We start from the raw sequence: 127,427 nt of genomic DNA, 5'->3' as shown, positions 1-127,427 counted from the left end.
TTCAGCTCAACATTCACACATGTTCTTCCTCTGCCTGGAACGGTCTCTTCCCCCAAGCACATCTCACCTCTCAGACCTGCCCTCAGATGCCGCTTGCTAAGACTACTCTTCTCAACAGTCTAGATGAAGCTAGACAGCTGCCTCCCGTAAGAGCTTGTCCCAACTGAAAATTTAAAACAGATGGATTTGCTCAATGTCTAGCTCCCCTGTTATAATCTCAGAGAGAGGGGAAATAGCTCTTCACTCTATCCCCAAAGCCTAGCATTTTGTTCTATCAGAGAGTCAATAAATGTTTATTGATCTATAAATAACTGGCTTGGTGAATGAGTACTAAGTAAATGAACTTGAATATAATACTGGTCAAGTCACGAAAAAAACTGCACTTTCATTATAATATTACACAGTGTCAGTCATATAATATTATACAGTGTCAGTCATACTTGGTATCAAAAGTTCTGTAAATCTTTAATGAGTTTGTATGCAAGCAAAGGGAGGGAATTAGTGGGGATGACCTCATTACAGATCCAGGTCAGGGTCCCTCAGAATGACCCAAGTACTTGACAACAAAGCAGAGTGTGTATCAGTATATCACCCACTTTCCAAAGAAGCAACACGCATCCAAACGGAAGTGCTTCTGATATCAGCCTTGAGTGTGTGCTCTTCCTACAGAAAACCCAGATGGTCTGGAAGCGGATTCAAGACTGCAAGCAGTTAGTTAAAACTGGCTGCACTACACAATGCAAGCAGTCTCTAAACTCATACAGTGAGTCTAGCTCATGTAGTCAGGAGAACCAAAGCTTAAACATGTCGGAGACTCTCTCTTCACAACTTGTTGAATTAATGAGAAAAAAAACTACAAACTCATGAAGCAAATTTTTATTTTAAAATTGTTAGGTTTTTAGTGCATATGAAAATATTTTATGACATGACACATAAGGATGTTAGCACATGAAAGTATAATAGAAAATATTTTAGGCAACTTTTAAAATCACTAATATGCTTATTTTCCGGTGAACAAGCCCTTTGCTTAAATGAGTTTGATCATGGGACATTAAGGATATTTAGGATTTTCATATTATTGCTTAACAGCTTCCTAATGAGGCGTTGCGTCTCTACCTGATCTGCACAAAATAGTTTTTTCAACACACTAGTCACGGCGGTGACCTTTTTTCTCAGCTCTGATGGTACATGCTTAATATTCAAATACTCCGGCAACCTGGACCTGGAATGATACAGCATGTTGATAACTGTTTCCATGTCATCGACTGAATCGCCGGTCCGCTCCTCTGGGAAGACGTGAGATCTGTACATCTCTTCCAACCTGTGCTCGGCGGCTGCAGCCAGGGCCAGGCTCCGTTTCAGGTGCTCCCTGGAGGCCTTGATGTACTCCTTGTACTCGGGGTTGTTGGCGTCACCGAGAGGCCCCTGCTGAATCTCTACATTGATATTGGAAATTTTCCTCAAAATATCCTCGTGTATTGCACTCTCGGAGTGGTGTCCTGAGAGGTCTTCCAAGTTTTCCGTTTCCGGCTGGCCTGAGAGCTGGGGCACGTCCTCAGAGTCCGTGGAGACATCCATGCTGCTGGTGGTACTCGTTCTTATGGTGATCTGTGTGGTTGGCACCCATGGGCGAATGATCATACTATGATGATGACGTGTGCCCTCTGGCTTATGCTCCTGGTCCGGCTCATGTTCGTGGTCCGGCTCATGCTCGTGGTCCGGCTCATGTTCGTGGTCCGGCTCATGTTCGTGGTCCGGCTCATGCTCGTGGTCCGGCTCATGCTCTTGGTCCGGCTCATGCTCGTGGTCCGGCTCATGCTCTTGGTCCGGCTCATGCTCGTGGTCCGGCTCATGCTCGTGGTCCGGCTCATGCTCGTGGTCCGGCTCATGCTCCTCCTCTGACTCATGCTCGGGAGGCCACAATGGCCTGGGATGGGGCTCCTCGAATACCGGCTCCGGCTCCGGCTCTTTTTCAATATAAGGTTCCTCCTCATGTAAAACAACAGAAACGTTATTTGGCCGGATGGACCAGAACGCTGTAGTTTCGGTTTTTCTTTTCCTCTGCATCCCCAGCGTGAAGCCGCTAGTAGAGAAAGTTGTCTTTTCCTCATTGAAGGGTCTGATCAGAACGTCATTCTCAGGGGTAACTTCCTCAGGGGTGTGTATCAGCTCATACCGAGAAAACTTCAGCTCTGGAACTTCCGTAAAACTTGAGGACGTTTCCCCAGAGCCCTGCTCCCTGGTGGGAACACTCATTATCAGGTTCTGTAAAACTTGTACATAATGATTCAAATTCTGCTCTTCATCAGGCAACACAGTTATGGCTTGAGGAGAAAAATCAAACGCACAGTAAGTGACGTTTATTACATACGACTCACGACAGAATCTGCTGCCCTCAGTTCACTGCCTATGCTACACTGAAGTACAGGAACAAGCAGGGAAGTCAGCCTCCCTAACATCAAGGCAGCGCTCACTGAAAATGCACAAGGGGGAAGAGCAGGACACCAGCTGCATGTGGGTACCTTTTCCTACATCATTTTGTTTTCTCATATAATTTATGACTCAATAGGCAACTTATTAAACCCTGCAAGGGACTATGATGGGTTCATATTGGACCACCAGAGGAATTATTAAATTTTTAGGAGCCAGATGTTAGGTAGACACAATTAAAAATTAAATTTTCTGAATTAAGACAAAGATAATAAATATTGAAAACTCACTTCCTACTTACCCTCTTTTGCTATTAGTTGTCTTTTGATTATTTACAACTAATGTATCTGTGAGATGGATATGTGATACAATGACTTTGGTGAACATCAACTATTAAATACAGTAAACCATTACTGTATTAAATACAGTAAACCATTGAAGTGTGTGTGTGTGTGTGTATGTGTGTGTGTGTGTGTGTGTGTGTGTGTGTGTGTGTGTGACAGAGGTTGACACTGGGTGTTTTCCTCAATTCTCTCTACCTTACAGGGTCTCTCAATGACTCTGGGGCCCACTGAATGGAGCCTGAGGGATGCTCTTGTCTCCGTCCCCGGCTCAGGGACTCTGGTAAGCAGCCCTGCAGTGGCCTGGGAGTCAAACTCAGGTCCCCGGGACTTCACGGCAACCACTTCACCAACTGAGGCACCCCCCAGCCCTGTCTTTTAAAGTTTTAAGTAATTTCTTCTCTTTTATTGATTTTTTTCACTAACAAAATGAAAATAATGTGTGTATAGCCACTCTTGCTCTGAGTCTAGGGTTTTCATGTAGGGAAAGACTAAGTGAAATAAATGCAGACCAGTTTGGCGAAGCTGACACTCCCATGCTGGTCACGGTTCTTCCACTTGCCAGCGGCATGATTTTGGGTATTTTCCTCAATATTACTTTTTTAAAATAAAAAATACTGTGTCTGTTCTTTTATGTGGAATAAAACAAATGCAATAAGATACTGGGAGTAGGAGGCTAGAGAGCTGTCTCAGCAGCTTCTTCGCCAGGGACCAGAGGGTGATCCTCAGAATACCACCCCTCTCCACAGACACACAAAAGCTAATAATTCAAATATCTGATTGCTGCTCAATTTTTTCTGATTCTTTCCATTTTTTTCTGTTCAAGTGATGCATTTGGTATTCAAATAGTGCTTCCTCTCTGTCACCCTTAATCTATTGAAAAAAAGCAAACCAGGAGTTTTCTTAGCTTTTTTTTTTTATTACTATTATTATTATGTGTGAGTGTGCCATCCTTCTGGCCCCTGAGCAGCCTTTTAGAGATGACTGTGCTGCTGACATATTCCTTTACATCCTGATACTTTGGTGATCCATACTAACCTGTTTACTGGTAGAATTATGCAATGTCTACAATTTGCTTCTAAATAAACTAAGGACAAGAATTTAGGAGGAGGGGCAGGGAGGTCAGGAGAGAAGGAATATGAGGAGATATATCAATGATGCAAGATTAATCAAAGGGTCTGTTATAGATGGAGCTTTTATAACACTATTTCTCTTTGTGGGTATGTTTCATTTTTCTATAAAACGTTGTTTCTAAATTTTTTGAGAAATTTTCTGTTCTAGGCAACAGCTAACCATGCCCAAGCTCAAATGTGCAGTCAGCAGAGGCGTGATGGCTTTGCAGAGGGCGCTGCCTCGGAGTCAGTCTAGGATGCACTTGATCTTCAGTAAATTAGCTTGTCTCTCCAGACTAGCAAGTGGGATACCCAGGTAGCTATTAAGTAAGTTAGGATGCCAAAGGACAGGAGAAGGAGGTGCTCACTGGATGTGATTTCTAAAAACATCTCAAGTACTCTCTATCCTCCTCTGCGGTTACTCTGGAAACACCAAAAAGCTTGTTTGTGGGTTGCCTAGCAACAAAGGCACCCTACCTCCTACCTTGCTTTTCTTCCTTATAAATGCGCCCTTGGGTCTCTGGATCATTCTATTCTTGAATCCATCCCCTCCCGCATTTCCTACCTCTTGTTTTTGCCCTTCTAACACATCTATGCATTTCGGACTAACCTTCCAGGTGCCACTAATCAGGGCCATTCTTGCAAAGCAATTTGAGCCCTGTAAAAATGTTTGCAGGCAAGATAGCAAAAGGATCGCTTCCCACGTCCTTTCAGACAACCCTGGCCACTATGAAATCCTGTTTTTCTCCATTCTATAGGAAGTTCTAAAAATGGAATAAATTTCTAATTCTTACAAAGAACAGGCTCATCTGATAGAAGCTGAGTCGCTTATTACACCTTGACTATTTCCTGTGGTCTACCCCCAATACAACATAGCTGCTATTTTTGCCACTTGGATATCTTATCTAAGCCAACAGCATGCCCCAGACCATGGCTAAGCTTGAGAAGCCTTCCAACGCTGTGGGAATAGATGAGCAGGTAAAGAAAGTGCTTGCAGTGGTTTTCTTGGCACTGGGGAGGTGGAGACAGGAGGATCCCTGCAGCTTATCACCAGCTAAGCTTGCAAACCAGTGAGCTCTGGGTTGAGGGAGAGACCCTGTCTCAGAGAAAAGCAGGTGAAGAAAAGTGAAAGAAGACACCTAATGTCCTCTGGTCTCCATATGCATGCCCACTGGTACACTACAAACCCATTCACAGGCACACATGTGAACATGCGTGTTGTGGGATATGTGTACACTGTGCGAAGGTTGTATTTGCTGTGATTTGTATAATAAAAAGCTGAACAGCCAATAGCTAGGCAGGAAGTATAGGTGGGATTTCCAGGAAAAGAGAGGAAGAGGAGGAGAATCTAAGGACACTGGAGACGCCAAGGAGACCTGGAGGGAGTCGGACACACGGAATGAAAGAAAGCTCATGGTAAAACGTAGATGAATAAAAACAGGTACATGTAGCCGGGCAGTGGTGGCGCACGCCTTTAATCCCAGCACTCAGAAGCAGAGGCAGATGGATCTCTGTGAGTTTGAGGCCAGCCTGGTCTCCAAAGAGAGTTCCAGGAAAGGTGCAAAGCTACACAGAGAAACCCAGTCTCAAAAAACCAAGCCTAAGCTAAGGCTGAGCATTCATAATTAATCATAAGTCTCCATGCCATTTTTTGTGGGCTGGCGGCCCATATAAAAATCCAACTACATGCACACACACACACACACACACACACACACACACACACACACACACACACGCACACGCGCGCGCGCGAATCCCCTGCAGTGTTAGATGTCAGGATACTGCTCCAGGGTCTCTGCTAAGCAGCCTGGGAGCCTGGAGTTCTGTGGAATCTCAGCTCTGAAGATGTCAGCTGAGTTTGAGTTTTGTGCAATTTTTAAAATAGAACAAGAGAATTGATCATATGACAGAGACAATAGCCAAGTGATCCTAACAACTGTAGGAATGGAAATAGCTGAAATTCTGCAGGGTTCCCTGGAAGACAGTCATTAAAAAAAATGGTAATCACTTCCATTCACTGAGCTGTTAGTGTGCACAGGCACCTGTGTGCAGCATTATGGTAAAGAGGAAAAAGAAGCCGGGCAATGGTGGTGCACGCCTTTAATCCCAGCACTTGGGAGGCAGAGGCAGGCAGATCTTTGAGTTCAAGGCCAGCCTGGTCTACAAATCGAGTTCCAGGACAGTCAGGACTACATAGAGAAACTCTACCTAAAAAACATTTAAAAAATGAAAGAAAAGCCAGCCGGTGGTGGCGCACACCTTTAATCCCAGCACTCGGGAGGCAGAGGCAGGCAGATCTCTGTGAGTTCGAGGCCAGCCTGGTCTCCAAAGCGAGTTCCAGGAAAGGCGCAAAGCAACACAGAGAAACCTTGTCTCGAAAAAACCAAAAGAGAGAGAGAGAGAGAGAGAGAGAGAGAGAGAGAGAGAGAGAGAGAAGCCACTCAGAAAGAATGAGTACTCGTGAGCAGCAAGGATGGGATGTGAACACAGCCTGCCCTGCTTCAAGGCTGGCACAATGCTGTCAGAAAGACATGCCACAAAGCTGTTGGCAAAGTGGTGAGGGCATGGGATGGAAACACAGCCGGATTTCAAAACACATGATCATAGTAAGTAAAATACCATGAAATGTACAAACTCTTATTTAGCTGTATCAAAATATTTAAAGATACATGTGCAATAAATAAATAAATACTACAAAATTTTGCTCTACTGTCAAAATGGTTCTCTTTTGTATATAAGAGCTATCTATAGACACTGAAGAGAATCTACATATAATGTTTTGTTTCCACAAAGTCTGACTGGAAACTGACAGTCAGTCACTTGTGGAAGATGTTCATACCACACAAAGGTAAAAGCAAGTTCATTACCTTAGAGTTTATGCTGAGCAAAATTGGAGCATAGGTCTTTCTAGACAAACCCAATCTCATAAGTAATACACACTTAGAAATTCTAGTCACTCAGCCTTCTGTACTAGATTTAAAATATTCACATACATTAAAGTTTCATGCTTATGAAATGGTCTGGGCTGTGCATATGCTGTGCTAGGAATTGAACCTGGAGCCTCATGTATCCTAGGTGAGTGCTCTGCCACTGTACTGCATCCCAGCCTCATATTCTGTTTACTGATTTGAATGCAAGTCACTCTAGGATGTGAGTTATAGATTCGTGGAGCAGTCAGAACACTTGTGACTGTGTCTCTTATATATTTAAAATGTCATGCTTTAACTGGATGTCAACATGTAGAAGACTGCACTGTGCACAAAACTTAAGTCCAAGTGGATCAAAGACCTCAACATAAATCCAGTTACTCTGAACCTGATAGAAGAGAAAGTAGGAAGTAGTCTTGAATGCTTTGGCACCGGAGAGCACTTCCTAAATGTAACACCAGTAGCACAGACACTGAAAGAAACAATTAATAAATGGGACCTCCTGAAACTGAGAAGCTTCTGTAAGGCAAAGGACACGGTCAACAAGACAAAAATGACAGCCTACAGAATGGAAAAAGATCTTCAACTCCACATCTGACAGAGGACTGATATCCAGAATATATATAAAGAACTCAAGAAATTAGACATCAAAATAACCAACAGTCCAATTAAAAAATGAGCTATAGAGGTAAACAGAAAATTCTCAACAGAAGAAGCTCAAATGGCTGAAAGACATTTAAGGAATTTCTCAACATCTTTAATCATCAGGGAAATGCAAATCAAAACGACTCTGAGATACCATCTTACACCCATCAGAATGGCTAAGATCAAAAATACTGAAAACAGCATATTCTGGAGAGGATATAGAGCAAGGGGAACACTCCTACATTGTTGGTGGGAATGCAAACTTGTACAACCACTTTGGAAATCAATATGGCGCTTTCTTAGAAAATTGGGAATCAATCTCCCTCAAGACCCAGCTATTCCACTCTTGGGCATATACCCAAGGAATGCTCAAACATACCACAAGGACACATGCTCAACTATGTTCATAGCAGCATTATTTGTAATAGCCAGAACCTGGAAATAACCCAGATGCCCTTCAACTGAAGAATTGATAAATAAAATGTGGTACATATACAGAATGGAGTACTACTCAGCAGAGAAAAACAATGACATCATGAGGTTTGCAGGCAAATGGATGGAACTAGAAAAAATAATCTTGAGTAAGATAACCCAGACTCAGAAAGACAAACATGGTATGTACTCACTCATAAGTGGATACTAGATGTAAAGCAAAGGATAACCAGACTGCAACTCACAACTCCAGGGAGGCTACCTAGTAAAGAGGACCCTGAGAAAGACACAGGGATCACCCAACAACAGAGAAATGGATGAAATCAACATGAGCAAACTGGGAGTGGGGGGGTGTAATGGAGGGCAAGGGTGGGGAGAAAGATAGCTTAGGGGAGCGGGAGGTACCGGCTGGATCAGGAGCAGAGTGGGAGAACAGGGAGGGACATACCATGAAAAGAAAAGAAAGAAAAGCCTACAAGCAAGGAACCAAATGGCTTCTGAACAAAAAAGAATGTCGCTGTAAAACAGCACTTGCTGAGTACCTATTAAACTAAAAAGCCACTTTAAGAAAATCCTGAAAACCAAGCGGGCCGTGGTAGCACACGACTTTAATCCCAGTAATTGGGAGGCAGAGGCAGGCCAATCTCAGTGAGTTCGAGGCCAGCCTGGTCTACAAAGAGAGTTCCAGGACAGCCAGGGCTACACAGAGAAACGATGTCTCAAAAAATGAGAGAGAGAGAGAGAGAGAGAGAGAGAGAGAGAGAGAGAGAGAGAGAGAGAGAGAGAGAGAGAATCCTGAAAACTGTGAGTTCATTTACATTCTAAGTTTCTTGTAGTTTTCTAAGTCAATACTCAAATAAATCTATCTATGTAATTTAGATGGATATCTGGTTCTGCCAGGATCATTTAGAAATCTCTCTCCTTTCCTAAGCCTTTCTACAGCCTGGGAAATAATACCCTCCAGAGCATTGTAAATGGGGTGCTGATATATCTGGATACAGTGAAAAGTTGAGACAGACCATCCCATAATTACCTTGGTGCCCTCCTCAGGTGTTGAAACAGACCACCCCATAGTTCTTTTGGTGCTGATACTCAGATACTCAAATGTTGAAATAATTTTCTTGGTGCCCTACTAGGGTGATCTGTTTTCCAAACAGTTTTGCTGTGCGTCTCTGTGTGGGTATGTGACCATGTGCAGCGCTGGCAGAGGCCAGAAGAGGGTGCCAGATCCCCTGGAGCTGGAGTTCCAGGAGGTTGTCAAGGGCTCGGCTCGTCATGAGTTCTGGGAAACCAATTCCAGTCCTCTGAAGGCACAAGATGCTCTCCTAGCCTCTGAGCTACCTCTCCAGCCCCTACTTGGCTGTTCTTGTTTACTAGCAAAGTACATTGTCTCTTCCAAAGCCTCTAATAAAACAAGATATCTGGGTTTCTGCTCCTATGGAGATCATGGGTACTATTTCCCTCTTGTTTCTATTAGGCATAGAGTAAAACCCTGTCCAGTTGTATCTAAAACATACCTGAGAAGAAATGAAAATGTAGGGAGAAGAAAGCTGACCAACTAAGAACTTCAGGAGAGAAAAATGGTGGTCTCTGGGTTACACATGACCCACAAAGGGAGAAGAAGAATCTGGAAACCCAGAAACACAAATATGTAGATTTTTTTAAGGGTGAGGTGCCTGGCAATAGCTGAGTGGTTAAAAGCACTTGCTGCTCTCTGAAAGACCCAGGTTCTGTTCACAGCACCCACATGGCAACTCACAACCTCACTCCAGATCCAGGGGATCTGATGGCCTCTTCTGGCATCCTTAGGGTGTATATAATTGCAGGCAAACACTCTTATACATAAAATTAAAAAATAATCCTTTAAATAGGAGTAGTGGGGCTATGGAGGTAGGTCAGTTGATATGTTTGCCTAGTATTCATGAAGATGTAGTGGGTAGCCATTCCAGCTTGGATCTGGAAGTTCCAACCCCCATTGAGACTCTGGCAACTGTCACGCCTACGAGGTGGGGCCAAGGGAGGTGTCTGGAGACCCGAGACCTGGATGGGCGAGCGCTCTCTCTGTTCCTGGACCCTAGACGGTGGAGGTTGACTGAGCAGAGCTCCAGAGAACAACACTGGACTGCGATACACCTTCCTCAGACCCCCGCGATCTACCTATCCCTTCATTTGTAAGTCACCCACTAAATAAATCTTCCTTTTAACTACGTGGAGTGGCCTTAATAATTTCACCAATATGAAGCCCTGGGCTTCATCACCAGCACTACATAAAAACAAGGCATTGTTGCCAGGCGGTGGTGGTGCCCTTCTTTAATTCCAGCACTGGGGAGGCAGAGGCAGGCACATCTCTATGACTTTGAGAACAGCCTGGTCTACAGAGTGAATTCCAGGACAGCCAAGGTTACATACAGAAACCCTGTCTCAAAAACCAACCAAACAAACAAACACAAAGAACCAGAGTGTTCTAGTGAATGCCTGCACTTCCAGCACTTGGAGGCAGAGGCAAGAGGATCAGAAGTCAAGGTCATTCTTGGCTCCATATTGCATGAGACCAGAATGGGCTAAATGAGACCTTATCTCAACAACAACAACAACAACAAAAGCAGCAATAAACAAGCTTGAAACAAATGAAAAATAGTAGAGTCTCAGAAAGAAACAGAAGCTATGAAGTCTTAGAATTTACAAATATGAAAAACACGATAACAGAAATGAAAACATTTCAAAGGCGAGACTCAACAGGCAAACGGGGAGGACGAGGAAGAGTTGGTGAGCAGTGAGTCAGGCTGATGGCACAATCTGGACAATAAGGACAAAGTAGAAAAAGTGACCAGACTCCATGCTGCTCTTGTAGCAGAGCAGATTAGGTTCCCAGAATCCACAAGGTGGTTCACACCCATGCACAACACCAGGTCTAGAAGATCTAACACTATCTTCTGACCTCCATAGGTACCAGGCATTCACATGGTATACACACATACATGCAAGCAGAAGACTCAAATGTACACAACAAAAAAATAAGTTAAAAATTTAATGTTAATAAATATCAAGAGTGATCAAGGAAAGACACTTGACTCCACCTCCACTTCACACACAGGTGCACACACACACACACACACACACACTGACAAGTATACACAACACACACATACATAGAGCAAGAGAAAAAAATTTACATTTGGGGGAAATTGAATGACAAGTTTAATTCTAATCTGAAGTCATGAGGTTGGAAGGAAATATTATGAGTGCCAGCAAAAGTGGGGGAGGGGAATAATTAACCCAGAATTCCACATCCCAGGAAAAGATCTCTTGGGGATGAAAGGACAACCAAGGAGAAAACAGGAGAAGTGATCAGAAAACCTACCCTAAAGGGAAATGACTAAACGTAGTTCCCCAGGACTGGTAAGATGGCTCAGCTGGTAAAGGTGGCTGAGTTCACAGCCCACAGCATCCAGGGAAGGATGGAAGGAGAGAACTGACTCCAGAAAGCTGTCTCTGGCCTCCCACACGGCTGTGGTATGCAGGCCAATAACACACATACTAAACATAAAAATAAAACAGAATGGAAATGATAAAAGAAGGAATCCCGGAACACGAGAGAGAAAAAAAGCGAGAGAGATTAAGAGAAAGGAACAGAGCAGGTACATGCAAGCAACTGTCCTTTGTTTTCCAAACTGCCCGACAGATGAAGCAGGGTCACCATGTTCTCTGACATGGCTGCTGGTACACGAAAAGGAAATACCTAAGGCAAGTGTGCTGTGAATATGTACAGGGACAGGAAAGGCGGAAAGGTTTGGTCCTGGTTGATTTTTGTCGACTTGACACAGCTAGTCATCTGGGAAGAGGAGCTGTAATTGCAGAAGTGCCTGCTTAGATTTGCCAGTGGGACACTTCCTTGACTAATGACTGATGTGAAAGGGGCCAGCTACTGTGGGTGGTACCATCTTTGGGCTGGGAGTCCTGGGTGCTATAACAAAGCAGGCTGGGCCAGGTGGTGGTGGTGCATGCCTTTAATCCCAGCACTCAGGAGGCAGAAGCAGGTGGATCTCTGTGAGTTCGAGGCCAGCCTGGGCTACAGAGTGAGATCCAGAATAGCCTCCAAAGCTACACAGAGAAACCCTGTCTCAAAAAAGCCAAAAGAAAGAAAGAAAGGAAGAAGGAAGGAAGGAAGGAAGGAAGGAAGGAAGGAAGGAAGGAAGGAAGGAAGGAAGGAAGGAAGGAAGGAAGCAGGCTGAACAAGCCAGTAAGCAGCACTGCTCTATGACCTCTTCTTCAGTTCCTGCCTCCAGGTTCCTGCCTTGAGTTCCTTCCCCGACTTCCCTTCATGATGGGCTGTGAGCTGTAAGATGAAATAAACCCTTTCCTCCCTAAATTGCATTTGGCCATAGTGTTTATCACAGCAATAGAAAGCAAACTAGGGGGGCTGGAGAGATGGTTCAGGCATTAAGAGCACTGGCTGCTCTTCCAGAGGACCCGGGTTCAATTTCCAATACTCATATGGCAGCTCACAACTGTCTGTAACTCTAGTTCCAGGGGATCCGACACCCTCACACAGACATACATGCAGGCAAAACACCAGTCAATGCTCATTAAAAAAAAAAAAATAGGACATGTTTCTACTGATAAGATAAACACACACACACACACACACACACACACACACACACAAATACAAATGTAATAGTGAAAAGAAGAGAAAGACAGGATGTTTCTATCATGGTGTGTTAATAGAGACAGGCCACTCTCAGGACATTCCCCACTTATATGTCATGCTCCCCATTAATAAACAATGTCAAAACACTCCACCTGCAGGTCTAAAAGATCCTCCCAAGTGTCACAGCTTTGGACACTGAAACAGCCTGAAGTGAACTTGCAACATTGTAACCAAGTGATTTGAAGCTTTAGAAGTTCCTTAAGCTAAACCTGCTTTTCTTTTCATGGATTTGTTGATAGAGGTGAGCATCGTTGGCTGCTAACTTAATCCTCCCTCACCATGGGTAGTTCTTGAAGACAAAGGCCTTCTTAAGAACAGGGATAGAGAAGAAGACTCACATACTGTGTGTGTGTGTGTGTGTGTGTGTGTGTATGTGTGTGTACTTGAATGCAGGCCCATGCTCTAATGCCCTTGTGGAAGTTAAAGGACAACTTTCCAGAGTTGCAATTGCTTTTCTTCCACTGTGGGGTCTGGGGACTGAACTCCGGTCATCAGGCTCGTGTTCACTCATTGAGGCATCTCACTGGCCCAAATGTAATTTTTGAGACAAGCTACTATGATAAGTCATGAGATGGACCTCCCCTAGTCTCAAACGGGAGTTCCAGGGGGGCTGGAGAGATGGCTCAGTAGGTTAAGTGTTTGTGAAGATCTGGGTTCCATCCCCAGAACCCATGTGGAAAAGAACCCATCCCAGTGGTATATGCTGGTAATTCCAGCACTGGGAAAATTAAGCCAGTTAGATCTCTAGGGCTTGCTGGCCAGCCAGCCAGGCCTATTTGGCAAGTTTCAGGTCAGTGAGAGACCCTACCTCAAAAAAAAAAAAAAAAAAAAAAGGTGGCAAGCACCTGAGGAACAAAACCTAGGGTTATCTTCTGACCTCCACACACATGTGCACAAACACACGGAACAGTTAGATGTGCGGTAACCAAGACAATGACAGCTGTATCTGGGCAGCTGTGTCCCTTAACAGTCAGAAGGCCCCTCTGTGGATGCCCCTCGGTGGCTAAACTGCCTCCAAGCTGCGGCAAGCTTGTGCCCACTGTATCAAAGACTAAAGAGCCAGGACATTTCCCCCAAATGTGTGCAGTTAAGGAAGGGCCTTCAACTGCCTCCTTTTCATGGGCTTTTCTAGAGGAACATGGGAAGAAATATTCTAAAAGAGAGATTCCATTTACCATGATTGGCGAGGAAACCTTACTCTAGGAATAGGTCATCTACCTCATAAATATTCATAAAACCGTATTTTAAATCCACAATACAGAACCCAGTGTGCTGCTAGGCCCTTTTGGAGATGCTCACTCCAATCTCCCTCTCTGGAGTGCTTTGCTTAATATACTTCTACTTACTGGTGGCGTCTTTTGGCTGAACGCTTTCCTTCCAGAAACCTAGGAGACACACCCCTCTCCTCAACACACATTCCCTTCCAATTTTACTTCAGGGGCCAGCCAGTCTTTTACTGTCAAGAGCCAGATAGTAAACATTTCAGACCTTGCAAGTCAGAGCCGTGCAGCAAGCCCTGAGCTGCTGTTCTAACGCAGGAAAGCAGCCGTGGCCAACACAAAAAAGATTGTGGTTGCATTCCAACAAACTTGAGGTGTTTGAGCCCAGGCTGCAATCCGTCATCGGTTTTGTGTCCTGGACAGTGAACAGTGCCCCCTAAGGGAAGTCCCCAGCCTAAGGATGGATCCGATCACACCGAGCCCAGCCTATGAGCTGAGCATCCTGGGAACCACGGGCGGAGCAGGATGGGGACTGGAGCGCCACACCTAACACCCGGGCCAGCGTCTGGGATACTGGGCGGGAAGGTGCAGGGAGAGGGAACACCTGGCTCTCTCCCCGGCCCACCACTCACTCGGATACGCCAGCAGGGACGGGGGCCATAGCCACAGCAGAACGAGGACCACCGGCTTCATGGGCGTCGTTCACAGCACTCCGCCATCCGACGGGAACGGCCTGGGGCCACCAGGCCGGGGTACCTCAGGGCCCAAAGCGGGGGGAGGGGGGATGTCAGCGGCCTACCGTCCCACATCAGGGCCCGGGCGCCCCGCAACGGTTGCCCTAGTGAATGGGTGGGGGCGGGGCAGCCGCGTGCGAGTTGCGCTGCGCGCGCGCGCGCGTGCTGGGGCTCAGCAGAGCCCAGGAGTGGCTCAATGGCGATCTGCTGCTGCAGGCCTCAGGGGAGAGGCTGGAGAAGCTCGGCAAGTGGCTTGCTGTGTCACTCCCCGGTTGAAAACACAGCTGTTGCACGGAAGTGGGTGCCTAATGGAAGAGGTGACCTGGAGACTACACAGAGTCAACGGTGATGGGAATCACTGTAGAACCCCCAGTCTGCCCCAAGGGAGATGGGAGTGAGGGGTCAATTAATTGCAGGAAGGCTTAGAGCGCACCAAGAGCTAGGTGGTTCAGACTAGTTGTGTACCTGGTTGCCGCGATGGGGTGGTGGGGATGGATGGGAGGATGAGGCGGGGACATTGCAGACACCTTAAGGGGTTTTGGTTGTCTTTGTGATTATATCCCGTTTCTCTCTCTCTCTCTCTCTCTCTCTCTCTCTCTCTCTCTCTCTCTCTCTCTCTCTCTCTCTCTCTCTCTCTCTCTCTCTCTCTCTCTCTCTCTCTCTCTCTCTCTCTCTCTTCCTGGTTTTTTGAGACAGGGCCTCTGCATGACAACCCGTCCTGGAACTCATCAAAGAGATCCTCAGCTCTCTACCTCCTGAGCTGGGAGCGTTGGGATTAAAGGCACTTACATCCCGTTTCTTTGACAATGAAGAGTTAGAGTCGATGGAGAAGGATGTAGTTACAGACAGTGTAACAGACTTAGTCAAGGTCTTCTCTGTCTCAGATCAGTCTGGAACTATACTGCACCCAAGGAAGACCTTGAACTCGCCGGGCGGTGGTGGCGCACGCCTTTAATCCCAGCACTCGGGAGGCAGAGCCAGGCGGATCTCTGTGAGTTCAAGGCCAGCCTGGGCTACAGCATGAGATCCAGGTCAGGCACCAAAACAACACAGAGAAACCCTGTCTCGAAAAAGACCTTGAACTAATGATACTTCTGCCTCCACCTCCCAAGCCCTGAGATTAACAGGTGCCACCATGTATGGTTTCTGATAGGCTGGGGATTGAACACAGGGCTTTGTTCAAGTTAGGCAGGTACTACTCGCCAGTCTCAATAAGAGTACTTCTTGGAGTAATAGTCATGTGGCTACTCAGTTCTACGTGTGAGTTAAAATCTGTAGAACTGTCCTTTTTTTCTGTATGATTATTCTTTAGAATTCACATGTGGTCACATCTCCGGCTCAGAAACAGGGAACTTAGATTTTAGTCTGAGACAGTGGGGAGATGATGTTGCAAGGTTCTGAGCTGGGAAAGCTGTGATAGATGCACACTGGAGAAAGCTTAGTCTCCTTGCAGAGACCAGAAGATGTTGAAGAAAGCCAGAGTAGAGGCAAGACTCTCGTTAGGAGAATTTGGGATACTGTTGGGGACCTGAACTTCTGGTCGCAGAAGATACAAAACTTATGGACGTATCTGAGAAATGTTTAGATTCAAAATTAGTAAGATCATGCTGAGAGAGGATCAAGAGTTGAAAGCCAACCTAGGCTACATGAGACCCCATCTCAAAACAAAGATTAGGGGTTGTTTAAATGTGGAGAAAGAGAGAGTATGAGATGGTGCCCAGATTTCTGGTAGGTCGTATGGGTATTTGATGTTCATTTACTGGAATGGGGAATGTAGATACCTATGGAGGAGAATAAAGAATTTTGTGTCCAATACTATTGTGGCAAAGTGGCCTTGGGACCTGCAACCAGAGTTGGTCTATCCAGAGGGGAGTTGGATGTGGGCCAGGGAGAAGGCTGAAGTGGAGGTTGCCTGATGGAAGGCTTGAGTATCTGGAAGCAGGGCTGTCTGAGATTGATCAAGAGGAGTCTGCAGATGGAGCAGACCACTGGTCCTAGAGTGGAAATAGGCAGGCCAGAGAGAGCACAATGGTGAGTGCAAAGGAGTCCAGAAAGGAGCTACAGCACAAATCCTAACTGGTTTTAACAAAAACCTGAAGCCAGATATTGGGGTAAATGCTGAAAGATCAGAAAAGCAGAGCAGCCAGCCACCAGTTCTTACCTCTACGAAATCCTCAGCCAAAAGGGGCTGAGTTCCTGTCTCCTCCCACTTTATATTCCTCTCGCTGCCCAGCCATATCCCTTCCTGTCTCCACCTCCCTAGTGCTGGGATTAAAGGTATGTGCCACCATTGCCTGGCCTCTATGGCTAACTAGTGGCTTAGCTCTGACCTTCAGGCAAACTTTATTTGTTAGATCACAAACAAAATATCGGCACAGGAGCTGTGATGGTGAGGAAACCCAGAGCAGAGGCCTTCACAGAGGAGTCTCAGCCTAGTAGATGCTTCTGAAAAGACAAATGAGAGGTGTAGTTGGTATGTGTTTGTTTATTTTTATTCTCTGCCCTTGGGGAGCCCACCACCCAGCTTCCAAATAAATACACAAATAAATACACACTCTTATTCCTACTTATGAATGCCTAGCCTTAGCTTGGCTTGTTTCTAGCCAGCTTTTCTTAAATTATCCTGTCTACCTTTTGCCTCAGGGCTTTTACCTTTCTCTATCTCTGTATATCTTTTTTTTTACTTCTCACTCCATGGCTGGCTGTGTAGCTGGGTGGTTGACCCTGGAATCCTCCTCTCCTCCTTTTCGCTTTCCCCCTCTCTCTTCCCAGATTTCTCCTCCTATTTATTCTCTCTGCCTGCCAGCCCCGCCTGTTTCTCTCTCCTGCCTTGCTATTGGCCATTCAGCTCTTTATTAGATCATCAGGTGTTTTAGACAGGCACAGTAACACAGCTTCAAAGAGTTAAACAACACAACATAAAAGAATGCAACACATCATTAAACAAATGTTCCACGGCCTAAACAACTGTAACACATCTTCAACTAATATTCCACAACAGAGAGAGAGGGAGACAGACAGACAAGGCGAGAGGAAGAGAGAGAGAGGGGCAGAGACAGAGACAGACTGATTTAGGGCTAGCTTTAGCTCCAAGGCCCTTGACAGGCACAGTTTCAGTGAAGTGGTTTGGGGAGAAGCCAGACCAGGGTGAGTCAAGGGATGAGTAAGAGGTGACAGAGTCGTGACAGTTTGCACGGTGCTGTTTCAAGCCTGGTTCGTGAGTCTTCGAGGCACTCCAGCAGTGCTCAGCCCAAATATAGCAGCATGCTGGAACCAAACAGTTGGGACTGTTTGGAAAGCAACTTGGAACATGTAACAAACGCAGTGACATAATATACACACTGAGATATAAATTCTATAACAAATGTAGGGGGAGAATTTAGGTCCCAAGATAACCCTAGCTTGCAATACAGAGACAGTCAAATCCAAAGAGAACATGGACTAAAGGGCCCCTCTCCTCCCCTGTCCCATGCTGAAATCCTAACCTTCACCATGATGAGAAAGGAGGGGAGCTTTTGAGAGATGACTAGACCGTGGGGTGGAGTCTGTGTGAAAACATGGGAAAGATAGTCATCTGCAAAAAAGCAGGCTTCTACCAGATATCAAATCAACTTCCCCACCTCCTAGTATTTCAAATAAATTGTTGTTTAAGCCACCTGGTCTGTGGTGTTATTTGGTACAACAGTCTGAACAAACTAAACCAGGTAAACCATCTTTGTTGGTTAGAATAGTGTTCAACCAGGGCTGGGGGAGTGGCTCATCCAGTAAAGGGCTTACTATGTGAACATGAGACCTTCGTTCCGATCCCCAACATACATGTGAACAGCCGAGTGTGGTGACTTGGTGCCCATGACCCCAGGGTGGGGAGGTGGAGACAGGAGATTGCTGGAGCTTGCTAGCCAGCCAGGCTAGACCAATCAGTCAGCTCCAGGCTCAATGAGAGACGCTGTCTCCGAAAGGAAGGTGGGAGGTGATTGAGGGAGACAGATGATGGGGACCTTTGGCCTCCATGTGCATGAGCACACATGGGAATGCAACACACACACTTATGTGCACACGCAGACACGAAAATATAAAACACACAGCCATGGGGTGTGCTAAACCATTCTATTTGGTTTTGGGGGGCAGTCTAGAGGGGTTCTGCCTACTCTCTACTTCTGTCTCAGCCTAAGATTTTCCTTACACTCCTTTAGATGAACACAGTACATCTCACATTCTCATGGCTGCATTTTATTCCTTCTCTTAGCCCAATAGATTGGGATAAACCTGGTTAGTCAGAAGCACGTGTCTCTCCAGAGGAGGAAACACACCCAGGAGATCCTTCCCCATCATCACACACTACCCAGTGACCACCTCATACCCTCCTGGTACGAGTGGGCCACGGAGTTCCCACTGTAGCCCTTGCCTAGTCAATACCAATGCATTTTTTTTCACACCCCAGACCTCAAATGTCACTTCCAAATCTCACTTGGTTCAGTGCTTAGAAAAACAATTCAATCTCAGTACTTACACAATGAATACATTCATGGCTCAGCAGTTAAGAGCACTTACTGTTCTTGCTGAAGATCTGAGTTTGGTTCCCAGCACCTATATAAGTGGTTCACAACCAGCTGTAACTCCAGCTGGGGGGTGGGGGTGGGGTGGGGGTGGTGAGAGGGGAGTGCTGGGCTCTGCAAACACCTACAGAACACATATACATATCGACACACGGACACATATGTAAAAATAAAAATAAGCTGGGCGTTGGTGGCACACCTTTAATCCCAGCACTCGGGAGGCAGAGCCAGGTGGATCTCTGTGAGTTCGAGGCCAGCCTGGGCTACCAAGTGAGCTCCAGGAAAGGCGCAAAGCTACACAGAGAAACCCTGTCTCGAAAAAACCAAAAAAATAAAAATAAAAAATAAAATAAATCTTTTTTAAATGAGTGCATGCATGAATGAATGTGCCCTCTCTTGTCCTCTTACCCTGCTTCATGACAGATATGTGAGTGTGTGGGTACACCATACAGAAGCCAGAGCAGGTATCCCAGCTTGCTTTCTGTTGCTGTTATAAAACATGCCTTTATGGGGCTGGAGAGATGGTTCAGTGGTTAAGAGCACTGGCTGCTCTTCCAAAGGTCCTGAGGTTCAATTCCCAGCAACCACATGGTGGCTCACAGCCATCTGTAATGAGATCTGGTGCCCTCTTCTGGCCTTCAGGGATACATGCGGACAGAACACTGTATACATAATAAATAAATAAATAAATAAATAAATAAATAAATAAATAAATAAATAAATAAATAAATAAAAAACATGCCTTTAACCCCAGCATGGGAGGCAGAGGTGGGCAAATCTCCATGAGTTTGAGACCAGTCTGGTCTACAGAGTGAGTTCCAGGATGGTCAGTAATACACAGAGAAACCCTGTCTGGACAAAACAAACAAACAAACAAACAAAACACTGACCCAAAGCAAGTTGGGGAGGAAAGGGTTTATTTGGCTTACAGGTTAACCCATCACTGAAGAAAGTCACAGTAGGAACTCACAGCAAGGCTTACACCTGGAGGCAGGAACTTAAACAGAAGCCATGGAGAAATGTTGCTTACTGGCTTGCTCCCCATGGCTCAGCCTGCTTTCTTAACGTACATCCCAGAACCACATGCCAAGGGATGGCACCACCCATAACAGGCTGCCTCCTCCCATCATCAATAACCAAGAAAATGTCCCGAAGAGATGTCCACAGGTAATCTGATGAAATTGATTCTTCACCTGAGACTCCCACTTTCCAGGTGATCCTAATTTATGTCAAGTTGACAAAAACTAAGCAGAATAGTGTGATGCTTCCCTCCATGACTCTCCGCTGTGTTGATGCTGAGACAGAGTCTCCCACTCAACTGGAAGCTCGTTGTTTGGGCTAGGCTGGCGAGCCAGTGAACTCTCCAATCCACCTGTCTCTGTCTCCTAGTTCTGGGAGTACAGACATATGCAGCCACACCGGGATTTTTAGGTGAGTCCTGGGGTTTCAAACTCAGGCCCTCATGGTTGAAGAGTGTTTTACCCACTGAGCCTACCCTTCTAACCATGTCTCCATTCATCCATCTATCTACCCGATCAGTCTAAACATCTAAAGATACTCTCTAAGACATGTGTGATGGCTTGCAGCTTGTGCCTATAATTCCAGCGCTTAAGAAGCTGAGGCAGAAAGATTGCCTTGAGTTTGAGGTCAGTCTGGGGATTGTAGGGAGAAAGGATGCTCTCCAGGAGAAAAAGCACAGGTTCTGGCAGAAAAGCAATTCTGCCACACGAGGGCAGCAGAGTCTCACCAATGACGGGATGGCACTTTGTTCTCTTCCCTGCATTTCCTGCTGAGGATCTAGAAACTGACTTTTGATTTTGCTACACTGTAGCATGTTTTGCTATTTATTGTGCATGTTGCTTTCAAGCTTTTACATTCTAAATACACAAAATATCTGGCAGTAATATTTTAAGTGATTCAGTAAGAAAAGCCACTATCTGCTAAAAACTTTTTTTTTCTCCCTTCAGGCTGATTTGAGGAATGTTGCCTGTTCACTATTTTCTCCAGTTCCAGTGCAGTTGCTCTGCAGACAGCTCTGAGCTGAAATCAACTTGCAGAACGAGACCCACCTGGGAAGCGCCTTCTTTTGTCGGGTTCTGACCCCCAGGTAGGCAAATACAATTTTTTACTGGCTATAGAGGACTCTAAATTGGCTCTGTTGGAATGTTTTTGTTTTAAAGAGATGTATTTAGCTTACTTTTGCACTGCAGAGCCATCTTGTGATTGATGGTGTGCCAGCACAAGAACAGAGAGCCAAAAAGAGAGGAACATTAGAGAAATATTCTGGAACTGGAATTGCAGATGATTGTGAGCCTTCGTGGGGGTTTCTTGGAACTGGACTTGGGTCCTCTGGAAGAGCAGCCAGTGTCCTTAACCACTGAGCTATCTCTCCAGCTCCTGTGAATGGTTTTAATGGCTGGGATGAGTGTAGCTGGATGGGTTTATAAGCACATGTTTCTTGACATACTTTTAGTTCTGCCCAGGAGACTCTGCCATTTTTAACTCCTAGTGTGAGACCTCATCAAAGTTTGAAAAAAAGTCCAGGTAGTGTGGCACACACCTTTAATCCCAGCAGTTGGGAGGCAGAGGCAGGTAGATCTCTAAGTTCAAGGCCAGCCTGGTCTACAGAGTGGGTTCCAGGAGACCCAGGGCTACACAGAGAAACCCTGTCTTGATAAACAAGTAAACCAAAGGTCTGGGGATGAAGCTGGTGACCTACGAGTGTGTCATAAGTTCCCACGGAGCTGTCCACTGGGAGGAATTGCAAAGGGATTCTCAACGTAAGCCCAATTAGAAACTCATTGAACTTCTGAACAACAGGATATCCACAAGAAAATAGGAAAGTACTTAAGATACACACTTTCTGTGTGTCTCGTGCTGTGTGTGTTGCTGTCCCAGGACTTGTGGATATCTGACTGAGTTCACCATCTATAAGTATGTATTGAAGATTGTATGGAATTTTCTGGCAGGTGCCACCAAATCAAATAGAAGGTAGTTTTATAAAAAAGGACTTTAGGGCTGTGGAGACGACTCGGTCAGCAAAGTGCTTCCAGCTCAAGCAGGAGGACATGAGTTCAGTCCCCAGGACCCACATGGAAATGGTGGCGTGCACTCGGAACCCCAGCGCTGGGGAGGTGGAAACAGGAGCCTTTCTGGCTGGCTAGCTTGGTTTAATCAAGATTCTGGTCTCAATGACAGTGCCTATCTTGAAAATAAAGGTGCACGGCTCCTGAGGGATAAGAACTGAGACTGACCAGTGGTGGCCAGTGCTGTACACATGTGCACCTCCACACACACAAGCATGCACACACATGAATATCTACAAACACACATACACACACCCACAGTGATGTGCAGTAGGGCTGGAGATGTAGCGCTGTTGATAGAGTAAGCGAACTCAGCTAGGAACATCCTTAAGAACTCTAATTATACTCTATCATACATCAATTCATGTCTCCACAGGGAGCTCCCCTTGACATCTGCTGACACAAGATGATATTTTTGGCCACTGAATTGACCAGAATAGACTCATTTCTAGACACATTAAAGAAATAGGAGTTTATCATATTCATAACTGCTAATTGGGCTGTTTAAGCACAACTCCAATAGCCACATATAAACTCTTTACCGACTTGAAACATCACTAACTGAGAACGGTAAAACATAATATTCGACTAGGAGTGACAGAGGACCTACCTAGCATATGAAAGATCTATGGAGCCTCGCTACCTGTGTGCCTGATACTCTCACAGACGGCGTCATTTCACCCTTAAAACACATCCTACAGGTTAAGTATTCCGCTTCTACACAGGGATCCAGAGCAGTTAGACACTGACTCACTTTCTCAGTGTATGAGTGTGCTCAGGTTGCCATAACAGACCACCACAGACCCACTGGCTTAAACAACAGCAACTGGCTCCCTGCTCTTAACCACTGAGCCATCTCTCCAGCCCCCACCTCTTATCTTCTTTGAAGGACACTGGTCATAAGGACACTGGTCATATTGAAGACAAGCATGGCTCTTTATGGCTATAACCCCAACACTCAATAGACTAAAGCAGGGAGTAGGTTGGAGGCCAGCCTGGGCTACACAGCAGCCTTGAATAGAGACCCTATCTCCAAAGGAAAAAAAGGAGAAGAGGAGGAGGCCAAAAAGAGGGGTGGAAGGAGATGGAGGAGAATGGGGGAGGGAAATGGGGGAGGGGACTCATTGGTTGATTGAGAGCTCACCCACATGACCTTTACATTTTACCTTAGCTGCTTCTCTTAAAGACTCCATTCTGTGGCACTGGAGGTTAGGGCTTTGGTGTATACATTTTGAGGAGACATAATTGAGCCCATTACACAGCCCCAGTGGGCTCCGAGAGCTTGGTACAGCCTTCCTGCCATAAAAGTCAAGACATTCACCATTCACGTTCTTGTCCCTTGAAGAATGGCTAAGAAGAGTACCTGGGACCCAGAGAGATAGGAGCGCAGAAGGAGGGAGTCTAGTGTGATCTGGGGAAGACTTGGGTATTCTCGGTGTGCTTGAGAAGGCAGAGGCAGAAAAACTGAAGAGGACCTTCCGTCCACGGTGGCTGGGAGGTGACAAGGTAGCCAGAACTGCAGCCCTTTGATGCTCTTGTACGGCAGGGCGGTGGGCAGAGAGGGAGCTGGTGGGGTCCGAGGGGTAGGACAGAAGCAGAGGCCACAGGGATAACTCTGTCTGCCAGCCCCAGCATTGGAAGGGGATGGGCAAGAGCTGGATGCCATCCGGGCAATCGGAATCCCCTAAGGAAAGTACAAAGGCTGGTATAAAAGGACACCATCATGATCTGTCCCTCACATGCCTTGTCAAGACGCGTGAGTCAATTCAGTGCTTACAGATCTACACACATGTGTAAAGCCGGGGGCTCATGACGTCGTGGTCTCTTCAACTCTGCTTTTTTTGGTCACGTGTTGTTAAGTGGCTAAAACAAAAGGAAGTGAGACACAGGTCTGGAGCACACGTGGGATCTTCACACTTGGAATAGACCGGAGTCTGGGGCAGGCACCCCTGTTGTGTCCCAACTGGCTGACAGGCCTTCAAGCTAAAAGGACTCCCCCGGCCCCACCCCTGCCTCCCACAAAAGCTATCAAAATCCAGTGATGCCTCCAATTCTTTGTTCAAATGCCCTCTGGGAAACTCCACCATTTCTTGAACGCCGACTCACTGTGTTTCTCCGACCTTCTTGAAACACTTCTAAATGAACATCCTTGTGCCTGTCACACAGCACTTGTCTCGTCATCACGACTGTATTTGAATTTGTCACCTCTCCTCCTGTTCCCTAGGGGACACCCCCGTAGGGCAGGAAACCAGTCATGTTACCCACCTATTCAGGTCTTCTTCCTGTTGCTGGGACAAACATGAGTTCCAGGAGCAGCTTAGGGAAGGAGAGAGCTTACCTCAGCTTCTACTTCCAGGTCGCAGTTCATCATCGAGGGAAGTCAGGGCGGGCACTCAAGGCAGACCACAAAGCTGCTTCCTGTCGTCATCCCCCAACCCCACTTGCTCTCAGGATCATGCTGAACTAACCGTGGCCTCCAGCATGTCTTGGTCCTGGGAACTTAACTGGGGCAATGGGAGAATGAAGAAAAGAGACAGAAACACACGTACATAAAGGGAGGGATGGGGTGGACTATACTTACTCTGACGGAGGGCACTTGCTGCTACAAAACAGCCCGGAAGTTCAGTGCTTTTTTTATGTGCAACACAGGGGGAGGGGCTACCAGTCAAAGTGGAAGTTCTCTGTGGGGAAGCAGCCTCAGTTCATCGACCTCCCCCCCTCCCTCCCTCCCCCCACCGCCCTCCTGCAGAGGCGGAAGCTGCAGTTGTACACAGTGCCAGCATCCTCCCATGGACCAGAGGAAGATTTTGCCAGTTCCCTGATCCTGACCCTGGGAAAGGCTTTGCCATTCCCATGGCTCCGAGGCACTGGGGTCTTTGACACAGCTATGCTCATGTCAGTAATACACGATCACTTGGTACTCCTCTGATCTTACTCATTTACCCAGGACTTTCCTCTGCTCCCCACAGCTAACCATCTTATAGCGCCCATAACCACCTGCCCAGGGAATGGCTCTGCCCACAGTGGGCTAGTAGGCACTTCTACATCAATTAACAGTCAAGACAATGCCCCACAGACCTGCCCACAGGTCAGTCTGAGCTAGGCATTTCCTCAACGGAAGCATTCCTCTCCAGTAGCTCTAGGCTGTATCAAGTTGTCGACTGAAGCTCACCAGGACAGCCCGCTTGGCGTCACGCAGTTCTTCATCCTGGACCAGTTTTCTTCCAGCTCCAGCCAAGCTCCCTTCCTCTACTAAACGTTCTGATTGCCCACGCCATCATTCTCCAGAGGAACTTCCTCTCCATGAACTTGCTTGGGGGAGACAGAAGAATTGCTATACATCATCACCAGTTATCCACCTCAGCCAATCTGTGTAGCAAGAAACAGCACCAGGGCTAGAGACATGGCTCCGTGGTCAGCAGAGACGCGCGTGCACGCGCGCACACGCACAATTAAAAATAAAATTTAAAAAACCTTTTAAAATGTTGGTGTGTGCACCTGCATGTGAAGGCAGGAGAATGATATCAGATGTCTTCCTCAGTTGCCCAAAGAGATCATCAATCTTTGGGACAGAGTCTCTCACTGAACCCAGTGATTGTCCAAACCACCTCCCCAACACAGGGCTCACAGGTGCACACTGTCATGCCTGGCTTTTACACAGGTGCTGGGCATCGAAATTCGGACCCTCATGTTCTCACAGCAAGCACCTTACTGTGGTGATATATTATGTACACTTGCCTGAGGATCAGAGGACAAAGCCAGCCGCTAGATTAGACACAGAGGTCAGGCAGTGGTGGCACACACCTTTAATCCCAGCACTTGAGATCTCATGCCTTTGCTTGGGAAGCACACACACCTTTAATCCAGGAAGTAATATGGCAGGGCAGAGAAAGGTATATAAGGTGTGAGGACACAGGAACTCTCTCTTTAGGCTGAGGATTTCGTAGATGTAAGAACTAGTGGCTGGCTGTTCTGCTTCTCTGATCATTCAGCTTTCACCCTGATATCTGGCCCTGGGTTTATTATTATTATTATTATTATTATTATTATTATTATTATTATAAGCATCTAAGATTCAAACAACACCTTACTGGCAGACCCATCTCCTGAGCCCAAGACATGCACCTTTTTGCTCATCCCAGCATTCTGGTGCTTGCCAGTGTTTCTCCTTACCCCCCCTCCCCTGGCCTCCATCACATTTGTCTGTCCTTAGAGTCAACACTTTCCTGTTTAATTATTTCTTTTTTTTTTTATTTTTATTTTTTTTTATTTTTCGAGACAGGGTTTCTCTCTGTAGCTTTGTGCCTTTCCTGGGACTCACTTGATAGCCCAGGCTGGCCTCGAACTCACAGAGATCCGCCTGCCTCTGCCTCCCGAGTGCTGGGATTAAAGGTGTGAGCCACCACCGCCCGGCTAATTATTTCTTATGTTACCCCAGTGTAAGCAGCAGATAATGCCTTCAGCAATCCAAGGATTTCCAAGTCCTTTTGGGCAGGAGACAAGAGTCCTATCAGGACAGGCCTGCCTCCAACTCAAGAGTCCTCTTTCCTAAAGGCAAGGGTACCTGGAACAATTATTGGGCTATTTTAGACTATCAGCCCAGTCTAGTGAACATAGCTCACCTTCTGGATCTCACTTTAAAGGTGAACTCTGAGATGAGTAGATGGCTTAGCCAGTAAGATACTTGCCACCAAGCCTGAGGACCTGATTGATTCCTGGACCCCATATGGTGGTAGGAAAGAACTGACTCCCACAAGTTGTCCTCTGATCTCTACACACAGAGAAATAGATAGATAGGTAGACAGACAGACAGATGTGTTATGGAACACATCTTTTTGTATACAGTGAAGATGTTTTGCTCTCATTGGTTTAATAAAGAGCTAAATGGCCCAATAGCTAGGCAGGAAGAGATTAGGCAGGACTTGCAGACTTGGAGAGAGCTCTCTGAGATAAAGAAGGGTGGAGTCGACCACCAGATGCAGAGAGAGAAGGGTGTGTACATGTTAAGATAACAAGCCAAGAGCCATGTGGCAGCAAGTAAATTAATTAAAAATTGGTGGCCGGGCGGTGGTGGCGCACGCCTTTAATCCCAGCACTCGGGAGGCAGAGGCAGGCGGATCTTTGTGAGTTCGAGGCCAGCCTGGGCTACCAAGTGAGTTCCAGGAAAGGCGCAAAGCTACACAGAGAAACCCTGTCTCGAAAAACCAAAAAAAAAAAAAAAAAAAAAAAAAAATTGGTTAATTTAAGTTATAACTAGTTAGAGATAAGCCTAAGCTAACAGCCGAGCATTTGCAATTAATAATAAGTCTCTGTGTGGTTATTTGGGAGCTGGCTGGTAGGACAAAAAATTAAGCCTACACAGATGATAGATGTTAATACTTTTAAAAAGTAACCTCCTCATGAACCACAGATGAACCCAGGATTGTCCCATTTTTAGTTCTTGTGCCTATTCCAAATACATGTTTCTTTTACTAATATCCGTAATCTACATGAGGGTAGAGGACTGGGTCTTCTTGTCGCCTACCATCTCCTGTCCCAGGGCTTAGCTTCTAAAAGAAGCTTCATAAACATTAGTGAAGATACTCTAACTCACAGAGCCAAGGATGACCTTGACCTCATGACCCTCCTGTCTCCACTTCCTGGTGCTGGGATCACAGGCTGTGCCCCCACTCCCAGCAAATTCTGAAAGAACTCCCTTGTCCGTGCCTTTGCTTGACCGGGAGCCTTGGCTGCTCACTAGAATGGCCTGGGTGCCTTCTTCCTCTTATCTCCCCTTTATTCTCCCTCTCTCCTCCTTTCTTTGTTCTACACAATGCTAACAGGCACTCTATGTCTACGGCTGTCCTGGCATCTCTGAGTCTCTCTTGTGCCCTCAGAGTCTAGGACCCCATGCTGATTTCCAAGACAGGCTTGTCATAGCCCGCCAGGGGGCACCAAAGAACACCAACAGGTCCCGGGAGGTGCTGGAGTCCACCTGCAGATTTTCAGCTCTGAGTTCCCATCTTTACGGTTTAGATCCGGGTCTGGTTTCCTTCATGTGTTTCATTTGAAGGACACACATGTGAGCAGCAAACTACATCAGAGAGCATGATGATTCTGTGAGTTGGATGTAAAGAACAGCTTGCATCCCCCAACTGGGATCTACCTCCGTCCAAGATAACCTGGAAAGCGCCTCTCTGCTGACTTCAGTTAAAGCTTATGATTTTGCAGCCAGGCTGAGGCTGAAGCTGGGACAGAAGCCATTTTTTAATATGAAGCAATAGCAATGTACTGTGAAGCAGAGGATGATGTCCCCTCGGGTGCTGACCCATGGGAGTCAGGTACATTAGGTTTGCTTTTTTTTTTTTTTTTTTTTTTTTTTTTTTTTGGGTGGTGGTGGTGGTGGTGGGGTTGTGGTGGTGTTCTGGTTTGATTCGTTTTTTTTGTTTTTTGTTTTTTGTTTTTTGTTTTGAGACAGGGTCTTGGCTGACCTGGAACTCACTTTGTAGAACAGATTGGCCTCATGGAGAGCTGCCTGCCTCTGCTCCAAACGCTGAAACTAAAGGTGTGGGCCACCACACCAGGCTAGTACATGTGTTTTTAATCTCTCCTCAAGGATGTTGAAAAACTCTGGGGTGAGCTATTCAGCTCTCCCCCACAGAACTTTGAGAAAGGCTTTAGCTAGAGGGTAGCTGGGTAGGCAGGCTCCCCTCTGATATCCTAGGGTGGATATTGGAGAGTTCAACTTCCTTTCTTCTTGACTATGCAAAGACAATGCCATCCTTCCCTCAGCTGCCCTGGCTTATGATGCAAGGGGAATCACTACTCAGTTGTCACCTGTAATGAAGCCCTGCTCCCGAGGACGCATGCCCTCAACGCTAGCAGTTACTTTACTGGCATAAGGAAGGTTCGGGCAGGTACAACACTTTGCTAGACCTTCTGCCCTTATATCCTCGTGGTTTTCTTTTTTTTTTTTTTTTTTTTTTTCCTGGAGCTGAGGACCGAACCCAGGGCCTTGTGCTTGCTAGGCAAGCGCTCTACCACTGAGCTAAATCCCCAGCCCCTTCTCCTCTCTCTTCATAAGAAGACAGGGTGACCACGGCAGTGCTTGGGTGTCATCCAGCGCAGCACAGACTGCATAGGGGTTCTAAGCCAGCCTAGGTGACATAAAGGGACTCTTTCTCAAAAAACAGAAATAAATCAAAATGATAACGAGATCAAAGCATAGCAAATCAATTTCACAGAAGCCGACAGAAATCTCAGGAACCTTCAGAAATGAAGACCCGAAGATGTAGGGGAAATTCCCTCTCTGCTTAGGTTCAGCAAGGCACGGTGGAAATGCGATCGGGCAAAGAATTAGAAGTAAGGCTCACACAGGGAAAGCCAGCCTGTCTGTTCAGACTGGTTTTCCCCGGGGTGGGGCAAGGCTGTCTGGAATGGGGATCCTCAGAGGGAAAGGGATGGGTGGCCTTCCCAGGTTTTATGGCTTGGTTTGCAGCACGTCTGAATTCTTGTTTCTGTCACCCACATTGCGCAGGAGGAGGATGGGAGGCCATCGGAGTGGCCCTTATTTGGAGGCGGGGTCTGAGGCTTTGCAATGGCTTTAGTTCAAAGTACTCAGCACCCCGGAAACATCATGCTCTGGGTTATCACACTCCAGGACCCAGCATGACCTCCCTGTGAAGCAGCTAGCAACAGCCCACTGCACAGATGAAGGAGCCTGAGCTCAGAGGAGCCATTGGCCTCCACACAGAAAGACACAGCTCTCACCTCGAAGGGAATAAGAGATTTTTTTTTCTGCAGCCAAATAGGAGTGACTGTGGCCCAGAAACATAGATTTAGGTTACCCCAAATTTCCGTGTTCCAATGTGGATGAAGTTTCATGACATTGTATAACAACAGAACAAAGGAAATCATACATCAGGACACTTTTCAAACACATTGATGTAAACATTAAGGGGGCAGCTAGGGGACAGACCTCAGCTACGGACCGCAGATGTCATCTGATGACTCAGCCTTGGCTTGATAGAAAATTAGGGTTTTGTTAACTTGCTACATTCCAAAAGGTTTTATCTGTAGTCACGATGTTAGGTCTGACATGGGGCTTGGGCGCAAGCAAAGAATGGCTACTTAGTGGGCTAATGATAGCTCAAGATAAATTATAATTGGGCTCTGGACCTGCAACATTCCAAACTCTCCATGATCATTGACTCAGCCTCTGCAGAGACAACTTCTTTTTGGGAATTATCTCTCACAGCCTGGGGGTACATCCAAGTGATTCTGAGGCCACAGGTATAGCCAGGTCCGACACAGCCGGGATGGACTCCTCGCCACACCACTGCAGGCTGTACGCGTTTAGACAATCCCGGGCATCCTCCAGAGGCTCCAGGTGACCCTCTATAGGATGGGTTGTCATGGGAATCAAATGACAGGCACTGAGTCATCTCTCTAGAAGGGGCCCTTTAAAAAACGAACACAAAGAGCCAGATTATCAGGAAGGCCTGAGAAGAACTCGACGCTCTCTGGTCTGCAGCCGCGTCATCGGCAGATACAGCAGGTTCCTGATGTGACAACGACGACGGTGAGCCGGGAAAACAGGAGGGTCTTGCAGTGTCCATCGGAGGAGTGGACAGGAGCGCAAAGGTGGATCCAGAATTGCGATGGGGGGATTTTAACAATTCAGCTCTAGTCAGCAGAGCGAATGGACCACGGATCAGTAAGGGACACAGATCTGAACAGTGTAACACATTGACACGGAGCACACTGGTGTCACTCACTTTTTGTCACTGTGGCAGGCAATGGAAAGAAGCAGTTGCAGAAGGAGAGACTCATTTCGGCTCATGGTTTGTTTCAGGGGTCTCAACCCATAGTCCCTTGGCCTCACTGCCATGGGCCTCTGCTAAGGCCGAGAGAGCATCGTGATACAGAGGGCAGAGGCACCCACTTCATGGGAACAGATAGGAAGGGCCAGGGCAAGGTCAAGAACACCTCCCCTTTAGACCACTTCCTCCAACTAACTAACTAGAGTGAAGTTTCTAGCACTTCCTGAAATACCACCATAACAATTAGGAACCAGGGCTGGAGAGATGGTTCAGAGGTTAAGAGCACTGGCTGCTCTTCTAGAGGTCCTGAGTTCAATTCCCAGCAACCACATGGTGGCTCACAACCATCTGTAATGAGATCTGGTGCCCTCTTCTGGCCTGCAGGGATGCAGGCAGAACACTGTGTACAAAATGAATTAAAAAAATTTTTTTTGGAACCAACTAAGAGCTAAAGACCACACCTGAGCCTGTGTGGGGGGGGGGTGTTTCCCGTTATTCAAATCATAACACACATCTGGAGACCTGCCACAGCCATTTGCAAAGTGCGTCTTCCATGTCACATGTGTAAGATTTATTTGTTTGTTTTGTTTGTTGGAGGCCGGGTCTTACTGTGTAGCTCTGACTGGCCTGGAGCTCACTCTGTAGCCCAGGCTGACCTGGAACTCACAGAGATCCGCCTGCCTCTGCCTCTGCTCGGATTAAAGGAGAGTGCCACCACACCTTGCTCTTATGCGATATTTCCAAGAATTCATTGTGTGCGAGACCATAAATCAAATCACAACAAATTTCATTGATCGGTTACATCACAATTAAGATAAGAATCAATAGTACCAACATAACTGGCAAACGCATTCTTCCCAGTGACGGGTTGGGAAAAGCATGGCTGAGGGCTGCCAAGCGGTCAAAGCCACAGCTTTCCCTTCAGGTCATATGGAAATGTCATGAAGTGTCTGTCTACTCAGAGCTACCCCAGAATTCTTAAATGATCCAAATCAATAAGAAAAAGAAAGTCCAGAAAGTAGGCAGCCAGGCCTTTAATCCCAGCACTCGGGAGGCAGAGGCAGGCGGATCTCTGTGAGTTCGAGGCCAGCCTGGTCTGCAGAGCGAGATCCAGGACAGCCAGTGCTACACAGAGAAACCCTGTCTCAGAAAAAAGAAAAAGAAGAGGAAGAGGAAGATGAGGAGGAGGAGGCGGCGGCGGCGGCGGCGGCGGCGGCAGCAGCAGCAAAGGGGGAAACCCACCTGATGAGGAAGGTACAGGTAAGGACTTTCGAAAAGGGACTCCAGTAGCTCAGGAAATAAATCCAATAACTGACTAATGGGACTGCATGAAATTTAAAACGTTTCTGCACAGCGAAGCAGCCAACACAGTGGAGAGGCCCCTACAGAAAACAGAATCTTTGCCCACTCCACATCTGACAGAGGACTAGCATGGAGAATCTATAAAGAGCTCGAAAAATTAAACACCCTCCAAAGAAGTCATCCAGTCAACAGATGGGCAAATGAACCAGACAGTTCTCAAAAGAAGAAAGGCAAATGGCCAATAAACATTTGAAAAAATGTTGAAGATCCCTAGCCATCCTGGAAATCCAGGTTAAAATCACTTGGAGGTTCCGTCTCCTGCTGTCAAGATGGCTATTATCAAGAAAACAAGAGGCGTGCCCTAAGGTGACAGTCCCCACCTGTGAGAGACCCCGGTACAAAGTTCAGGAATGACAACAAATGCCAATGAGGAGGTGGAGCAAGAGGAGCCCTGATACACTCACGGCTAGTGGGGTGTGAGCAGGAGCAGCCAGTGTGAGAATCAGGAGAGAGAGAGAGAGAGGAGAGAGAGAGAGAGAGAGAGAGAGAGAGAGAGAGAGAGAGAGAGAGAGAGAGAGAGAGAGAGAGAAAGAAAGAAAGAAAGAAAGAAAGAAAGAAAGAAAGAAATGGAGGGGGACTGGAGAGATAGTTCAGTGGTTAAGAGAACTCACTGCTCTTGCAAGGGATGGGGTCAGCTTCCCAGCACCCACATGATGGCTCACAGTCTCGGGTAACTCCAATGGCAAGGGATCTAACACCCTCTTCTGAACTCCAAGGGCACTGCCTACACACATGGTACACAGACATGCATTCAAGCAAAACACCCAAAGACATAATATTTTTTTTAAATAAAACTGCCATACAATCAACTCTATCATCCCTGGGTGTGTACCTGAGGTCAACATGCCATAGATGTACTGACACATACATATTTATTGCTTTCTATCAATAGTCAAGACACGGCACTGGCCTAGATGCCCACCAGCTGCTGAATAGAGGGAATGTGGTACACATTAATGAGTGGAGTTTTGTTCTGCCATTAAAAAGAACAAAACTGAGCACACCTTTAATCCCAGCACTCAGGAGGCAGAGCCAGGCGGATCTCTGTGAGTTCGAGGCTAGCCTGGTCTACAGAGCTAGTTCAGGACAGGCACCAAAACTACAGTGAAACTCTGCCTCAAAAAACAAAACAAGCCGGGCGGTGGTGGCACACGCCTTTAATCCCAGCACTCGGGAGGCAGAGGCAGGCAGATCTCTGTGAGTTTGAGGCCAGCCTGGGCTACAGAGTGAGTTCCAGGAAAGGCACAAAGCTACACAGAGAAACCCTGTCTCGAAAAACCAAATAATAATAATAATAATAATAATAATAATAATAATAACAATAATAATGATAATGATAATAATAAAATAAAAGAAAAGAAAAGAACAAAACTATGCCATTTCTAGGAAAATGGATGGAACTGGGTATCTCAGGCTGTGTGAAATAAACCAGACTCAAGAAGGCAAATGCTGCGTGTTCTCTCTTTCCCACACGGACACACACAGACACACACACACACACACACACACACACACGTTATCTACAACGCCTTTTACTATTCCCGTGTTAATATTTACTGTGTTAGCAGTGTCTCTGTGACACGTTTCGTTTTCCTCTGTGTGATAGCTTCCAGTTATTGGGAATCTAAACAGCTTTTGTCCATAAAATTTCTCATATTGGTGAGTACCATGTTAGAGATGAAATCTCTGAACTTGAACTGGAAAACACACATTTGAAAAATCTGCTTTAATGTAACAGGACCTACTGAATGTTAAGATAAAAAAATACACATTTTTATTAGAAACAAGTTTATTTTCTGAGACCAAAAAAATACTGAGAAAGCAAAAGCATTACTTCCCATTTTAGCAATTCTTCATGATATCTGGCTTCATGGGAGCTTATGCACTCGGTGTGTTATGGTGTACTATTTGCCAGACCGTGTGAAAGTCATCCAGCCACACAGACAGGGAATTGAAGCAGGGGGGCGGGGGTACTTTTGAGGTTAGTTGCAAGAGAAAATGTGGAACCGTATTTGTAAACTCTTCGTTCACCGTGACGTTGTGCCCAGGGTCTGCTCACTGTTAGGTGGCTTTGACACCCGCACAGTTTTATAAGAGCAACAAACACAGCCACGAGTGGAGGGTGACTGTGCCCGGGCGATCACCTTCTCCATCGCTGCAGTCCCTCAGGTTTGTGGGCACTGAGTCACGTGGATTTAGAGTTCATATTGTCCCTGTTAACGGAAGGGATGCGTTTGAGATGTACAGATGTTATAAAATTGAACCTTGGAAGGGACCTTGGATCAAAGATGACATTAATAAAGCCAGAAAGACTGAACAGGATAACGGCTGACCTGATGCATCTCCAGTTTACAAGGTTAGAAACAGAAGCATTGAGTAACCAAGTCTGACAGCAAGATTTCCAGAAAGGCCTGGAGTTATCAGGAGGGGGCCTGAGGTTATCAGGAGGGGGCCTGGGGTTATCAGGAGGGGGGCTGGGGTTATCAGGAGGGGGGCCTGGGGTTATCAGGAGGGGGGGCCTGGGGTTATCAGAAGGGGGTCTGGGGTTATCAGGAGGGGGCCTGGGGTTATCAGGAGGAGCCTGGGGTTAGGGGGGGCCTGGGGTTATCAGGAGGGGGCCTGGGGTTATCAGGAGGGGGCCTGGGGTTATCAGGAGGGGGCCTGGGGTTATCAGGAGGGGGGTCTGGGGTTATCAGGAGGGGGCCTGGGGTTATCAGGAGGGGGGGGGGTAGGAGGGGGGCCTGGGGTTATCAGGAGGGGGCCTGGGTATCAGGAGGGGGGCTGGGGTTATCAGGAGGGGCCTGGGTTATCAGGAGGGGGCCTGGGGTTATCAGGAGGGGGGGTCTGGGGTTATCAGGAGGGGGGCCTGGGGTTATCAGGAGGAGGCCTGGGGTTATCAGGAGGGGTCTGGGTTATCAGGAGGGGGGGTCTGGGTTATCAGGAGGGGGGCCTGGGGTTATCAGGAGGGGGGTCTGGGGTTATCAGGAGGGGCCTGGGTTATCAGGAGGGGGCCTGGGGTTATCAGGAGGGGGGTCTGGGGTTATCAGGAGGGGTCTGGGGTTATCAGGAGGGGGCTGGGTTATCAGGAGGGGGACTGGGGTTATCAGAGGGGGGCGGGATATCAGGAGGGGGGTCTGGGATTATCAGGAGGGGGAGTCCTGGGATTATCAGGAGGGGGTCTGGGGTTATCAGGAGGGGGCCTGGGGTTATCAGGAGGGGGGGTCTGGGGTTATCAGGAGGGGGGGCCTGGGGTTATCAGGAGGGGGGGTCTGGGTTATCAGGAGGGGGGTCTGGGGTTATCAGGAGGGGGGTCTGGGGTTATCAGGAGGGGGGGTCTGGGGTTATCAGGAGGGGGGGTCTGGGGTTATCAGGAGGGGGTCTGGGGTTATCAGGAGGGGGGCTGCTTACATAAGTACTTATCTCAACCTTCCCACCTTCAGCGTCAGCCCAGGTCTACACTGATAGTAGCCATGAGGGAAGAGAACAATCTCAGGAGCTTTCTGTGTGGTGCCTGTGCCCACAGGCTTGAGAAAGAAAGTACGTGTGTGTGTGTGTGTGTGTGTGTGTGTGTGTGTGTGTGTGTGTGTGTGTTCATGTGTATGTTTGCATGTGTGGGTTTGAGTGTACATGTTAGAAAGTGCATGTCGGGGGCAGAGGTCTCTTCCTCAGCGGTGCTCCATCATTTTTATGGTTTTTTGTTTTTGTTGTTGTTTTTGATACAGGGTCTCACTGTGTAGTCCTTGCTGGCCTGACATTCACTATGTAGACCAGGCTAGCCTCTAACTCGGAGAGATCTACCTGCCTCTGTATTCCAAGTGCTGGGATTAAAGGTGTGGTGTGCGCCAATGCCAGCAACTGTCTTGGTATTGAGACAGGATCTCTCCTGGAATCCGGAACTCAGAAATTTGGCTAGACTGACTGACTGGCCACTGAGTCACCAGGGAGCCTCCTGTCTCCGACTCCCCGGTGCTGGGATTACACCAGGTTCCGCCATACCTGGCTTTTTATGTGAACGCTGAGGATCCAAATTCAGGCCCTCATGCCTGTGTGACAAGCATGTTAGTGATTATCTCCCCAGCCTCAGAGCTCTTCTCATAAAGTCAACAAGTCTGTGCTGTCAGGAGGAAAGTGAATTACTCAGCCGTGTCCATATAGCTCAAGTCTATACAAGACATACATAAATTATTCTCCCAAGTAGCTGAACATTTCCTTAACCATTTCTAAGATAAAATAAAACAAAAACAAAGACTTTTTTTTAAAAAAAATTAGAAATAGTGTACAGGAATGGATATGAAGGTGTTCTGAGTGCCTCTCATCTAATTAGCAAGAATGAAGAAAGGCCACACTGAGCTCTCAGAGTTTGGTGCTGATATCATGTAGCCAGTAATAAGCCTAGTGTGCCAAACTGGGCCCTCATTTATGGTTAACAGTTCATCACTGTCCAAGGACAGGCTGCGGCTCAGTGGCGTAGGCACTGAGAAGGTGACATGTTATTGTGGGTGACCCTGCTTCAGCTCACAGTCACACGCACACACGCACACACACACACACACACACGCACGCACACACACCTACCAGGAAGAGGCACTAACTGGGATCAGCGGGAGCGGGTGCAGGACAAGACAGTAAAGAAGGAAAAGACAGGCTATAGGAAGACATCAGCAACGTGAACCTGGTGTCACTGACTTGGACAGAAATCAGTAGCATTCGGATTACTTTGTTAGTTCCCCTTTTACAAACGAGGAACGACCCATTCTGTTGCACTGATTAGGATCCAACTCTAGGGGAAAAAAACTGTGTTTGTACAAGCATTTACAAGTGTTTGTAAGAATCATGAAATCCTGGAGCCAAGGAATATATTATTATTATTATTATTATTATTATTATTACTATTGTTATTATTATTATTTTAGTTTCAAGAAATATCTTAACACCTTTCATATTGGGCCTGAATAAAATATCAAGTTCTGAACTGAGCCACCAGCAATTAGTTGCATTTGATCAGGTATTGCAGGCTCCTCCCACTTGAGACTGGTGGGCAGAATGGCTTGTGCCACTCATTCACAGCCCCTTGTTCATGAATGTGATGATATCGACAGGCGGCTGGGGCTGTGGGTCCTGTCGCTGTGTAACTGACTAGTGCAGTGGCTCAGCTGTTGAAAGCACCGACTGCTGTTGCAGAGGACCAGGGTTCAGTTCCCAGCACTCACGCTGGGCGGCTCCTCTTCTCTACTCCTATGATAGAGCAGTTTTCTCCAGCTGAAACAGGAGGGAGGGGAAGGCTCGTAGTCACATGACTGGGAAAACAGAACCTTGGAAGGTCCTCAGCCACCTCTCCCCAGCAGTATAAAAAGCAGTATAAATTGTTGGGGGCAGTAGGTGGGGGTAGGGAACAAGGACTCTGACCAACCCAACTGCAGAGGGAGGCGATTCCTGGACTGTGAGTCCCGGAGTTCCCTGAAGAGAGCTCCAGGGTTGTAGCCTCCAGCTGCAGCCAGCTGTGCAGAGCTCAGGGTGGTTTGTGACCTGTTATCCGTGCAGAGCTGAGCTTCTCTGCCCCTTGTGAGAAACTGCTCACCCATCCTCCTGTTCGTGACCGCAGTAGACACTCATCGGTTCCCCAAGTTGGACTTCAATGCAGATGTTACTTTGGTCTGTCATGGGTCTCCTTTCTGGAGTGAACAGATGTGATGTTGTGTCTTCCCTGGAAAGTCTGTCACACAACAACTCCATGGGCACCTGTAATCACACATGGACATAAATAAATATTTAATAAGAAATAAATAATTGATTAAAAATTTTAAAGTTTCAAAACGAAAGCCCTTGTCTTACTGGTTTCTGGCCTCTCCCGGAGTGACTGGCATACCATAGGCATCAGGTGTCTGCAGATGTTCTGAGTTTTACGGAAGCGTCAGTACCACTCCTGAGCTTTGCCCTGCAGAGGTGATGTTGGTCATGACACTCCATCTTACCTATAGAGGATCCTGGAAAGCCTCTCGCAGTTAAAGGGCATTTGTGGGCCACAATGACTGCTCACAAACATGAGGACCTGAGTCAGGTTCCCCAGAACCCAAACTTTAAAAAAAAAAAAAAAAAAAAAAGCCAGGCATGATGACATGTGTCTGTAATCTTATTCCAGAGCTGGGGAAGTAGAGACAGACAGATTCTGGGGTTCAGTGATCAACCAGCCTGGTCTACTTGGTGAGTTCCAGGCTGAGAGATCTTGTCTGAATAAGCAAGGTGGCTGAGGAATAATACTGGAAGATATTCCCCCGGCACTCACACAAGAACACACTCACATGCATCTGCATGCACAGGAAAACACACACACACACACACACACACACACACACACACACACACACATACACACGCACACTACCATCAACACTGTTGTCCACTTATCTCCATTCAGTAGGAAGGTGGCACAAAATGCCTGATGTCATACATCAAGGCAGTGGCCTGAGTGACATGTGGAACACTAAACTCAGTCCATCATCAAGACGAAAATTTCAAAAAACATGGAGGAAAGTGTCCATGATTTTCCCTGAATGCTCAAGCAGGCCAGAAGAAGGCCTGGGAGCTCCTGGAACTAGAGTTACAGGTGGTTGTGAGCTGTCATGTGGGTGCTGGGACCTGAACCTGGGTCCTCTGGAAGAGCATCCAGAGCTCTTAAATGCTGAGCCATCTCTCCGGTCCCTCGAGGTTATTTGCTTTGTTTTTAAATACATATTCATTTATTTTTTTCTGTGTGCATGTGACTGAGTGTGTAAATACACTTCATGCTTGCAGGTACCTGTGGAAGTCAGAGGAAGCCATGGAACTGGAGCTACAGAAAGTTGGAATCACCATGTGGGTGCTGGGAACTGAATCCAGGGCCTTTGCTCTTAATTGCCGAGCTGCTGCTCCAGCCGAGTTCTTTTTTTTTTTTTTTTTTTTTTTTTTTTTTTTTTTTTTTTTGGTTTTTCGAGACAGGGTTTCTCTGTGTAGCTTTGCGCCTTTCCTGGAACTCACTTGGTAGCCCAGGCTGGCCTCGAACTTACAGAGATCCGCCTGGCTCTGCCTCCCGAGTGCTGGGATTAAAGGCGTGCGCCACCACCGCCCAGCCCGAGTTCTTAAAGTAACAGAAGAAACTTCTCTTAACTTTCAGTATATCTGTTTATCCAATTCATTAGTAAAAATCATTCATAATCCACCGGGTGGTGGTGGTGCACGCCTTTAATCCCAGCACTCAGGAGACAGACCTAGGGGGATCTTTGTGAGGCCAGCCTGGTCTACAGAGAGAGAGAGATCCAGGACAGGCACCAAAACTACACAGAGAAGCCGGGCAGTGGTGGTGCACGCCTTTAATCCCAGCACTCGGGAGGCAGAGGCAGGCGGATCTCTGTAAATTCGAGGCCAGCCTGGGCTACCAAGTGAGTTCCAGGAAAGGTGCAAAGCTACACAGAGAAACCCTGTCTTGAAAAAAAAAACTACACAGAGAAACCAAAAAAAAAAAAAAAAAAAAAGAAAAAGAAAAAGAAAAAAAATCATTCATAAATTCATAATCTCCTACTAACTACAATTCAAATTTATCTGAATGAACACACAGAAACACATAATTATCACAATAGGTATACATCAGGGGAAAACTAGAAATGATAGATAAGTATATGTAGCTAGCTATATGAAGATAACTATACCAAGATAAGTAAACTGGAGTCACGCAGCCTCCTAGAGTTCTGTTTTGTTTTTTTTTTATATCTATGGCTGCATTTTTTTTTTTTTTACTTTCTCTCTTTTGCCAAAATATAAAATCCCCTGCATGAGCTGAGGACCGAACCCAATGTAGCTCCAGTTGGCCTGTGTAGACCAATCTGATCTCAAGTTCAGAGATTCCCCCTCCTTTGCCTCCTGACTGCTGGGATGAGGGTGTGTGCCACCATGCCTGGTTCAACCCAGTCTTAGACTCCAAACCTGGGTATTTAATCTATGTTGATAAATAGTCGTGAGAATATTAGCTTAAAATTAATTGTTTGGTTGAGTAAAGTCACAAGTGCAAAACTTTGTTTCAGTTTAAATTATAAATCATTTTCATATTCTTCCTATAAATAAAGATTTTAATGATCGTTTATAAGGAGCTTGGATTGCTTTTGGTCCCATTTACAAATTTAATTAAATGCCTTAATTATTTCAAATTGAATTTTGAAATTTAACACAACCAATATCTTTGTCAGTATCCAAATGATCTCATTAACAGAGACCCTTCCAGTTAAGTAATACTTGTAAATTTAATATGTTCAATATAAATATGTCTTAAATGCCTTTAATTATTCCTGTACTGTTTATAAAATAAATAAGATTTACATTAAATAACAGGCTTAAGCCAGTTACTCCCTGACACATTAACGGGTAGAATTGCAAATCGAGTCATCAATTCTAATAGACATTACAAATGCTGAAGTGTTAAACAGAAACAAACTCATTAACACATAAATATTAATGCTATTTGTTGGATTTACTTGATATTTAATTCTAAGTATCTTTAATCAAAGCATTTACATGGATAGTTCATGAAGAGGAGGAGAATCCTGCATTATGCCAATTATCTCATTAATAGCAATGATTCTGGACCATGTGTGGGAAAACAACTGTGTGAAGGCATTGGAGGGCAACCGGAAGTAAGATGGGATAGAAATGGTATCATCTACAAAGAGAAACCCCCTGAGTGAGGTCCATTTGGCTCGGCTTTCCCCGGCACACTTCTGTGCTCACTGCAGAAGCTGGGGCAATCCAGCTGAAGCAGAGGCAGGCATCTTCCTAGGAGGATGAGCTCTAAGACAGAGCTTTGAAATGATCCTGACCCAGTAGAAACTGGAGGGGGGTGGTGGGTACAGAAAGGAGAAAGAAACAGAGGAAAGAGATTCAAAACATTACTTAAAACTCCAAGAGGCTGCCAGATGGTGGTGGTTCACGCTTTTAATCCCAGCACTCGGGGAGGGAGAGGCAGGTGGATCTCTGTGAGTTCCAGACAAGCCTAGTCTAAAAAGTGAGTTTCAAAACAGCCAAAAAACTACAGAGAAACCCCTCCTGTCTTGAAAACAAAAACAAAAACAAACAAAAAGAAAGAAAGAAAGAAAGAAAGAAAGAAAGAAAGAAAGAAAGAAAGAAAGAAAGAAAGAAAGAAAGAAAGAAAATTCCTAGAGGCTAAAGAATCCCGGGCACCCACATCAAAAAACCATACAAACAAAACCCCCAAGAAACAAAAACCTGGTATGGTCGCAAGAGAAAAATGCCACATGAGTGATAAAGAAGTAAGAATTTGAATAATAGAGAATTTTTGCCGGAAGCTAGAAGCCAGGAGAAAGTCATACACCATCTTTCGAGTGCTGAAAGATAAGACTTGACAACAGAATCTTACATTCCTCAGTTGCAGCCTTTAGTAAAGAAAAATAAATCACGCTATTTTCAGATGATGAAAAGTAAGAGAGTGTGATGCCAGCAGACCTACACCAACAGATGCCAGAAGACTCTTCACGGTCAAGAAAGGCTAAAAAGAAACTAGAAACCTGGAAAAAGTTTAAGATAATAGAGTAAAATGAGTAAGTGGATGTAATAGGCTGTCTTCCTCTTGCGTTGTTTTTAAATTGCCTCTGATAGCTGGAACTAAAATTGTAACAATGTATGACACAGCTCTCGATGTAGCTGAGTATTTAAGATAACTGCTTTATAAGGAGGGCAAAAGAGTCCGTAGGTTCCTGCTTCTGAGTCCAGCAGGGAAGTATTGCTATCAGTAAGTAGGATTAAATAATGTGTATAGAAAAGCTAGAGCCACCACCGAAAAAAACGAGTGTAAGAGGGCTTCAAGCACATCATGGGTGGGAGCTGGAGGGATGGCTGAGTGGGTAGGTGTGCTTGCTGTGTGAGTGTGAGGATAGCAAAACAGTATCTGAGATTTACACACACACACACACACACACACATATACATACATTATATATACACATATACAAGAACATGTACACTCACATACAAAAGAAAGGAAGGAAGGGGGGAGGAAGGATGAGGAAGAGGAGAGGAGGGGAGGAAGGGAAGGTGAAGGAGGGGAGGAAGAAAGAGCCAGACAGGTGGTGGCGCACGCCTTTAATCCCAGCTCTTGGGAGGCAGAGCCAGGTGGATCTCTGTGAGTTCAAGGCCAGCCTGGGCTACAGAACAAGATCCAGGACTGGCTCCAAAGCTACACAGAGAAACCCTGTCTCGAAAAAGCAAGAAAAAGAAAAGAAAAGGAAGGAAGAAAGAAAAGATTGGTTACACCTAGGGGCTGGCAGGATGGTTCAGCAGATAGAGGTGTTTATACCGAGCCTGACCACCTGAGTTCGATCCCCAGGACCCGTGTGAGAGAGAGAAGGAGAGAACCAGTTCCCACAAGTTGTCCTCTGACCTCCACGTGCTCCATGTGGCGCGTGCACACCATCTCTTCCCTCAACACAACATAAATAAATGAAGTCTTTAAAAGTTTTTAGATTGTAGCCGGGTGGTGGTGGTGCACGCCTTTAATCCCAGCACTCGGGAGGCAGAGCCAGGAGGATCTCTGTGAGTTCGAGGCCAGCCTGGACTACCAAGTGAGTTCCAGGAAAGGCGCAAAGCTACACAGAGAAACCCTGTCTTGAAAAATAAAAAATTAAAAAAGTTTTTAGATTGTAATTACACATAGTAAAATTCATTCTTTTTGAGGACACAATTCTGTAAGTTTTGACAAATATACAGAACAATGTCACCACGACTAACATCAAGATAGAGGACAGGTTTTGTTTGTTTGTTTGTTTGTTTGTTTGTTTGTTTGTTTGAGATAAGGTTTCTCTATGTAGCCCTGGCTGTCTGGAACTCTCTCCATAGAACAGGCTGGGCTCGAACTCAGAGATCTGCCTGCTTCTGCCTTCCAAGTTCTGGGTAGTACTAAAAGTGTGTGCCACCATAACCCACCTTAACTTTTTTAGACTTATTTGTTTCATTTTTATGTGTATGAGGTTTTGCTTGCGTGTGTGTCTGCGTACCATGTGCACATCTGGTGTCCACTGAGAAGCTGGAGTTAGGGTAGATGGTTGTGAGCTGCCATGTGGGTGCTGAGACTTGAACCCAGGTCCTCTGCAAGGAAAACAAACACTCATAACCACTGAGACACCTCTCCAGCCTTGGAGGACAGGTCTATCTCACAGGAAAATATTCCTTCATGCCTCCTCTCTGCAGCCAACCCTCCCCCATCCCTAATGGCAAAGACTACCGACCCATTCTCCATCCCCGTGGTTTGGTCTTCCCATGGTATCTTTGTTTTGAAGCATAAACAGAATCACACAGTATGTAGCTAAAGCATGTATGCAGAGGCACACAGTATGTGAGCCTTAATCCCAGCACTTGGGAGGCTGAAGCGGGGCGATCAGGAATTCAAGTCCAGCCTGGGCTACGTAAGTGAATTCAAAGTGAGCCCGGGCTACAAGAGATGGCATTGGGGATAGTGGACTTCCATATCTTTTGCAACTAATAAACATCTACGGGAAGCCAGATGTGATGGTCGTGCCTGAAATACCTCACCAGGAAAGCTGAGGCAGGAAGGTTTTTGGCCAGCCAGCTGGAACTACATGCTGAATTCCAAGCCTGCTTCGGGAACACAGCCAGACCTCCTTTCAACAAACAAAAAGGCAAACTGCAGGAGAGTAATTTAAATTTCACACACACACACACACACACACACGCACACGCACACGCACACGCACACGCACACGCACACGCACACGCGCGCGCACACACACACACACACACGCACACACGTGTCATGGTATGACTGTGAAGGTCAGAGGACACCTTTGGGTAATTGGTTGCACCCTCTACCATGTGGCTACCCAGAACCGAACTCAAGCCATCGTCAGATTGGCAGCACGCCCCTTCCCTCACGGAGCCATCCTGCTGACTCAGGAAAGCAACTGTGAACTGTGTGAACGTTCTGTTCCCGTGTAAAACTTTCAAGGCACCGGCCCTTTGTATCAGCATGGACGTGTGGCTTCCTATTTAATTCAGTAGTCACATTCCTTTATTGTCATCCATTACGCTTTTTTGTTTGTGTTTGTTTGTTTGTTTGTTTTAGAGAGGGTTTCTCTGTGTAGCCCTGGCTGTCTGGAACTCTCTCCATAGAACAGGCTGGCCTCGAACTCACAGACATCCACCTGCCTCTGCCTCCAGAGTCCTGGGAGTGTCATCACACATGTTGATGCTCAGCTTTCCCATGACTGGGCTCCTGGGAGCCCTTCATGTTGGCTCTCCTATTTTTGTGGTGTTATCATTGTGGAGACATTCACTGTGTTCTCGAACGTGACACCTCAGGCTTGGCTTGGCCTCACACCTAGAGGGATGTCATTGTCCCAGAGGGCCTTTCAGTTTAAGGAAGTGTATGCGTACCTGTGTACATAGACAATGCAGACACATGCCTGCGTATATGGCACACCTTAAGTATACAAACATGCATGTGGCGTATGCACGTAATTACACAGACATGCACACCCATGTATTTTTACCCACATTTCTGCGTCTATTGATATAAGCAGGAAGCTATGAGATCATACCAACCCCCCCAATTCCACTCCAACACTCAGCGTTCAGCCTGCCATCCCCCCTTCCCACACGTGACTCCCCTCCTCTGTCTGAGGAGCTGGTTGCCATCACCTGTCCCAGGGTTAGTTATTTGCCCTGTAATGTTTTGCATTCTGCCCCTTCCCTACAAAATGCACATCAAGCTTAGGTTCTTCTGTCTGACGAGCCTCCCAGACCCACACTCTCCCAGCTAAGGCTCCATCCAATCCAGCATACAGGCTGGCTTTCTTCACTCTCTTCCATGTTCGGCTCCAAAGGCCCAGCTAAGCTTCCGGGCCCTTTCCCTCCTGCAGGGATGACCCTTGCCTGGCCTAAGCACCAGCTGAGAATTCCCTCCTTACCTGCTCTGGCTCTCCCTCCCTGTCCTGAAATCCCCCGCTTCTTGCCAAGTGGTTACCTGCCCTGACCAGGCAACTGTCCCCTTAGTGCTTTCCTCCTACTGTCCTCTCTGCACGGCCCCGGGCAGGCTCTTGGGCCCCAGGTCAGATGGCCCAGTCAGGCAGGCCAGGCAGATGGTCTTGCTCAGTTGTCCCATGCTCTGTCCTGTTTGTCCAGAGCAGCTGTCTGGGGTCTCTGAGGAAGGCCAAGTCGTAGCTGAGTCCTGTATCTACATGGAATTCTGAACGCCAATATCTGTCTGTTCATGAATAGGAAACTGCCAACGCCTCTGTCTGGCTTTCTGGCTCTCAGCCAGCTGCTCACTTTCGAGGTCTCTTCCAACTCAGGTGCCAGCAAATGTCCGAAGAGGGTTTGTTTTGTTTTGTTTTGTTTTGTTTGTTTGTTTGTTTTTGCTTGTTTGGTTTTTAGTTTTTGAGACAGGGTTTCTCTGTGTAACAGCCCTAGCTATCCTAGAACTCACTCTGTAGACCAGGCTGACCTCAAACTCACAGAGATCCACCTACCTCTGCCTCCCTAGTGCTGGGATTAAAGGTGTGTACCACCACCGCCCAGCAAAGGACAGTGAATGTTTCTTCCTTTCTTTTTTTAATTTCTTTTTTTTCCCCCTGAGAGAGGGTTTCTCTGTGAAACAGTCTTGGCAGTCCTGGAACTAACTCACTTTGTAGACGAGGCTGGCCTTAAACTCAGAGATCCCGGTGCTGGGATTAAATGTGTATATCACACCTCCCAGCTCTTTGCTTTTTTGTTTTGAGACTCAGAGTTTGATCTAGCCTGCAACTCAATATGCAGCAGAGAAAGACCTTGAACTTCTGGTTCACCGCCACACCCGGAGCACGCAGTGCTGGGGATGGAAGCCAGAGCTTTCTGGATGTGATGGGGAGCCCTCCACCAACTCAGCTGCATCCCCAGCGCTCAGAAAGCGTTTGGACTGAAAGCACCTACGGGCATCCTGTCTGGAAGGTTTCTTTGAGTTGATAAGTCAACAGAATCACTGTCAGAGTTGAAAGAATAAGTAGCCGTTGTTCTAGAACTATCTGCTCTGCTGCGATAAGAAATGAGACATCTGCTCTTTCCCAGAGGGAGTCATCTCGAAAGCAGCCGTCTCTCCATAGGGTCCTAGCTGTACCTTGATGGCCCAGATGTGAGTTAAAAAAATAAATCTCTCTTAGCAGTGGCTAGTGTAAGTGATGAAAATTGGAAACATTTAAATGTTTGCATTCAAGAAATGTAGCCTTTAGAAAAGTACAAAGCGGAGGCAGCCTTTCCATCTGGTAGAGGAGAATGAGAAGAACCAACTTCATGACACTGTCAGCACCAGCATCTAGGGAGGGGCCACCGGGTAAAGAGCACCTTTCCCCTCCACTCCTTAGCACCCCTCACCAACAAGGACTAGGACCGCATTTGCATACATCACTGGCAAGCTAAGCACACACGCCACGTTGAACTCTGAGTCCCTGACCACAAGCTCCAAGTGGGAGGAGAGCTGTCCCATAGAATCAGGTGCAAAAAGCCCTGATTATGGACTTGGCCCAGGGCATGAACTCAGAAGGGAGAGAATTAAAGTATAACAACTTACCAGCTTCAGAGAGTTGGAGAGAAGGCGGAACCGTTAAGGGCAGTTGCAGCTCTAGCAGAGGACCCAGGTTCAGTTCCCAGCACCTACACTGTGGCTCACAACCACCTGTAACTACATTTCCAAGGCATCCAACACCCTCTTCTGGCCTCCACAGGAATCAGGCACACTCGTGGTGCACAGATACACATGCGGGCAAAACAAATAAAAATAAATGTTTAAAGAACTTCCAGCTTTAGGCGCTGGGAAGACAGCTCAGGCTTGGCATGCTCCTGTCTCGGCCTGCTGAATAATGGAATTGTTGGTGTAGTCTGCCTACCTCGTTTCTTTTCTTTTCTTTTCTCTTTTTCTTTTTTCTTTCTTTCTTTTCTTTCTTTCTTTCTTTTTCTTTTTTTTTTTTTTTTTTTTTTACATTTTTCACTTCTCCAAGCTGATATATAAAGTTATGTGCAGGCTCACATCTGTCTCTTACATATTTCTGTTGGACAGGGTTATTGTAAAAGTGCTATTTCCTCTGGAAATATATTAGCAATCTTCCTGTACTGAAGCTATTCACATCAGTGGTGTGGGAAGGTTCCAAAAACTCGATGAAAGGAAAAGTTGTTCAATACATTTCCATTTCCTCCCTGGGCGAAAGCTATGCTTTAGGGACACGAACTATGCTGTGTTGCTGGCTTTCAAGGACAGCCGGTGATGTGATTGTCTTGTCTTTTCCAGCGGGGGCGGAGGTAAGAACACACACACACACAGCTTCATTCATTAAAACGGTCTCATGATAAATATTTTATGTGGTCACTAGAGCCTGACTAATAGGTTTGCATTTAGTGTTAATTTACACAACCCCAGACAGCTCGGAGGAAAACCTTACTCCACAGTTGTCCGCCACCATCGTCGTCGTCGTGGGTAATTGGGGCCCGTCTGTTACTGCATTGTATCTGTATGATTATGTCAGTGTGGGAGCACGCTGGCACCACACCTGTGTGAGGTCAGAGGACAACTCTCAGAGGTCAATTGTCTCCCCTACGCATGAAATAAAAAATAAAGGAAGACTCCCCCACTCCCCCCCCCCATTACAGTTTTCTAGACCGGGCTTCTCTGCGTAGCCCCAACTGTCCTGGAACTCACCCTGAAGACCAGGTTGGCCTCAAACTCACAGAGATCCACCTGCCTCTGCCTCCAGAGTGCTGGGGTTAAAGCTGTATGCCACTGCCACCCAGCTGAGGTGGTGGTGGGGATCTTTTAAAGTATCAGATCAGCCTACCTTGTCTACAAAATGAGTTCCAGGACAGCCAGGACTGTTATGAAGAGAAACCATGCCTCAAAAAAAGCAAAAAACAAAACAAAAAACCTCCACCAAACTAAAATATCAGATCATCAGACTTTGCTGGCAAATGCTTTTACCCATGGAACCATTTCTCCAGCCCCCCCTTGGCTGACCTCAAACTCAGTACATACCTGAAGTTGACCTGCATCCACCTTCTGAATGCTGGGATAACAGGCATGCACCACTAAACCCAGTTTGTGTGGTACTGGGGACTGAGCCCAGGGTGTCATGCATACTTGGGGAGCACTCGACCCACTGAGCTGCGTGCCAGCCCTGGCGTCCTTCAGGACCTTTGTCACTAGGCCCTCGTCCTCTTGGTGGTGACATTGGCTCTTCCAAGACTCCACGAGAATTACTTAAATCTCCTACCGGAGTCTTCCAGTGTGTCCTACACTCCCAGGGTTCCTACAGTGGCCGTGGGAGGCAGAGACAGGAGAATTCCCAAAATATTAAGGGCCCGCCTCACATAATGGAGGCACGGAGTGGTACTGGAGTCTGTCCTCAGACATGCGCTCTGTAGCCCGTGAGCACCCACAGGCCTATGAGAGCATCAAAGGCTCAAATGGCCCGGTGAGACAGACCAGTGGATAAGGATGCCAGCAAGCCTGATGGTCCCTGGGATCCACACGGTGGGAGGAAAGAATCGACTCATCACAAGATGTCCTCTGACCTCTATACATACACTGCACTCAAACCACTCCCCCACACAAAATAAAATAACAAAAATAGCTGAGCAGGGGGTTGCGCACGCCTTTAATCCCAGCACTCGGGAAGCAGAGCTAGGCGGATCCAGCCTGGTCTATAGATCCAGGACAGGCACCAGAGAAACTACACAGAGAAGCCCTGTCTCAAAATACATACATACATACATACATACATACATACATACATACATATATACATAAATTCTTATAAATTGACATGTTTTGTAGTGTAGATTTTTTAACTATTAGAGATTTCAGTGGTTTATAGTGTGTCCAGAGTTATGTGGCAGTCATCACTGTCTAATGTGAGCACAACTGTAGTTTCTGTAGTAACTGTAGTTACTCACCCCAAGGCGGCACACACCTGTAACCACAGCTCTTGAGACGGTGAAGCAGGAAGATTGTGAGATTAAAGTCAAGCCGAGCAGTGGTGGTGCATGGCTTCGATCCAGGAGGCAGAGGCAGGCAGATCTCTGAGTTCAAGGCCAGCCTGGTCTACAGAGTGAGTTCCTGGATATCCAGGGTTACACACACACACACACACACACACACACACACACACAGAGAGAGAGAGAGAGAGAGAGAGAGAGAGAGAGAGAGAGAGAGATATTAAAGCCACTGGGACATATATAGTACGACCAACCCTGTCTCAGATTATCACATTAATTAACTAATTAATCAATTAACAAATAGTCTTTGTGACTTCCACTTAGCATATGTTTCCAAAATGTGGGCTGGGATGTGGCCTAGAGGGTAGAGTGTGTTCCTAACATGCACAAAGCCTTGGGTTTAGTCCCAGCACTGCCTAGATCAGGTGTGGTGGGACATGCCAGTCATCACAGCACTTGGAATATGGAGGTAAGATCACAAGTTCAAAGTCATCCTCAGCTTCCTAGTGAGTTAAAGCCTCGTCTGGGCTATAGGAGACCCTGTCTCAACAACAACAGATCAACCATGCATGCTAGGTATCATTACTTCATTTCTTTTCACAGCTAAATAATATTCAAATACACTACAGTCCTTGGCTTACTTATTAGTTGGTGGGTATTTGGGTTGAATCCGTGACTATTTAAGTAACGCCAGTATGAACATCAGTGTGAAGCAATGTTTCCCATTTTCCAGGGTGCGTACTTAGAAATGGCATTGCCTGGCTGTGCCATGGCTCCAGGTGTCGCATCCTGGGACCGTGCCAAGCTGTTTTCCACAGTGGCTGAGCACAAGTCTCCCTCATTCAGCTGAACGGCTTTTGAGCACTGTCGTTTTCCAGACTTCAAAAAGGTTGTATAACGGCGCTCAGATCGTCCATTTGTTTCGTCTTGCTTTGTCCGGTCAGTGAGGAAACAAGCTGACAGGCACAGACTTGAAGAAGGGCTGGTGGGCTAGGGCGTAGCTTCGTGGTGGAGTTCATCCCTCGCATGTGTGAGGCCCTGGGTTCGTTCCCCAGCCCCATACACACGACCTAGGGAGGTGCAAACCTGAAATTCCAGCACCAGTAGGGTGGACACATGAGTTCAAGGTCATCTTCAGATACACAGAGCGTTTGAGGCCACCCAGGGGTACTTTGTCAGGAGGAAGGGAATGGGGCTGTTAACTGACATGCACAGCACGCCTTACGTTACCCATCACTGAGATTATTTTTCTACCTGACTACTTGGCTGAAGGGCAGGTGGAGAGGCAGCAGCTGTCTCCTAACGGATGGACTGGTAAAGCGCTCACTCCAGTGTCACAGGCAGGGTGGTGGCAGGAGCTACATTCCCCTGTTGCTAGATTTTTCCGCCTTGCCCACAGTCAGGACAAATCTTTGTCACCCGCCAGTCCCACAGCCGCTCAGACCCAACCAAGTAAACACAGAGACTTATATTGCTTACAAACTGTATGGCCGTGGCAGGCTTCTTGCTAACTGTGCTTATACCTTAAATTAGTCCATTTCCATAAATCTATACCTTGCCACGTGGCTGGTGGCCTACCGGCATCTTCACATGCTGCTGATCATGGCGGCATCTGGCAGTCAGTCCTTCTGCCTTCCTGTCCTTTTATTTCTCCTCTCTGTTAGTCCGCCTATCCTTCCTGCCTAGCCACAGCCGATCAGGTTTTATTTATTGATCAATCAGAACAACTTGACATACAGACCATCCCCCAGCACAGCCAAGTGCAGACCATCTCAGACACCTGCACTCAGGCCCATGGTCCTAATCATCCTCTATGCGGACCTGCTGGGTAACCCAAGAAGGGCTCCCACAGGACATACAGAACATCCCACAGCATTCCCCGGGTTGGAACTTGCCTTGAGAGGAACCTGGAGAGATCTAGGAAGCAGAAGGGAGGGGGCACCTCTTCACCCACAGAGGCAGGAACAGCTAGAAGCTGAACAGATGTGACATTCGTAAGGTTTCCCTACAAAGCCCTCGGGAGTCAGCTGCCTGGAGCTGACACCCTCCTTTCCCTCCCTCCTCCACCCTGCAGCCCCAGCTCCATTCCTTCGGCTCCCCCAGGGCCCTGCAAGACTCTGGTGCCATGTTAAACCCTCCCAAGGCCGGGCACAGAAAGCAGGTTGTGCTTTTCTAAACAGACCTAAGCAACACACACACACACACACACACACACACACACACACACACACACACACACTGCAGGGTGGGGTGGGGAGGGCACATATCTACACATATCTAAAAGACAGCAAGGAGAGGAAGAGATAGGGAGAAGGAGGAGAAGGAGTGGGGCGGTGGTGGCACACGCCTTTAATCCCAGCACTCGGGAGGCAGAGGCAGGCGGATTTCTGTGAGTTCGAGGCCAGCCTGGACCACAGAGTGAGTTCCAGGAAAGGCACAAAGCTACACAAAGAAACCCTGTCTCGAAAAACCAAAAAAAAAAAATAAAAATAAAAATAAAAATCCTATTTGTGTGTGGGTGGTATGAGGGTGTGTCAGTAATGATTTTTTTTGTGTGTGTGTGTGTGTGTGTGTGTGTGTGTGGTTATTGTAGTGGTCAGAGGACAACTCTGTGGAGTCGGTACTCTCCAGCTGCATGCACATGAGTTCTAAAGGTTGCACACTTAGGTCATCAGGCTGATTAGGTGGCAAGCCTAGAGGCCATGTTTTTTAACTACTAGAATTATTTTTTCAGAATCAAATGGAAGCTCTGCCTTGTTATTCTTAATTTATTTTGAGCATTTTTAAAGGATTAAAAGTAACATGTCATTAAGAAGCCATTATAAATAGCATTTAACGATATAATAACAACCCATCAAATGGATATCCCATAATTTAATGACTAAGTCCCTTGAGGTTGGCTGTTATTTTTATTATTTTAGATTATTACAAGTAATCCTGCAAACAGTGATATTTTTACTATTTCCATGAGGCAGTTTCCAGAAAATAGTATTTCTACTATGAATGGCCACTAAGACAGTTCAATGGGTTAAGACACCTGCTGCCAAGCCTGAAGATCTGAGTTCAGGCCTTGAGCCCTGTTGCAGGATATTTGATGGCACTGTGACACTCTGAGACTGTTAATAAAGTTAACCTTGAATCAGGGGGCCGAGCCAGAGACTAGCCGACTGGAGTGAGTTATAGAGAAGCCAGGAATTTGAGTAGAGAAGACAAGAGGGAAGGAGAGGGTGGAACTAGAGTTTGGCGCTTCTTTGGTTAAGGGATGAGTGGAGAGACAAGCCTCTTACTGTGTCTCTTGCCAAAAAACAAGGTCAGCTGGTTGCTTCTCAGCTTCTCTGATCTAGCAGGCTTCACCCGCACGTCTGTCATCTGAGTCTTTGTTGATAAATAGAATGATAGAGACTTAGTTTAAACCTACACATCTTGGCTGTGGCAGAGCCTCGGCTGTGGGACCAGAAGGCCCTCCAAGCCAAGGCCTGAGTGGCCTGTGGAGCCCAGACTGGTCCCCAGGGGGCTGCAGTCCATAATTAAGATATCGGTGGATTCATGTGCAGCCAATAAGCCCACAGAAAAACATCAGGGACCCACAAGGTGGAAATGGGACCCAGCTCCTGCAAGTTGTCCTCTGAATTCCAATGTGCTCTGTGCAGGTCCATGGTGCGTGAGCACGCGCGCGCGCGCACACACACACACACACACACACACACACACACACACACACTGAAAGTTTATACACTTCTATGCATCTCAACACACAAAATGCTGTAGTTTGATCATGAAATGTCCCTCCCCAAAGGCTCACGTGTTGAATGAAAGGCTTAATCTCCATCTAGTGGAGTATGAAGAGGAAACTGAATCTCCAGGACTCGAACTTCCTTCACAGATCACCTCGTTGATGAGGTCACAACCAGTGGGCTATTAGGAGGTTGGGAGACATTGCAGGGTGAGGTTGTGTTCTGAAGACTGGGCCTTGTCGTTGACCCTTTCCTGTCTGGATCTGCCCAGGTCCCTAGAAGCCACCTGGTGGCAGGAGGGAAGCATCTCCTGCATGTGGTCCTCAGATCTGCACACAATAAATAAATAAATAAATAAATAAATTAAATAAATAAATAAATAAATAAGTGAATAAAATCCGGTGTACTTCTGGTACACCTGAGGCTTCGTCGTTTGTGTTTACTATTCTTTTCCTGCCCTTCAAGGCCATCTTTCGATTTTTTCCTCCTCTCACCCTGCCCCCCTCCCTTTTCCCATCATCCATTCCTCTCTAGAGTTCACACCTTTAATCTTTAAAGCTGACAAGTGTCTGATTGTGGTTGTGTTTAACTTTGTGTGTATTTTATGACCTATTCTAATAGTCTCGTATAACAAATATATATTGCTTTATAGTTCCCACAAAGCTTTGGAAATCTTTTTTGGCAGCTGAAATCTCTACTCTCCATTATATTTGACTTGGTTTAAAATGTATGGCTTGATTTCATGTATTCTTTGACACGCTTTATTATTTGGGGGCATAGTAAAAGAAGATCTAAGTCTATCCTATCCCAGGCCTCCAAACCGAAGTAGCTACCCAATGTTGAGTGCAATTGGTAGAAACTTCCCATTCTAGGAGAGAGCATGCAGCTCCTAGGAGCTGAGAGGCTAAGCCTTCCATCTGCAGAGCTTCCTGCCAGTTCTGCTGAGAGATGCGGACGAGTCTAGCTTTCATGAGTCATCACCCAGGCTGAGCTGGGCCAGATGCAGCTGTTCCCCAAACCCCTGTAAGTAACCCTCACATATCCCTGTAAGCAGGCCCAGTAAACTCCTGGTTCGCAGAGTGACTTTTATAGAATCTTTAATTTGGTCTGTCATTGGGTCCTGTTCTGGGGTGTGTCTACACACAACCCTGAAGCTTTTGAACAAGTCCTACCTTTATACACTTATCTTATAGATCCCTGATGTGGCTTTCTTTTTAAATAACTAAGATACACTTGCTGAAGACCTCTGAAAGCCTCAGTAATACACAAAATGGAACAAGGCTTTCATCCTGCCTGGGGATGCGACTCAGTTGGTAGACTGCTCACCCAGCTGCACGAAACCCTGGGTTCATCTCCAGTACAGCACACAACTAAGTGTGGTGCCTCACACCTGTAATCCCAGGTCTCAGGAGACGGAGGCAGGCAAGAGTTCAAAGTCATCCCTATTGGTGAAATTATGAAGGCCACTCCACGTAGTTGAAAGGGAGGTTTATTTAGTGTTGTAACTTACAAGTGAAGGGATAGGTGTGTCGCAGTCCGGTGGTGTTCTATGGAGAACTCTGCTCGGTCTACCTCCAGTGTCCAGGGTCCAGGCACCAAGAGAGCCCCTGCATCCTGAAATCGGGTCTTCAGGGTCCTCTCTCGGTCCCACCTTGTAGGTGTGAACAGTTACCGAAGCCTCAGTGGGGGTTGGAACTTCCAGATCAAGGTTGGAATGGCGACCCACTACACATCCCCACCTATTTTGCAAGTTTAAGACCATCATGGCCTTTAAAAACAAACAAAGAGTGCCAGGTGGGGGCAGGGGGTGAGGGTGGGGTGGCACAGGCCTCTAGTCCCAGTACTCGGGAGGCAGAAGCAGGAAGATCCCTGAGTCTGAGGCCAGCCTGGTCTACAGAGCAAGTTCCAGGACAGCCAGGGCTACACAGAGAAACCCTGTCTCAAAAAACAAAAACAAGACAACAACAAACAGGGCTGGCCAGATGGTTCAGCAGGTAAAAGTGCTGGCGCTCAGCCTGATTGCCCTGAAGCCACTGAAAACACCAGGTTCAACAATATGCGTCTCTACCCCCCAGCATTCCCACAGTGAGATGGGGGATGGAAACAGGAGTTCAGGGGCCAAACTCATCTGGAACACAGAAGAAATGGCCAGAGAGACCCTGCCTCAAGGAGGTAGAAGACAAGAACTAACTCCTAAAAGTTGACCTCTGCCTTCCACATGCATTCTGTGGCTCTGTAGTGCTTCTTTGGGATGACTTTAAAGCTTCAGTGGGATCTAATCACTCAGTGTTTATGTGCAACAATGCTAATTTCTTATTTGTGTGTGTGTGTGTGTGTGTGTGTGTGTGTGTGTGTGTGTGTGCATGTGGAATATGTACGGTGATATATTGTGTACCCTAATAAACTTTGGCTGGAGATCAGAGAACAGAACAAGCCACTAGATTAAATATAGAGGCCAGGCAGTGGTGGCACACACCTTTAATCCCAGCACTTGAGATCTCATGCCTTTGCTTGGGAAGCACACATGCCTTTAATCCCAGGAAGTGATGGCTGGACAAAAAAGGTATATATAGAGAAAGCATGAGGAGACAGGAACTAGAGGCTTTTCGACTGAGGAACCCCTTTCAGCTAGAAGCCCTTTCGGCTGAGGCTCTGTCAGGCTGAGGAGTTGGTGAGGTAAGAGGTGGTGGTGTGGCTGCTCTGCTTCTCTGATCTTTCATCAGGCTCCGGGTATTTTATGATAAGGCTTTAGAAATGTGTATTATGGCCAGGTGGCGGTGGCACACACCTTTAATCTCAGCACTCGGGAGGCAGAGCCAGGCTGATCTCTGTGAGTTCGAGGCCAGCCTGGTCTACAGAGCGAGATCCAGGAACTACATGGAGAAACCCTGTCTCGAGAAAAAAAAAGAAAGAAAGAAAGAAAGAAAGAAAGAAAGAAAGAAAGAAAGAAAGAAAGAAAGAAAGAAAGAAAGAAAGAAAGAAAGAAACTCGTGTTACAGATACATATGTATGTTGTGTGAGCATGTGATGTACCGGTCCAGATGTTCAGAGGCCAGCAGATGACATCAGGTGTCCTAATCTCACTCTCTGCCTTATGTCATTGAGACAAGTTTTCTCACTGCACTAGAGCTAGGCTGGCAGTCAGCAAGTCCCAGCAATCCTTCATCTCTGCCCCTGCCCAATGGTGATGGGTTACAGGACCACTCAGCCAAGCCCATCTTCTCACACGTGTGCTGGGAACTAGACCTCAGCTCTGCTTGTGTGCTCAGCAAGTGCCTTACCCACTGAACCAGCTCCCAGCTCCCAATTAATTCTCTCTCTTGCTTTCTTTCTCTTTCTCCATTTTTCTTTTTCTTTCTTTCTTTGTTTCTTTCTTTCTTTTCTTTTCTTTTTTTTAAAGATTTGCCAGGTATGATGGAGCACGCCTTTAATCCCAGCACTCAGGAGGCAGAAGCAGGTAGATCTCTGAGTTCAAGTCTAGCCTGGGCTACAGAACAAGTTCCAGGACAGGAAAGCCTACACAGAGAGAATCTGTCTTTTAAAAACAAAAAACAAGACAAATAAACAAGGAAGGAAGGAAACTTTCTGTAAATCTGGGTCTATACCTAAATTAAAACAAAATTTAACAGTGAGTGTTGGTGGGGGTTCAGAGCAGGTGTCCTAAGCTGTTGGTGTCTAAATGGCACAACTTCCAGAAACAGTGCGTTCTAATGAGTTGAGGTTGCATCTACCCTCCCATTCCATTCCCAGGAATACCCACAAAGGGCTTGTGTGGTCTTAGCAGATGTATCTAATATGGTGCCAAACTGGCAAGAGTCTTCATTGTTAAGAGAATAGGCAGGGGCTTGGAGAGGTGGCTCAGTGGTTAAGAGCACTGACTGAGGACCTGGGTTCAGTTCCCAGCACCCACATGGTGGCCTGTCAACACCTGTAATTCCAGTCCCAGGAACTCTGAAGCCCTCTGCTGGCCTCTGCAGGCATTGCATGCACATGGTGCACAGATTTTATACACACACACACACACACACACACACACACACACACAAAAGCAGCCACACACATAAAATAAAAATAAAGGTTTAAAAAAGAAAATAGATAAGTAAACTGACTTATCTACACACTGGCATCCTATCCAGCAATAACTACGAAATACAAATGAACTTCAGATATGCAGAATGATATGTGTAAATCTGGGTGACAGACACCAAGCACAGATGAGTTGGGCTGATGAGTCCATTTATATGCAGTTAAGTGCACTCAAAGCTCAACTATAATAATGAGAATTGCACAGTTGTTGCTGAGCAGACATGGAGACCAACTAGGGAAGGCGGAGGGAAGTTTCCAGACACAAGCCTGCTTTACATCTTATTAAGTGGTAGAAGTGGTAATGTGTGTGTGTGTGTGTGTGTGTGTGTGTGTGTGTGTGTGTGTGAATGTTTTGCACACACATTTGTGCACCATGTGCATTCCTGGCACCCATGGAGGACAGACAATGGCATCAGATCCCCTGGAACTGGAGCTACGGAGGTTGTGAGCCACCACGTAGGTGCTGGGAACTGAACCCAAGTCCTCTAGAAGAGCAAGCAGTGCTTTTAGCCCCTGAGCCATCTCTCCAGCCCCGTCTAATCCTTCTTCATAATCACATCCAGGACTTCTGAAAAGAAGCCAAGTCTGCGGAGGTGGTTTGACTGGAACTTAGTGATGTGGAGAGCATGGGATGCTGCAAGCCCTGGGCTGATGACAATTTATCCTGGGCTGCCTTTAGCTGAGTAACACAGCCGTCTCTGGTCCTTCTCTTTGTGAGACTTGTCACTATCAAATGAAGACAGACCTGACACCCCAAGAGATAAAAACAAAACCAAACAAAGCAACCTTTTGGAATGTATTAACAAAACCCTGGTTTCCCACCAAAGAGCTAGAGTGTTTTTGGGCAGCATCTAAGGCCAATAGCAGAGTTCTCTCCATCTGGCTTAACCCGCCCACCTGATGTACCCCACAATGTATTTTGATAAGTGCCCTGGTTTATGACCTTTATTTTGTTATTACTATAAAAACTTCACAAAACTGCTTCCATGTCAGCACGTGCCATTTGAGGCAACCTAAATCTGCGTGCTGGACTATGGTCGCTCACTTCGGCTCCAGAATAAACTATCTCTTAGTCCCTTTGAGGTGAAAGCTGAGTTTTTGTGTTGATAGAAGCTTTGGTGTGGTTGTCAAAGAGAGGACGTGACTGTAATCTGTCTCCTCTCTGGTGCAGGCTGTAACTGTGTGGGCTGAATTTAGGGCTCCTTTCTGTTTCCCTGGTCTTCGTGTCTGCTGGGATTTTTTTTTTTTTAACAGAAAGTGGGGGAGGGAGAGGGAGAGAGGGAGAACATGTTGGGAGCCTAAGTCTGTAAGGGCCAGTTTATGTTTAGACAACACTGGTATGAATATCTGATAAGAGTCTGCTAAAACATGGCTGACACTGGACATGGGTGTCTACAAGTCAACATAAAATGGCTGACACCAGATATCCAGAGACCACAAAAGTGAATGGTGACGCATTCTGTTGTATAGCTCTTTTTGGCAGGATGCCACTTTTGTGTGATTCTGTATAAATATGGCCTTGTTTGTGTTTGTCTGTAGGTCTGTGTGCCTCTCGTGGCTTGTGTACCAGTCTACATGTGTCCTGGCATGTGCCTGACTGCAGGGGTCTGTGTGCTGGTGAACAAAACATGTCTTCTCTGTTTGTGGGTCTTCACAGTCTCTTCAACCTCCTGACCCTGTGACCCTCTCCTTTCCTGGCATCGCGACATGGACCTCAAAATGACACGGTGCCCGTGAGGGAGTCAGAGGACAGCTTACAGAAGTTGGTTCGCTCCTTCCACCATGTGGGTCCTGAGCATTGAACTCAGGTCCTCAGGCTTGGCAGCTGGCACCTTTGCTCACTGAGCCATCCCTGTGTGCTTCTGTTTTTATGTCCATACCATGCTGTTTTGATTACTGTGTCTTTATAGTCCTGTTCTTTTTGCTCAAGATTGCTTTGGCCACTCAGGGTCTTTCATGCTTCCATATGAATTCTAGAATTGTTTCTTGTTTGTTTGTTTGTTTTCTAGTTCTATAAAGAACATCATTGACATTTGTGTTTGTTGGGTGGTTTTCTTGAAAAAGACTTCAGCTGTATATCACTGCCTAGCCTGGAACTCACAATTTTTTTTTTTTTTTTTTTTTTTTTTTTTTATTTGAGACAGGATTTCTCTGTGTAGCTTTGGAGCCTATCCTGGATCTCGCTTTGTAGACCAGGCTGGCCTTGAACTCACAGAGATCCTCCTGGCTCTGCCTCCCAAGTGCTGGGATTAAAGGCGTGTGCCAACGTGAAATCACATAGCCAATATCTGCCACATCAATCCTTCTGCCTCTGCTTCCCCAGTGCTGGGATGAGTGTGTGCCTAGCAAACCCAGCCTGTCACTGGTATTTTGTTCTGTTTTGCATAGAGTCTATGGATTACTTTGGGTAATGGATCTTTTAACAATCTTAATTCTTCTAGTCCATGAAATGGGCTCTTTCTGCTTACTTTTTAAAAATTACTGCCTGTGTATACATGTATGCGTGAGCACACGTGCCACAGTGTGCACCTGGTTCTCTCCTTCCGCTTCTTGGTGGCTTTCTGGAATGGAACTCAGGTCAGTCACCAGGACCGCCCTGCCCTTGACTCCCTGGGCCATCTCACCTGCCCTGTTTCTTTCATATTCGCTAGCTTTTTCATTAATGCTTTGTGAGTTGGTGGCAAGTCTTTGTGGTTGTATTGACAGTAGCAATGAATACGACTCCATGGTGAGGGCCAGCAAAGATCCAAGCCCGGACTCAGGCTTGGCTGACTTCTTGGGTACAAACTTCCTCGTGTTTTTACTCATGTCCTGAAGACGTTCCAGGGGATCTGGATAGCATCAGCTTGTATTCTACCAGCAGGCTACTAAAGCTGGTGTTTCTGGGACAAGGAGACAAGCGTTTGTAGTGTTTTTATGGGGCTTTGTAAGCCCTGCTATAGCTGGCCATAGCCTTCACATTCTGTAACCTGGGTGTTCCCTCTGGACAAGGCCTGTGATACCCCCAAGATACTTGCTTTTAGATGCTAGAGGATGGCTCAGTAGTTAAGAGTGATTGCTACTCTTGAAGGGACCAGGGTTTGGATCCAAGCATTCTCATCCAGCAGCTCATAAGCACCTGTAACCCTAACTGAGGGGATTACAGCACCCTCTTCAGGCCTACATGGGCATTGGCATACACACATACGCACACAAATAAAGATACAGCTATCACTTTAAAAAGATAATTCGGGGTTGGGGATTTAGCTCAGAGGTAGAGCTCTTGCCTAGCAAGTGCAAGGCCCTGGGTTCAGTCCTCAGCTCTGGAAAAAAAAGACAGAAAAAAAAAGATAATTCTTAGCCAGGTAGTGATGGCTCACACCTTTAATCCCAGCACTCAGGAGGCAGAGGCAGGCAGATCTCTGAGTTCAATGCCAGCCTGGTCTACAGAGCAAGTTACAGGACAGCCAGGGCTAGATGATTTTTTTTCCAGAGCTGAGGACCAAACCCAGGGCCTTGTGCTTACTAGGCAAGCACTCTACCACTGAGCTAAATCCCCAACCCCTGATAATTGTTTTTAAATATCTTAATGTCAGAAAAAAAAATTACATTTTCTCATCTCTAGCTATAGTTCAAGGCCAACAGAACAAACCTACCACATGTCTCCTCTACAATTCAAACTTCAAACTCAAAGTCCTATATTTGGGTAGTATTCTTTTATCTTCAGATCTTCCATAAGATTTCTGTAATAGCCCTTATTTTAGAGCTTTTATCCTTTTTAATTTAAATTTGTTTTACTTCGAATTATGTGTATATGTGTGGGTATGTGCACATGAGTATAGGTACCCCAGAGACCAGAGCTGTTGGATCCCTTGGAGAGGGCATGATAGGAAGCTGTGAGCTGCCCAATGTGGGAGCTGGGAGCCAACCTAAGTCCCCTGGAAGAACAGAAGAGCTCTAACCACTGAGCCTTCTCTCTAACCACCTCGTTTAATTTATTAGGGGTGCCGGTGGTGCTGTGTGCATGCATCCATGCGTGTGTGGGGGTGTGCACATGTTATTAGTGTGTGTCATCAGATGACAGTTTTTGAAAGTTGGTTTCCTGCTGCCGTGTTGGGGACATAACTCAGGTGGTCAGGCTCACGTGGCAAGCACTTCTCCTTGTTAGGAATTCTTGCTGGCCCCTGGAGCTTTTCCTTTTCGTGTGTGGCTGGAACCAAGGGCTTCCCACAAGGTAAGCAAGTGCTGTCCTAACAAGCGATGTCTTCGGTCCCATAAACCACTTAATAATTCATGAAACACACTGAGCTTCATCCTTGCTAAATTTCTTATCATTCATATAATCAGAGTGAAGCTGAAAATTGACACATGGATTTTTATATTGAAAGGCCATGTGGGGGGGGAGAAGAAAAATGTCAGTTCAAAGACATGGGTGTGTAAGTGCTGAGCCCTTCAAAGAAGCCAGCGTGATGGCCCACTTCTGTAATCCCAGAAGCTAGGAGGCAGGGGCAGGCAGAGCTCTGCGAGTTCAAAGCCAGCCTGTTCTACAGAGAGTTCCAGTCTATCTAGGGCTACATAGTGAGACTCTGTCTCAAAAAAAAAAAAAATCAAATAAAAACAAAACAAAACAGAAACAGAAAGATTTCCTTAAAATATCAATAAAAGGTGTGACCCCATAGTCTTAATACAAGACAGCCCGAGGCAGGAGCATTGCCAGTTCAAGGCCAGCCAGAACTACATAGTAAGATTGGCTCAAAATATAAAATTCAATAAAGTGGAAGCAGAGAGGGTCTGGAGAGGTGGCTCAGCAGTTAAGAGCACTCGCTGCTCTTTCAGAGGACTGAAGTTCAATTCCAGCACCCACAGGGTGGTTCACACTACCTGCAACTCCAGCTCCATGGCAGCCAATGCCTTTTGGCTTCCATGGACACCTACACACACACACACACACACACAACACACACACACACACACAGGCACACAACAGGCACACGCACACACACACAAGATAAATCTAAAAACAAAGGAAAACTGAAAAGTGGTGTTTCACAGCTGTAGTCTCAGCACATGAGACATTGAAGGTGGAGGATAGTTAAGGCCAGGGCCAGCCTGAGGGCTACAGAGTAAATCCTACTTAAGTTAATTAATTAATTAATTAATTAATTAAAATAAAAAATAAAGGGCTGGGAGCTGTCTCAGTAGGTAAGAGTATGTGCCCGGAAAACATAATGCTCTGTGTTCAGTCCCGAGAACTCCCATCAAAGGCCAGGCAGGCATGCCTCTGACAGTCGGGGAGGGTGGGAAGGACTGACGGAGTGGTAGCTGTACCCCTGACATTAGCACACACACTTGGACCCGAGTAAACAGCTGAGAAACCCTGTGATCTCCATTTCTCCTACAATGTCCTCAGACAATTCAAATCCCGAGTAGGAGCCTAAAATAAAGACAATTCTTGAGATGCCTAAAATAAAACTTTCATAGTAGGAAGGCCTCTGTATTATAGTCCTAGAAACAGGAATTTATTTTTGTTCCCCGTGTGTTAGAAAGAAGTTACTTAGCAATCCTGCTTATCCAGTACCCTGCTGCTATGTAACTGGCATTGATGAGTAAAGATATTTCTCCCATCCAAATGCTAACCAGGCCTGACCCTGCTTAGCTTCCAAGGACAGGGATATAGTCATATAGTATCAAAGTTATTTCTGAAGTGTGTGGTGATATTTTATATGTGCTGAAATGTGATATTTTATTTGTATGTTAATAAATAAAGTTGCCTGGAGATCAGAGGTCATAGTCAGCCATTAAGCAGAAGTCCGTCAGTGGTAGCACACACCCTTAATCTGATCACATGGCAGGCCGAGTCTCTGTGTGGTCAAGGACACAGCCAAGCATGGTGACTCGAGCCTTTAATCCCAGTACCAACCATAGAGACCTGGAGGTCTGTATAGACAGGCAGTGACGAGGAAGTCATGTGGCTGGGCTTAGAGCCAATGAGAAGGCAGAACAGGAAAGCAATAAAAACACAAGTCACACAAGAAGCAGCTCTCTTTGGGGAAGCAATGGCGGTGAGGTGGTAAGATAAGGTAGTCGTGGCTCTCTGATCTCTTTGGCTATTACCTCTGTATTTGTCTCTGTGTTTCTTATTTACTAAGAATGTTTAGAAATTCGTCTACAAAAGTGGTTTTTATTTTTGTGTTGTTTTAAAAGAAGTGCTTCCCTATGTAGTAATCCAGGCTGATCTAGAACGTGAAATCCTCCTGCCTCAGCCTTCCACACCCCAGGTTTGGGACTGCAAGTGTGCTATCATACCTGGCTATTAGGTATTTACTCTGCTCTGCTCAAGTGTTGGATATTTTGATATTTTATGTGAGTGCTGAGGATTTGAACTCTGGTTCTGATTTCCCAGCAAGCTGAACCCTCTCCTGTCCTATGTGCCTGCCATTTCTTGACCTCCCTTATAACTCTTCATTCATAATTTTTTCATGGAGATATATTGTTTGCTTTATGGTACCTTAATCCTCAAATTAAAGATACATTGTAAGTATAACACTATTCAGATTCATAGTTGATCTACAAAATCAGAAGTGGATACAACAGCAGGACTGAAAATTTCGAAAACTGTTAGTGTCTTGATGAGAATAGGCTGCAGGGACAAATCAAATACATCGTGGCGCACCGCCATAGTTTCTGTCTTGGACACGGGCTTGTAATGACAGCTACTCAGGAGGCTGAGGCAGGAGGATGATAAGTTCCAGCTCTTGCTTGGACTACAGAATAAGTCAAAGACACTCTGGGCTACTTAGAGAGACTCTGCCTAAAAATGAAAAGTGCAAGAAAGAGAGCATGGGTAGCTCAGTAGGAGAACATTTGCCTAACGTGCATGCGTGAAGCCCTGAGTTCAATCCCCAATACATAAAGGGAAAAAAAGGTTTTCCTGTCTTTACTATCATTTCTCCTCCTACCCTCAGTTCTGTTTTAAAATTCTTTCATCTATCATCTATCTGTCATCTATCTATCTATCTATCATCTATCTATCTATCTATCTATCTATCTATCTATCTATCTATCTATCTGTCTGTCTGTCTATCTATCTATCAACTATCTATCTATCTGAGTGTAGGCACATATGGCTCATGTGTGGAGGTCATAGGACAACTCTCAATTTTCTTTTTCCACCATGTGGCTCCCAGGGTCATCAAGCTTGTGGCTAGCTCTTTTATCCAATGAGCTAACTGGCTAACTCCTCAGGTTATCTCTTGATAGACAGATGAGTAGGTTGCTGGAATGGCTCTAGGGGATGCAGGCTGAGGGAGGTTCCACCTCATGAATACATGGTTGCTCAGGCCATCCTGTCACATCCATCTTGGCATGCACTGGCAGTTTTAGATCCTAAAGCGGCAGCCTCACTGGCATTCAAGCTCTATTGGTTAGAACTCAGTAACATGACCCCATCTAGCTGCAAGGGTAGTGAAAACCTTAGTTTCTTCTCACTAGCAATTCCCAAATACCCACAGCCAATTCCCAAATAAGTCTTAATATGACTTATAAATGCTCAGCTAGTACCTTGGGCTTATTACTGACTAGCTCTTACACTTAAATTAACCCATAATTCTTATCTATGTTTAGCCACATGGCTTGGTACCATTTCTCAGTACCACATTCTCATCTTGCTTCCTCTGTATCTGGCTGGCGACTCCCTGACTCTGCTCTCCTTTCCATCATTCTCAGTTTGGCTCTCCTGCCTAACTTCCTGCCCAGTTACCAGCCAATCAGTGTTTTATTAAATCAATTTGAGTGACAAATCTTTACAGTGTACAGGAGGATTTTCCACAGCAGGGTAGCTGGGAAGCATGGTCAAGCTTTCTGTATTCAGGAAGAAGAGAAAATGGATTTTGGTAAATAATTAGCAGTCTGTCATGATTTATAAATCCCCAAAAACTGAGTTCTTGGTTATAAGAACATTCTGGGGCTGGAGAGATGGTTCAGAGGTTAAGAGCACTGGCTGCTCTTCCAGAGGTCCTGAATTCAATTCCCAGCAACCACATGGTGGCTCACAACCATCTGTAATGAGATCTGGTGCCCTCTTCTGGCCTGCAGGCATACATGCAGACAGAACACTGTATACATAATAAATAAATAGATCTTTATAAAAAAATAAATAAAAACTGACATTTTTAAAAAAGAACATTTTTTATCATCAGTGAGCAGGGTCATTAGTGTCACTTCTCTGTAAAGAAGTCATGGACACTGACAAAAACATCATTCATACAACAGTTGTGGTGGCTTTAAAAAAAATGTCCCCCAGGCTCAGTCATTTGAACCCTGGGCCTCCAGCTGGTGGTGCCAGGAGGGGACCTTAGTGCTGTGGGATGGTCTGTATGTCAAATGTGTTGCTCTGATTGGTCAATAAATAAAACACTGATTGGCCAGTAGCCAGGCAGGAAGTATAGGCGGGACTAACAGAGAGGAGAACTGAGAACAGGAAGGTGGAGGGAGACACTGCCAGCTGCCGCCATGAAAGTAGCATGTGAAAATGCCGGTAAGCCACGAGCCACGTGGCAAGGTACAGATTTATAGAAATGGATTAATTTAAGATGTAAGAACTAGATAACTAGAAGCCTGAGCCATTAGGCCAAACAGTTTAAATAATATAAGCATCTGTGTGTTTATTTTATAAGTGGGTTGTCGGACTGCCGGGGCTTGTGAGAGAAAACTCCCCAGCTACACCTTAGGACGTGGAACCTTGCTGAGAAAGTGCATCTCTGGGGCAGGCTTTGAGAATTAATAGCCTCACCCAGCATGAGTACTAGCTGTCTGCTTCCTGTGTGTGGCTGAGATGTGATCCCTCACTCAGCCTCCTGCTCCAGCTCACCTGTAGTCATACCTCCCTTACCATCATGGATTCTGCCTCTAGAACAGCTAGCCAAAACAAACTTTCATCTGTAAGTCAGTTTGGTCATAGTGTTCTATCACAGCAACAAAGAATAACAAATGCAGTCACACTTTAACAAAAAAACATTGAATTCTGACATCACTCTTCTTAACTTTAAAAAAATCACATTTATTTAGAGTGTGTGTGTGTGTGTGTGTGTGTGTGTGTGTTTTCTAGCTGAAAAGCAGATTAATATAACTAACTTGAAATGGTATATGAGGTGGTATATTTCAGCATTGATGTTGTTTCTCAATTGTGGGGTTCAAACTCTGGGTCTCATGTGTGGCAGGCAAGTCCTCTACCACTGATCTATATCTCTGGGTTCTTTGAGCTCACCTCAAAGCCCAGGCAAGCCTTGAATTTTTTTTATTCTGCCTCAGCCTCCCCACAAGCTAAAACTACAGGCCTGCAGCACCAGCTCCAGCCAGTACCCTTACACTTTCTACACACACGCTCAATGACCTTTCTGTACCCAGAAATACCAGTCTTGTTGATGTGTCCATGGGTTTTGCATTCACTTTGTCATCAATATTTTCTGTTTTCCCCAAAATGGTCTTTAAGGTGTCCACATCCTGCCATGACCCTAGGGACCACTTATCTACTTCCGGGGATTTTTCGCTGCAAATCTCACATCCTTCAGCTTAGGTCTGCACCTGAGTCTGGACCCCAGTTTACAGCAGCAGACTGAAACTTATTATCCCTACCACTCAATAGCCAGAGGTCTCTACAGTTACACATGACATGTAGTAGGTGGAATATTCTTATCTTTAGATTACCTTTTAGGAGTAAATCCTAATTTAAGATCTACTATCTGGACTGGAGATGGCTTCTTGCGAAGTCTTAAGATTCTTGTCAGGGCTGCTTGCCAACAGCTGTGAGGTATTGTTTATCCTGGGGTAGGAAAGAGGGGCTCAAAAGAACATTCGATTCAGATGTGAACTCTGCTTCAGGACCATCCTAAATATGTAATGAAGTCCCTTTCCAGTAAGAGCTAGGTGGATACTAACCATTCACACAGGCTCAGGAGGTGGAGGCAGGATCAGAACCTCAAGGTCATATTCAGCTACACAGTGAACAAGACCAGCCAGTTCTGCATGACCCTCCCAACCTTTACTCTGGAGACCCGACATTCCTTTTTTGTTTGGTTTCCTTTAGACATCCTGGTAGTGACTCGACAGCATATATACATGCTGGGCCCGCATCTTGTCCCACACATTTCCCGATCATGCATGTTCTCGGCTTTAGCTACCGCGGTGCTATGCCACACTGATCTAGACACAAAGATTCTATCAGGCTGAGTGAAACATATTTGTCACACTTGCTAAGTTTGCCTCTAACTAAATACATGTGCAAGTGACACCATTCTGAAACACAAGAGGGGTATAATACGCATTTGGAACAATTAGCCAGTCTATCAGAGAACATGTGTCCTTCTGCTGGGCATGAGTCCTCAAAGTCCTAACAGGGTCATCTCTCTGGTCACATGCAAATGATTTCAACAATTTCCTATTCCTGTTGTTGGGACAGCTCAGTAGAAGCACTTGCTACCAAGTTTGATGATCTGAGTTCCGTCCCCAGGAGGCACATGGTAGAAGGAGGGAACTCACTCCTGTGGCAGTCCTCTGATACCCACACAGAGAAATATACATTTTAAAAGTTTTTTTTAAAAAAAAACAACAACTTTATATTCGAGTTACAAGCATCCAGAGTAGCCACAGAAGGTGTAAAGCATTTGTAATACTCTTCTGGGATGGCTCAACATTCCACCTGAAATATAGTACAAACTTAATAATTTATCCCAGTGCATTCAGCTGACTTCTGACTCCAGGAGAGTAACGGAGTGTACCTTCAAATATTTGTAAGTTCAAACGATAGCTGCCTTTAGAAAGCAGAGTCTGAGGGGGCAGAGAAGCTATGGATGCTAATGCAGAGCACTTGCAAATAAAACTGGGCTAAGAGCTCTTACAAAGTTTGACCCGGGTCGCTTCTATATTAATATATTTCCTTTTATTATTGAGACACGGTTTGGAACTCACTGGCTGACCCTGAACTCAAAAATCTGCTTGCCTCTGCCTCCTAAGTGCTTGGATTAAAGGTGTGCACCACCACACTCAGCTTGTAATGCATTTTAATATTTTTTTTTTGCTATAGAGATGAGCTTCAACCCTATATTGGTTAAAACTCAATTAATACATTCAACATTAATTGATTGGGGGGGGGTTGGTTTTTGGAGATAAGGTTTCTCTGTGTAGCTTTGAGCCTTTCCTGGTTCTTGCTCTGTAGTCCAGGCTGGCTTCGAACTCACAAAGACCTGCCTGCCTCTGCCTCCCGAGTGCTGGGGTTAAAGGCATGCACCACCACCACCCGGCTTTTCTATATTCTTTACATGACTTGCCTTTAGTCACAGTATTGTTCGGTGACTTCACATTCCATTGTCTTTTTTTTTTTCTTTCAGATTTTGCACATATGAATGTGTACTGTGTGAGTGCCTAGGAAATACAGATGGTTGTGGATCACCATGTGGGTGCTGGGAACCAAACCCAGTCCTTTGTAAGAGCAACAGGTGCTCTTAACCACTTGGCCATCTCTCCAGCCCCTCCATTGTCTTTTTGCTATGGTTTTCTTGAGTGTTTCATGTAACTCAGGCTAGCCTCAAACTCACTAGGGAGCCAAAGATGACTCTGAACTTCGGACTCTCTTGCTCTTATCTCCTGAGTATTGGGATTACAGGTGTGCATCACGATGCCCACTTACTTTTCCTTTTTTCAATTTATACACATAGGCGTCTTGTCTGCATGTATATATGTGTACCACATGTGCCTGGTGCCCACAGAGATGAGAAAAGGGCCTCAGTTCCCCTGGAACTGAAATTATAGATGGTTGTGAGCCATCATGTAGGTGCTGGGATCTAACCTAGGTTCTCTCCAAGAGCAACAGCTGCTATAAATGTTGAGCCATCTGTGGTGGTACTGTGTTCCCCAAAATATTGTGTACCTTAATAAACTTATCTGGGGTCAGAGAACAGAAAAGCCACTAGTTAGTTAGGCAGTGATAGCACACGCCTTTAATCCTAGCATTCCAGAGATAGAAATCCCTCTGGATCTCTGTGAGTTCAAGGCCACATTGGAAATAGCCAAGCATGGTGACACACACCTTTAATCCCAGAAAGCCAGCCTTTAATCCTAGGGAGTGATGGTAGAAAGCAAAAAGGTATATAAGGCATGAGGACCAGACACTAGAGGCTTTTGGCCTGGTTAAGATTTTTGGCTGGTTAAGCATTTGGCCTGGTTAAGCTTCAGGCTTTCGAGCAGCACAGTTCAGCTGAGATTCATTCCGGATGAGGACTCAGAGGCCTCCAGTCTGAAGAGACAAGACCAGCTGAGGATCCGGCGAGGTGAGATAGCTGTGGCTTGTTCTGTCTCTCTGATCTACCAGCATAGACCCTGATAAGTGGCCTTGGGTTTGATTTTATTAATAAGAACTTTTAAGATCATGCAACAGCCATCTCTCCAGTCTTACTTTTTTTTTTTTTTTTCAAAAAAAGCCATATTTTATTTTATTTAAAACTTTTTTATATGTATGGGTGTTTTTCATGGATGGATGTCTGTGCACCATGTGTGTGCCTGATGCCCTTGGAGGCCAGAAGACATCAGATCCCCTGGAACTGGTGTTTTAGACAGTTGTGAACAGTCACCTGGGTGCCAAGAACTGAACCCAAGTCCCCTGGAAGAGCAGCTAGTGCTCTACATTGCTGAGCCAGCTCTCAAGTCCCACTTAAATTTTAATATAGGGTCAGGTAGCCCAGGCTGGCCTCAAGCTTGCTCTTATGCAGCAGAGGATGCCCCTGAACTCCTGATCCTCCTGCTTCCATGCTGGGACATAAGCTACCATACCTGACTTATTGGAACAGAGTGTTACCATAGCCCAGGCTGCTGCAAATCCATAGTGATTTGCTTCCAGAGTTCTGCTGCTAGGGGAGACAGGCATGAGTCACCATAGCCAGTTTGTTACTTTTTAAAAAAATGACCTGTAATAACTATTTTCGGTTAACACTGCTTTTTCTCCATGACCAACTCATTAACAAGGTAACTAACTATTCAATCATTAAGGCATTTTTTTTTTTTAATAAGTCACCTAGGTTAGCCAGATGGCTAGTTGGGTAAAAGTGCGGAGCCTGAAAACCTGACTTCAATCCCTGAGTCCCACATGGTAGGAGAGCTGACTCCTGAACATTTTCCTCTGATCTCCAGGCACGTGAAGTAGCACATGACCCCCCCACCCCGGACATACAAAAATAAATGTAATATACACTTTTAAAACCCAATGCTTCATTAAGCAATAGAAAATTATGAGTAACTTTTTAGAACTTGGACCTCAACATTTCTTGGCTATTTAAATAAAAATGCAGACATCTTCACATTGCTACTATGAGTTTCAAAAGAATAAGTTACTTCTAAAAGCTATTTATATGTAAGGACAGAAGAGCACACAAGCAAGCTGGAACCTTTCCACGTCATTGTCTCTGGGATTCGAGCAGCAGAGGCCTGGTGTGAACGGAAGAGCCTGATGGCCGGGGTCCAGTCTAGATGCTTCGGGCTGAGGAACAAGAAGTTGAACTGTGCATACATTAGCTTGACTCATAAAAACCAAAGGGTCTCCTTCAGACTGAACAGGGCTAAGAGCTAAAACCTCAGCAGCCACGGGGTGGGTATTTCTAAAACAGGACTTCTCAACATGTCAGAAGAGCTAAGGAGGCTGGAGAGACAGCTCAGCAGTTAGGAACACTTGTGGCTCCTGCTCAGGACCCAAGGACATGTCCCAGCACCTATATGTCAGTTCACAGGCACCTGTAACTTGAGTTCTAGGGGGATCCCATGTTCTCTTCCAGCCTCCTTGGGCGACTGCACACACACACACACACAAAACCTTCAGCCGGCAGTGGTGGCACATGCCTTTAAACTCTGCACTTGGGAGGCAGAGGCAGGCAGATCTCTGATTTTGAGGCTAGCCTGGACTCAAGAGTGAGTTCCAGGACAGCCCAGGCTACACAGTGAAATCCTGTCTCGGAAACAAAACAACCAAACAAAAATAAAATAAAATAAAATAAAATAAAACCTTCAAAAAGCAGGGTGCCAGGGACACTCATTGCTCTTATTTTTGAGAAGCGGCTGCTCATTAGTTTGGGGTGCTTCTTGGTGGCTTCCTTAGAGGAAGGTGCCCTTAATTTGAAAACCACCCCTTTTTTGCAGGGGCTCAAAACTTGATTTGCATCTAATTCTTTCTCAGCAGGAATCAAACCCTGTTGCAGACCATCTACCCCTCCTCACCTAAAGCCTACTGGAGGTCCAGTCTGTAAGGGAACTGCACCTGTTTCCTGTCCATATAAAAGTTTCTCTAAGAGCCCTCGAGGCGCGGCCTCTCGTGCTACCTTCCTGAAATGCAGATTTATTCGGAGCAGTATTACTACTATAATACACAATAAAACTATAATAACCCTGTAAATAATAATTACACATTCATTGTGTATATATACCCAAGTCTTACAGGGCAAATGGCTGAGCTGTCTTCCTGTTTCTTAATAAAACCACCAAAGTCCTATTAAAACTTTCTTAGATAAACTACAAGAGAACTTTCTTCCTTCAACATGTACTAGCAAGAGGGCAATACTCAAAGTGCCTTGATATTTAAGCTTCTACATGCCCTGACATCCAGTGAATGATGACACCTTTCAGTTTCATGACACTAAATACAAAAGCTGTTATTCAACATTTGTAAAGGTGAGACGCTCCAAAAACAAGATATATTTAATACTTTCAGTGATGAGGCAACCTCTTTTTTTTTTCCAATTATAATTTAGTCTCTATTATTCTGGTTTCTCTTCAGACCATATGAAATGCCTGCCTTTTCATAATTTTGTTTCTGTATATTCTCCATGAAGGGTGTGTGTTCCAAGTAGCTCTCTTCTGTCCTTGTCATGTAAGCCCTTTGCTTCTACTCAGCAGAGGAGAATGGGGCACCTCTCTGCTTAGATGACTTTGAAGGAGTTATTTCTGCAGAAAGGATTCTCCCACAATTCTGCTGTTAGCAGGGACCTCGACTATGGTTCCAAGTTTAAGTAGCAAATGAGCACTTACCATCCCAAAGAATATGAATTTCAAGACTCCTGCTGTGTAGATTCTGAACACCATACCCTCTAATATATTTGTGATGAAAAGCTATTGCTTTAAAAACGTTAACTATCATATCCGGAAATACCAACCGACTCAATGGCAAAGAGGAGTCCCCTGTGTTTTAGAAGGGAACCAATACAACTGAAAAATTCCAATTACACAGTCTTTGTATAGGTTAAACATCTAAAGATAAGAAATGTTAAATGAACAACTTAAAACAATTATGCCATATTCACCCAGATGACATGTTTTTATTTCGTACTTCCAGTTACTTAGAATAAATATTTATCGGCTTTCATATTCATTTATTATTTGATCTAAAAGAACTTACTGAATAAAATGCTCAGTTCCAATGTATCCACAAAGATAAAACTACCTTGGGGTATTTGCGGAAGAGTGTAGACGAAGAGAAACAGACACTACGATACAGTTGTGTGGATGACGTTAAACATGTGTCCCTGTTGACAGTCATCCCCGTGATTTGTCCACAGCCACAGATATCCATGCAGTGCAAGAGGGCCCAGGGTTGCCCATAGGAAGCTGGTAACCCAGTGGGAACCAGGGCTTTTAAGGTCTCTTAAAAACGTAACGTGGTCGAACAAAAAAACAAAACCCAAAGCAACCAAAAGACCTCGATAAGTGTTCCAGTTAGCGACTCCTTGGCAACTCAGATGTAACCAAACGACTTTGGTGGGCGATTAGAATGAAACGTGCAACGCTCTCTTTCAACAAAACCTATAAAGCCCGTAAATTATGTTCGGCTCTGAGAATCGGCAGTTACTAGCACCTTCCTTCGCACTTTTTAATATTCTATACAGTTCTGCATCCACGGCCTTTTCATTCAATTATTGCCCTACACAAGGTCTCCGGTGGCTCTCGGGGAATCGCTTCTTTTAAGGCTGCCCTGGCAGGACATCAGAATGCCAAGCCTCTGGGTCGCGATCCCGCCCTCGCTCCTCGGAAGGTGGGAACATCATGCGCTTAGACTTGCTTATTTAATTGCAGGCATGGAAGCAGACCCAGTCCGAACGGATGCGCCGAGTGGGCGGCCCAGGGTGTGATCTGTCCTTCCTGCGCTCCCAGAATGCGCGCCCTTCCTGGGCCTGCCCGCGCCCGCGCGCCCCAGGCCTCGTCCGCCCGCCAAGCACCTAGAGGATGCCCCCGCGAGGACCCCGCCCCTCCCGCGTCCACGCACCTGCGGCCCCGCCCCCGGTCACGAACCTTCAGGTCCACGCACCTGCCCTGCCTTCCCTCCCGCCCCCCGCGCGCAGCCACCAAGCTGCAGCCGCGCTCCTCCTCGGCCGCCCGGGTATCTAAAGGGGTCCGTCTCCAGCACCACAGCCAAATGGCTGAGCCTCCCTGGCCCGCTGCGCAGGCCGCCCATTGGACCCTGCCCCCCGCCGCCGCCGTCACCATTGGCTGGCATCCGGAGCCTCGCCACTCGATTGGCTCGTGCTGCCGCCGCTCCACGCCGGAGCCGCAGGTCCCGCCTTCACGGCGATCAGGTTAGTGTGCGCCGCGGGTGCTGGGGGCTCGAGAACCGAGCGGAGCTGGTTGAGCCTTCAAAGTCCTAAAACGCGCGGCCGTGGGTTCGGGGTTTATTGATTGAATTTCGCTGGCGCAGGATCCTCTGCAGAGAGAGAGCGCGAGAGATGGATATGGACAAACGGATTCATTTAGAGCTGCGGAACAGGACGCCCTCTGATGTGAGCATTTGCCAAAAATATCTCTGTCGGTCCATTCTCCTACTTTGTGTTATGTGTGCGTGTGTGTTTGGGGGGAAGGCACTTTTTTTTATGGAGGGGGTTCCGGGGTGGTGTAGGGCTTGGGATCGGACTGCAAATGAATTGCAAGGTTGGATTGGGGGGGGGGGTTGCAATGCCATCGGAGCATGTTCTGGCCACCGCCGCCGCTGCCCTTGGTGTGTGACTACCTGTGCGTGTGCTCCCGCGTGTGCGGGTATGGGTGCGAGGGTGTGCGTGCGAGTGTGCACCCAGCTGGGGGCCGGCGGGGCGCACGCGTTCGGGTCGGAGGGAACGCGGCGATCTCACCCTCGTCCGAGCTCTCAGCTCCCACGACTCGCGTCTGGATGGAAAAGATGATCGAGGGGAGGAGATGGGCTGCCTCCTGGATTAAACAACAAAAAGGGGGTGTTATATTTTAGAAACGTACCCCCCTTTCCGCCCCCTCCCGCGCCTGCCCCCTCCTTTTGCCGTCTCTCTTTCGCTCGCTCGTTCTCTCGCACACAATAAGTTTTGGGATTCGCGGGTCCGGTTTAGTTTCTGATCAATGTGGCCCAAGGCCCCCGGGGAGAGCGCATGGGGACCCGGCTGCTGCGGAGTTGGGAGATGGCTCGAGTTTAAAGCGCGTCTTCGTTTCTCTGCGGGGATGAGGCGAGAGGTGGGGAGCCATATTTGTAACTTTGTCGTGTTCGTGAACGCGCCCTTTCTCTCCCTCCCTCCCTTTCTCTGCCTGCCTTCCTTCTTCTCCTTTCTCTCTCACTCTTTCCACCCCACCTTTGGGCCAGATGCTGTCTTTTCTCCCTTCTTCCTCGCGGAAAGGGGGGGGGTTACCTTAGGAGGAGGGGGAGGGATTGTGGAGTGTGCAAATGCTCAGATAATCCTCACGCCTCCCCAACCACGAGCGTTCGCTAGTGTAAGTTGACCGAAGGCTGCGTCCCGGTGAGCCCCTGGCCCCCGGCTTCCTCCCCAGATGCCAGCCTTGGCACCCTGATGCCCCATCGGCACCAGCTACCCCACCTCTGGGTCCCTGCTTCTCCCGGGGTGGGCTCCCTGGCAGCCATTCGGCTCCTGGTTAATAAATGGGCACAGGAAACTTTATCAGGACCCGAGGTGCCCAGAGCTGGTGCTGCTGTGGGGACTGGCCCGGTCTACATTCTTGCGGGCACGGCTGGCACGCAGCTCTGGGATGGGCAGTTCGTCTGGCCGTCGCCGTTATGGATTGGGCAGCGGCGGGAGTATGGCAGGAGGAAACTTACACCGGTGGGAACAGGCAGGCTGGGCGCGAGCCCACTGCTAGGGGAAGTGAGGGTGGGAGACTCGAACGCTACTGTTTATTTTTGTCTCCCTCTCGCTTTCACACACTCGTGTTGTCCCTACGAGTTGGCCCATCCGAGAGACCCTAGGGTCTGGGGTGGAAACCCTGGCCGACTTCCCCTCAAGGCCCGGTCTTGGGGAGAAGGGTCTCGCGGGCGGGAAGATCCCAGGTCCAGCCTAGGTGTCTGGGGTTCGGGCGAGTTGGGGGCTCGCGCAGCACGTTGCGCTGACCTGTCGCCCCCCTAGTCACTTGGCCCCTCGAATCCTGACAAAGGCAGGCCTCGTTTCCTCTTTTCCTCTAGTTCCTCCCTCCAAACCTGAGTAAGACTTTTGAAAACAAGCTCCTTTTCTGCCGTCCGCCCATCCTCACGCAGCTGTGCACTGGAGACGTGCCTTATGGCGCGCAGGGCGGGGAGGAGGGGGCGCCGCCAGCAGCAGGACTTGCCGCGGGGCTACCGGGTTCGGCCGGTGGCGTCCCGACCCAGTCCCCGTGCCCGATCCGGGGGTGGAGGGGGCTGGGTGTGGTGCTGGGGGAGGGGGCCGAACGCGGGCTTCCCGCGTACTTTCCGGAAGACCCCTGTACGTAGTTGGGGGGCTCCGGGGTCGCGGCGAGTAGGTGCGCATAAGCGCTGGGCCGGCCCGAGCGATCCACCGTACTAGCCAACCCGGAGCGAAACGGAAAGCGGGTCGAACCGGCTCTTTAAACTTCCCCGAGTGTGTGCGCTGGGGGAGGGGCGGGCGCGCTGGGCTGGGCGCGATTTCTCACGCTTCGCCCCCTCGCCGTTGAGTCCGCGGCCCACTCGCCGGCCCCGGGGCTCCCGGCGGGGTGGGGCGCGCGGGTGGCGGGGGAGGGGCACTTGCTGCGCATGGGGGAGGGGAGGGCAGAAAGCTCTCGAAAGAGGGACAAAAGGGGTGGGGGAGGAGGAACTGGCTTTTTTTGTTGTTGTTGTTTTTCTGGTTTTTTGTTTTTTCAAATAAACGTTTTTTTGGAAAACAGATCATTCCGGGGAGCCTCCCTCCCCACAGTCCCGTCCCCCCGCCGCCCCCACGCACCCACCTTCAGCAACCTCTCTCCCAAGTCGCATCTCGGGGACTGGTGGCCGCGACGCCGCCGAACTAGGACGAGCAGCCATGTTTCCCGGGGCGCCGGCGGCCCGCCCCTCCCCCACGGCGGCCGCGGACCCGGCTCGGCGGGGACCCGGGTGCCCAGCGGAGGGGACCCGGGCGCGCACAGGCGCAGCAGAAGCTCGGCGGCGCGGGCCTGGGGATTGGGTCTGGAGAGGGCGAGGCGGGCCGGGGGCTCTCGCCCGGCTCGGACCTGCGGGGCCCTGTCCTCGTCATTTGCACTGCTAGGCCGGCGGGAGACCCAGCCCCAGGGTGCCTGGCATTCTCGGGGTGCAGGGGCGGCCGTCCCCGGCTCTACGCCGGTGGCTCGCCTGTCGGGCACCGAGCTGCCATTTTGTCACCGTGGCTGTTGTCGTGCTGGAGGGGGGGGAGCGAGAGCCTTACGCCATCGCCCCGACGGCCGCCCTCCAGCAAGGTGGCTTCTGGGGGAGCTGGCCCCAGGGACACCCCCACCCCACTTTCGCATTCGGTCTTATGGGGGCTCCCACCCCGCGCCCGGGGTCCCAGGATCCCGAAGCTATCGAAGCCCTGAGAAGGTGACGGTCTCCTTAGCAAGCGCCCCCCCCCCCCTTCCTCCTCGACTCCCTGCCTCCTTCTCCCCCCCCCCCAACCCCCGCCCTCGGCTCGGTTTTCCGCGGTGGCTCCCGCTGCGCTCTGCACGTAGTGAAAGGTGGCCTTGAAGGCGAAGCGATTGCTCTGGTGTTTGCGCCTTCGGCGGAAATGATAGGGTGGTGTTTGGAGGGTGGGGGTGAAACTGGAGGGCGGGAGGGGCTCAGGCTCGCCAGTCTAGTGGCCCTAACTGAAGTCGAGGGCGTCGGCCTCCTACCCGGGAGGGACAAGTTGTTGGGATGCGCTGGGGAAACGCCCTCCGGGGCTGGGCTCTCTGGAAAGGTTGGTCGAGTTTCAGGTGGGTGCAGCACCCTGCAGGCTGGGGGAGCTCTCTCGCTATTTATCCTTTGCCTCCCCCCCCTTTTTTTTCTTTTTGTTTTGGTGGGGCAGGTAGCTAACTACATACTAACCACCACCCTAAACCGAAAGAGAAATAGGACTTTCCTTTAAAAAAAAAAAAAAAAAAAAGGAAAGAAAAGTAAACTGTCTTTTTGTGTTGACTTAAGACTCAGGCAATTTGTTCCCAATGCTGGTCCGGATGTGGGACTCAAGAGTATGGTAGGCACCTCCCTGGCTGTAGGCTGGTGTCTGCATGCAGAGACTAACTTTCATGGAAGTGGCTGGCAAAGGCTGCCATCCGAGCCAGAGTCTACTTTGACCTCTGGAATGCATTGCGTGTTTTTTTTCCAGGCTGACTTACTGCCTAATTGGGTTCAAGTGGCCCGGTATTTGCTCCAATTTATGCAAGCCAAGCGGAGATTCAGAGGCAGAGAACGGAGTGAGGCCTTGGTGTGGTGGCGATCAGTTGAGTCTTGTGACTGGCGCCGGGGCTGCTTGTTTTGAATCTGAAGTTCCATGGTGAATCTGAAGCCACGCAGACCTGGGTTTGAAATTCACCAGCTACACGGAGGTGGGGTCCTAAACTGTGGTTCAGGACAGGTTAACTCAGTTTACCTCCAAAGCTTTGCACATATGTCCTGTAAGATGGGGACGGTGCTGCTTTCTCAATAAGTGACAAAGATGGTTTGATTTGGCTCTTAGCAGGTGCATCGTTTAGTCTCAGATGCTGGGAAACGGTGAGGGATAACTAAAGGCGTCCTGGAGGTTTAAAATAACTAACAACTCCAACAATAATAGCGGATGCTTACATAGTCTCTTACTGTGTCTGGCATATTGCTAAGTGGATTACACACATCAGTTAATTTATCCTCACAAGGGCACTGCGTTAAGGACCGTTGTTATTCTTATATTAAATGTAAGGAAATCGAGGCAGAGCTCCAGGTCACCACCAGTGCAGGACCCAGATTCTAGCTCGTGGGACATACTCAGCTTCTGTACTGCCTTGAAGCACCATGACTAGTTAGTTGTATTTTTGTAAAGCACCATGAGGAAGGGCTTTTTTCTCCTTAGCCTTGGAGTTATGCCACCTTATTAGCGAGAGGGTGGGTTTGGGTTTGTTGATATTGCGGACATTGAAACAAAGCATAGGTTCCTGTTGAAGCTTTAGATGGGATCAGACGGGCAGGGTGGGTAGGCATTTTAAGGGGAAGCCTTACCTTGGTTTCGAATATAAATGTACATCGTTTTAAGGTGAGATGAATCTGGCCTCTTAGATGTTGGGGCACACTTTTGGGGTAATGAGAAGACAAGCAGGATCCATTCCTAGCTAGTGCTTATTTGGGGTCTTAGCTATAATGCATTTTCTGTTTTTATTTGTCTTTTCTCCAGAAAGAACAAAAATTCTGGGCAGAATAGGCAGGCTCTTGGTGTTAGGGTGTAGCATGCTAATAACACTGCCCAGAGCCACTTGCCTGACCCTGCCTGCCATTCCACCATTCCTTAGGGACTGGGAGGCAGGAGGGAAAAACTCCCCGCTGTGAGGATGGATCACCTAGGGCTCAAAGTCAACCTCAGAGGCCATCTGTGTGGACAGTAGAGAAGGGAGGTTGTGTGGCTCTGTAGTTCACTAAAGCCCAAACATGACCTATATTACCAGCTCACCAGGGGAGCGGGTGAAATGCAGATTCCTGGGCTCCACCCCCCTGGGTCTAGGTTTACTGCCGGGTCACTGAACTGCAGCTAAGTGGCTTGTCTTAAGCCACATGAGTTGAAAATAATTTGTATGTCTGAACACTGAGGGATCTGATGTGGGACACCAACCTTTGGTTCCTCCTCCCTACAAATTGCACCTGTCACTTTAACAGACTTGTATTACCAGGGGGAAAAAAACTGTACCCGTTATATTTTGAACTTGATCAATAAAAGAATTACAGGGATGTGTGTATCTTTTTTGTCGTAAAAGCACCTGTGTTGAGTTGTCAATTTTGCTTCTTGGTGAAGTTTACTACCTGGAATGTTTGTACATCTCTGTTTAGCAGGCTAGGGGAGGTCCCCGGGGTCTTGTGCTTTGATTTTTTTAGGTATGTGGCAAGTCCTACATTTGATGTGCATTGTGGATTTTCCAAGACCTTCTGTATATACCTTTAAGCTGGTTGGATCCTCACAGAACTCAGCCCCAGCTCACCAGCCCCTGTAGGAAGTTGTTCTCATTCCTGGCTCCCTGTAGAGCAACCCTCTCCCTCAGAGGTAGAGGAGAACTTTAAACCACCCGATTCCAGGCTTTGAGGCCTACTGAAGGCAGATCTGCTCTGTACTCAGTGGCTGGCGTCAGGATCAGCACAGATCACTGAAAACTCCAGGTCACCCCGGCACCTCCTTCTTAGGCCTGCTGTTCTTCTACTGTGCATGCTTCCTGGGGAGACAACCCACAGCAAAGCAAGATGGCTTTGGGTTCAAAACCCTTGTCCAACTGCAGCTGTTTGTTTGTTTGTTTGTGGTTTTTGTTGTTGTTATTTTGTTTTTCGAGACAGGGTTTCTCTGTGTAGCTTTGCGCCTTTTCTGGAACTCACTTGGTAGTCCAGGCTGGCCTCGAACTCATAGAGATCCGCCTGGCTCTGCCTCCGGAGTGCTGGGATTAAAAGCGTGCGCCACCGCCGCCCGGCTCAGCTGCAGCTTCTTAATGCCTCAGCTCCTAAGCAGGAGTGAGTGGAAGGTGACACTCCTAACAGTAGTTTCAGACCCTGTCCCCTCTCTTGGCTGGGGACACATCAGCAGCCTCTCAAAGTGACTTCCTTGGGACTTCTGCAGTTAGCCATTCTCCCTGTTCCGGTGTAGTGGGAAAGGTGCCTGACTTGCTAACTCACCACGCTGAAGGGCTGGGTGATGTTTACATCAGCTGTCTGCTCACCCCTCTTCCCTCTGCTCTGGAGCCCAGAGCTCATTGCTGAGTGGCTGTGATTGGCGTCTGATGCAATGAACTTGGTCCAGCCTTCTGCCCTGAATTCTGACTTGGAGACTTTCCCTTTTGGACTCTTATCTCCTAGTTCCACTCTCCATCAGTGCCCAGCACTTGCTTCTCACAGACAGGTCAAGAACCACGAACTTGACTTATGTTACACTGGAACATAATTATACAACAGATACTGAACACCCAGCGTGTTTGCGTGAAAGAAAGGGCTTCTGGCTGGAACAGAGGTAGTTGTTACTCAGAACATCTCACTTAATAACATCTGCTGAAGCCACATGCGCAAAGCACCCATGGCCTTCATCCACCTTCCCAGACACGGAAACAGACTCCTTGTATAGAACCAATTGTCCAGATGATACTATTGTCTTCATGCTGTGTGTCAAGCCCTGTCCTCTGCCATGCCCCACAGCACTGGGGCGAGGGGTGGGACCTCAAACTGATCTTGTTTGAGCTCCATGCTGTGCACCTCCCCCACCCCCATTTTACCATTTTCTTTACCAAACTGGCTCCAGGCAGGACGTTTAAGAGATGACCCCCCTACTCTACTAATTCCTTACTCTGGTGTATTTACATTTTGAGAGTCTTTCTTAGTGGGGAAATTATTGAAAACTATTAGAGACTTGGATGTACTCCTCAGCTTTGTCATTAACTGGAGTTGGACAAGTGGTTCAGCTTCTGTCTCTCCATCTCAAGTGAAGGGGTGTGTGTTTAGGGCTGGGGGTGTATGTAATTTGCTTACTAGAGTGCCTGGCTGGAATAGACAGATCGCTAGGTTCTGTCTTCCACACTGCATAAACCAGATGCAATCCCAGCACTCAACTACAAGCCGGGCACTTCAAGGGTGGAGGCTGGAGAATCAGAAGCTGAAGGCCATCCTCAACCACATGCTGAGTTCAAGTTTAGCCTGTGCTACATAAGACCCTGTCCAAATAAATAACGTGGGGGTGCTGAATTAGCTCAGTGGTATTCAGACTTTTTGAACCCACTAGTGACATGATCCATACTGTTGCCCAGCACATATGTATGTATATACATACATAATACATACATACATTTTTTTTTTTTTTTTTTTTGGTTTTTCGAGACAGGGTTTCTCTGTGTAGCTTTGCGCCTTTCCTGGAGCTCACTTGGTAGCCCAGGCTGGCCTCGAACTCACAGAGATCCGCCTGGCTCTGCCTCCCGAGTGCTGGGATTAAAGGCGTGCGCCACCAACGCCCGGCTTACATACATATTTTTAAAACACACTTGATTCAATGGGAAGAAAATACGCTAGTTTAGACTCAAGTTGATTTCACTCTATTACTGTTTGAAAAATTAAAAGTTGGGTATTAAAATTCCTTCAGCTGTCTTGCGGTTTGGGTTTGGGAATAGAGCGAGTATTTTCTCTGCATTGAGGCAACAGTGCTTTTCTCAGTTTCCTAACAACCCAGTGCTGGTCCCGAGTCCCCAACTGCTCAGGTTACTCTTGTCTATTGTCTACCCCCGGACAACCTCATGGTAAAAGTAGCCATTAGCTTAAGTGCCTATCCTAGGTGGGTGCCTGCCAGAGTTATTGGCTCTGCCAATGCTCTTCACTGCCATGTCGCCTAGCCCTTCTTTATGCCGTACACCAGGAAGGGCACCCACACTTTCTTTCACTGAGTCAAGGTTTTAGAGAAGGGTGCCTGGTGTGTGCTCGTCTCTGTCCCTCCCCTCCCCTCACAGTGTCTAGGAGTCTCTAAGTGAGGCTGCCATAGTGCCTACCAACAGTCTCGGGCACCGTAAGCACTGCTGCTGCCATGCTGTGTGGTGGCTGGCAGTCACTTTAAAAAAAAAAAAAGAGGGCTCAGTGGTAAAGGACTTGCCACACTACCTTGACCTGAGTTCAGATTCTCCACCCACGTAAGAGCTGGAGATGTGGAAGTGTGACCTGAGCATCTGTAATCCAGGGCTCCAGAGGGGCGGAAACAAGACCAGCTCTGGAAGCTTGCAACAGAAAAAGGGTAGACTCAGTCTCAATCGAGGTGGTGGAACTCAAGGACCAGCACCTGTGGTTGTCCCCTGGGGGCGCGCACGCGCAGGAAAGAGGAGCAACTTAACTTTAAAGTACTCGTTTGTGTAGGGAAAGAGGCTAGAATCTGGAGATGCCAACTTGCCGGAAGGAGCAGTTCAGTAGCCGCCGCGGACCCCAGGACCCCCTCTAGGTGCAGGAGCAGCTGCAGCCTTGCAGAGCAGCCCAGCCCAGCCCTCAGCCCTGCACGGCCTTCCCATCATCCTTTCTGTAGAGGGTGCTGTGTATGATCAGCCCTCTCTGGGCAGCTCCTTTCCTCACGGCACAGCGAGAAAAGTGTGAAGCGTCCTCTCAGATTGCCTCCTGCTCCTCCTATCCCGAGACAGCTTCCTCAAGAAAAGCCAGTCTCCTGGTTTTCGAAGCAGTCCTCTGCAGTTCCTCCTTGGTGTGTGTCTGTCTGTCTGTCTGTGTGCACATGCATGTATGCCATGCTCCTGGAGATCAGAGGACAATTGGAGTTGCTTCTGTCCTTCCACCGTGTGGGTTCTGGGAATTAAACAGTCAGGGGTGGCAGCCGGCACCTTTATTCACGTGCTCAGCCATCTCTTCCGATTGCTCTCTCTCTAGATTCTTTTCTAGCTGGGATACTTCTGTGGTTGGACCTGGACAGGGGCAGCACTCCGGAGACCAAGACAGGAGGATCACAGAGTCAGCCTGTGCTACACAATCAAGAACTTGACTCAAACAAAACACAGCAGCAGACCCCTTGATTGAGCTGTGTCCCTCCGTGGTGGCCGTCTCCTGTCTTTCAGATGACTGTAACTGCATTTACCATCCCTGTCACCTCTCTGAGAGGAGCAAATCCAGCTTTGCTTCCTGGATATAGCTCTGGGGATCCGTCAACCTTTATTTCTTTTCTCCCATGACTCTTGCAGTGTTTGGAGTCCTAGACTTTTGTGAATATATCATTAGTCTTTCTGGATGTGTTCTTTATGGCTCTGGCCACTTCTCAAGTTTCTAACATGTTAAACTCAGTCGAATGCGGGACCTGGGCCCCCTCTACTCCCCGCCCTTCCCTGGGACATCTCACGCATTGATACCTGCAGATACTGAGTGCCTGCGCTGTGATATTTTCCTCTTAGCTGCACGCCAGCTGGGTACCCAGCAGCACCCTGCACTCAAGTCCAAAGGGAACCCAGACCTCCGTACCCTGCCTGCCCACCCCTCCTTTCCACCCACATGTCCTGTTTACAACACTGTCTTCTTACTCTATCCCAGTTGGCCTCTCCACCACACAGTTCTGGTCTCTTGGAAGCCAGGCTTCCAACTTCAGATGACATGGTTTGGTTTGGTTTTGCCATCCTGTGTGTAAAATTCACCACTGGGATAAAGTCTAAAAATCCTTAGTACGATCAACAACGTCCGCGTGGTTCACCCCGCGCTGGCCTTTTAACTGGTCTTTACCCTCCCTTGGGCTTCTAGCACTTTCCCCCCTCCATTTGAATCCAAACCACTCCCGCCACAGTTTTGTAGCTAATTCTCCCCTCCCCTTCCTTCCGGGGGAGGGTCTAGGTCAGATTTCTTTTGTTGTAAAACTTTCCTAGGATTTCCCCTGTAATTGCACATTCCTGGCCCCATTAATTAGCATCTCTTTCCCTTGGGGAAAGCCAGTGTGCTTTAAGGGGCCTGGGCTTCCTTCACCCCGGGGTCTCCCCAGGGCTCTGCAGTGTACCCACACTTGGCAAGCAGGCATTCTCTTAGTGTTGGAGTGAGGGCCTTGCAGTATTTACATGGACTGGTTTCTTAACCCGGACTGTCTGGCAGGCAGGAGCTGGAAGCCCTGCTGATTGTCAGAAGTTTCTGATTGAGGTACCTCGGCGTGGGTGATGTGCGGTCTCTCAGCACATCAGTGGGCTTTCAGGGTTTTTTCCCCAAATATTTTAGGAATAAAAAAAATGGAATTCAAACGCTACAATCTCTACCTTCCACTTGTTTTGTTGTTTAATTTCTCCCCCATCTCATGCTGTTTGGTTATCTCAACTTTGCCAACTAAAACTTGAAGAACTGGCACCTTTTTTTTTTTTTTTTTTTTTTTTTGACAGAATTCTTGTCATGTGGCCCTGGCTAGTCTCATTTCCTATATAACCCAAGCAAACCTTGAACTTGAGGCCTGCCTCAGCTTCCCAAGCAATGAGATTATAGATGTGTGTTACCACACCTAGACATTGTTTTTATTTTATTTATTTATTTATTTAAGCTAGGTTCTCACTGTGGTAGCCCAAGATAGCCCCCAATTTGTGGTCCTTCTGCCTCAGCTTTGGAAATGCTGGGATTACAGGTGTAAACCACCATATACCCTGTTCCTCCCCTTTTCCAAGACATGGTGACCTTGCTGTCTTGCCAATGGCTGTCCTTGGACTCATCATGCCCCTGCCTCAGCCTACCAAAGTAGCTGTGACGATAGGTGTGTGCCACTGCACCCAGCTACTTTTCTGTCTTTTAATTATGGATTGTTTACATAGAAGCATACATTAAGTACCTCAGAGAACAAAAATGAAGGAGACATTTAGAAAATATTCAAAGTAGCACTATTTCTTCCCTGCGCCAAGTGGATTATCCTGGACAGTTCATCTAAGAGTCAGTGTCCAAAATATTCTCTCTCTAACTTCCTTTCTTCCTTCCTTTTTCAAACTTATTTTATGTGCATTGGTGTGAAGGTGTCAGATCCCCTGGAACTGGAGTTGCAGACAGTTGTGAGCCACCATGTGGGTGCCGGGGACCCTCTGGAAGAGCAGCCAGTGCTCCTAACCGCTGAGCCATCTCTCCAGCCCCCTTTCTTTTTTTTTTTTTTTTCCTTAAGACAGGGTCTCACCGTGTAGTCGTGGCTGGTCTGGAACTCTCCGAAATTTGCCTGCCCTTGCCATCTAAGTGCTGTGATTAAACGTTTGTGCCACCACATCTGGCTTGCTTCCTTTATTTTTAACTTGGTTATAAAAGTCCATGCTGTAAAAGAAGTGCTCATACCATGCCAAACATTGTCCATGTGCTGATCTTCCCAGCCCTGGCATGGGGGGCATGGTGAGGGGCAGTCACAGTGCCCTCTAGTAAGCCAGCCTGCTTAAGGTACCCAGCTCACCAAAGACCACTGCTGCATGGCAGCTTGATCGATTAGTCTGTGTGTGCACAGATCTACCAGATTCATTCTGAGTCTCCTGAGGGTCCCAAAGGGATATGCCCTGGGTTTTCCCTACAGATAGCCTGAGAAGCCAGGAGTGGCATAGTGAGAGGATTTCATTCCCATATACCAGCCAGTGGGTACCTGGGTGATTTTTCTCTTGCTTTTCTTTGTCTGAGAATACCACCAGGGAAGGATCTGCAGTAGGCTGGAAGATCGGCAATGGGGAGGAAGAATGAGGTTCAAGTGGCTGGTGGTGTGTGTGCCTGCCAGTATTGCTGTGTGAGGCTGTAGCAGAGTCCTGACTCAGTCGGCCACAGGACCCAGACCTGGATTTCTCCATTCAGCTGCCTCTCTCTGCAAAAGCCATGAGGACCATGGAAGGGGGGGAAAGGGGGCTGGCCGGGCAGAGGCAAGAATCTGTTATCGTAAATTTAGAGGGATCAGACATCTGGGGAAGGGACCCAGTCCCACTCACTGTAACCAGCTCGTCATCACCTTACCCTGACCTTACAGGAGGCCAACATGGTGTGACTGTGACGAAAAGTAAGAGGACCCCACAATCCTATTCCCTGTCCATCAGCCACGTCCAAAGCACCGGCATCAGAATAAGGCTGGGTTCCCCCAAGCCATTCGCCGGGCAAACTTGGTTAATTGCATTCTGTTCCTGTGTCTTGGGTGGCTTGGGTGGGGCAGAGGTGTGGGAGGACCAGATTGCAGAGAGCGCTGATGCCTGTGTCTTGCGGCGGAGCTTGGGTGATAGACAGGAGGAAAGAATGTGGCTAGTGACTCAGACTGCAGCCTCATCTGGGCACCAGAACGACCAGGGGAGTATCTGAGGAACTTCCCAGGCTCTACCCCAACTGCCGAGTCTGTCTCTGGGTGGTACCCGAATGCATGTATTTTTAGAAAGCTCTAGGGGGTACTTGAAGGCACAGTTGGGTGTAGCCACATTGAAGCAGGGTGCAAAACTTTTCCCAGTAGACAGGGAGACGCATGTTAAATGGAAGTAAAAGAGGAGAGCAGAACTAAAGGATGGTCCACGCTTTAATGTGCTGGGATGCAAGGACACATTTCTTGGCCTGTGTCTCTCTCCCTATCCCACCACGCATTCATGCCAAATTTAAACATGCCCGTGTTCTGCCTACCGCACTTGTGTGGTTTACGAACCTGTGTCCCACGAGGCTGATGTCCCATGAGGTCATACTAGAGGATGACCAAGAGTGGATCCTGGGGCCTGGGGAGATGGTTGGTGAAATGCCGTTTCTACAAGCATGAGGGGAAACAGGAGGATCCTTGAGCTCATTGGCTGACTAGCCTAGCCTAATCAGTGAGCGCCAGATTCAGTGAGAGACCCTGCTTCAGAAAACTAGATGGAGAGTAATTGAGGAAGATGTAGATCCACACAAACATGTGTACACAGCACTCAGGGACTTGGTCATTCCTTAGTCCCAGAGGCATGAAAGAGCCAATGGGCCTTCAGTAGGAAAGTGTGGCCGCTGGGTCCAGGCAGTCGCTGGGTCCAGGCAGTCGGGGGTAGGAGGCAGTATTTTGATGATATCAGCAGGTCGCTTCTGGGCCTCAGGTACCATCGCCGTAAAGTGGCAAATAACAGCCATGCCTTTTTCTAGGGTTTGTGACCAGAATGGAAAGAGGATGGTTTGCGCCGGGTATGCGAGGCAGAGCCTGAGGGCTACATTCTCCCCAAGAGGTGAAGGCACTCACTGTTCAGGGAGCCAGCCGAGCTGAAGAAGGCTGTTATGTGGTAGGGTAGCTTCAAAAGCAGATGGGAGACCTGAGGAAAGGAAAGAGCCTCTGGCTTGTGTGGAGGTGGACTGTAGGGACGAAGGCAGCTTCAGGCACGCGCTGCTCTGGGACTCTCGGGGATGGGGATGGGGCTGCCTGACTGGCCTTTTCTATACCAGCTGCCCCAGGGCGCCAGCCCTTCTGGCTCTCCACAGAGCTTTGGGCTGCTGCTTCTCATCCTTTATCTTTCAAACAGCTCCCCAGAGGTCCCTTCCCCAGGAAGTCCTACTGGACCTACTGGAGGGAGGGACCCCTCTGCCTCTGCCCAGGTGGCATCCAGGATGTGAGGCCATGCACGGTCTGTCTCCCCAGTGAACTCCCGTAACACTTCATGGGAGTGTGCTTTTCGTCTGGTCAGTGCTTCTCTGTACATTGACCAGGGAGCATACTGAGGGTGTTCGGGGTCCATTGTGACGTCCCGCAGCTGGAACAGGGAGGCTCCCTGGTGACAGATGCTTCTCAGCCTCCTGCCCAGCTGCCTGTGGGAAGGGGCCCCATTCACATGCAGGACCGGGAGCTGGCCTTCCTCTACCGCAGGTCCCCCCTTGCCATGAGGATTGGACATTGCCTAAGGTAGTGGGCTGTCGGTGTGCTCTGGGAGGCTGGGGAAGGAAGCTTCTGCAGAGGCTGGCCCGCAGCCATGGCAAGCAGCTCCACGCCTGAACACCATCTAGTTGGTGGCTCTGTTGCAGACATGCTCATATATATCTTGAGTGAATGCTGGTGTATCTGTTCTTCGGGGTGCGTCCATGAGTCTGGGGCGGTTTCTGGAGCAACACTCTAGGCTGCTGTTTGGGATGGGGTGTCGGGAGCCCAATTGGAATGCAGGCTATCCTCTTGGAAGGATACTGGGTTCGGGGCACATGTTTGTTTTCTGGGAGCATCCAGGGACTTTCTCTCTACTCCAGTGGCCAGTGTGGTCATTGTCAGGAGTGGCACAGGACAAGTTCACGTGTGCCCCTGAGTTTGACCAGTGGTCGGTCGTTAAACCCTGGCCAGATTAAATCTTGGTCTTGGACATAGAGCGGGGAGACCCTCTGCACCAGCACACAGACCTGTATTCCCTGAATGCATTAGCTCTATGAGGGTTATGGGCATGGATGGCTCAGTGGCAAGCAGCCCCTAACCGGCTGATACCTGATGTTATATGTAGTTATATAACCAGTTATATGCAGCTTGCCTGGCATTTCCCAGATGGCAAACAGTAGTGCAGGGCTAGAATCCCATCTCCCCTCTGATGACCACTCCCTCTGCCCTGGGTCATTGTCTACTGGGTATATTGTAGATTTTCTACATATGACAGTTAAGCAGACTGTCACATCACCTGTTGTGCCCACACAGCCCTCCCTTCACGGGGAGTAAGTTAATAAACCACCAGCAAAGGCACCACTATGTGCCTTGAAAATGAAGCTGTGGTCTAGGAGGGCTTCTTGGAGGAGGTGACATTTGAGTGGACAGCATAATAACCTCTGCTGGATTTGTAGCTTAAACTCCAGCTAGTCAGAAATGCCTTTACTGTCATTTCCCAAAGAACGCCCAAGACCCCAGGAGAATCAGATGTGAATATAATCTTATACCTATAATACAGAGCGTGGGGGGCTGAGGCAAGAGGATGGCAAGATTAAGGCCTGGGTGGATCCCAGAGTGAGTTCCAGGCTAACTGGGCAGCTCAGTGATACTCTGTGTTAATTGCAAGGTAAAAAGAGAGCCGGGATGTAGCCCAGTGGCAGAGTTCTTGCCTCGCATGCACAGAACCCTGGGCTCAATTCATGGAACTATACAAGACCGGGTTGGGTGGTGTGTGTCTGTAATTCCAGCACTTGGGAGACTGAGGCAGGAGGATGGGGAGTTCCAGGAGGCAGGGGGAAGAGAGAGGGGGTGGGACAGATGAACACAGTCGGGTGATCTAAATGAACGGGTACAAAAGTGGACAATGACTCTGATGTCCTGGCTGGCCAGGATTGTGCTCCCAGCAGCTCTGGGCAGGACCTTGCTGTCCCAGAATGTCTTGTTATCCTCTCAGGGCTTCTGCCTTGAGTGATCTGAACTTTGAAATGCATTTGTTAATTTACCTTTTCGGCTGTGGCTGGGTGTGTTGGAGGGAGTGGACTATGACCACCTCTGCCTGTATCTGGCAGCCAGCCTTCCGGGCAAGACTGACTACTTTTCAGTAGTCTTTCTCTGTCTGGACGGAGATTCCACCCATTGTGGTAACCTGGTCTGTCTGTCTGTCTTTTCTTTTTCTTTTCTTTGAGACAGGGTTTCTCTGTGTAGCCTGGCTGTCTGTAGACCAGCCTGACCTTGAACTCACAGAGATCCACCTGCCTCTGCCTATTGAGTGCTGGGATTAAAGGCGCGCACCACCGGACCCAGCTCTACCCTGAGGTTACAGTGGATCTGGAGAACACCCATCCCTGTTCTCTGGATTCTGTCTACACCTTTCCTGCCTTTACACCCATGAGTGGAGGCCCAGGTGCTTTGGAGTGGACTGGATAGAACTCTGTACTGCACATGGATGCAGGGTCCTAGTGCCCCTTGCCACCGGTATTTGTGGGGCGAGAACTTGACCAGCTTGTCCCAAGGGCCAGGGTGAATCACCTTGGGCCACTGGATTTTACTCAGAGAATTTGAAAGGAGCTTCTGGCTCCGGTGAGGCTTCCTGGTGTTTGTGGTGTTCCATAATAGTATGCTGCTGTCCTCTGAGCTTTTCAAAGGAAGCGACTTGGTGCTACACGGTGAGGAACAGTAATGTGAGTCTTTTAAATTGTGTTTTGTTTGCTTGGTACTGTTTTATGCCTGCGTGCCAGATGCCTTGTTTAAACTACAGAAGTGCTACAAAGTAGTTAAGATTGTTCCCTTGTAGGAGGTGAGGGGATGAGGCTAGGGAGGCTGCAGAGAGGACCTGATCAAGGTCATGGCTACTGGGGAGCTGCCCTGGGTGCCCAGCCAGGTCAACTTCAGAGTTGTGCGTGCAACCTAGATAGAACCTTAGCTTTGACCAACTGTCCCCTCCACCCCCACCCCACTTCCCTCCCCTTTTGTCTCACTGTGAACTTGGGTTCTCCTGGAGCTCTCAGCCTCCTGAGTGCTGAGACTGCCGGCAGGCCTCAGCCTGTGCCAGGGTCCTAGGGAAGGTTCCCTTCTCTTCATGGCTCTGACACACTTTATACAGTAAGTTTATGCCCACATACCCAGAGACTTTGACCGAGACCTGCAAAGTAGATACCACATTGTTTTCCAATAAAAGTAGACTAACATGTGATTAGGAGCAAACAGGAGCAGGGATTGGCATCCTCTTCAGCAAGGGCAGAAGAGCACCCTTGTGAATGGGCATGGCAGCAGTGTGCAGAGCACCTCCCTACCCTGTTGAGCTAAGCCCTCTCCTGGGATAAGAGGAGGCTTACTTGACCCTTCCTGAGCGCCTAGAGTGAGTTTTGGGTGGCACTTGTTGCTAGGTACTTGGTAAACATTACCTTTTGGATCTGTTAGCACACCACAAGGTATAGGTTGGGCCACTTGTTTTTGAGATAGGAAGACTGGCCCAGAGAGGTCAGGTTGGCAGGCTGGACCTCCCGTTTGTGTTGCAGTGGCCTCTTTTTTGCACGCCCCTCCCAGACTAGACACCCTTGGGTCAGGAGGCAAGGACGACATTGTTGCTGTAGCCCCATCTCCCGCTGCGGTCTCCACTGAGTGAGTTCTAGGCATTTGTGGGGTGGATTGAGGTTAAGTAACCCATCCAGACAGGTGTGCAGTGATGAGACCCTTAGGTTTGTAGGAGCCTGTGGACTGTGACCCTATAATCAGGGTGGGATCTGATTTCAACACTTATCACTAAGCCAGGTGGATGCAAAATGACATGTGCCAGCTTCTTTGGATTCCATGATTATTTATTACAGCTATGATTGGAAGCCACCCACATATCCATGAAGAAGGGCCTGGGTAAAAAACAGTGGCCATCCACACGACGGGACACCGTTTGGCTACAAATAAAAAGGGTTGTCAGTGGTCTAGGGCAGTAGCTCAGTGGTAGAGCATTTGCCTGGCATTCATGAGGTCCCAGGTTCAATCTCCAGCACTGCCAGGGAGGTTCTTGGGTGGGGTTTTGTTACTGAAACAGCCTGGCTCTCTAGCTTACGCTGGCCTCGTGATTCTCTCTGCCTCAGGCTCCCAAATGCTCAGGTGACAGGAATGTGCCATCATGCCCAGCCAAGGCAGATGTGAACTCTATGAGAAAAGGCAAGGTTAAAAAAAAAATCAGCGTTATAGGCTGGTTTGGGGTAAAGGAGAGAAAAATGGTTCAAAAATTTGCTCATTAAATCTAAACACACCCTGGAGATAGGTAGAGTAGTTAGTTACTAGACCAACAGAGGGTGGTGGTGAGAGGGGTCACTGAATTTTCTTGTATTGTCTGATTCTGAAACCAGGAGAATGAATGTATTACTAGATAATAATAATAATAATAATAATAATAATAATAATAATAATAACAATAACCTAGAAAACAAGCAACAACAGAAAATTGATTTTGGACCAGATATTCTATTGTATATCACATAGCTTCTTACTCTGTCCGGAGGGGAACACCCTGGCTGTCTCTGGCTCTCAGGAAGTTTGAGTAAGGCTTCGATGGCCCTTAGCAAGGAGCCTCCTCCGGGTGTTGACCCTTGTCTCCATCCCTGGAGTTTGTCCTCCAGCACACTGCCGTGGTGTAACTCAGCTGGTTCTTCTCCCAACAGAGTGAAGTGAAGGGTACGGCAGAGAGTGTTCCAGAGCATTCTGGCTGCTATATAGTGGAAGAGTAAAACCGCAGGATGTTTTCCCAGATTATTTTTAATGCCTTTCTGATTAGCAAACATGGAGGAGTAGGGGACTTGGGTGTACGACACCTCCTCTGTAGTCTATGGGGCGCAGCTTCTTACTTGGCAAGGAACATGCTTGTGAAATGGATTGCAGTAATGCCCAGCACACAAAGGCTTCCCAAGTGCCTTCCCACCTGGCATCTGGCCCGTTCCTGTGGGGTATAGACTCTTCTTCTCGTTCTAGTGGTAAACAGAGTTGGTGAAGTCCTGCCCAAAGCCACAGTTCTGGCCTGGGGATGTAGCTCAGTTTGTAGAGAGTTTTCCTAGCATGCCCGAAGCCTTGGGTTCGATCTCCAGCACAACTTAAAATGGGTACACACCTGAGTTCCTAGAACTTGGATGGTAGAGGCAGGAAGATCAGAAGTTGAAGGTCATCTTCAATTGCAATGGAGAGTTTATGACTGTCTGGACTACATGAGACCTTGTCTCAAAAACAACAAACAAAAAATATCTCCATTCTTAAGTAAGTGGAAACGCCTAGAGCCAAGCCAGACTGTCTCATGTGTCCCTAGGATAATAATCAAGGCAATATTCCATAAGATGTCTCCCATTGTGTAGTGTGGCCCACTTCTACCAGAAAACATGACCATGCGCAGCCCTCGGTACAGTCCCCAGTGCTCATGTGGAGGTGAGTCTGTTCCCTCCTTTACCACGTGGGGGTCCAGGGACTGAACTCGGTTCATCAGGTTAAGCACCTTTTACCCACCGAGCTCTCCCACCGGGCCCTCCTTCACAGATGCTCTTACAGCTCCCCAGCTGCCGAGCGTGGCCAAGCATGCTTCCCACTGAAGAGTCTCAGCCGTGGCTGTTCCTTCCATTGTTAAGGGCCCTGATCACAGATTATGTGGGACTCAAGCCTGCACAGAAAACCCACCTTGGATGGCCTTCTTTAGCCACCCTTTCAATTCTGTCCCTTGTCACTACGGCCTTTCTTTTTTTTTCCCTCTGCGCTTCAGCTGTAAATACAGGTGTATACAATCGCTGGCTTGGTGTCTGCTTCCCCCACTGGAAGGCAGGCACGGTTGGGGGGCGGGGGCAGGCACCATATGGGTTTTCTGCCGTGCCATACCTTACCACCTAGCACGCTGCCTGGCATACTGTGGCTACTCATTAAAGACGGCTGAATGGTTGATTGGGCCCATGGTCTAAGCAGGTAACCCTCCTTCAGAGCAACAACCAAAGCAGCATTTTTTAGAAGACCCACGGCACTGCTTAGCAGAGCTTCAGAATGCATTACTCATCCGTTTAATGGGCGTTCAGCAGTTTGTGTACAGAGCTCTTCGCAGATGGTTGCCTAGCATCCTTTGATTATTGCGGGTCGGTCTCCCATCTTCCAGCCTAGGCACCCCTGGCTCCCTCAGTTGTCCAGCACCCAGTTTTCAGATGCCTCCCCATCCGAGTCGCCTTCTTCCGCCTGCCCGTGAGGTTCCAGAATTTAAGGCTTGGTCTTTCGGTGAAGCTAGGCTTTGAGACACTCCCACCAAGGAGCCTTGGTTTTTTCCACTTGTCTTTTTTTTTTTTTTAAAGGTTTTGTTAGATTTTATGTGCAGTTGTGTGCTCACAGATGAGTGTCATCATCTGCGTGTGGAGGTCAGCGGACAACTTGCAAGTGTCGGTTCTCTCCACGTGTGGGTTTCAAATATCAAACACAGGTCTCGGGCTTGGTGACTGAGCGACTTTAGCCACTGAGGTCCCCCTCCCCCCAAATCCTTGATACTAGAGCCTGAACATAAGGCATGCTAGTACATGCTAGGCAAGCACTCTACTGGTGAGCCCCACCTCCCGCCCATGCCCATTCCTGCTTATTTCTCTTAACATAGCCCAAATAGCTTTGTCTGTGTGGGCTACTGTGGTGGGGGGTGGGGGGTGGGGGCTGGCACTCTTTCCGAGGCGATCTGAGCCTTATCAACTACCTCCAGCCTATCTCCACCTATCTTATCCACCTATCTTAAGCCCCTCCCTGACTCTCGAACAGTACTCACCGTTGTAACATTTGGGGTTCTTTATTTTGGTTTTTAGAATTTTAAGATTAAAGTAACTGCAGATCTGTGAACAACAGTTAACTCAATCTGTGTTGGGGTTTGGGGCTTTTTTGTTTGTTTTTTTTCGAAACAGGGTTTCTTTGGGTAGCTCTGACTATCCTGGAACTTGCTTTGTAGCCCAGGCTGGCTTCGAACTTACAGATATCCGCCTGCCTCTGCCTCCTGAGTGCTGGGATTAAATGCCTGCCCCACCGCCGCCGCCCCGGCTCTGTGTTCTATTTTTAAAATAATTAAGTGTAGGTCAGGTTCACCAGCAAGACCAGGGCAAGAAAACGGCACTCGGGACACTAAACCAAACCTGCACCGCCCGGTTTGACTTAGCTTCCCCTTCCTTCTCCTCCCGCCCTCTCCCTCTCTCTATTGTCCTCCCCTCCCTCCTCCTTTCCCCCCACTTCTCTGTCTCCCCGTCTCTCCCTCCTCTCTTCTGCTCTTCCCCCTCCTTCTGGACCAGGATTTTTGCCATATGTATTTGATTTGTTCACTTAGGCAAGTTGAGTGCATCCTGTTAGGCTGAGGGAGAAACAGCTGATTGATTCCCTTCTTAATTAGTGAGGTTCTTCTGCGTGCTTGGTTTCCATCTCTGCCCAAATCATTTGTTCCCTATTGGAGCCTGGATGCCAGGGCTTCAGCTCCTGTGTTGAGGAGACTCTGTCAGATCTGACAGAGAGCCGGGCTGTTTGACCTCTCCATGCCTGCTAAGGTGTGTGAGGCCTGGCTGGGGGCCTCCCCTGCCACCACAACCCAGGTTGGGTCTGGGTACTTCCCTCTCCGTCCCTTTTATTTGCCTCCTATGTTTCCTCTTGCTTTGAGGAGGTCCCTCCGGATGGGACTCCCTTTGCCTCTGAGCCCTAGGCTGAGAGGACAGAAAAAGCCCAAGGTTTCCGTCCCAGGCTGACTCTGATCTTCCAATACACCACAGGTTTCTAACTCATTAGGCAGGAGGTAGCGATAGCCTTGACCTCTCTACCCTGAGGGCTAGGACTAGAGACATTCCATCCGGCATGGCTTATTTAGTGCTGAGGATCAAACCCAGGTTTCATGCATGCTACCAACTGAGCTACATTTCCATCCCTGGAGCATTTGTTTGTTTGGTTGGTTGGTTGGTTATCTTATTTGTTTGTTTCGTTTAAAGGTCAACTGGAAATCAGGTGGATCTCCACACCAAGGCTCCAGTGTCCCGGCCTCTTGAGTCTGAATGGCTTTGTGTCTTTTGAGGCGGGTCATGATGAGCAGAATCATTGAATTGCCAGTGAAACTGGGGAAATGGTCTCCTTTGTCTTGTGCAGTCAACATCTTGAGGTAGAAGCCCTAGGGAGTGTGCCGAGGGCCTTCCCCAGCAGCCAGCCTCAAGGCCATTAGAGGTCCCAGCACCACTGACTGGTTTAAATCTCCCATCTGATTTCAGCTGCTGGTCACTGGCATCCCTCAGCTGGTACAGTTGGTCTGCCCATGAGTGGTTCTAGTGGGATGTTTTGCCTCAGACGTCGGAGAAGGGAGTAGTCATCTAGAAGCTTTTCAAGGACGATTGCCCACCTGTGCCTCAACCTTTCTTCCTGCCTGAGTGGCTTGTTCCCATGTGACCACTCAGTGAGCATGCACTGATGGCCAGTCCCTCTGTACAGGGCACCTGGGGGACACTGATCTGTAACTCTCAGAGGGCCCTGGTAGCCAGGACAGACAGCCTGGAAAGGGTAGGTGAGGTAGAAGCCTGTGACATGCAATGCCATGTGGTGTCATCATTTTTTTGCTGCAGAGAAGGGCCTAGCTAGCAGTGGGGTGAGGCAGAGACAGCTGCCTTGGAAAGAGGTGGGGGGTGGGGGTCCTGAGAATCTGGCTCTGGGTTTGCCCTTGATCTCCATGGCCATTAAAGGCTTTAGGGGGGGAATAATGAGCCATGATGCAACATCACTGGATCTGCCCCAATCCAACCCAGCTTTTCTATTGCATGGGGACAGTGCTGTGGCTCTCTTGTAAGAACACAGCACCCACCGTGGGTTTTATCAGGAATCGCATGCAGTGTTGGTGACTGGAGGCGGTTCCTGCCCATTGCCCTTACCTCAAGAGGGGCTTGGGTGCCACTGGGTGCTCTGTGAGATGACTGACAGACTCCCACATTTGGAACCCCACACCCTGGGCCTCTGGGGGACTGTTTTTGTGATCGTGGTGTGTCGAAAGAGTCTAGCTGATCTGTTTCTCCATCTTAGTTATTATCTACAATAACGAACAACCTTGCTCCTCTGCACGCTGAATCCTGAGCTCCTCCGTCCCCGAGGCCCCCTGTCTCCTTTAGGGAGTCCTGCCTGAGCTTGGATCTAGAGGGAATACCAGGTATTCAAAGTTCATGGTAGTTCAAAGTTGGGACCAGAAAGGGCCTCATCTCTCCATGCCAGCTCCACTCCAGTGTGCAGTCTGGAGGATGGGGCAGAAGCCCGGAGTGAGCTGCAGCTGCCACCAGGGCACACAGCAAATTCAGAGACACAGCAGAGGCAGAAGCCAAGTCAGGCGACTGCCTGTAGCATCCTTGCATATTCCTTGAGTGCTTCCTGACCAACCCCTTTTTCTGACGGCCTGGACTGGTGACCTCTCTCCCTGTATTCCAGGCCACACAGGAAGCCAGGAAAGAAACATCTATTAAGAGAATGGCGCCTGCTAGCTTTCATCATCACCCCCGGCTTCCCATTCCTCTCTCCACCCCATCTTTCTCTCACCTCTGTACCTTCAGACAAGCCTGAGTCAGACCCCACAGCAGCCGTCTAGGCTGTTTCAGGCCTCTCTGGTAACTTTCTGTTACCTGAAAGCCAGTCACGACTAGGGCAGGGCCAGGCAGCCAGGGAAGGAAGGCTTGGTGCGGGAGGAGGAATCGGTGGTTGAGATGGAAGGCAGGAACGAGGCTTTGAGAGAAGGAATAAAGGGAGCTGGAGAGAGAGTCCAACAGTGAAGAGCGCTTGCTGCCCTTGTAGACTCCCAGGGTTCGGTTCCCAGAACCCACAAGTGGCTCACAGACGTTTGTAACACCAGTTTCAGAATATCCGACGATCTCTTCTGGCCACTGCGGGGGCCCGGGGCTCGCACACAGTATGCAAGCAAAACACTCGTCACACATTTTTTTTTTTTTTTTAAATATCTTAAAGATAGAAGGAATGCAAAGGCATAGTATGCGGTCTGGGGCAGAAGGTAGATATCCTCTTGAGCAAGCCTGGCCTGCACCGGGGCCTCCAGGTACCACCAAGCCCTTTCCAGCGAGAGGAAGCGTCCCCTGTACCGACTCCTTCTGCGGGAAGTGGAGGCCAAGTCACCCGACATCGCGCGGGCTGCGGGGGTGGGGGCAGCGGGCGATAAGAGCGAGTCACGGGGCTGGCGGGCTGGTGCGGTCGGGCCCGCCCTGCCTGCTGGACCTATGAGCCGGCCAGATCTCCCTTGGCCCGCCCTCCCGCCTCCAAGTAATGAGGATGGCGTCACCGCTGCCCGCGCCACGTGCTCCCCCGCTGCCTGCCGAGCTGCTTTGTACGCAGCAGCAAAAATCCAAGGCCCGGAGATGCTTTCAATTCTTGGGGAGGGTTTTGTTTGTTTTTAAAGCGAGGAAGAACTTTGCCCCTAGCTACGACTACGCAAGATCTTGAGAGGCGTGGAGACCCCAAGCCCTGCTGCCACCGAGGCTGCAGGAACTCGGGAGCTTGGTGGAAGGTGTGTGGGTTCCCTTGCTTTCTGCCAGGGGCTGTGATTCTGACCTAGGACAGGTGTCCGTGCGTGTGGCAGAAGAGAAAAATTAACCCAGCCCAGAATTCCTTGCGCTGTCTGCCCAGACCTGCACCTGGGTCCTCCGCTAAAACAAGGGCTCTTTAAACCGCTCAACAATCGATGTCTCTGACCCACCTCACCCCTTACTGTGGGCCAGTAATAAGAGGGCTGGAGAGATGGCTCGGCTGTTAAGAGCACTTGCAGCTCTTAAAGAGGACCTGGATTCTGTTCTCAGCACTCAGAGCACCCTGTTACTCCTCCCTCCAAGAGATCGTTTGCCCTCTGCACACGTGGCATTCGCTCACAGAAGCACATAAATAAAAAATAAGATTTTTAAAACATTAATAGATGAAATCCTAAGTGTGGTGTTTGTTTTCACTGTGTGCCTCTACACGCAAAAAGTGCATGCTCTGAGTAAAATGTTTTGTTGTTTTTTAGGTTTGTTTGTATTAGTGGTGTGTGTGTGTACATCTGCAGGCGTCTGGGGAGACTAGGGAGAATAGGTCACAGATCCACCCTCCTCCCTAGCTGGGGTTACAGGCTCGTGAGCCTCTGACCCTGGGTGCTGCGCACCAACCAAAGTCTGACTGGCCCTGGAAGAGCAGCGAGTGCCTTAACTTGTGAAACGTCTCTCTAGCCCCGGAAACGTGTACCTTGCAGCGGTTGTGATCAGAAAGCCACTGGGCTCTGGTCCCTAAGACCCCTCCAGTTTTCAAAATATCCAACTTCTGACCCAGAGCTGTGTCCTCCTCCCGAGAGGAACCTGACTGAGTTTTGCAGGTTCCGCCACAACGGTTGGTAAACAGATTACCGGTAAAACAAACGCAAGCATGCATCTATTATCTCTGTCTGAAACCCCGATGACTCATACGGTTTGGCCTTCTAACTAGAAATGGGATCTGCAACGGGGGATGGCCCATTTAAAAGCTGACCTAGTTAAAACCCAGGAGCACCAAAAAACACAGGGTCAATCTGATTGGAGTCTTCTGTTCGAAGCCTGGAACTTGGAACCTAAATTGGTGAGGGGCTGACAAGGTTGTTACCAAAGCCACGTGTATTTATTTGATTATCTCTCAGTACAGGAAAGGAAAATCATGGCTGGAGCTTGGTATAGAAAAACCGGCAAAACAAGATGTAGAGGTTGACCACGGAGGGTATGTTTTGAGTACCCTCTGCGTCTCCAGATCAGTGTGGGAGGCTCAGGATGTTGAGCTAGGAGCCCATGGCAGGCAGCTTGGAGGACCGGGACAGGTTAGGTGCTTTTGTTTTCCAAGCCAGCATCTTCAGTGTGGATGCTATACACGTGTGGGCACTATAGTGGAGCCAGCTGTGGGTGAAGGGGGTGATGGGTGGCTTTTTCCAAGCCGGTGACGTTCTGGGCTAGGACATCTTATTGTTTAATCCAGCCTAGGTGGTTGGCACTAGGGTTGTGACAGGAAACTAGAAGCCCAGGGCGGTGAGATGTCCTAGATCAGCCGTTCTCAACATTCCAATGCTGAGACCCTTTAATACAGTTCCTCAGGTTGTGGGGGACCCCCCCCAGCCATAAAGGTATTTTGTTGCTGCTTCATAACTGTAGTTTTGCTTCTGTTGTGAAGGGTAATGTAAATATCTGTGTTTTCCGATGGTCTTAGGAGACCCCCCGTGAAAGGGTCGTCCATCCTCTAAGAGGTCTCGACCCACAGGTTGAGAACCACCGGGCTAGAGAGAGAAACTTGGACTAAGGCAGGTCTGTTTAACTACAAAGCCTGCCTGCCTCCTGCCCGCTCTCTCAGTTACCACAGAAGTTCCGAAAAAGTAAGGAGCGGAGCCTCTCAAGGCATCCTTCCGCCTGGGACTTTATTTTTTAGAAAGCTGTTGTAGAGCCAAGCTGTCCGTTTTAATCAGAGCCATGTGACCCACACACACACTTGGCGGTCACCGTCATAAAACTTTATGAGATTCTGTGTTGTGTCTTGTGAACAAGGTTTTGCACTGGGTCGTAGTTACATAGCCATTCCTGGCTGAGAGAGCATCTCCCTCTGGTCTTTCTGGGTGCCTCCGACCTGCCCTCGGTGGCCTGTCTTATCTACTGGGGACATTTGAAGACAGTGCTGAGTCCCTAACTCAGCCTACTACTTGGTACTCTGGGATGGGGCTATTTACCAGCTAGCTGTCATCTCCCGGCATGCCCCCAGCCGCTGCTCTTTCCGGCAGACTCCTCCCCTAACCCCCATCTTGGTTCACCATGACTTCTGTGTCTCCTCAGCCAACAATGTGGCAGGAGTGCCCTGTGTAGGGAGAACTGGAGGCCTGTATGCGGAGGGCTGGGTCAGTTTGGTGGGGTAGCGGCTGATGATGGGCTGATGGGCTGGTGCCTGACTGGCACAGGCACCTACCCAAAGCTGCTGTATGAACGAGCTCCTGCGGCGTGGTTTCCACCGGTTACAGCACACCGGTTATGCGCTGTGTGCCAGGGCTGTTCTGCCCCTCTCTTTTGGTGTCCCCAGGACTTATATTGTGCCTGGGCCAATAAGGGAGGCATTTGCTAGGCAGTGCTGTGGTGTGCGTTCCCGCTAGGCTGATTATGGGGAAGGACAGTCTCTGACCTCTAGGAGGATCAGATGCTTAATACACGATTAAATGATTCATGCAGCAACCGCCTCTGAGCCTGGAGCCCAGCCTGGGTGCTCAGCGCCAATTACAAGGATGGCTGGGGATGGGGGGGAGCTTGAACTAGATTTGGATACAGGGGTAGGTGACGAGGGGAGGCTTGTGGATCACATTTAGAAACTTAAACATTTTCCCCAGTGTTTTTTTTTTTTTGTTGTTGTTTTGTTTTTTTTTTGTTTGTTTTTTTTTTTTTTTTTTTTGAGGCTGGAGTGTGCACTTTGTAGGTTAAACAGATGTCACCACCCCCTTTCTAAGAGGTAGAAGCTTGGACTCCAGAGGACAGAGATGGTATCATTGAGCCCAGGGGTAGGGGTCTTGCATCCAGGGTGAGGTCTGTTAGCAGTAGACCAGGCTATCGCCTAACCACATCCTCCCCTGAGGTCACAGCCTTCTAGTTTGAAGTAGCTTGGTGGCAGTGGCCGGGGCTGCAGCGTTAGAGATGTAGGAGAAAGGTCACATCTGAGAAATCTGTAAAGGCAGATTCGCTGGTTTTGAAACAAACAAGTTCTTGAGCAGAGTGAGTGTGTTAGTGTTTATCATGAAATTCAGCTCCCACTGGTGAGGAACTATGGCAAACCCAAGCTTGGGGTGGGGTGGGTCGGGTTTTTGTTGTGTTTTTAAGAACAGGGGAGCAAGGGCAGGCTGACTTCTTGGGAATCTGTGGTACCTCCTCACTGCCAGCAGGATGTGAGTGCCAGCCTCCTCCTGGGTGTGACCTCTGGGGGAATGAAGATTGCCTCCTGCCTAGGGCTGGAAGTTCCTGTGTAAGCAGAGTAATCCTGGTCGCAGGGGCTACACAGAGTAACTAACCGCGCTGGGATGTTTTAAAAATGGCTGGTGGAACCGGGAGGACCTCTAAACCCGAAGTACACACTTTCCCTTTAATTTTAACCTGTAGTTCGATCCCACTCAGGACTGGGCATGGGAAGTGGGCCTTTTTAATTTTGTTTTGTTTTGAAGCACAGCACACCCCGAATACAAAGGAGATGTTCTCCTCACATGGGAGGGCTAGAGAAGAGGCTGCCAAGTATGGAGGAAGTGGGTTGGAAATGATAGCCGTTGCAGGGTGCGTCCTCTCATTCGCAGGGGTCAGCCAGATGACTATTCATGTAGGGGACCATGTCCCCTTTGAGCCACTTCGCAGGCAGTCACCTGCCTCTCTCATTGTGAGCCTGCGTGGCCCTGGGCTTTCCACAGGATACTGAAACCTTAGGGTCTGTGTCCTGGACCCTCCATCTTAACCTTAACCTTAACACAGTACAGGACACCCCCTCATTGCCTGCCAAGGAGGGGCAGGAGCAAAGGAGTCTGGGAAAGGCTACCTGAGAGTTTTCCCAGAGGGAGTGGAAGCAGCCCCTGCCCCTTGGGGACCTACACCCCATGGGGGGAGGGAGTGCACAGCCATCCGAGCCATGGCCAGGTTGAGCTCTGCACCTTGGGGACTGAGGTGGAAGCGGTGTCCACCCAGCTGGTGAGACAGGAAAGGGCTGAAAGGAAACCATTAGCCCTGGGAGCCTGTGGAGGCACGTGCCCTAAACCTTGGAATGTCAGAGGTGCTTCAGAGGACCACTGTGTTGTGTGGCCATTGTTGACCACGTTGGTTCGGCAGATGTCTGCTGTGGCTGTCGTGAATTTCAGGATAAGAGTTTCTTTTCTTTTTTATGTTTTGAGACGAGGTCTCTCGTACAGTCCAGGCTGGCTTCAGACATGTCTGTGTATCCAAGGATGACTTTGAACACACCTGGTTGGTGGGGTGCTGGGGATCAAACCCAGGGTTTCGTGCATGCTAGGCAAGCACTACCAACTGAGCCACACCACACCACAAGTGTTTTAAATGTGGTTGTGAATAGAGAGAATCCCCTCCAGGGTGTAGCTAGGGTGTTGAAATGAAACTATGTGTGAAATACTTAAAATGGGTCTGTTGTGGGGGAGGGCAGTGATTTTTTTTTTTTTTTTTTTTTAAACTGTAGCTGTGGTGACTTGCATATTGTCCCTGGGAGGGGGTTCCCAGTTTCGATGTGGTACTGGGAGGTGAAGACTGGCCATTTTTTGTAGAAATGCTAGGCAGCCTGCCCTGAGATCAGGAGTTGGGGAGGGGCTGTGCCCGCTGCCCCCCCCCCCAGGATAGAGGCAACTTCCTGAGGAATTCCATTGACTGTCCAGCATTACCTCCCCATCCCAGGCCCTCTTACGCTTGGCTAATGGCATGACGAGGAGAGGCCTTTGACCACTCTAGAAAACCACATTATGTCTGCGATCTTTGACTGGGATCTGCCTTTGGAAGCAGGGATTCCCAGGAAAACCAGTGAAGGAAGAAGACCGGGCCCCCGGAGTCCAGCATTTATTACTCATATCCCTCTGCCCACAGCCTCTCCCCACGTTTGCTTGCTCCCAGCAGCCTGCTTTCCTGTCTACAGTTTTCCTGCCCTAGAGGGGAGGGCCACCTTAGGGACTCTGCCCAGTGAGTGAGGCTTGGCCTGGACCCGTGGCCTTTTGGACTTCCTCGGCTCTCAGATCCATCAAGAAGATGGAGCATGCCCGGGACGCCCGAGCTTGCGATTCAGTGAGGAAGGTGGTGTTCCTGGCTCCCCTTCCTTCAGGTGGAACTCTGAATGCCTGCTACGCTGTCCGGCAGGGTGGACTCTGTCCCCTGCAGGGTGACTGAGTGCAAGGGCTTGTGGAAGACCGGAGCAAGCCATTCTGTCTGTAGAAAACTCTAGGCCAGGTCGCCTTCTTAGGAGAGGCGCAGCCATGGCTCGTGTGCTGTGTATCCAGGGGAAGGAAAGGGTCAGAGGACAGTGGTGACCCTGTGAGCCGTGGGGGCCTGTGGTGAAGTCCCAAGAATGGAGGGTGCAGCATACCCAGCCAGGATTCTTGATACTCCCAGAGGCTGCAGCGTGGTTCTGAGGCAGTGTCCTGGTGTGCAAGGACAAACCAAGACAAGTGCCGTTAGGAAGGGTCGTCTTCTCTTTTTAGATTCCTTTCAGCCAGGCCTAGTGCCGCAAATCTCTAGACAGGAGGGTTACCAACTCAAGACATTTTTTTTAAGCTATATACAAGGGCCTACTTAGGCAACTGAAAGAGGGCCTGTGTTAAAATTCAATAAAATGAAGGGAGATTGCTCGCCTAGCGTACGTGAGGGCCCAGGCTCAATTGTCAGCTCCATTCCACAGTAAGGTTCCTTCCGCCCTCCACACGCTGGGTTCCCCAAGCACCCAGCTTGCCCGGGTAGCTTTGGTCTGTCTGCCAACCCCTTGGGCTGCTTGTGACTACCTGAGACCCACTGGCTTCTTTCTGGCCTATCATCCATTTGATGTGTTCACTGGAGCCAGCCACTGCCCCTGCAGTGAATTTGACTTGGAACCTCCTCACCAGAGTGGCTTTTCGCTTGGTCAAAAACAAAGGACTCCCCCTTCCTCTTTGGACAGGGAATGGGTGGGGACTTAACAGGCCCATGAAGGCACCTCCTTTAGTTGGCCTTGGGACCTTGCTGGCCGTCATATTTCAATGTGGGCCATCGTAGGAGTACAGGTGTCCTCGTCTCCATCTACGAGGCAGGGATTAAGGAACACATCCATGAGCCATGTGGTCCAGCAAGTAGGCCTTGCGCTCTGTATACTTGATGAAATAACACCAAGTGTTCAGGACCACACAAAGCTCATGGTTCTGTTCTTGGACAGCACCAAACCTTTCCGGTCTCGGGGTGGGAATTTCTCCTGAACGGTGTTGTCTAGGCGTGAGGATGTAGAAGGAGGAGGCTGTGCTGTGCTGCCCCCCAATGGTGGGGTGGGGTGGGGCAGGGTGGGGATGTGACCACAGGGATAAGTGCCGGGCCTCAGTGGGCAGGCTGAGGCTGAAGGAAGGAGTGAAAGCAAGTGTGAGTGTGTTCTGTGCGAGCCGTGAGCATTTGCGGGGGGTGGATGGTGGGGGCTGAGCATGGGAAGTGAGTAGCCTGCCTCCACTGGGTGATCTGGCCTGGGCATGTGTAAGCAGGGATACCAGATGCCACCAGCACGGACCCCAGCACAGTGGCTGGTGCCTGTGGGTAGTGGTGACTGATTTTCATTGTATACTGGGGTTGAAGAGCATGTAGCAGGATGTTGTTTTGCACACACACCCACCACACCACACCCGCACACAGCACAGCAGCCCAGTGATGCAGGTACTGATTGTCTTTGATGATCTTTTAGAAGTTTTCTCACTTCTCTGTTTGCTATGCGGGCGGGTGTCTTTGCTTGGAGCTCTGATCTGTACAGCAGAAGATGGAATGGTGTGTGTGTGTGTGTGTGTGTGTGTGTGTGTGGTGTGGTGGCGCGTGGTCATGGGGAGGGTGCTTCTCTGACCTGTCCCCCACTTCCACTCACGCCATCCTTCCCTTTCCAGGTGAAGGAACTCGTCCTGGACAACTGTCGGTCGATTGAAGGCAAAATCAAAGGCCTCACAGATGAGTTTGAAGAACTGGAATTCTTAAGTACAATCAACGTAGGCCTCACCTCCATTGCGAACTTACCAAAGTTAAACAAACTCAAGAAGGTAAACAGCCAGGGCTTGGAGCCAGAGCCGGGAGGCTGGGGGTGGGGGCTGCTTTGTGCTCAGGGAGCATAATTAAGGGCAAGGCCAGGTGCATGCTGCAACTCGCTGGTGTGTCCTCTGGGGAGGTTCCCTTCCTGCTGGCTGGGGAGAGCTAGGAGGCTGGGGGCCCTGAGCCTTGGAGTTAAGAGCGTCTTGCCCTCTCTGCCTCACACAGCTTGAACTAAGTGATAACAGAATCTCGGGGGACCTGGAAGTATTGGCAGAAAAATGTCCGAACCTTAAGCATCTAAATTTAAGTGGCAACAAAATAAAAGACCTCAGCACAATAGAGCCGCTGGTGAGTCCCTTGGGGTCCCCCCCTTTCCTTGGGGGCAGTGGGGCTTGGGTGGGAAGCCCAACTTTTGCATGTGTGTTTTGAGTTCATTTCCCTGCCTATCTTCATTCCTTTGAATCTCCTTCTGTGCTGTGAGCAAAGGCGGGAAGTTGGGTGCTTTGACCAAGGTCATCTGACCAGAATGGGCATCCAGTGTGGGCCAGGGAACAGACCCTGTCCGGTGTGTGCCCTTCAGCCTGGGGTGTAGCATGTCTGGGCTCACAGCCTGACTGGCGTGCCACCCTTTGAGGAGAGAAGAGCAATCTGGTTCTAAGCTGACTGGAGGTAGATCGGCCATTGTTTCTTCTTGGGGTTAGGACAGATACCGGCCCCGTGGGAGCCTGGTACAGTCCTGCCTTTCATATGTGGAGGAAAGTGTCTCTGTAAAAGGAGGCCCAGGTCATGATGGGCCTCAGGACATGATGGGTGACACTTCTTGTTCTTCCTTTTACTCATTTTCCAGTTAGAAAAGGGAAATTTTGGTCAGAATGACATTCTCTGTGGCCATGATTTGAAGTGCAGCATTTTTTTTTTTATTTTTTATTTTTTTAAAAAGAAACCACCCAAAGATGTGACAGAAAAAAATCTTTGGTAGAAAAAAGCCCATTCAGCAAGCTTGCTATTGAAAATACGCACAGCGCCAGGCACCGTAGACTTGAGGAAGGCCCCGGGACGCTGCCAAAGTGACTGGTCCAAGTAGCAGTGGCCCTCCCTCTGGGTTGGTGTTTCCAGGGTTCTTGTCCACAAGGCACCCTTCAGTCTCTGGACACTCTCGCTGACTGTCAGGGGACAGTGTCAGCAAGCTGGTGTTGCTTTTTCGAGCTCAGACTTTACCTTTCTGTCTGTGTCTTGGGGTCAGCTAATAAAACACACTGACCGCAGAAAGTTCTTTCCAGGTCTCCCACTAATCACCCGGGAGAAGGCAGAACTATTTTCGTCTGCCTGGAAGTCCTGATGTCATCATGTTGTTATGAAAAGAAACATCTTTGAAGTTCTGAATCACCTGTGTTGGGAGTGTGTCTAGGGCCGAGTCTGTAAAATCTTCATAAAACAGTGTGGCAGGGTCACCACAGGAGACCACACATACGCACATGTCCTCACTTCCCTGCACGCAGATCACATGATTTATGCAGCTTCCCACCCTGGTTATTGACATGATGTCCTCTGTCCTCCCGGGATTGGAACCTGTTTTAGGTTGGGGGGTGCTGCCCCCCCCCAAACACTGGAACTCAGATGTTCTTCCTGCCTTGGGCCCCTGCGCCAAGAATTGCCTGGGTCTGCATACAAAAGTGGTCAACTTTTGTATGCAGAGAGTCAAGTCTGACCCCGAAGGGTCTGCTCTTCCTAGTTTGACCTGGTCACCATGGCAACAGGGACCCGTGGAATGAGTCCTTAATGAATGAGGGCGGTGGTCAGGATCTAGCTGCCTCACTTGCTAACTGTGTGCCCCTTACTTCCTGGGCCTCAGTTTTCCCAACTGTCCGCGAGATAACATGGGCAGGACTGGTCTGACCTGATAGAGATATGGTTGGTATTCAGTGTTCCAGACAGAACTGGGGTCCTCCATCGCTTCTTTTCCTGTCAGTATAATTAACAGACTAAGAGTGCAGGCCTTCGCCTCTCGTTCCCCAGCTGGGCAGCACACTCGTTAGTTCTGCCTTAGAGAGGTTGGAGGATACTTTAACTCAGTGCATGAAGATCTGTGCTCCTGTGCCGATTAGATGCAGGAGTTAGTTCACACTGTCCTTTTCACCCCCTTTGGACTGACTGCTTGTCGCAGGGGTGTCCGAGCGCTCCCCCTGCTCATGTACCAGAAGGGCTCAGTCACAGTTAGGCAACAGCTGAATAAAGTGTTGACTTGGAGTGAGGTTTTTCAAACCCTCAAGTCCAACCTGTTTTGTGCAGTGAGGTCTGGGTAAGTGCAGAGCTAAGCCGAGCGCGCGCGCGTGCGCGCACACACACACACACACACACACACACACACACACACACACACACACACCTGGCTTCCTTCTCACTGTGGTTCGGGGCCGTCCATGCTGCCTTTTCCTGGGGCGTTTCCCCCTCCCCACCCACTTTCCACAGTGACCCTCACCATCGACCCCCCTCTCTCCACTTGCAGAAGAAGTTAGAGAACCTCAAGAGCCTAGACCTGTTTAACTGTGAGGTGACCAACCTGAATGACTACCGAGAAAACGTGTTCAAGCTCCTGCCCCAGGTTACGTACCTCGATGGCTATGACCGGGACAACAAGGAGGCCCCTGACTCCGATGTTGAGGGCTACGTGGAGGATGACGACGAGGAAGATGAGGATGGTGGGTGACTTACCCTGGACCAACTGACCAGCCACCTGCCACCTCTTTTCAAAACCTATGAACCTCATCTCCCCGGTCCCTAGTTAGTCTTGTTGGTTGTCTCCTGAGTGACGTCCTGAGACTTGCCGGTTGTGAACAGTCATCCTTTCAAATTTGGTCTTTTCTCAAGTCCCCCAGGGAAGGTCACGCTGTGCATCTCTCTAGTGTCACCCCAGACTTGGGAGGAGAAGAGGCCAATAGAGGGTGACTTGGGGACTTTTCCCCACCTGGGCGACCAGGTCTTCTGCTGGAGAGGTTGTGGCGCCCCCTGGTGGTTGCAGCATGCAGGACCGCAGGCCAGCATTGGGCTGCTCAGGGGCCCCAGGCTGGGAAGTTGGGGCCTGTAGGCAATGTCAGACCCCTTGGGGGGAATGATAGGCTAAAGGCCCCTCCTTCTAATCCCTTCCCAATGTCCTCTGCAGGTTCCCGGCACATCTTTACAGCCTAAACAAAGCCAAGAGCCCAGACAGTGCCCAGTCAGTGTAGACATGAGTTCTCCTTGTTGGTCTGGGGTCTTCTGTGAGATGTTCAGATAGTCTTGGTCTTGGTGGAGGTTCTTTTCCCAGTAGATTGTGTCTCCCTGTTGGGGGCCACGACGTGGTGCTGTAGGGTGTGGCAGGGGCCTGTGTCCCAATGCCCTGATGCTCCACTACACAGGCCGTGCGTGGCCTTGAAGGAGTCATTTCTCTGAAGAGGGAGGAGGGATGGGTTATGGTGACTTGGCCTCTCTGCTTCCCGGGGCCCCGGAACTTCTTGTCCAGACCTCAGTGTCTCTGTGGCCTGACCCACCCGCGTGACTTGGAGGAAGGCTTCTAACGTGTTTCCCTTTAGCATGTTGGGCTGTGTGATCACTGCTTCCATGCGTTCGATCAGGTGGACTCTGGGCCTTGGTGGGGGTGGGGCAGACATGGGCCGCCAGCCATCTCAATCCCTGTCGTGTTCCTGTTACCCATCCCCCACAGAGGAGGAATATGATGAATATGCCCAGCTAGTGGAAGATGAAGAGGAAGAGGATGAGGAGGAAGAAGGGGAGGAAGAGGATGTGAGTGGAGAAGAGGAGGTAAGGAGATAGAGCCGGCACCTGTCCTGTGTGATCCACCTGAGCCCGGCCCCGCACCTCGATTATCAGTCAGGGCACCCAGGAGCCTCGGGGTGTCTGTTCCCCCGCCCACCCCCAGGGAAGGGAAAGGAGCCCCGTTCCGAGGTTTTTTACTGTGCAGACATACAAAGTTCTGGGGAAGTTGGTTTCAGGGTAGGGAGGGGAGTGCTGGGCGCGAGGGCTCCACGTGCTTTGGGGAGGCCGAGAACAACGTCTGGGGGGGTCGGTGTTACTCTTTTCACGGTGTGACTTTCGGTTTTTAGGTTCAGATCGGCAGGCTTGGCCGCAAGCACCCTCCCCTCACTGCTCCATCTTGCCGGTCCCTACTTATTTAGTAACCAGTTCCAGCCCCGCCCTGTGCTAACTGTGTGTCCTTGGACAGGTCACTAGGCTTTTCTGAGCCTCTTCACATCTGTGAAGTAGGAATCCCGTCACCTTCCTCACTGGGTTATTGAGAGTAAAGTACACACTGACGGGAGGTGTCTGAGGGGTGGGTATATATGAGTCGAAGCTGTCCACACTATCCTCTTTGTTCTAGGCGTGCTGGGTTTTGAGTTCGGACACTCGGGGTCTCCCAATAGCTGGGTCATTTCCCATGAGTCTGGAAAGCTCACTCTGTTCTTGCTTCTTGCCACTAGTGGCTGGTACACCGGGAAAGGCAGCAAGCACGTGGATAGAGGCCTCCGGGCACACACACGGTACACACACACACACACGGTACACACACACACGGTACACACACACACACACACACACACACACGGTACACACACGGTACACACACGGTACACACACCGTAGTCTCTCATTCTCTCCTAGTTTTCTGCCTCCTTGCTTGACAGTGCACGTCCACCTGCCACACACACCACCTGAGCAGGTTTCCCAGCCTCCTCAGGGCTCGGGATGGTGAATGCCAGCAGGAAACCCAGCTCCCATCTGTTCCTACAGTGTCTCTTTCTTCTGGGCCCAAGCTGCCAGGCACATCTTTAAGGGATACTTGGGGGAGGGAATGTCTTTCCCTGAGGACAGGGTAGTGGGACATACCGGCTGGTGGGTTATCCTTCGTACTGTTCTGGTCTGTCCTAAGAGCCCCATGTGTGGGGGTTTTGTTTGTTTGTTTTTCTGTAATCTCGTTGACCATCTGCCCATTTCCAGTTACCAGTGAAGAAGCACAGAAATCCATACACACACAGTCTTAGCAAGCAGACCAGGGAGAGAACTATTCAGTGACATGAAAGCAAATTTACCTCAACAGTTCTTAGAAAGCGTAGGCAGCTGCGTGCCTTAGAACCGGGGGCTTTAGGTACAGAGAGGCCAGCGTGGAACCCTGGGAAGTACCCAGAGCAAGGGCCCTGGGTGGGGAGGATGAAGTCACAGGCTTGGCTGAATCCAAAGCAAGTTGGAAGTGAAATCCTCAAGGGGCCCTGTGTCACACACACACACACACACACACACCCGACTGCCTAGGCTTGGCTTGGGGGTGTGGCCGGGAGAGGAGAGCTGGGCTTGTCCACTTGATTCTGGGTTTTGCTGAAAGCGGAGTCTTCCCTTGAAGCCAAAACCATATTGGGGACAGATGCAAGAAAGGATGGCCTAGTTTCAGTGACGGAGCACTGCCTGGGGAGCCCATTCTCCTCCGAGCCTGCACACTGTGGCAAGCTGCCTGAGTTCTAGGGACTTCACATCCGGAGTCCCTAACACGGAGCAGTCCACAACTACTCCACCCCCAAGGTGGTTTGCCAATGTCTCGTGTGATGTTGGAAATGTCTTAGGGCACACATTGAAAGCCTTCTGACTCAAATGGTTCCTTGATGCAAAACAGTAAGAAGCCCTACTGTGTGTTTGCCCTGGCTGCAGGCATTATGAGCTCTGAGGTGGGAGACGAGGCCTTCCTAGGCAGGGACATTTAACTCTCCTTCTCGTTTTTTTAAGCTCATGTATGTGTTCAGGTATAGTGTATGTACTTGTGTGTGCACACAGTGTGTGGAGGCCGGAAGTCAACACCAGGTGTCTTTCTCCATCGCTCTCCACCTTATCTTTTGAGGCAGGGTCTCTCACTGAACCTGGAGCTCATTGATTTGGCTAGACTGCCTGCCACCGAGCTCTGGGGACCCACCTGTCTGTGTCGCCACGGTGGCCCAGCTTTCACATAGGGGCTGGGTTGGAGCTTGGTCCCCAGGGCTTGGCTGCCTCTGAGCCCCACCCCCAGACCCGCGGAGGGCCCAGCTGATCTCCTGCTGTCTGTCTTTGCCCCTAGGAGGATGAAGAAGGCTACAACGATGACGGGGAGGTGGATGAGGAGGAAGACGAAGAGGATGCTGGTGGTACGTCAGGCTTCTTGCTATGTCCTGGTGGCAGCCCGATCCCTTTGACCCTGGCGTTGACTTGCTTGGGCTGTGAGGGCTGGCGGTGGAGGGGGGGAGGGTGCCCATCCGAGGGCCCGCACACTTCCACGCCTTGTTTCCTCGATAGCCGTGTGCGGCTCTGGGCTCCCGTCGGGGCGGGGCTGAGTGGAGGGTGGCTGCCTGTGTTAACTGTCCCTTTCTCCTCGCTTTTCCAGAAGAAGAGAGGAGTCAGAAGCGAAAACGAGAACCCGAAGACGAGGGTGAAGAGGATGACTAAAGGGGAATTCGCCTATTTGGGGAAATTCCTATTGTGATTTGACTGTTTTTACCCATATCCCCTCCCCCCCTCCCCCTCCTATTCCTGCCCCCCGAAACTTATTTTTTTCTGATTGTAGCGTTGCTGTGGGAATGAGAGGGGAAAAGTGTACTGGGGGTTGCCGGGGGGTGGGGGGAGGGGGAGGAATAAAATACTATTTTTACTGCCGCTCTTTATTTTCCCCTCCTTTTTCCTTGTGTCTGGTTTTGTCCCCATAATGCAATAGTTTAGTACACACCACGCCATTGTTTGTTCTTATCCTCTGGAGAGGGGGCGGCTTTGAGGTCTCCTTTTGGTATGTCCCACATCCCCAGAGTTGGTCAGGAGGCTGTGGCTGGCCTCCACCAGGTGACTCACCGCCCAGGAGGCGCTGAATCCCAGCCCCACGTCTTCGGTAACTCTGTTCTGGTTCATGTGGTCTCTGCTAGAGGCACCCGGCACCCGGGTTTGTAAATAGCAACCTAAAGGCGTATTTTGGCACTGGTTTGGGGACATTCCCCATCTCTCATCCCTTTTCCCCCTTCGCAGATGGCAGTGGGCTTTGCTTTCGCAAAAAAGAAACTTGTGTTGCTCTGAGGCTGTGATCCTGAGAGCCTAAAACCGGCAGGCTTAGGAGATACGAGTAAAATGGGTTTGGTAATCATAATGAAAATAGGTGAACCTTCATATTTCAACTTCTTTAAAAAAAAAAAAAAAAAAGCAACCCATAACCTGTCCTCTCTCGTTGTGTAAAATATTATCGCAGTCTGTTTTGCAGAAATGACAGGAGATGCTCCAGCTTAGAACATTTTTGCAAATCTAAGCTCTGGAGGCTCGCTGCATGTCCACTGGGTAGCTTTGTTTTGTTTTGTTTTCCTTCTCGCATACCTTGGAGCACGGAAAAGGAATGCAAGGTTGTATTTTCTTACCTAGTGGACTCTGAAGTGACCGCAGGCTCCTCCTGGCGAATGCTGCCTGCTTTCGGCGTCCCCCTTCCGGATTGCTTTAGAAGTGACATGCTGTTTCCTACCCTGTGTCTCATCTGTACAAAGAACATCTGCAACCCGTTTTTCTCCCACCCTTGAGAAGAGCCAAACTTTGAGTTTTATGTCTGTTTGTCATTGATAAATTTCAATAAATCTTTTTGATACAATTTTTTTGGGGGATGGCTTCTTTTGAGTCCTTACGAGCCACTGATCGTCCAAGGATCAACCGCTGGCCCCGGAAGGAAGTCTTGTTATTGTCACCTGCTAAAACAGAGTATGTCACCTTACACCAAGGCTGGAGACTTTGTTCTCAAAGCAAGGCTGGGTGGGATGTGTGCTCCTTAAATGCTACATTAAAAAAAAAAAAAAAAAAAAAAAAAAAAAAAAAAAAGGAGGTAAAAGGGGGGGCAGTACAAGACTTACTTATAATAAAAACCTAAAACACCCAAAAGATAGACCAACAATAGCATTTGTTTTTTAATATCTTCAAGTATCTTTCATGTTTCTTTTCATATTGTAAAAGAATGTATGCTTTGAAAACTCAGGAACGTATAAAACATTATTTAACAAACCCTAGAGTTACAGCTGGTGTTTATTGTGTACTTTTTACTTATAGTCCGGGGCATCTCTGTTCTTGTAGTTTTCCCAAGCACTCAGACTGGCTCCCTGGTAATCCTGTGGCTGAGTTCTGATTGGCTTCATTGTAACCATATATGTAGGTCATCAGATTATTTCTGGTTTCCCCTGCAGCAGACATTCTGAGAAGTATTTACATTTAAAATTTTAAAAATCTATTCACATTGTGTGTGTGTGTGTGTGTGTGTGTGTGTGTGTGTGTGTGTGTGTAAATGTAAGGATGCATGTCAGGTCAACCTTTGGGAATCAATTTTCTCCATAGTATGTGGATCTCATATTGAACTTGGGGCATCAAGGCTGCTTATCTTACAGCCTCAGACTTTTTTTTTTTTTTTTTTTTTGTTTGTTTGTTTTTTTGAGACAGGTTTCTCTGTGTAGCTTGCGTTTTGGACTATTGTAGTCAGGCTGGCTCGAACTCACAGAGATCACTGCTCTGCCTCCGAGTCTGGATTAAGGCGTGTGCACCAGCCGCCTCAAGAACTTATTTTTAATCAGTTTAATTAAGTAGCCCTGGCTGGCCTGGAACTAACTCTCCCTCCCTCCTCTTTCCTCTGTATATCAGGCTGGCATCAATCTCCTGCCTCTGTCTCCCTAGCAGACAAAATGGTCATTGGACCAAAACTCCCCGAGCATTTTTGTAAAGGTTTTGTATGAGATTTCCCTAAAAATTTCCAAAATAGCGATCTGTGGGTGCACCAGTGGTATGCACACCTCTTCGCAGCCATATAGCTTTGTACCCCGTAGCAAGCCCTCATGATCTTACAGACGTGGTTTGAGTCTGAATGACTCTTCAATGCTTCTGAGAGGACGTGGGGCTCACCTCACCCTGACACCTGCTCTTTTAGGTTAGCTACCCAGTCTGGCTCTGGAAGTAAGGTCAAGTGGTCTAAGGCTAAGCGTTGCGGTCATTGGGGCCAGAAGTCAGGTACACGTGTCCTGTGTCTTCCAGAGGGGTAAGAACATGGAAGTGATGTGTCAGGACGGTGCTGCTGACCCTAAACCCCCTCTGGTAGCTTTGATTGGCACAGAGTGGGTAGTGAACAAGCTCTGCAGACAGCCTCTAGGGGACACCCTTGCTGAACCAGGCCGTGCATTTCCATCAACCTTTGAGAAAAGTTGCTGTGACATTTTAAATATGAAGGTGCTGGGGAGCTGACTCAGTCAACTATAACCTTGAGCACCTGGGTACCAGCCTCAGCATCCATTGTACAGAGCTGGATGTGGCATGTACTTGTAACAAGCATTAGGAGGTAGACAGGCAGATCCCTGGGCCTCACTGGTTGGTCAACCCCAGATCTTACTGAGAGACCCTGTGTCAGAAAGCGAAATGAACAGCTAGGAGCAACCATTAAGGTTGACCTCTGACCTCTACAGGTTTGCACACATGAGTCCATGCTCTGGTCTCCCTGGAACCCACTCCTCTATAAATGAGAAAGGCTGAGTAGCTTGGGAATAAAAGGTGAAGTACAGGTCAGTCACTCTGGTTCCTGTAATATTTGTTTCATTGAATGGGAAGGAAAAAGTGAACCTTCTAATACTTTAAATGCAGCCAATTGGTAGGCTCTCGTAGTCTCCTAGAAGGTCACACAGACAGAAGAGCCCTGAGCAGCTGAGCTATGTCTGGTCCCAGAGCCAACCTTGGCTTATCCCTGGCCTCTTGCATCTTTGACTTGTGGCTTGCTAGGGGAGGCATCATGAGATGGTTCCTCAGCTCTACACCAGCATGACTCAAGTCACCAATGTGCTAGGAAGTGCTATACAGATGAACAAGAAGTTACCCAGCTCCAGCTGTCCACAGTGGCACCTACCCAATAATCCAACTTGGAAGTTGGAGGCTAGAGGATCAGAAGTTCAAGGCCATCCTTGGCTACATAGCAAGGTTGTGGACAGTCTGCTTACAGGAGAATTTGTCCAAAAAATAAGCCAGAAGCCTCCCAGTTCACCCTCTCACTTGAAGTTTCTGGGAGGGCAAGTGATAGGCCCAAGGTCACACCACAAGGGAGTAAGTGGAAGAGCCGTGCCTTAAGCCCAGGATGCCTTTTCTGGGCTTTGGTACATGCCTCCACTGAACTGTGTGGTTGAGGGAGGGATCTACAGTGAGGGTGGAAGGGATGAAGGGCAGTGTTTTCCAGGAGGAACAGAGCAAACCCACAGGTTTCATGTGGTGATAGAACCCATCAGTTCTCCACATTCCTGATGCTGACAACCAATGGGAGGTTCTGCACCTCCTTCCTGGTGCAGTCACGGCCCGGAGAGATGAAGGGGGCTGGGTGTGTGTGTGGGGGGTTAGTCTGGGTGTGACCTCCAGGCCAACAAGCTTTGAGTCCATCGCTCCTTTCAGTCTCCTAGACTGCACAAAGATGGAAACTGAGCTTCAGAAGCAAAAAGACTATCCAGCTAGTAATCGCCTTAAAGCCCAGCCAGGTCTCTGACACCAGAGACACTGCTCTTCTCCTGTGTTAGAAGTGCTAGCAGATGCAGGCCAGAGGTGAGCAATTCAGGCTGTCTCATTTGCTGACTTGCAAAGACTATTTATATCCTGGTTCGGAAATTCATTGTTCACATTTGGAAGGATTCCCACACTGGGTCCCTAACGAGCGGTCCCTGTGGCAGACTGAAGAAGGCCAGAGATGGGGGCACGTTTGAAGCTGAGTGACTTGGCAGACCCTCCAGGGATTGGAGAAAGCCAAACCCAGTGAGACATTGTCACTGTGACCCCAGAAGCAGACGCAGGAGACATAACAGTTCCTCTTAGTGGGGCACCATTGGAATGTGGATGGGAACACTCTCCGTTCCTGAAGTTCAGTTGGATGATGTCTCACTGCGCACTCTCAAGGACAGACAGTGTTTGCACAGTCTGCCTGGTGTCCAGAGACATATGGATAGTGGTAGAATAGAGACAGTTTTGTTGTTTGAAAGACTTTTGTTATTTGAAATTGCGCGTATGTGTGTGTCTGTGTGGGGGTAAATGCACATGAGTGCAGGTACCCAAGGCCAGAGGCCAGAAAAGGAAGTCTGTCTACTCTGGAGCTGGAGTTACAGACAGTTGTGAGCCACCCAGTGCAAATGCTGGGAATCAAACTCAGGTCCTCTGCAAACACAGCCTCCTCTCCTGTTCCATGGAGACAGTTTATTAAGAGAATGCTTTAGGCCAGGCATGGTGGCAAATACCTTTAACCTCAGCACTCAGGAGGAGGGTGGATCTCTGAGAGTTCAAGGCTACCATGGTCTACATAGTTCTAGGCCAGTCAGGTCTACAAAGTGAGACCCAGTCTCAAAAAACAAACGAACCAACAAACAAACCCAACAACCAAAAGGAGAACAGACACATCTTGCTGCCTGAGCATAGGACTGGGAGGAGCCTGGCACATCTTCCAGGAAAAGCCTCATCCTGCAACCAGAGCCAGGAAATCAGGGTAGCCGGCTTCCCACGGCTCCGTTCATCCTCGGTCTGGCCAGTGCAAAGCAGGCAGCTCTTAGTGGTCCTTGGCAAGTCTCTGCTTTGCTATTCACTCATGAGAACTCTGTTTGGTTCACAATCATCCCCACAGAAAGACTGCACACACTGAAGTGCTCAGTAAATATTAGCTGCTTAGCCCTGAGCATAGCAATGGACAATTTACAGAACTCAACCCAGGGTTCCCCAAAATTCCCTGACAACAGTTCCCAGGTCTTGCCCCTTGGGAATTCTGGTCCAGTACCCCCAGATTGGGACCTGGAAAACCCAGGGCTCAGGGTTTTAACAATACCCAAAGCAGTCTTGTCATGAGAGAAGTGTGGGTGCTGTGGTAGTTTCAATGTAGTTGGCTCCCATAATCTCACAGGGAGTGGCACTATTAGGACATGTGGACTTGTTGGAGAAGGTGTGGCCTTGTTGGAGGAGATGTGTCACTACGGAAGTGGGCTTTGAGGTCTCCTATGCTCAAGATACTGCCCAGTGACTCAGTCCACTTCCTGTTGTCTTCTGATTAAGATGTAGCCAGCTCCTCTCCCCACCATGATGATAATGGACTGAACCCTTGAACTACCACCTCAATTAAATGTTTTTCTTTATAAGAGCTGTTGTGGTCATTGTGTCTCTTCACAGCAATAGAAACCCTAACTAAGACAGGTATATTAAAGTGAACACCACCAGTGACCTGGAGGAGGTTTGATTAAGGGAAGAGAGACTCAGAGAGATTGGGTGACCTAACCAAAGTCACACAAAGGCAAATAGCAGAGGTGAGCTTCAAATCTGGGTCTACGTGATTTTCCAAGCTCCTGTGGGAAACAGGAGACAGCAACTACCTGCGTGTCTCAAAGGCTGGGAGATGATGGTAGACAGCCAGGGGAAGTGGAGATTGAAAGTTGTTTTGTTTTTTAAATGATGGCTCAGTGTGTAAAGGCACTTGCTACTGAACCTGGAACCCTCATGGTCAAAGGACAGAACCAACTCCTACAGGCTGTTCTTGACCTCCGCCTGATAAATAAATCAATGTAATTGTGTGTGTGTGTGTGTGTGTGTGTGTGTGTGTGTGTGTGTGTGTGTGCATGACAGGGTTTCTCTGTGTAAGAGCCCTGGCTGTCCTGGAACTTGCTTCGTAAACCAGGCTGGCCTCGAACTTACAGAGATCTGCCTGCCTCTGCCTCCCAAGTGTTGGGATCACAAGCATGCACCACCACACCCAGCAAGTAAATGTATTTAAAAAAATAAAAAGATGGGAAATATAACTCAGTGGTTGAGTGTGCCTAACATGTGTCAGACCCTGGGTTGAATCTGGAGCTCAAAATCTGATAAGTCTTTTAATAAAAAACCCAGAGCCAGATATTGGGGTAAATGCTGAAAGACCAGAGAGACAAAGGAACAAGCCACTGCCACGTCTTACCTCGAGGACCCCTCAGCCTGAAAAGGTTTTAGTTCCTGTCTCCTCATGCCTTATATACCTTTATCCGCCCAGCTATTTACTTCTTTCCTAGTGTTGGGATTAAAGGTGTGTGCTTCCCAAATACTAGGATTAAAGGCGTGTGACTCCCAAATACTGGGATTAAAGGTGTGTGCCACCACTGCCTGCCTCTGTTTCTCTCCTAGATTGAATCAATCTCCTGTAGTCCAGGGTGGCTTTGAACTCACAGAGATCCAGAGGATCTCTGCCTTCCGAGTGCTAGGTGTGTGCCACCACTGCCTGGCCTCTACAGTTTAATCTAGTGGCTGCTCTGTCCTCTGATCTTCAGGCAAATTTTATTAGGGTACACAATATATCACCACACAAATCCTCAACATTTCAAACAAAATGATGGTGATTTCCCAGTAAAGAATTCAAGCAACTCAAACAGTTCCATGACACGTGGAGAACAAAGTTCTCCATGCTGCGTGGTAATTAAAACTATCTTGAACTGCCAAGACCACCAGTCTGAGGCCAAGCTCGTGATACACATGGTGAAAAGAGAGAGCCGGCTCTCACAAGTTGTCCTTGACCTCCACCCTGGCACCGTGACACTCACCCCTAACACAAACTAAAAGGGTTAGGGATAAAGCCACGCCTGAGGCTTTGGGTTCAATATGGCATTCAACATTTAAAACAACACAAAGCCAACAACACAGAAACTGTCCCGCTTCCCTTTTAAAATGTAAATACAGTAAAGTTGATACATTAATTTGGTATAATGATGCAGTTCACGGAATTAATTATTTTTTTTTCCAGACAGGATCTCATATGTTACACGATGGCCACACTCTCTATGTGGAGCCAACAATGAGTGGCCTTGAAATTCTGTTGCTCCTGCCTCCCTTCACCTCCCAAGTGTGGGGATTACAGGCGTGGGCCACCACACCCAGTTGATGTGGCCCTGAGAATCAAAGCCAGCCTAAGCATACTGACAGGGCTACCTCCCCAGCCCTCAGTTTTCTTTTGGTTTTGAGATAGGTAGGGCTTTACTATGCAGCCCTGGCAGGCCTGACACTAACTCATTTGGTTGGACTCATTCTTGGTTGTAAAAAGAAAGAGCTTTGTCCTTGGGAATTTCCTTACCCTTCCTTGAGGAGGCAAGAGACCTGGATTCTCATCCTAGCTCTGAGACTAACTAGCTAGGTCATGGCTGATAGGTGCCCTCTCTGGGCTGTGAAGAGAACATTTGGGCACTGTCTTGGTCAGGGTTTCTGTTGCTGTGATGAAACACCATGACCAAAAAGCAACTTGGGGAGGAAAGGATGTATTTGGCTTACACTTTCAAATCACTGTTCATGTTGAAGGAAGGCAGGACAGGAACTCAAACAGGGCTGGAACCTAGAAGCAGGAGCTGATGCAGAGACCATGATGGTGGTGGGGAGCGCTGCTTACTGGCTTGCTCCGCATGGCATGCTCAGCCTGCTTTCTTATAGAAGAACCAAGGACCACCAGCCCAGGGACAGCACCACCCTTAATGGGCTGGGCCCTTGCCCATCAATCACTAATTAAGAAAATACCCAACAGTCGGATCTTATGGAGGCTTTTCTCAATTGAGGTTCCCTCCTTTCACATAACTTTAGTTTGTGTCAAATTGACATAAAACTAGCCAGCTAGAGCCGGGCAGTAGAGAGACACACCTTTAATCCCAGCACTCAGGAGGTAGAGGCAAGAGGATCTCTGTAAATTGGAAGCCAGCCAGGTCTACAGAGCTAGTTACAGGGCAGCCAGGGCTACACAAGGAAACCCTGTCTTGAGAAACAACAAACAAACAAACAAAAAACAAACAACTGGTCAGCACAGACAGTCACACTGGGAGTATCAGGTGATGCTTTTTTGTTTTGTTGCCCAAAACTCTCTTCAAGACAGTCATTATCCAAGGTCACCCAACCAGAAAGGCAGCTGTAGCATTAGAACCCATAGCCTCCTGGTCTGCAATACAGGCGTGTCTCCTTAGCTCTCAGGGCTAGCTCGGCTCACAGTTAACCAGAGCAAGATTCATCTTGACTAATTTCACACCTTTTCTCAAGATTCTAGCTCTCAGACCCAGCACATCCTCCCTCTCATCTGTCTGCTTCCAAGACAGTGACAAAGTGTTCCCATCATCCCTGGGGACAGATGTCTCACAGCAAACATGTTCTGAAACTCAGGTATGAGAAGAATGGGCCTCTGCTGCCAACCAGGTACTGGCTGTTTCCAACATCAGTTGCTTCTGGTGCTTAAAAAAAAATCAGCCAAGGCTGCAAGACTGGAAGAGCCAAACTCTGCTGGGACCATCCTGAGACAGTGCCATATGACCTTAGATAAGCCACGTCTCACTGCCTAGCTCTAGAAGGCTCAGGAGGTCAGAGCACACATTCTGCTAGAAACTGTGTGGGAGGAAGAGTTGTAGATGATGACATGGGGAGTATGGGATCTTAGAAGTTTGACTTGTAATGGCTATTCTTGGTTGTCAACTTGACAACATCTGGAGTTAGCTAAAATCCAAGAATGGAGAGTACACCAGTGAGGGATTTTTGCTTAATTTGAAGTAGGAAGATCCACTTCTAATCCAGATCTTAAAGGTAGAAGACATATGCCTTTGATCTGGATCTTGAGGTGGGAAGACAGACCTTTAATCTGGGCCACACCTTCTGCTGGAAGCCCATTTAAGGACATGGAAGAAGGATGCTTTTGCTCTTTGCCTGCTTGCCCTCACCTTGCCAGCAAGTTCATTCCTTCACTGGCATTAGAACCCACATCTTCAGAATTCCAGCATATACTGAAGACCAGCTGAGGCATCTAGCCTCATGAACTGAGCAACTGTTAGATTCTTGGACTTTGTATTCACAGCCAGCCATTGTTGGGTTAACTAGACTGTGCCTACAAGTCATTCCAATAAATCCCCATTATATATATAGAGAGAGGCATTCTGCCAGTTCAGTTGCTCTAGAGAACCCTCATTAATAAATAGTCTTCCATAGAGACAGGGCACCTCATCCTTTGTAACAGAAGAGGAAGAGAAAGGCCATAGATTGCCTAAGTGGGAAGGTTCACTGGTGGGAAATTGGGAAGAAGGTACCGGTTAGCTTTTGAAGAAAATGTAGTCCGGGGTCATCAATAAGACTCAGGCACAGTGAAAGGTGGGATGGGGATAGGACTTGAGTTAGGTAAGAAGGCATGAGGAGGTTTTTCTGGGTGTTGGAAAGCAGCCACAGGGCAACAGAAGGTAGGCTGCTCCTGTAGTGGAGACAAATGCCATTGAGTGTGTCTTTAAAGTGGGATGTTTAGGAGTTGGGGCTATAGCTCGGTGGGTAGAGTTCTTATCTAGGATGTGCAAAGTCCAAGTTCCTTCCCCAGCTCTGCAAACACTGGACATGGTGCTGTGTACCCACAATCTTGGTTCTTGGGAGGCAGAGGTAAAAGGATCAAAAGTTCATGGTCATCTTCAGCTGCATACTGTGTTCAATGTCAGTCTGGGATACATGAGACCTTGGCTCAAAACAAACAAACAGCAGTCCTCTAAGGTAGAGTGTTAGGGAAATTATGAGGCTGCAGTTTGAGCTCTAAGCTGGTTGAGGAGGTGAGTCAGGGTTGACCAGAAGGAAGGCCAGTAGAAGGGCTGAAGGCCAGAGATGGAGATGTTCAAGGAGAAACAGTGATAGGAAGAAGAGAAAAGACGTAACTGTGGGCGTGAGTAGATTCCCAGGTGGAGGTGAGTGGTGTTTTCCCAGCACTTCAGAGACAGAAGCAGAGACATCAGGAGTTCAAGGTCATTCTCAGCCTCAGTCAGTTCCTAGCCCACCTGGGCTCTGTGAGGTCTTTTCTCAAGAGGTGTTCTAGTCCTTTCTCTCTGTGCTTCCTCCACATCTCCCCTTTGAGGTAAACAGTTTTATTCAACCATGTCCTTCCACGATAACTTCCTACCTCAGCACAAACCCAGGCCTAGAGAGAAAGGAAGAGGAAGATGGTGGAAAGGAACAGAGCAGAGAGCAGAGGGGAAACACATAAAGAGAGCACAGAGAGAGAGTATGGGGGTCCATGTCCAACCTTTTAAGGTGGGGATTTCATGACCACACAGTCGCTAGCGCCTGATGATGATGTAAGACGTAGGACACAGGACCCTGAGCTGTGCATGTACAGAATCCTAACATTCCAGACTTTTGCTTATTATAAAAAAGTGAGTGAATAGGAATAGGAGCATTGTTTCTCCTGGAAAAAAAACTGCTGCCAGCTGACTTGGTGGGCGTCGGCTGGCTCTTAGGAGGAATAGGAAAGGGGGGTCTTCCAAGGTAGACAGGAGTTCTGGGATGATGGGCTGTCCTGCTGCCCTGGAGCCATCCATGCTTCTTGGCTTGGCACTCTGGCTGCTTTTGTATCTGACAGGATGCTGGTGAGACAGAGAAGGCCTGAAGTAGATCCGACCTGTCCAGATGGATTTAAGCTGTTTTCTGGAGCTTGGGAAAAATTTTGAACATGTTAAGAAGCAGCCATGAGAAGATTAGTAACCATTTGTGGTGTTTAGTACTCTGCTTGTATTGGTTAGTGTTAATGAGAGAGACAGAGATATTGGAACATGTTAAGCTTTATCAGAGACAGATTATTTAAGGCACCTGTTTTAACAGTAATAGATGGTTATATTAAAGTCTGTTTTTGCAGAGCCCAGACACTTTTGGGTCTGGGGGTGTAAATACCTTTTAGCTGTTAGTTTCTTATTTGATGATCTCTAGACTCCAGTTCTGTGGTGATCTTGTAACCATTAGCTCAACAGTGAGTTAGAAGAGGGAACTGGGAAGAGAAAAGCTTGTGGTGCATGAGAACTTATTATTTTTATTATTATTATCATCATCATTATTTAGAATTAGGGACAAGGCAGAGATCTGGGCCCTGTCTGTGTCCCTGTGCACGAGGATGAGAAGCGCTGTGACAGGTCTGGAGCGAGGCACATGGAGGGAGCAATGAAATGAAAGCTCCTATCTTAGCTGGAAAATCTTTTCCCATTAAGTAACCCTGAAAGTACAATTAAATCTGGTGTGTGTGTGGGGGGGTAAGGCTGTCCTCCCTACCCCAATAATAGGGAAACGAGGAGAGGTGACACCCCAAAACTCTCCCAGGATCGGGTCAGTGGCTCTGGTGTCCAGAAGGAAAGAAACAGATCACTTCCATGCTGTGTTCTGGGTTCCCTGCGAGCCTGTGGCCAAGCCTAGGTCTGCTGGAGGTCTTAGTTTGATGTTCCCCAGGCCATCTTGGTGCCTGGGGCAGTCAGCTGACTGATTGTCTTTATAGGCAGCACTTTCAGCAAGGCTCAATTGATGGCCTGGCAGGGCACTCACTAGCCCGCGTGGCCTTTTTTTTCCTCACTTAAAACAGGGACCCAATGGCTTTCAGGAGCCAGGATGTGCCAGTACTGGGCAAATTTATTCTCAGGCTTTTGTTTATCTCTTCCCTGGTACGCCTTGAATACCACAGATGACACTTTCGCCTGTGGGGTCAGGAGCCTTGCTCTCCAGATGCTTAAGCTTTAGTCCCATGTTGGGGAGGTTTGAGGGACAAGAGACAGATTTTACTCCATGTCTTGAATTTTTATTTTTTTCCTTGATGTCTGCTGGCTTGAGGGCAACTTTAGGAAGATCTGCCAGGAGGCAGGCTATAAACTGATCTCTGGCTAGAGAGCCATCCTGATTACTGTGATCCCCATGTGGGTCCTGATCGTGAACTTATTTGCATGCATCCTAGCCGGCTTCCAGACTCGTCTGTGCCTCTCAGGCAGCTTGAGAATGAGTGGGAGGAGCTAAGGTGAGTTAAAGTGAGAGTCAGCAGAAGAGCCCACCCACTCGTTCAGGAGTTAAGGTGAGGTGGGTTAAAGCCTACCCACTGTCGGAAAGCGGGCGTCAGATAGACAGGAGTGGTTGCACATTGCCTGGGGGCTGTGAGGGGAGGGAGAAGGGTTCAGAGCTTCAGTAGGAAGCTTGGGGATAAGGTAACTCTTTTCATTTGCCCGTTATGTGGCCAAATTTACTGGTATCCACCAAATTTACTGATATCCACCCTTATGTCCCACGGCTGCAGCCGGGAGAGAAAAATAAAAAATTAAAACAACAAACCAGGATCCTAGGCTCCTTTCTCAAGCATCCCTGAGGCAAGGAGAAGGATCTATGAATCAGCACAGGGTACCCAGACCGTTGTCACAGAATGAGTAAGGGCTGGGAGCGTACATAGCACGTGGATCACCCGGTGTTCTGACAGCATCCTATATTTTGTCAAGATAAAATGTGTCCTTGCCAGTGCAGCCTGAAGACCCACACACACACCGGGGGGAGGGGGGGTGTCCGGCACAAATAATATACCTCAGACTGCAGAGCTGTGGGAAGGGACTCACCAATCACATGTGTGGTGGAGATGCAGTGGCGGGAGTGGTGGGCGGGTCCAGCAGCTGGGAAAATGGAAAAAGTGGATCTGACAATCACTGGGCAGTCGCAGGTCCTTGGTTAGGTTTCTGATATTCAGCCGTAGATGCTGAGTGCACAGAATTTCCTACCCGAGTCCATGGCACCAATGATAGTAAAACGGCACTGGTTGGTTGGTGGAAAAGTCACGGGCCACAGCAGAACACAGTATGAGCTTTTAGAGCTTTATTAGGAGGGAAAGGTGGAGAGAGAGAGAGAGAGCCAGGCCTGGGGGAGGCGACAGAGTGGGAACAGAGAGAGGAAACACAGGAAGAGAGTGCAGAGAGAGAGCGTGGGGGTCCGTGTCCAGCTTTTTAAGGCGGGGATTGCATGACCACGAAGTCACCAGTGCCTGAAGATGATGTAAGATGTGAGACACAGGACCCTGAGCTGCACATGTACATAATCCTAACATAAGGTGTTCACAGAGTTGCTGGTTGTTTCCTGCTGCTTGTCTTTTCTGAGTCTTCGGGGCTTTGCTGGCCCTCGTTTGGGAGCCTTTCAGTTTTCTGTGCCCCACACCTCCCCATACTCTGTTGTAGCTGGGTACAGAGGTAGTTCTCTCCTGTCACCTGGGGTCCATCCACTCTCCTAAACCAGTTCCAGCGGGAAGTTCTGGGAAGGAGCCTCCCGGTACACACCCATCTCGGTACACACCCACTTAACCATATACAGACCTCAGGTGTTCCCTCTAACTGACATTCCTTTGGCCAGCATTCCAGATCTCATCGCTAGAAGTCAGATGTCAAGGAGAAAATCAGGGGGCACCCGCAGCAGCCCAGCTGTGGAGAGAGCATACACCGGCATTCAAAGAGACTTGCGACCCGAACACAGAGCTGCTCCAGGACCTTGGGCATCAGCTAGCTCTGCTGTTCTCTGCATGTCCCAGCCAAAACAAGCTGTTTGAGCCACTTACCATCTGCAGCAGGGAACCTTGACCTGGTCGGACAGTTTCTGCTTTCGACAGTGAATGAAAAGGAGGACACTGCAGCTTCAAGGTGTGGTTGAGGAGGAGGGTTCTGCTGTAGATATGAGGGAGAGAACAGTCAGAGGAGCCTGAAGAGTCCAGACTGAACCGGACCATGAGAGGAGAGCGGGGAGGGAGTTTCAGAAGAGAAGAGAGGGCACGTGGACCAAGGCAAGAGAGCACATGGCCAAAATGGCTGAGTTACATTGGAATCCTAAGCTGGGAGATGGAAGCGAAGCCCAGTCCCTGGGTTGGAGAGGTTAAGGGTAGGGACGGGAGTGAGAAGAGCTGGGAGGAGCCATGGGTAGGGAATGTCCCAGGTTTCTTTGGGACCTGACAGACAGGATGCTAGTTTCTGTTGCTGTGACAGATACTGAGAGAACTGAGATAAAAGGGAGGCATATTTACTCCTGCTCACTGTTTCAGAGGTCGTCTGGCCTGCTGGCCCCTTGAGTCCAGGCCTCTGAGGTAACATGCCATGGTGGGAAGGCAGGGTGGAACAGAGCAGCTGCTCACCTCATGGTGGCTAGGAAGCAGAGAAGAGATATGAGAAAGGGAAGGAGACAATGTATGTCACCTTTCAAAGACCTATCTCCAGTGATCTACTTCCTCCAAGATGTCTCTGCCACCATGCAACAATGCCGTCAGTTACGGATCTATCGTCAGGTGAACTCACGATGGAGCCAAAGCCCTCATGACCCAAATCACTTCCCAGTGGCAGCATCTACCAGCTGGGAATCAAATTTCTCCATTCAAGCTTTTGGGGGACATTCATATCTACATCGGACCAGGCACCAAGTCCTGCTCCAGTTGTCTGGCCAGGGCACCTTGAGTGACAGACCCTCCCAATAGTGCAGAAAGGACCACCAGGGCTCCATTCCAGGGGAATCTGTGGGTGTGCTTGCTTTTTGTTTGTTTGTTTGTTTGTTGTCTGAGGCAGGGTCTCGTGTATTCCAGGCAGGCCTTCAACCTGCTATGTAGTCAAGGATGACTTTGAACTTCTGACCCTCCTGCCTCCACTTCCCTGGAGCTGGGGCTATAGACATGCTCTGTTAATGTGGTGCTGGGGTTTGAACCCACGGCTCCATGTGTGCTAGGCAAGAACTCTGCTGAGCTACATCCCACCCAATGCTTTCCCCTTGATGTTTCCTAGACCCACTAAGAAATCAGCATTTGTTTGTGTTTTGAGACAGTTTCTCTATGTAACCCTGGCTGCTGTGGAATAATCCTTTTGTACACTGTGAAGATGGTTTGCGCCCATTGGTTTAATAAAGGGCCAACTGGCCAATAGCTAGACAGAAAGAGGTTAGGCAGGAGAGCTGAGAGAATGCTGGGAAGAAGGGCCGAGTTGCCAGCCAGATGTACCAGGCTGGCCTCAAACTCACAAGGATCTGCTAGTTTCTGTCTCCTGAGTGTGACTTGTTTATCAGCAAGCCCCTAGGGAGCTCTGTCTCTACCCTACTCAGTGTTGAGGTCACGTGCATTCCACCACCCCTGGCTTTTCTGTAGGTTCTGGGGATCTGATTTCAGGCCCTCATGCTTACACAGCAAATACTAGCCACTAAACAATCTCCCTTGGCCTACCTGGAGAGAGAGAGAGAGAGAGAGAGAGAGAGAGAGAGAGAGAGAGAGAGTAGTGTTGGGGGGTGGAACCCAGGCTCTGTACACACTAACCATGCTCTGCCACTGAGTTACATCCCCAAACCCTCATATGAAATGTAGTAACAAGTGGAAGGAGCCTACAGTGATAGAAGTCCAACATTGGTTTGTCACCAGTGCACAGGGATGGAACTGTATAGAGAGAGGGAGGAGGATGGACCTGGAATGACAGAATCACTCTACATCTTAATTGGGATGTGGATTATA

At 48.3% G+C, this 127,427-nt stretch overlaps 2 protein-coding genes and 1 pseudogene across 3 annotated transcripts; 1 reads left to right on the top strand and 2 right to left on the bottom strand.

Annotated features, from left to right (window-relative positions):
• Positions 1-861: 861 nt before the first annotated feature.
• Positions 862-14,673, bottom strand: Spesp1 (sperm equatorial segment protein 1). The gene is made up of 2 exons (XM_037207426.1): positions 14,454-14,673; positions 862-2,324 (listed from the first exon to the last, which is right to left on the bottom strand). The coding sequence occupies exons 1-2, from the start codon at positions 14,512-14,514 to the stop codon at positions 1,042-1,044; spliced, it is 1,344 nt and encodes a 447-aa protein (XP_037063321.1). The 5' UTR covers positions 14,515-14,673; the 3' UTR covers positions 862-1,041.
• A 57,819-nt stretch (positions 14,674-72,492) lies between these two features.
• LOC119088314 lies at positions 72,493-76,838 on the bottom strand (annotated as a pseudogene).
• Anp32a (acidic nuclear phosphoprotein 32 family member A) lies at positions 73,765-112,965 on the top strand. Of its 2 annotated transcripts, none has more exons than XM_028867140.2 (7): positions 73,765-73,974; positions 105,011-105,160; positions 105,375-105,497; positions 107,656-107,848; positions 108,850-108,947; positions 111,243-111,309; positions 111,546-112,778. In XM_028867140.2, exons 1-7 carry the CDS (start codon positions 73,921-73,923, stop codon positions 111,605-111,607), a joined length of 747 nt encoding a protein of 248 aa, XP_028722973.1. In that variant the 5' UTR covers positions 73,765-73,920; the 3' UTR covers positions 111,608-112,778. The 2 variants fall into 2 exon arrangements, with proteins under 2 accessions (XP_028722973.1, XP_028722963.1); XM_028867130.2 differs by lacking the exon at positions 73,765-73,974 and adding an exon at positions 74,510-74,668 and having other exon boundaries at positions 111,546-112,965.
• Positions 112,966-127,427: the final 14,462 nt, after the last annotated feature.

The sequence above is a fragment of the Peromyscus leucopus genome, chromosome 7, assembly GCF_004664715.2.
Source record: "Peromyscus leucopus breed LL Stock chromosome 7, UCI_PerLeu_2.1, whole genome shotgun sequence".
Lineage (NCBI taxonomy): Eukaryota > Metazoa > Chordata > Mammalia > Rodentia > Cricetidae > Peromyscus > Peromyscus leucopus.
Note: the sequence above shows the minus strand (reverse complement) of the source record. Positions and strands in the feature narration are given on the sequence as shown.

What these genes read in the sequence shown, in the direction of transcription:
- Spesp1 (XM_037207426.1), bottom strand. Translation starts at nt 14,514, where the DNA reads ATGAAGCCGGTGGTCCTCGTTCTGCTGTGGCTATGGCCCCCGTCCCTG. An exon ending in GTCCCTGCTGGCGTATCCGA is followed by an intron (nt 2,325 to 14,453) that starts GTGAGTGGTGGG and finishes TTTCTCCTCAAG; the next exon opens with CCATAACTGTGTTGCCTGAT.
- Anp32a (XM_028867130.2), top strand. Translation starts at nt 74,558, where the DNA reads ATGTGGCCCAAGGCCCCCGGGGAGAGCGCATGGGGACCCGGCTGCTGC. An exon ending in CTGCGGGGATGAGGCGAGAG is followed by an intron (nt 74,669 to 105,010) that starts GTGGGGAGCCAT and finishes TTCCCTTTCCAG; the next exon opens with GTGAAGGAACTCGTCCTGGA. An exon ending in ATGTGAGTGGAGAAGAGGAG is followed by an intron (nt 108,948 to 111,242) that starts GTAAGGAGATAG and finishes CTTTGCCCCTAG; the next exon opens with GAGGATGAAGAAGGCTACAA.